This window comes from Dipodomys spectabilis, unplaced genomic scaffold (genome assembly GCF_019054845.1).
Source record: "Dipodomys spectabilis isolate Male_0828 unplaced genomic scaffold, ASM1905484v1 ptg000024l, whole genome shotgun sequence".
In the NCBI taxonomy this organism is placed as follows: domain Eukaryota; kingdom Metazoa; phylum Chordata; class Mammalia; order Rodentia; family Heteromyidae; genus Dipodomys; species Dipodomys spectabilis.
In genome coordinates, this window is record NW_024870701.1 from 29852038 (window position 1) to 29996216 (window position 144179).

The 144179-nt window shown below is 38.7% G+C and overlaps 3 protein-coding genes and 1 pseudogene across 13 annotated transcripts; 3 read left to right on the forward strand and 1 right to left on the reverse strand.

Moving 5' to 3' along the window:
- Window positions 1–1881: 1881 nt before the first annotated feature.
- Window positions 1882–4744, forward strand: LOC122104267 (annotated as a pseudogene).
- A 9745-nt stretch (window positions 4745–14489) lies between these two features.
- Window positions 14490–32269, forward strand: Poli (DNA polymerase iota). Of its 3 annotated transcripts, none has more exons than XM_042675150.1 (10): window positions 14490–14609; window positions 16409–16534; window positions 17281–17445; window positions 18904–19056; window positions 21447–21683; window positions 23547–23725; window positions 24602–24693; window positions 27357–27487; window positions 28586–28791; window positions 31231–32269. In XM_042675150.1, exons 1-10 carry the CDS (start codon window positions 14516–14518, stop codon window positions 32035–32037), a joined length of 2190 nt encoding a protein of 729 aa, XP_042531084.1. In that variant the 5' UTR covers window positions 14490–14515; the 3' UTR covers window positions 32038–32269. The 3 variants fall into 3 exon arrangements, with proteins under 3 accessions (XP_042531084.1, XP_042531085.1, XP_042531087.1); XM_042675151.1 differs by having other exon boundaries at window positions 14519–14621; XM_042675153.1 differs by having other exon boundaries at window positions 14519–14621; window positions 16412–16534.
- Window positions 32270–38288: 6019 nt separating this feature from the next.
- On the reverse strand, window positions 38289–57875 carry Stard6 (StAR related lipid transfer domain containing 6). 4 transcript variants are annotated; one of them, XM_042675158.1, is made up of 10 exons: window positions 57625–57874; window positions 57347–57436; window positions 57193–57252; window positions 55768–55851; window positions 53178–53271; window positions 52623–52672; window positions 45401–45527; window positions 41407–41524; window positions 39073–39166; window positions 38289–38662 (listed from the first exon to the last, which is right to left on the reverse strand). In XM_042675158.1, the coding sequence occupies exons 5-10, from the start codon at window positions 53265–53267 to the stop codon at window positions 38443–38445; spliced, it is 699 nt and encodes a 232-aa protein (XP_042531092.1). In that variant the 5' UTR covers window positions 53268–53271; window positions 55768–55851; window positions 57193–57252; window positions 57347–57436; window positions 57625–57874; the 3' UTR covers window positions 38289–38442. The 4 variants fall into 4 exon arrangements, with proteins under 4 accessions (XP_042531092.1, XP_042531094.1, XP_042531093.1 ...); XM_042675160.1 differs by lacking the exon at window positions 55768–55851 and having other exon boundaries at window positions 57625–57875; XM_042675159.1 differs by lacking the exon at window positions 55768–55851 and having other exon boundaries at window positions 57193–57436; window positions 57625–57875.
- A 130-nt stretch (window positions 57876–58005) lies between these two features.
- On the forward strand, window positions 58006–109979 carry CUNH18orf54 (chromosome unknown C18orf54 homolog). Of its 6 annotated transcripts, none has more exons than XM_042675186.1 (10): window positions 58006–58128; window positions 58561–58655; window positions 60472–60797; window positions 61689–62462; window positions 63287–63437; window positions 64551–64653; window positions 66847–66978; window positions 67602–67672; window positions 90161–90268; window positions 95794–95879. In XM_042675186.1, exons 3-9 carry the CDS (start codon window positions 60518–60520, stop codon window positions 90249–90251), a joined length of 1602 nt encoding a protein of 533 aa, XP_042531120.1. In that variant the 5' UTR covers window positions 58006–58128; window positions 58561–58655; window positions 60472–60517; the 3' UTR covers window positions 90252–90268; window positions 95794–95879. The 6 variants fall into 6 exon arrangements, with proteins under 6 accessions (XP_042531120.1, XP_042531121.1, XP_042531124.1 ...); XM_042675189.1 differs by lacking the exons at window positions 58006–58128; window positions 58561–58655; window positions 60472–60797; ... (2 more) ...; window positions 64551–64653; window positions 66847–66978 and adding exons at window positions 96536–96742; window positions 99428–99661; window positions 102738–102891; ... (2 more) ...; window positions 106292–106438; window positions 109540–109979 and having other exon boundaries at window positions 95794–96030; XM_042675187.1 differs by lacking the exons at window positions 58006–58128; window positions 58561–58655 and adding an exon at window positions 58541–58560.
- The last annotated feature ends 34200 nt before the right edge of the window (window positions 109980–144179 follow it).

The following is a 144179-nucleotide window of genomic DNA, read 5'->3' on the forward strand; positions in this document are numbered from 1 at the left end:
AAAGTGGTCACATGAAGCTGGGTACCAGTGGCTCAATGAATGTAATCCTAGCTACTTTGGAAGTTGAGATCTGAGGATTGAGGTTTGAAGACAGCCTTGGACAGGAATGTCTATAAGATTCTTGTCTCAATTAACCAGGAGAAAGATGGGCGTGGGGTTGAGGCTTGAGGGGTAGAGCCCTAGGCTTGAGCAAAAGAGCAAAGGGACAGATTCTAGGCCTTGAGTTCAAACCCTAGTACACACACACACACACACACACACACACACACACACACACACACACACACACACCCTGCACTCATGCATGCATATGTGCACACAAGGTGGAAAATAAATCCTCCAATTTAAATAATCTAGTAATCTGGCACAATATTGCACTTAGTGAGCAAACATGGCCATGCATGTTAATCAGAAACATGAGTCTTCAGTGGGCCTCAAAGTTTGAACCTATTTGTGTGCAGAATGTGAGTTCATGAATTTGAATATGTTCTTTTGTACAAAATACTCATAAAGTACAAGCCAACCACTGTACTTTGCTTGCTGTTCAACTGAAGAAAATAATGTTTGCAAGCTGGAGGGAAAATTGGCTCTATTGAAAGCGTTGAGAAATTTTGTCTTGCTCTGAAGAAACAACTTCCTGAGGAATTTTTTGAGGCAATCGAAAAGATCTTTTCATTTTGAAATAGTTTCAGAAAACCTCGGACAAGTAATTCAGAATGCTGTTCTCTACTCTTTATTTAATCTCCCCTAAGGTTAAAAATTTAAACAACCATGGTATAATTATCAAAACCAGGAAATAACATTGGTACAAAACTATTATTAACCTGAATACTTCCTCATTCACTCATTATTCTCCAAATAGACTTTTTTCAGTCTCAGGATCAGATCCAAGATCAAACCTTGCATGTATGTGTTTACATTTTCTTAAGCTCCTTTAACTTTGGAATATTTCTTCAATCTTTCTATTGTGTAAACTTTAACTTACGATTCCACGAAGGTGAAAAAAAAGTAATCCAACTCAAAATATTGTTCAATGTTTTCAATATTAATTTCCAGCTATTTCTCTGTAAATCCAAACCAAAATTATTTTCTACTGTGGATTGTTGGTTAATTTGTATCATACAAGTGAATGGCAGAGGGCATCATCTAATAGAATTTAACTGAAAACTAGCCTTGTTTCTACTTTCTAGAAGGAGTCATTTCACATAGTGGTGGTGAAATTTATTGGTACTTATTTATTCTGGCACTTCCATTGGATAAGTGACAGCAATCCTGACTTCAAGTAATTATTACCATGACTTATTTACTTATTTATTTATATTATTATTATTATTTTTTGGCTAGTCCAGGGGCCTGAACTCTGGGCCTAGGCGCTGTCCCTCAGCTCTTCAACAGCAAGGTGAGCACTCTACCACTTGGGCCACAGTGCCACTTTCAGCTTTTTCTGCTTATGTGGTGCTGAGGAATTGAACCCAGGGACTCATGCGTACAAGGCAAGCACTCTACCACTGAGCCACCTTCCTAGCCCCTACCATGACTTTTTTTAAAATAGCCTTTCTGCCTGTATGCACAAGAAAGGAGATAAAGTTTGTAACAAGTGAGAATCGTTTCATGTAGAAAACTCTCTTTCCAACAGGTGATTTCATCAGTAGTAATTGTTCTGTGACACCATGTTCAAAAAAATTCTTCAGCTATAAACTTTAATGTGCATGAACTGCAGTGGTAAGATTTTGAAGTATGGTAACAGAAGTGAGAACAAATAGCTGACAAGTTAAAATTTTTTAACATAACCCCAAAAATGTTTATTTATGTGTATGATGGGTCCTATAAAAAGGTAGAATTTGGTCCTCTGCCTGCACAGCGCTCGCCGGAGTCCGCGAACCCTCCTCCCAGAACCCTCCAGCCCCAGAACCTCCCTGACCCCAGTTTTCCGTTCTTAGAAAACACTGAGAATCATGTCGCTGCACCAGTTCTTACTAGAGCCCATCACCTGTCCTGCCTGGAACAGGGACCGAACCCAGATCGCCCCAGATCGCCCTTAGCCCCAATAATCATGAGGTGCACATCGACAAGAACGGGAGTCAGTGGGTGAAGGCTCAGGAGCTGAAGGAGCATCGTGGATGGGCACATCACAGGCATTGATTGACTGGGCTCCAAAGAGCGACCGCATCATCGTTGTCACTTGCGGAGACAGACCGCCATGCCTATGTCTGGAGCCAGAAAGACGGTATGTGGAAGTCCACGCTGGTGATCCCGAGGATTCATCATGCAGCCACGTTTGTGAAGTGGTCACCCTTCCAGAACCAATGTGCTTTGGGCAGTAGACCCCAACTCATTACCATTTGTTACTTCGAGTCTGAAAATGACTGGGGAGTGAGCAAGCACATGAAGAAGCCAATCCACTCCACGGTCCTAAGCCTGGACGGGCATCCCAACAACGTCCTGCTGGCCACAGGGTCGTGTGATTTCAAATGCAGAGGGTTTTCTGCCTGCATTAAAGAAGCAGGTGATGGGGTTGGGAAGGTGTCTCAGTGGTAGAGTGCTTGCCTGGCATGCATGAGGCCCTGGGTTCGATTCCTCAGCACCGTATAAGCAGTAAGGCCAGCAGTGGCACTGTGGCTTAAGTGGTAGAGGGCTAGCCTTGAGCCGAAGAGCTGAGGGACAGTGCCCAGACCCAGAATTCAGGCCCCATGACAGACCAAAAAAAAAAAAAATTGAAAGGTGGTTTATTTAGATTCTGGTTTTGTGATTTTTCCAAATGTAAACTTATTTTGGAATAAATTCATAGTTACAGAAAAGTAAAAAGCCAGAAGCCAATAGCTTATTCCTATTACCCTAGTTACTCAGAAGGCTGAGATCTGAGTATCACTTTTGAGTCTATCTCTATTTAACCAGAAAGAAGCTGGACTGGAGGCATGGCTCATGTGGTAAAGCACCAGATATGATTGGTAAAGGTAAGAAAGTAAGGCCCTAAATTCAAGCCCCAGTAGTGGTTCAAAAAAAAAAAAAAAAGGAAAGAAAAAGAAAAAAAGGAGAAAAATTGAAAATGCCATAGAGTTTTCTTAAAGCCCTTCACCAATTTCCCAATTGTAACATCTTACATTACCATGGCTCCTCATTTAAAACAATGAAACGAACATTGACACAACATTGATGGTTTTTGTATAAGTGTGATTTTGTTTTAAAGTTGACTGAGTTTTACATTGACATCCTGTTTTCCTCAGAATCCAATCTGCAATGTTATGTTGATTTAATTGTTGCATCTCCTTCCTTTCTTGTCTTTCATGATCTTTTGACTCTTGATGAATATTGGTTGGTTTGTAGGAAGTCTCTCAATTTGGGTTTGCCTAATGTTTCTGGTGACTTGACCAATGTTAGGAATTTTTTGTTACAATGCATGGAAGTGATGCTGTCCCCTTCAGAGTGCTTTCTATCAGAGTTATGTAGTATTCACAAGCCCATCAGTGGCTACAGTTTCACCACTGTAAATTTATTATTCCTCCCTCCTTTACATTGTGTATTCTTTGGCAGTAAGTTGCTATATCTAGCCCACCAGCAAAAAGGGGCAGATTAAGCCAGACACTGGTGGTTCATACCTGTAATCCTAGCTACTCGTGAGGCTGAGAGCTAAAGATTGCAGCATGAAGCCAGCCCAGGCAGAAAAATGCAAGGGACTCTTATCCCTAGTTAACTAGCAAAATGCTCAAAGTGAAGGTATGGTTCAAGCAGTAAACCATCACCCTTAAAAAAAGCCAAGCAAGAGCACGAGACTCAAGAGTTCAAGCCCCAGTACCTGTACCAAAAAGGGTAGGGGAGGGATTAAGCTTATTTCCTAAATCCATTATTTAGATACACACAGTTTCAAACTCTTCTGTATGGAAGATTTGCTTAGAGAGGTCTTTTAAAATCTAACAGATTTCCAGGTGTGCAACAACTTTTGCATTGATGTTGAAATAATATTGTTTCTTTACTACACACATATTTTTGGTGGCTTCTAGTAAAGTATAAAACCCACAAAGTCCCCACTTAAAATAATTTATATTTTAATAGGAGAGATTTTTAAATAAGTAAATAAGATAATCACATATTTGAATAAGAGTTGAAAATGAAACTCGGTAATATATGCGAGAATGTGGTTACTCAGAGAGACCAGGATTTTGGTAAGGTTGGCCTGAACGGTTGACATTTAAAAATTTGTAAAAGGAGAGAAAGAGGGAGAGGGAGAGAGAGAGAGAGAGAGAGAGAGAGAGAGAGAGAGAGAGAGAGAGAGAGAGGGAGAGAGAGGGAGAGAGAGAGAGAAACAACTTCGTGAAACTAGTGTACGGTCTGGAGGCAGGAAGTGGTCCTCTAATGGTTAATTCACGTGTCAACTGTGTCAGCTTGAGAAGGCCATGGGAACCTAGGTTATTTGGTTAAACATTCTGAGCAAGCCTTTGAAGCGGTTTCTCATGAGATTAATATGTGAATCAGCAGACTAAGTAAAGCAGATTGCCTTCTCTGATACGAGTGTGCATGACATCCAATCCATTGAAGACTTGAAGAGAACAAAAAGGGCTAAGGAAGGCCTTATGTGCTCCTCACTTTGATCTGGGGAAAATTGTCTGGACTTTTTGGATTGGATTAGAACTGAAACCATCCATTCTCCTGGTTCTCAGACTTTCTGGTTCAGAATAGACTCTCCTGGCTCTGCAGCTTGGTGACTCTAACAAATGAATACGTGGGCCCAGAACAGAATAGAGCTTAATGTGGAATGGTTATGGCTTAAATGGAAATTACTCACCTAAGCTCATGCCCTGAAATTTGTTTCCCCAGGGTAGTGGTGTTGTGCAGTGGTGTAGACTTGTGTGTGTATATGGGTGGGGGGAGGGGGTCCTGGGACTTGAAAACAGGGCCTGGGTACTGTATCTGAGTTTCTTTTGCTCATGGCTAGTGCTCCACCACTCTACTACTAGTTTATTGATTGTTTATTACAGATAAGAGTCTCGGGGCTGGGAAGGTGGCTCAGTGGTAGAACGCTTGCCTTGCATGCATGAGGCCGTGGGTTCAATTCCTCAGCACCACATAAGCAGAAAGAAAAAAAAAAAGAGTCTCATGGACTTTCTTTCCCTAGGCTGGCTTTGAATTATGGTCCTCAGATCTCAGACTCCTGAACAGCTAGGATTAGAGGCATGAACCACAAGCACCAGGCTACTGGTGTGGATTTTTTTTTTTTTTTGTCAGTTGTGGGGCCAGGACTCTGGGCATGGGCACTGTCCCTCAGCTCTTCAGCTTAAGGGTAGTGTTCTACCACTTGAGCCACTGTGCCACTTCTGACTTTTTCTGCTTATGTGGTGCTAAGGAATCAAACCCAGGGCCTCGTGTGCAAGGCAAGCACTCTACCACCGAACCACCTTCCCGGCCCCTGGTGTAGACTTTTAAGATGTGGGGCATAACAGGATGCCCTTGTTCGGTGTGGGCATGCTCTTGGGAGAAGAAGGGAGTATTTCTCACATGACCCTGATTAGCTCTCATGAGAAGTTGTTAAAAAAGCCTGGCTTCACCAAGACTTTGACTTCCTGTCTGGCAGTGTGCACACTCATATCAGAGAAGGCATTTCATCTTACCATGAACTCTTTGGTTTCTTTTTTTTGGGGGGCGGGGAGTCTAGTCATGGGGCCTGAACTCTGGGCCTGGGCACTGTCCCTCAGCTCTTCAGCTCAATGCTAGCTCTCTACCACTTGAGCCACAGCGCCACTTCTGGCTTTTTTCTTTTTGCTTATGTGGTGCTGAGGAATCGAACCCAGGGCCTCATGCATGCAAGGCAAGCGCTCTACCACTGAGCCACCTTCCTAGCCCACTCTCTGATTTCTTTCCACATGATCTCACCATGGCCACCTGCCACAGGGTGGTGCAGCTACGGGAGAGGGGACTCACCGAAGCTGGTGCTGTGGTGTTGAGGTTTCCAGCTTCCAAATGTGTGAACTACATAAACTTTTTTTTGATTCAAAAGCATTCTGCCCCATGTATTTTGTGATAGCAATAAAAAAGGGATGAATATGGGAAAGATAAATGCCTATTACAAATAGAAAAGAGGCCAGATGCCTGTGGCTCACACCTGTGGTTCTAGCTACTCAGAAGGTTGATATCTAAGAATTAAAAGTTCAAAGCCAGCAAGAGCAGAAAATCTGTAACACACACTTGCTCTCCAATTAACTATCAAAATACAAGATTGGAGGCATGGCTGAAGTGGTAGAGCATCAGCTATAAGCAGAAAAAGCCTAGTGAAAGAGGCCTGGAGTTCAAACTCTAGTGCATACATAAAGAGGACGAAAGAGGAGGAAGAGGAGGAGGAGAAGGAAGAAGAGGAGAAAGAGGAAGAAGAAGAAAGGAGGAGGAAGAGGGCCCTGTGAGGGTTTTGAGAGACATGCAAGAAGAGGTTTGAATTTTATTCCATAGACTGTAAAATCCTCCAATGGCTCTTAGCAGGAAAGTAAAAATTATGTATTACATTATTAAAAGATCATAGCGCCCGCTCTGGGGTACATAAATTGTAAGTGATATACATTAGGTGACAGTTTGTATGGTTTGCAAGGGAAGATGTCAGCAGAGACATAGTGAAGCAGGACTTGAGAGACCATTTGGAGGCCTCATGTATCACAGTGTTTACATATACTTATTAATGTCAAAATAAAAAGCTAACATTCATATAGAATTTTAGAAGACTAAGTTTTTTCCTAGAAAAGCATGGGATAAAACTTGGAAAATGGACAGAGATATAATATCAAGAATATATGGCAGCATTAGTAGTAATAGAAAAAAATTAGAACTAGAACAACAATGCAGCCATCAGAAGAAGGCTGTGGGGGATAAGGGTGTGGCTCAGTGGCAGAGCATTAGCCTTGCCTAGGTAAAGTACTGTTCAGTCTACAGCACTGGGGAAAAAAAGCCAGTCAATTATTGTGCTCTGATAAAAGTAATGTTCAATATACAGTAAGTGAAAAAGCCTAGGGCCCAATAATAGGTTGTGGTGTACCTCGTGTAAAGTAAGAGATGGCTGCATTGTGTTCACCTATACTAGTATAAATAAAAACCAGACAATATTTATCAAATTCAGAGCTAGGGGTTGGGGGCTCATATCTGTAATCCTAGTTACTCAGGAGGCTGAGATCTGAGGATTGTAGTTCAAAGCCAGCCTGGGCAAGATAGTCCATAAGACTCTTATCTCCAATTAACCACCAGAAAACTGGGAGTGGAGGTGTGGCTCAAAATAGTACAGTGCTAGCCTTGAGTAAAAAGAGTGCAGGGACAACACCCAGGCCCTGAGTTCAAGCCCTAGGACTAATAAAAAAATTTTTTAAATCAAATTCTGTCCATTGTGGTCACTTCAAGTATAGAAGAAATTATGCAAGATTTTCACTTTATAATGATACATTTTTCCTTTTTAATTCCTTATAAGATGGGTAGAAGAAAAATCTGTCTTTAAGCAGAGGACAAGCAGAATCTTTAAGATCAGTATGTACTCAAGTGAAAGTTTTGAATCAACTTTAGGAAATAAGTCTGGTAAATATAATTTTTCCTTTATGCAAAGTTTATATTCATCTCAAGCCAATTAAGTTAAAAATTACATAATGGGCCCAGTCTCAAAACACACAACATATATACACACATGTATACACATATACACATATGTATACACATATGTATATACACACATGTATACACACAATCTATGAATTAAAGCATGAAGTTTGGGGCTGGGAAGGTGGCTCAGTGGTAGAGTGCTTGCCGTGCATGCACGAGGTCCTGGGTTTGATTACTCAGCACTACAAAGCAGAAAAAGCCAGAAGTGGCGCTGTGGCTCAAGTGGTAGAGTGCTAGCCTTGAGCTGAAGAGCTGAGAGACAGTGCCTCGGTCCAGAGTTCAGACCCCATGTCTGGCAAAAAAAAAAAAAAAAAAAAAAAAAAAAAAATTTAAAAACATAAAGTTTTGCTTTGTGCAAAAATTTAATGTGTAGTATCTTTTAGCACCTTGAGTATGAATTATTACTGTCTACTTTCCATTTTCTCCTCAGCTCTTTTTTTATATTTGCCAAATTTTCTGTGATAATTACATTACTTCTGCAATCAGGAAAAAGTTATCTTTAAAAGGATGTTTCATTATAGCTGAATGCCTATCAAATTAACACAGCATACCTGCTGCATGTCAATCTGCTTGCACTTTCTATATGACAACAGTTTTCTTTCTCTCAATGACTAAGCCTTGCTGATTTTATTTACCAGTCAGGAGCAAAGATTTGTATCCTGGTCATATTGGTTCCTTCCTCTCTTGATCCAAAATGACAAAGCTAGGTTCATGAGGCATATAGCCTGGTAAGCAACATTAAGCCTATCATTACTAATAATACTATGCACTTTTTTAACAGAGTTTGACAAACCTCAAAGAAATATCAAATCAAGAGAGGCTGACTTAAAAAAAAAAACACATTGACTCATAACTTCTCATGGTGTCAGACCTGTGGCATATAGCAATTATACTCAAGTTTTGTAAAGAAAGCTTGAGGTGGGTGCAGTGGCTCATGCCTGTAATCCTAGCTACTCAGGATCACAGTTCAAAGCCAGCCAGGGCAGGAGAGTCTGTGAGAATCTTATCTCCAATTAATCACCAAAAGGCCAAAGTAGAACTGTGACACAATGGTAGAGTGCTAGTCTTAAGCAAAAACAACTACAACAAACTAAGAAAAAACCAAACCAAACACCCCCCCCCCAAATCTAAGAGATTGAGTCCAAACCCTAAATTCAAGCTGTGGAACCAAGAGAAAAAAAAAGCTTAAAACTGTAGCTGTAGTGTATAATGGGATGGAGAAAAGGGCAAGGCAGAGAGAGAGGAAGAAAAACAAAGTTTTCCTTATAACTCCAGTGCTCTATGCAAAGGAGATCCTTGGCTGAAAGTTATTAAGCATAAATACTACATGCACATTGTACAACAACCAGGATAGTATAATTACAGTTTGCATCCAATCATTCAAAACCTTTTGTGTTGTCTGGTTTGGGCTTCATAGCCTTCTAGATTATTTCTGACTCACTGTCATTCACTTTCACCCTAGGGGGGCAACCCACAAACTCTTATGAAAAAGCAGAACTTTTTTCCTAATTCTTTTCTAGTCCCCAAATCTGTTTGTAGGCCAAAGAATGTAAATTCTCACAGTGAGAAGCAGCTAAATAATACCGTTTCACTTCTTTATATCCTTCTTTTTGGAAAAAAAAAATATCCTACTAAAATACTCAGGAGGTTGAGGTCTGAGGTCTGAGGATTGTGGTTTGAAGCCAGCTCAGTCAGGAGAGCCCATCAGGCTCTTATCTCCAATAAACTGCCCACAAAAAGCTGGAAGTATAGCTGTACCTCAAGTGCTAGAGTGCTAGCCTTGAGCAAAATGAAGCTAAGAAACAGCGCCCAAGCCCTGAGTTCAAGCCCTAGCCCTCTCCCATCCCCTCCCCTGACACACACAAAAGAAAAATGTCCAGTTCATAATTAAAAGTACATAACTGAAGGCTACTTCTTAATTATCTCTGGAGAGCTTAATCTGCAGAGGGTAGCAAAGAGCAAGATCGTATAGAACTGCAAGGTACCAACTGTGATCCAACTGGCACTGGGCTGAATAATTTTTTGCTCATACAGTGGGTGGCACACACCTGTAATCCTAGCTAGTCAGGAGGCTGAGGTCTGAGCATCCCAGTTGGAAGTCAATCTAGGCAGACAAATCTGAATGGCTCTTATCACCAATTAACCAGTAAAAAGCTAGAAGTGGAGGTGTGGCTCAAGTTGTAGAGTACCAGTCTTGAGTGAAAAAGCAGAGTGAGAGCATGAGGTTTTGTACTGAAGCCCCAGTATGGGCGCGCGTGCACATGCACGCGTACACACACACACACACACACACACACACACACACACACATTCTTTGTGGGCTCTGCTGTGTGCAGTACAATGTTCAGCAACATCACTAAATATTTACAGCACTGAGCTGATGCATGCAGATGTGAGCATCCAAACCATCTCTAGACATGCTCAGACACCTCCCCACCCCCACTTCCCAGGGACAGTCCTCCTTGGGTGAGAATTACTGCATTAGGCTAAAGGCCTCATACAACCAATCCCTTTGTGCCTTTGTCAATTCAATTTAATTATGTTTGAATCTATATTCAGTCTCTACCTACTTACCCACCCACCAACATAAACTACCGACACTCACAAATGCCCTCACATTGTTTATGTCAAAGCCTTTGAATACTGTCTAGGGTTGGTTGTTCCTCACAACCATATGTGGCTAATTTGGGTAGGAGGAGAAAGTAGTCACTAACACCTTATGTCCACACCTCACGGAAATGAAGGCTCATGTTAATTATTTTCCATGTCCATAAGTTCATGGTGTCATAACTTCTATTGCTCTGAAATGTCCTCAGCTTTTTTTTCTCTTTTAAAGAGACATGATCTTGTTATGCTTTCCATGCCTGCCTCATATTCCTGGGCTTGAAACCATGTAGCTGACAATAGGTCTGTGCCACTACATCGGTATAGCCCATCTTCTTTTTCTAGTAGCCCTGCTTTGCAACTCCTTGCCCCAGTAACTATTGTTTCAATCATAATTTTACTTAATTAGTCATATTTACCCAGTCTTGCAATTGTTTTTTGCATTTGGCACTTAGATATACAATTATGATCCAAGCTCAAGATATTTATTCCCTGCAATTATCCTAGATTAGAATTTATTAATTAAAACCGGGGCAGGGGGAAGGACTTGTAGGAAAAAAAAGAACAGAAAATAACTTTCTCTAAAATACTCCACAGCAGACCAATACATGACAACTATATAACATTTACTTTGATGACTACTAATCTAATTAAGGGTGCTTACTTTCCCTACTGCAAGTCCTTGGATGATTGAAGCATCAAGGAAAATGGCCAGAGGGAGTTGATTTTCTTCTATCCAGTAACATTATTAATGAATTCTTCCCTGTAGAAAACTCTGAAAATAAGCAGAGCACTTAGCTTTTTTTCTAAGCTGTTTCATCTTTGGTAAAATGAGAATGATAATGCCTGTCTTTCTTGAGCTAGTGCACAGAATGTAATGTTCCATTTCAGGTCTTTAGCTCTGTGCCCAACAAATAGGTGTTTTATAAGAGCCATTTTCTTCGCAGCAACTCATCTGTGTTCCTGTTACTGATACACATACATAAAAAAAACTGTATGGTTCATTGCAGAATGAAAATGTGAACTTTCTTGTTTAAATATTACTAAGAATTGTAAGGTAACAGCCAGAATATTAAATCAAGCATGGGGCTCTTCATGTTTTTAGAGCTCTATGTGACTGCTGAGGTACATACTCATGAAGTCAGCCCTGCTTGCTCCCATAGCATTTCCAAGGCTCTACCTGTATATCTTTTCACTAAATTAAAAACCATACTTCAAGTTGGACAGGTGAGGGAAATAAACAATTGACTACAGGGGATTTGATTGTATGGGTTCCTTTTCAATGCAAACTCACATTTACTCAAGCAACATGTTGAGCCTAGGACTCATAATAAACCTGGGGCTCTTATAAAGGTACTGCTTTCATCTGCCAGAGAATTTCAGTGGTTTGCATCATCCTCAACCTAGAAGAAAAAAAAAACTTAAGCAAACAACGGCAAAAATGCTGTTTGAAAATGATGGGACCCTTGATTTATAATGTGAGAATTCAGTGGCCAAAGGGTAATTTCAGTTCTAGTGCTTTCTACATGCCAAACCACATTCGCAGAGTAAACAGCAAGGATCTAAACAAGGGATGCAGATCCTAATAGCAATTTTAGGGACATGTTCCACATGTCTAAGAGTTAAATACAAAAAGAAGAAGATTTGGCCTCTGAGCCACTGGGCCAACCTCTGGTTCTCATTCTTCCTCCTTTATAGATCCATCAGCGTGTTCTTCAAAGAGTTTCTCATATCCCAATTGGTAACAAACAGAATCATATAAAGAGCAAAACCCCAAACCAAAACAACAATAAGCCCACAACCCCCCCCAACTAAACTCCAAACAAAAAATATTCTGTGTGTATATACATATGTTAATATAAACATCTATACACACATATAAATAAACTGTTCGCTTCTGTTCAAGAATTCTGCTTGAAGGAAATAGGAAGTTTATTCTGAGCAATGACAAGTAACTGTGACCTGGGAACAGTGCTTCAAGTTACCCTGAATGACATGCTCCAAAGCGAAAGAGGCTACACGGACTTTTATAGCCAAAGAACAAAGGAAGTCATAAATCAATGCATTCAGCAAGTACATTGGTGGGAAGCAAGCTGGGTAAAAAAGGGGAAATCTTTCCTACAGGTTTCAGATGTCAGCTGAGAGCTTTTGAGCGTGGAAGCTAGTGGTCTGCTAAATTTAACAACAGATTCAGAGAAGTTTACCTAACAGGACAATGCTAGGTCAAACACTAAAGTTAAAAGTAAGTGGGCCAATGCGGCCAGTGGCTCAGGCCTGTAATCCCAACAGCTATTGTAATCCTAGCTGCTCAGCAGGCTCAGATCTGAGCCCTCAGGATTTGAAGCCAGCCTGGGGTAGGAAAGTCTGTAAAATTGATTTCCAATTTGTTATCTCAATGAGCTCCCTTCCCATAGCTTAACACGTGCCTCCCCCTCTCCACAGCTTAGCATGCTCCCTTCCTAGGCAACACTAGGCCCATGTAGTAAAGGCAGTAAATAATCAGCCTCCTACCTACTTTACCTTGGGATGGCACTTCTCTGCGGGCAGCCACCACCATATAAGGCAACAAGAGCCCCTTAGAGTGACCTTCAGGTCTGGGCAGCTGCAGGACCCCTTATCTATTATTTGGCCAGCAGCCATCAATCCTAGTCTGTCATAATGAAGCCCTTGGCCCACATGTCCACACCAGGGTCTCTGCCTCCTAGCTCCTTCTAGGAACTCCTAGGTTATATAGGTCACCTCAGACAATAGCCGGGGTTTCTTCTCACTTCTCCCTTGTGAGAAGGGGTCTTGCTGGCCCCCTTTCTGGCAATAAACCTGCCTTTGTTCTCTGTACCTGGATGTCTGTGTGGTTTTCTGTCCAAGTCCAAATAATCTGACACAATTAATCAGCAAAAAGCCAGAAGTAGAGCTGTGGCCTAAGTTGAAGAATGCTAGCTTCAAGCAAAAAAGCCAAGCCAATAGTTCAAACCATAAGTACAGGCATAAAAAGAAAAAAAAAAAAGTCTTAAATTAGCTCTGCCCTTCAACTGCAGTGTGACTGGGTTAGTATCTTACCTGACCATTTGCAGTGACTTCCTGGGATTGGCTATATGCTCTCCTGCTGTTGCTCTAGGCAAGACCTCTGAATTTGTTGCTACTTTTACTTTTCCCTAGTGAACTGAAACCTGTATGTTTTTGTGTTTGGGACGATCTGAGGATTAGTATTTAGTAATTAAGATTAGGGAAAAAAAAGAATTTGTTACGCATGGCCTAGGTTATCAAGTGATCTCAGTAGTACTTGGCCAATTAATACCAACACAATGGACATGGCTTGCTGGTTTGTTGTTTTTCAATAAATTCTGGCATTGTGAAAGACACAAGCATTCAACTGAAAAAAATTTCTTCTATTGGAATCAATACACAGGCACACCACATCATATACAGGCTACCCTAGTGTAAGCACTAAAACTTACTGAGCATCTACTATTCTCTAGGTGCTTTATATACACATTTACTTACTCTGAAGACAATAAAATACCAATTTACCTATACTTATGTATATCATATCTAGCTAAAATGTGTATTGTATACATTCTGATACATTTGAATATAGCTACATATCTAATCATATATATTGCACACACATGAAACAGTGCAGCAACTAAGGCTCAGAGCAGTTCTTTGCAAGATGCTGAGTCTGAGTGATCTTGAGCAATTTTGAGGCCCAACTTGGTGCAAACTTTTAAAGTAAAACAAGCAAAACTCAAGAAGCCTTAACATGCTTGTGCTATGAGTCTACAGGGCCACCTGGCTTTTACTTACTATAATCTGCAACTTTTCTCTATCTCTATCCCCATCCAGGTCTGGGGTTTAGTTCATTTGGTTAATATTCTCCTGGTTTGGAGAACAAAACAAAGGTTTTAAAAAAAAAAAGCAAAATTCGTGGCGCAGGCCTTACACCAAAGCCCTCCAGAACCAGCACTAAGCAAAAGCTGTTTGGGATCTCGCTCTCTCCCTTGGTGCTGGAGACAGCCAGCACGCCGACCGACACGGGTTTCCAGGCCCGCGCATCACTCCGGGAAGCAGGACGGTCGGCCAGAAAGTCGCAAACGTGAGGACCTCAGAGGCAGGGGGTGGGTGGGGTGGGGAATTGGTCGGCCCCCGGTTTCCATGGCGACCGAGCCGGAAGCTGCGCTGCGGTTGGCCGCAAGGGCAGACGCCGAGGGCGGAGCCTCTCTGGAGGCGGAGCCTCCGGGGGGCGGGGCCTGAGTTACCAAGCGGCCGCGACGAGGAAGCGGAAGAGGCGGCCATGGAGCTGGCGGACGCGGAGGCGGCGGGCCCCTCGCCGGAGGCTCCCGCGCCGGCCGAGTGTGCGCCGGCGGAACCGGGCGGCCTCCCTGGGTGTAAATGAGAAGGTTGGGGCGGGGTTGGGCGGGCGGACGCCCGGGGGCGGCGGCCGTTGGGGCGCGGTTGTCCCCGCCACCCCCCACCTCCCGCGGTCTTCCCGGCCCCGCCGGCGGTGCGGCCTCGCGGTGCCTCCGCTGGTACCGGCCGGGGATGGACTCACCCTGTCGGACGGGGTGGGGCGCCCCCGCCCTGCAGAGGAGAGGGCAGCGGAAGGGAGGCGCACCTGTTCCCGCCCTCCCCCGTGGAAGGCCGCGGGCGCTCCCCGGAGGCCGCAGGGGGAAGGTGGGGCCTTGTCCGGCCTCCCGGTGGGGGGGGCTGGCCTCGACCCCGGGGGTAGGGAAGGGAAGGATGGCCTGGAACCCAGCACTAGGCTGCTGTGTCGCCTCTGCTCTGACTCACTCCCAGTCTCAGATCCCAATTTTGACCGCCCCCTCCAGGATCTCTCATTCCCTACTCTTTTTTGGGGGGGAGGAGGATCAGAAAATGAAATTGGTACCTTAATATTTACCTTCTGCCAATTTTGCCACTGATGGTTTTGTTTCAGCTCCAGTCTTTATTTTACCTTGTTATTTTTTAAATTGTAGTTAAGATGAGCAAGACTTACCTCTCATCTCTTTCACCACCCATGACATAAACCAGAATTTGTGTTCTCTGTCGATTGGTGCTGAGGATTAAACCCAGGATCTGAAGGCGAGCCACCTAAGTGCCCCACCAGTGAGCTACACCTCGTGCCCTTAAAATATTGCAACGCTAGTATTTATTGGTAGCACTCTTGTAGACCCTGGGGACTCTTGCTTTCACGTGAGAGCTGAAACAGTTCACTGGAACCCCCAGGTTGTCTTAATAATTTGTATTTCCAACGATTTATTTAAATGGAGAGACAGTACCTTGGAATAATTTTCATGGTGGTTGGAACTCAACATTTTTTCAAGTTTTCCTGCCGTTTCTGATTTATTATCAAACTGCTTTAGAGTATTCTGTTCTGGGGCTGGGAAGGTGGCTCAGTGGTAGAGCACTTGCCTTGCATGCATGAGGCCGTGGGTTTGATTCCTCAGCACCACATAAGCAAAAAGAAAAAAGCCGGAAGTGGTGCTGTGGCTCAAGTGTTAGAGCACTCGCCTTGAGCTGAAGAGCTGAGGGACAGTGCCCAGGCCCAGAGTTCAGGCCCCACGACCGGACCGCCCCCCCAAAAAAAATCATAGAGTATTCTGTTCTGCCTCATCCAATTTTAATTAAGATTTTCCCCATTATTAATGCTGGGAAAAATATAATGCACAAAGCAACACTAATTATGTAAACAAGACTGAAGAATGTATAGCTGTTGGAGTTTGATAATTTTAGATGCTTTGGTGTATTTAAAGATTTGACCCATAATGGTGAAAAATCCTTAAATCCTCATTTCCTCCTGTCCTCCCTCCCTCCCTCCCTCCCTCCCTCCCTCCCTCCCTCCCTCCCTTTTCCCCTCCCTCCCTCCCTCCCTCCCTTCCTTCCTGTGGCACTTGTCCTACGGCTTGACATCAGCGTCTAGGCACTATCCCTTTCAAGGCTAGCTAGCACTTTACCACTTGAACCACATCGCCACTTCCATCTTTTTGGTGGTTAATTGGAGATAAGAGGCTTAGGGACTTTCCGGCCCAGTCTGGTTTCCAAGTGGGATCCTCAAATCTCAGCCTCTGAATAGCTAGGATTATAGTAGTGAACCACTGATGCTCAGCCAGAGAAAGTATTTTAAGAAAGGATTGGTCAAAGATGATAAGCAGCCTGAGTCTATATGCTTTTGTTTCTTATTGTGCAGTAGTTCACGATCCATTGGTGCCAACACAAAGTTCCTCATCCAGAGTCATAGTACACGTGGATCTTGATTGCTTTTATGCACAAGTAGAAATGATCTCACATCCAGAATTGAAGGGGAAGCCTTTAGGTAATTCTTCACATTCAATAATATTTGTCTGTAGGATTATAGAGTTTGCTCCTCATGATTCGCCCTTCATTCTGATTTCTTAACCATATTAAAGCTGTTCTTAAGGCACTGCAGAAACATGATTACTTCATTGCCAAGTGTGTAAACCCTAAAAATTATTGTAGCTTGGCATTTGGACCATTGCTTATATGCAGACCATTGCTTATATGCATTGGCGATTTATGTGGAAAATGAGTTTCTCTAGTGGCAACTGGTATTTAATTGTACCTATTATCAACTGTTTTATTTTTTGGTAAACCATTACTGGAATTATATATGGCAGTATAGAGTAGTAGGATTTTTTGTTGTCTGATTTCTCTTTAATCACTAAAAATCCTATGAAATACAGTGATTATATTAGTTTTGGTTAACTTTGAGAAATAATAGTTTAATTTTTAGATGAATAATTGAGTCTCTAATTTATTGTTTGTTAGTGTTTTCTTATTAAATAATTTCTGCCCTAAGTAGATAAAACAGCTAAAGACTGAAAGTAGGATATGGAAACTAACATGAGACTCTTTTAATTAATAATAGGTTATTATTATTATCATCTAGTCCAAAACCTGATTTTTGGTTGAATTTTGATAGAGTTCATCTTCTGAGACAATTTTTTTCTTTTCATTACAGCTATAACATGGGATTAGTAGATTATATTTTAAATATTCAATTTTGCTTAAATTTCTCATAGAAATATTTATTTCGTGTAGGCGTTCAGCAGAAATACTTGGTGGTTACTTGCAACTATGAAGCTAGGGAGCTTGGAGTTAAGAAACTTATGAATGTCAGAGATGCAAAAGAGAAGTGCCCACAGCTGATATTAGTCAATGGAGAAGACTTGACCCGTTACAGAGAAATGTCTTACAAAGTTACAGGTACAAATTATGAGCAATATATTTTTTAACAGTTTTTATGTAAGATGTCTGTGTACTGCATAAATCAGTAAAATGCTTAAATCAAGTTCTATTTTCCTAAAAGCTTTTTATTTTGGATCTAGTCCACTTAAAAACATGATATAAGAAAGTCACTTTCTGGGGGCTGGAAAGGTGGCTCAGTGGTAGAGCGCTTGCCTTGCATGCCTGAGGCCATGGGTTCGATTCCTCAGCACCACATAAGCAAAAAGAAAAAAGCCGGAAGTGGCACTGTGGCTCAAGTGGTAGAACGCTAGACTGGAGCTGAAGAGCTGAGGGACAGCGCCCAGGCCCAGAGTTCAGGCCCATGACCAGAACCCTCGGCCCCCCACCCCCCCAAAAAAAAAAAGAAAAAGAAAAAGTCACTTACTCTTAATGTTACAAGAGAATGAACACTTGGAAGTGATTCTGTCATGACTATTATTTAGTAACAAAAAAGAAAATTGAGTATAAGGAAGACATTAAAGCTTTAAGTTTGTTATGAAGAATATGTTGTTTTCTAATGCACTAATAATAGTTGGGAGAGTTGTCTGTAATGTTAATAATAATTGAAATCTGATTTCTTTTTTTTTTTTTTTGGTCCGGTCGTGGGGCCTGAACTCTGGGCCTGGGCGCTGTCCCTCAGCTCTTCAGCTCAAGGCTAGCACTCTAGCTACTTTAGCCACAGTGCCACTTCTGGCCTTTTCTGCTTATGTGGTACTGAGGAATCGAACCCAGGGCCTCATGCATGCAAGGCAAGCGCTCTACCACTGAGCCACCTTCCCAACCCCTTGAAATCTGATTTCTTAAAACGTTATGATGTTATGTGTGCATGGAAAATTACAGTATAGTTAAATTCTCCCATGCTAGTTTGTGTTTGAACCTTAGTGGCATAGGGAACAGAAAAAATGGAAATGCTGTGCCCTGGTATACTGCAAATATATAGAGTTTAGAAAAATGTACAAATCAGCTTTCTATTAACTTTTTATTATTTTTACTTGTTCTCAATTTTCATATGAAAAGGTTTAGATGTATATAATACACAGAAAGCTCTTATAACTTAGGAAGAAATAAACTAAGCATGTCATGGCTGCTTTCCTAAGAAGGCTATAATTTATTCTTTGGCATCATCTTCAAGATTATATATAATTAACTATAAGCATTGATATTTATTGTATTCTATATAAGAAATTATAAGCATGGATGATTGAGCTAAAAATGTGGCTATGAGTAACTTCCCCAGGAATGTCATTTGGGGGCTTGTTTTCTTGGTATGTAGTCAGTGTGGTACAGAAAAAAGAAAACTTCCCAGTGAATGAGACCTTTTAAAAATGATTATGAAGTAATGAATATATCTATATCTATTAACAATGTATTTGATGATTGTTAAACATTAAGTTAAATTTGCACTTACATCTATGTTTCTCTATTATTTGAATCTAGAATTGTTGGAAGAATTTAGTCCCATTGTTGAGAGACTTGGATTTGATGAGAATTTTGTGGATCTAACAGAAATGGTTGAGAAGAGACTCCAGCACCTTCAAAGTAATGAGCTTTCTGCAGTGACAGTGTCTGGTCATGTATACAATAATCAACGTGAGTGCATTCACAGTCCTTCTCCTTAGTAAGTTAGTACACCTAGGTTAATGTTAGGGACTCCTTTCTATCATTCTGAAAGATTTCTGACTTGGAGGAGGTCATCTAAGATAACTAAAATGAATGACTTGTTCCCATTCCATGTTAAGCATGAAGAATTTTGATGAATTGTAGCTGTCCAGTTTTCATCTCTCTAATATACTGTTTCTTCTCAATTGTTTTTCTTTTCTCTCTCTCTGTGTGTGTGTGTGTGTGTGTGTGTGTGTGTGTGTGTGTGTGTGTGTGTGTGTGTTTGTATTTGGGTTTTTTTTTTTTGGTAAGTTATGGGGCTTGAACTCAGGACCTGGGCACTGTCCTTTTTTGCTCAAGACTATTGCTCTACCACTTTGAGTCACAGCTATACTTCTGGTTTTTTGGTGGCTGATTGGAGATCAGAGTCTCACAGCTCTTCTGCCTAGGCTGGCTTTGAACCACAGCCCTCAGATCTCAGCTTTTTGAGTAGCTAGGATTAAAGGCATGAGCCACCAGCACCTGGCTTTCATCTCAACCATAAAGTCCTCTTTAGGTTAACCTTACATTCCAGGAATTGGTTTGTTACTACATTTTTTAGATTGACTTTTAATTCTTCTACACCATCTCTAAGCAAACATTGAAGTAGATTTTGAGGTTTTGCCATTGATGAATCTTTTCCTTGGATCCCTCTGTTCCTGAGGCATTGAGACCTTCAAGTTGTCTCTCCCTTTCTAAGTTAGCACTCACAGAATCTTGTCCAGGTCTTTCACAGACCTGCTTGCTATGTGTCTTTTCCAACTTTCTAGTTAACAGTTCATATCACCTCTACCTATTATTAGCAAGAAAGCAACATGGCTCATTTCCTTCACTAAGATGTGAGTGAAGCTGGGTTGGTGATTCATGCCTGTACTCCCAGCAACTTGGGAGATTGAGATCAGGAAGGTCACCATTTGAGCCAGGTAGTGCAAAACAGTGTGCAAGAGCCCATTTCGACAAATAAAAACCTAGGTGCAGTGGCATGTCCCTTTCAGTCCAGTTATGTAGGATGCACAAATAGCTTATTTGAAAAATAATGATAGTAAAAAGGACTAGAAACATGATTCAAATGGTAGAAATGTCTGCCTAGCAAACACAAAGCCTTTGGACGAAATGCCAGTACTTACAAGAAAAAACAACAACAACAAACTGATGGTGTTTCTAGAGATAGTGGCATTTGAAAACAAGCAGTATCCAGTGAGTATCTAAATAGGTTTTCAGGTGTAGTGAATCCCATGTCATACAAAAAAAGAAAACAAGCTGCTTTGCGTTTGTGTAACAGTTGTAATACCCTTTTGGTAGTAGGACTAGATATGTACTTCTTTTCATCTCTATTTATAGGACTGTCTCTACTGTAGTTTTCCACAAAAGAAAAGAGGTAGAGCCACCATTTCTAGGAGACATGAAGCTTTTCATGTGTCTTACCATCTGTTCTCTCTTATCACTTACAAAGGCTAAATACCAACGAGGTTCAAAATATATTTCTTTATAATTCAAAGCAAACTTAATGTATTGATTAGAACATATCTCTCTACAGAGAGCTATATTTTATATTCTAAATAGAAAATATAATTTTTCCTATTTCACACTAGGTTTTTTTTTCAAGCCTACAGAAAAATTGGTAGAATTGTATAATGAATACATTTAAGTTCTTTCTTACAGATAAATCATATGTCAGTTTATCTTGCTTTGTAGAAAGGATGATTTGGAAGTCATTTGTAAACATCATTAAACTCCATCTGTAAATCCTTCTTGCTTAAGTCCTAAGGATAAAGGATGTAATTTTCATGCCAAATTTGTTTTCTGTATTCAGTTTCATAAAAGATCTCTTAAACAGGTAAAAAATTGTTTTCAGCAGCACATATTGGTGGTGTGTAAAGTTTAGATTTAGATCTTTGAAGCTATTATGTTAGCTTTAAGAAATTACTTTTTAAATTTAATGAATTTATTTTTTTTATGATGGTACTTGATCTCAGGTCCTGGGAGCTCACACATGGCTTTTTTTGGTTAGCTTTCTTACTGTAATACTTGTATGTGTATTTATAGGTAAGTGCAAATAGAAGTTACTGTCTGTAGGAATTATTAGATCAGTTTTCATAATCTATAATATTTAACCACTTTCAGCATACATTTATTATAGCTCCTTGGAATTCACTTGTGTTTGTTAAATTTATGGGATCCTACGAAGAACCAAAGGAATAATTCAAGCACAGCAGAGTAGTGTTAGTGGTTGGGGGAGGGTTTGGGTATAAACTAAGCTCTGACTCTTTAAAAATTGTTTTGTAAAGAAGAAAATTAAAATATTTTGTTGTGACTTTAAACAACATTGTCTGCTTTTGTAGCTGTGAACCTCCATAATATCATGCATATGAGACTACTTGTTGGATCCCAAGTAGCAGCAGAGATGCGGGAAGCCATGCATAATCAGCTGGGGCTCACAGGTTGTGCTGGAGTCGCTTCTAATAAACTATTGGCAAAATTAGTTTCTGGTGTCTTTAAACCAAATCAACAAACAGTCTTACTACCTGAAAGTTGTCAAGATCTCATAAATAGTTTGAACCACATAAAGGAAATGCCTGGTAAGACAAATGTATATGAAAAATATCTATTGCCTTTGTTTTATTTCATTCATCTTGAAAGTTATTAATACAATGTCATTAATTCCTAGAGGTATGTACTTGGCTCTTAGAGAAAACGATAACAAAATCTAGTCTGTGGGAAGGGATACATGGAAGTACTTTTCTGTATCAGTTTGTGAATATTTTTTTTTTTTTGTCCGGTAGTGGGGCCTGAACTCTGGGCCTGGGTGCTGTCCCTCAGCTCTTCAGCTCAAGGCTAGCGCTCTACCACTTGAGCCACAGCACCACTTCTGGCTTTTTTCTTTTTGCTTATGTGGTGCTGAGGAATCGAACCCAGGGCCTCAAGCATGCAAGGCAAGCGCTCTACCACTGAGCCACTTTCCCAGCCCAGTTTGTGAATATTATAATCTTGAAACATATGGTCTTTCATTTCCAGTCCTTGGCTCGTAGTCTTATACTGTACATTGAATCTAGAGAAGAAAGTCACATTTTGTTAAGTCTCTGGGAACCCTCAGAGTAAAATAAATAAAATAGTAGGGTTACAAATGGCTTGTCAAAGCCTCTAGGTCAACTTCTTTGTTTTAAAGAGGAAATGGATTTCTTTGAGCTCATTCCCCTGTTCACATCTTGGTGCAGATTTTTGCCATTGAAGATCAAGTGCCTGTATTTTATAGACATAATCATTAATGAATATGTTACACTTCATTTCTGTGGCATTGTTGGAAAATCTGATGTAATCTGTGGAAATCAATTTTCTAAGACAACAGAAATTTAGGTAGTAGATGTCATAGTTTCCCATTTTTGACCAATATTTGTTTGATTCTAAATTGTATTATATCTGCTTTCTTCAATATCATTTTGAAGTTTTATTGTTTTCATTCTGAAGAACAAAGTCAAGTTGTAAGAAACGGAGGACTGTATGCTAATACAAACTCTTATTTGAATTTATTTTTTGTTACCACCTATTATTACAAGCTTCTTTTCTCTTTATTACCAATTGTTGGTCTTCCTGTTTATGCTATAAAAATCTGTTGCCCCACTTTAAACCTCCTCTCCCCCAAGTTGTTGCCTAGTTTTCTGATTTTACTGTACAAGGTAACCAGATAATTGTAGAATTAACTTCTCTTTTAACTGAATAAGAAGGCATTAAATAGTCTGAGTAGAAATGACAAAATAATGGCATTTGCAGGGAAATGGATGGAGCTAGAAGGAATCATGTTGAGCGAGGTAAGCCAAGAACGAAGAGACAAACGGTACATGGTCTCCCTGATAAGTGGATGCTAAATCCAAAAGGTTAGGTGATACGACAAAACTAACAGGACTTAAGAAACAAAGAACTCCCGCTCATCTGGTTGAACCACTACTAAATATCCCCATGCTGCTGATCACAAATATGGTATATAACATGTGAACACTGTTATATATTACAGACTGTGGTAGACAATTTGCTCCAGGGAAGTTAGAATGAACTTGTGACTTTGAAATTATGTAATCATTTAATCACAATCAAAAAAAAAAAAAAAAAAACCTCGGGGAAGGGAGGGAGGGAGGGGATGGTAGGGGGAAAACAATGGAGGGAGTAACAATGTTCAAGAGGAAGTGTACTCATTACCTCACTCATGTAACTGTAACCCTCTGTATAGTAGCTTTACAATAAAAAAAAATTATTTTTACTATGGTAGAATTTACTGACTATCTCTACTTATTATAATATAATGTTGTCCGAACTTGAAAGAAATCTATATAACTCAAGGGCCATGAGTGGAAGAAAAATATCCTAATTTGCAATGGTATTAACTTAGGGCTTAAAATAGGACTGACATGTCTTAGTATTTTAAGTTTATTTTTGTTGTTATTCTTTAGGTATTGGCTATAAAACTGCGAAACGTCTTGAAGTTCTGGGAATCAACAGTGTGTGTGATCTCCAAAGCTTTTCTTTCAAAATATTAGAAAAGGAATTAGGAATTTCAGTTGCTCAGCGTATCCAGAAGCTCAGTTTTGGGGAGGATAACTCTCCTGTCATGCCCTCAGGACCACCTCAGGTACATGGCTGTCAGTTATTTTAATTAAGTACTGATTATTACAAGACTTGAGATAAGGATTTCTAGTTTTATTATCATGTTCTTATTACTTTAGTTTGCTTTTCACTTAGTACATAATCCTTTTCCTATGAGAAGGCTGATTTATTAGATTAATACATATTCTTAAATTCAGATTGAGTGTTAATACTTTGAATTCTCAATTCGTCATTTTGATTGACTACAGCTTACATCCTGTAAAACATATAAGCACATATATAAACATATATAAATGCAGTTTTTTATTTTTTTTGTTGGTTGTGGGGCCTGAACTCTGAGCCTGGGTGCTGTCCTTCAGCTCTTCAGCTCAAGGCTAATGCTCTACCACTTGAGCCACAGTGCCACTTCATGCTTTTTCTGCTTATGTGGTGCTGAGGAATCAAACCCAGGACCTCATACATGCAAGGCAAGCACTTTACCACTGAGCCAGCTTCCCAGACCAATGTGTTAGTCTTTTAAGAATGTTGTTTTCAGAATAGTCCAATAGTTGGGAAAGTTGTAATCATTCAGTTAACACTATTATTTTTTCATACATAACAAGTTCTTTACTATGTGCTTTATATATACCTCAGTCCATTTAATCTTTACAGTTCACCTTTGAGTTAGGCAGAACCTCACTGCAGTCATGCAGTAAACTTGTAGTTGGTACTAGAGCTGTGTAACTTTTTTCACTTTCAGTGTTCTTCTAGTAGAGGACAGTAACTTCTACAAAAAAAGTTAGTATGAAAGTGAGCAGCACAAGAGGCAAGTTATTTAACAAGTAATATATTGGATATTTCTTTGACATATATACTGTATATATTTCCTCAAGTTTACATTTATCTTATACATCTTTTGTAGTCCTTTAGTGAAGAAGATTCATTTAAAAAATGTTCATCAGAAGTAGAAGCTAAAAAAAAGATTGAAGAACTTCTTGCTAGCCTTTTGAACAGGTGATTGTCAGTCCATTCTGCTAACTTGTCCTGTATGTTCCTTCTGTGTGCAAGAAAAAGACTACTCTATCCTCTGTCTTGGATCTTGAAGATTACAGGAAACAATGTTCCCTAATACAGATAGATATTGCATTTCTGATAAACTATTATATATATATATAGTTATAAACTATTATGAACAGTAATATTTGCTCTTATTTAATCCACCTTCTTTTACTAGTCTTAAGTAATATACAGTTGTATTTGTGGCTCCTAACCTAGTTACCTAAAGGGATATTATGGATACTTCTTATTCCTACGCTTGTTCTAATCCTTAGGTGAGAAGGAAATAGGTTAAATTTTTCTTGGCAAGTGCAAAGTTTGCTCGCAACCTAATAGTTGCTTTGTAGTAAGAGGGAAAAATACAGAGAGAAATAATACTGTCACAATTCTAAAACTTGTTATGTGGGAACAGCTGAATTCGTCATGTTTAAGAAGAGAAAGCTAATAAAACAGTAATGGTTGAGGAAGGCAGTGAAACCTTACATCTTTACCTCAGACTATGGAAAAGAAAGTGGGAACCTGGTATTGGTGGCTCACACCTATAATCCTAGCTACTCAGGAGGCTGAGAAGTGATGATTATGGTTTGAAGCCAGCCTGGACAGGAAATTATCTCCAGTTAACCACTTATAAGCCCGAAGTGAAGGTGTGTCTGAAGTGGTAGAATGCTAGCCTTGAGCCAAAAAAGCTCAAGTTCAAACCACAGGACCAGCATACAGACACAAAGAAATTGGAGTCAAAGGAAGACACAGAAAATAGAGTGTGTAAAGGATTATAAATTTGTATTGGGATTCTGGTCCTTGTGTATATATTTCATATTACTTTGTAGAAAAGTATTTATCTCTTTTCATTTTCTCTCTTGTTAGAAATTTCTCTAGTTGGAGTGACAGATGTTTAATAGCTTAGTTTAGGTGTGCTTCAGCACTAAATGTAGAAAGGCTAACTGTATCTAACTGTTTGGGGATGATTCTAAGTCTCAGAAAATGGATTAAGTTTCCTCCAGTTTTGCAATAACATACATCTTGCCTCATGTCCGGAGCTGACTTGCAGCTCATCTTGTTGCATGCAACTGAGGCTGCCTTGTGTGCACCAGCTACATCAGGATGACTCAGGCTGGGATGGGGAGTGTACTTGTGAAACTGGGTCATGCACTCTTATTCAGTTAGATATTAGAGCACTCTGAAATGAAAAGACTGTGTATAGGGGGGAGGGAGTTGGTGTGGTGGTGTTAATGCTTTTTGTTTTAGAGTATATGATGATTCTGTAGTTGTTAAAGAAATGTCAAACTATATAATTTTAATCCATTCTCTAGGCAATAGTTTAAAATTGCTTAGGATTTAACCTCTTTCTAATGTATCACAGTTGCATATCTTACTCTGAATTGTGTAATTACTTAAAAGAACAAGTGTAGCTAGAAGATAATCAAGTCATTTGTTTGCAGGAGCTACTAAAAATATTTATTACCTTGGTTGAACATCAATCAAGAAAATTGTGATATAGCAGGAAGAGAGACAAAATTATTTACTCAAATTTAGAATTTTCATTGAGTATTAAAATGTATATTTTTCGTTTGTTTATGGTATGATTTTTAATGAATTGATGTAAAAAATGAAAGAGGAAAATATTATCCCTTAATTACACTTACTTTTCTAGTAATTACATTTTCTTCTTTTTTCTTTTTTCCTTGGTGCCAGTCCTTACCTTGGTCTTGAATTCAGGGCCTGGGCTGTCCCTGAGCTTCTTTTCAAAGATAGCACCCTACCACTTGAGCCACAGCTCCACTTCTGGCTTGTTGGGTAGTTTATTGAAGAACAGAGTCTCATGGGCCTTCCTGCCTTGGCTAGCTTAGAACCTTGATCCTCAGATCTCAGCCTCCTGAGTAGCTAGTATTATATGCATGAGCTGCCACTTCCTTTTTCATTAAAACTTTCTTTTTCATTAAAACTTTTAACATCACAACCAAGACCATTTAGATGGAATTTTGTTTAAATGCACGATTGTCTTCCTAAATGTAAGCAATTGATCTTTTATAGTATGGCTCCGATATGCAGTAATGTTAACACTAATCACTGATTCTTTCAAGTCTATTCAGAGAGTTTCCATGAGCAAAAGTTATTTTGCACAAAAACTTGTGAAACTTTTTCTCTTGTAAGTTTTAAGTTATTTCCTCTTGTCAGATGGGATGGTCTTTTAATATGTTGCTTTCATTTACATTTTAGATTGGTAAAGCAGCTTGTCTTATGATTCTGTCTATTTCTGTTCTGTTTCAGATCTTAGATTTGTAATGTCAGAGGTTTAGTGCATAGCTTCTTTAGATATTTCAGGCACCTTGGAACTTTCTTGTTTACTATTGTCTACTGTATCGTAATTGTGGTCTTATACTATTTTGTTGAAAATGAACTTTACAACTTCTTGGGGGGGGAAGGAGGAGTTGGGCAGGTGGGGATAGAAGGGATGTAGGGGAAAAACAAAGGAGGGGGTAACAGTGCTTAATAGTGAATATATTCAATTACTCATTACCTTACTCATGTAACTATAACCCCTTTGTTCAGTATCTTTACAATAAAAATATATTAAAAAGTATTTAATACTTTCTCTAATTTTCATTTCTTCATATTTTTAGGGTATGCCAAGATGGAAGGAGGCCCCATACAATACGATTAGTAATCCGTCGATATTCACCCGAGAAGCACTACAGTCGTGAGAGTCGTCAGTGTCCCATTCCATCCCATATCATTCAGAAGTTAGGGACAGGTATCACTAGTTTCCTAAGAATGTATTTGTCAGATTGAACTCTGAAGCATTTAATACTTTTATCCTATCAAATGTCTTCACTAGAATTATTATTTTTTTTAAATTGAGGCAAGGTCTCATTATGTAGCCCAGGCTGGCCTGGAACTTGCTCTGTAGCTCAGGCTGTAGGTCATTATTCTTGCCCCCACTTCCTGAGTGCTAGGAATAGGAACATTTTCCATCTTTCTTCATTATTGAAACTAATTATATAGTGTATATTTAGTAAGTAAGGAAAAGATGCCCAGTGATTTCAATTTAGTATTTTAATTTCCTTTTTTGTTTTGGCTGTACTTGGTATGAATTCAGGGCCTTCCTTGCAGTTGCTGGGCAGGTCCTCTACCATTGAGCCAAATCTATAGCCCTTTTTGCTTTTATTACTTTTTAGATTTGGTCCCCCTCTCCCAGGTGGCCTGAACATGTTCCTTCTATTTATGCTTCCTATGTAGCTGGGATGACAAGTGTCCATCATTATATCCACTTTTTTAAGTAGTTTTAAAAATTAGTATCTGTGGTAGTTTTTGAGGTTTGAGTCTATCTTTTGGGTGGTATAGTGTAGCAGAACAGCTCTCCTCGTGGTGGTAAGGAAGTGGACGCTGGGCTTTATCCTCGTATTTCTTTTATGCTTTCTGTGCCCTCAGCCTATGGGGTGATGCTGTCCACGTTTAGGATGGATGTTCTCAATCTTCTCTGGAAATAATCTGCAGAGACACACCCTGAGGTGTGCTTTACTAATCTTCTAGATGCTTCTCAATCCAATTAAGTTGTTAATCAAGATTAACCATCATGTCTTATATTAATTGTATAAAATAATGGGTTTTATTGTGTCATTTTTTACATAAGCATATAACATCTTGATCATGTTTACCTCTATTGTGCTCTTGTTCCTGGTCTTCCCACTGTGGTCTTGTTTTTTTCTGATAATAATCCCCCATCGACTGTTTGATCTTTTGAAAAGTGTAAGTTAGGACTTCTGGTTCTTATTCTAAGCATATAACTTGTATTAAGCTCAATATTAATTGTGATATAACATGCTTAGATATTCTTGAATATTTCACTCAGGAAATTATGATGTGATGACTCCAATGGTTGATATACTTATGAAACTTTTTCGAAATATGGTGAATGTGAAGATGCCATTTCACCTTACTCTTCTAAGTGTATGCTTCTGCAACCTAAAAGCCCAAAATACTGCTAAGAAAGGGCTTATTGATTATTATCTAACACCTTCATTATCAACAACTTCACACTCTGGCAAGCGCAGCTTTGTAAGTATTCTCTGTTTATCATTCAATTGTGTAAGAACAGAATTTATAGAATATAGTTATGTATTATATCTACATTTGGATTTAACTGATATTAGACATTCTTTGGGTGATACTGTTTGGATGACTTATTTGTTTATAGTGACTATTAGAGAATGGTTGCTAGCCTTAAATAATATATTGTAAACTAAGAAGAAACCATAAACATCACTAAGTAAAAGAGAAAGCTGTTACAGAGCTTCTGTTTTGGAAGTGCTACTAACCCATTTCAGATAGAGGATTATGATAGATTAACTCATAGATGAAAACATTCCCAGAAACTGGAAATGGAATCTGTTTTTGTCTGTCAGTCTATTCATAACTAGTACTTTCTTCATTTTTGTTGTTGTTGGTCATGGGGCTTGAATTCTGGGCTCTTTTGCTCAAGGCTAGTGCTATACCACTTTGAACCACAGTTTGACTTCCGGTTTTCTGGTGGTTAATTAGAGATAAGAGTATCATGGACTTTCCTGCTTGGACTGGCTTTGAACTGCAATACTTAGAGCTCAGCCTCCTGAGTAGCTAGGATTAAGGTATTGGCTACTAGTGCCCTGTGTTTTTCATAATTAAGGTATTTAAATTTTCTTAGTTTTGAAATTACATTGACTTTTGGTAGCAATATTGTTGGCTCACACCTATAGCCCTAGCTATTCAAGAGGCTGAGATCTGAGAATAAAGGTTCAGAGACTCTTATCTAAGACTAATTAGCAAAAATGGTAGAAGTGGAGGTGAGGCTCAAGGGGTAGAGCACCAGTAATGAGCAAAAAACTGAGTGAGAGCACAAGGCCCAGTCTTAAACAGTACTGGCATCAAAATAGACAAAAAAACTGTGTCAATAGAGCAGGGTCCAGTCACATTTTTATATGACTAATAAACAGTGTTGTAGCAAGTATGGGATGCTTTAAAAAATGTCTGCAATTTAAGCTGGGTGCCAGCGGCTCATGCCTGTAATCCTAGCAAGTCAGGAGGCTGAGATTTGAGGATTGCAGTTCAATGCCAGTGGGCAAGAAAGTCCGTGAGACTCTTGCCTCCAGTTAACCACCAGAAAACCAGGAAGTGGCACTGTGGCTTAAGTAGTAGAGTGTTAGCTTGAGCTGAAGAGCTCAGAGACACCTCCCAGGCCCAGAGGTCAAGCCCCACAACTGACCAAAAAGAAAAAGAAAAAAGTCTACAATTTAAAATCCTTATTTTTTTAATCAGTATAAGGTTAGCAGTGTTTTTACTTCTACTTAAATGAGAACAAAATGCTATGAAAATGATTTATTTTTTTTATTTTGTAATCCTTTTATTCAGTGTATTAACCCAAAGCTAAAAAACTATTTACTTTCCACATCTTAATCTGTAGGATGGGAATTAAGGTTCTCTAATTTACAGTGGGAGTAGAGAAATAGATACCATGAAGTAACTTTGCCTCTCTGGTACACAGTAGTTGTTCTTTTTTTACATTCTTTGTTTTATTTTAGTCAAGGTCTTGCTAAATTGCCATAACTGCTCTGGAAAGTGCTGTGTAGGCCAGGCTGGTTGCAAATGTGTAATTGTCTTCTTCAGCACTCAACCTCAAATGCTGGGATTACAGGCCTGTACTTGGGCTGCCACAACCGGAGGTTAATACCTGGGAAGTTACTGTTGCATCCAAGTTTATGGAAACTATGTTGGACTGTGTATGTACTTTGTTTTTGGCCATCTGGGGCTTGAATTTAGGATATTGAGCTTGCCATCAAGTCTCTAAACCTTACTTGAGGTCGTTAGACAAAGTCTTGCATTTTTGCCCAGTTCAGCCTAGAGCTTGGATCCTTCTGCCTGTGTCAAATGAATAACTGAAAGCACAGGCATTGATCACCATCCCTTGCTTGTTTTGAGACAAGCAAGGTTTCTCTATAGGTTGTCCTTGAATTGTATTCTTCCTGTTTGCTTCTGGAATAACTGAGATTGTAGGCATGGACTACCATGTCAGCATGTATATATTTTATGGCTCTTAAAACTGAAATTGAAGCTAAAAGCTGTAAAATTTTGTGTGAATTTGAATAGAAAATTTTGATTTTTTTTTTTTTTGGTGAGTCGTGGGGCCTAAACTGTGGGCCTGGGCGCTGTCCTTCAGCTCAAGGCTAGCACTCTACCACTTGAGCCCAATGCCACTTCTGGCTTTTTCTGATTATGTGGTGCTGAGGAATCGAACCCAGGGCCTCATGCATGCAAGGCAAGCGCTCTACCACTGAGCCACCTTCCCAGACCCATGTGACAAATTTTGATAGGTTAATTATCTCTGAATGTTTGACTACAAAAGATTGAATGTGCCGAATTGGTTTGAAACATTTTGTCAGTGAAACTATAGGCTTCTCTGCAGCAGCAGGGATATTTTACAAGACATCAGATAACTGAACTAATCTGCTCTTCTGATTATAGAAAATGAAAGACACTCATATAGAAGATTTTTTCAAAGACAAAGAAACAAACTCGAATTTTCTACCAAGTGGAAGAATTGAAAGTACAGGAACTGGGGAATCTCCATTGGACACTACAAATGTTTCTAATGAAAAAGATGTTAATGAATTTCCACTCTGTTTACTTCCTGAGGAGGTTGACCAAGAAGTTTTTAAGCAGCTTCCTGCAGATATTCAAGACGAAATACTTTCTGGAAAATCTAGAGAAAAATTTCAAGAGAAAGGAAGTTTGAGTTGTCCACTACATGCTTCCAGAGGAGTATTATCTTTCTTTTCTACAAAGCAAATGAAAGATATTCCATTAACTTCTAGAGATAATTTATCCAGTAGCAAGCAGGTATCTTCTACATATCCTTGTGAACCAGGAACCTCAAGTTCAAGTAGCAGTAATTCCTGTTATTCATCTAGCCAAAAAGATTACTCATACTATATAGATAATCGATTAAAAGATGAACGAACAAGTCAAGGACCTAAAGAATCTCAAGGATTTCACTTTTCCAAAATAAACACTACTGTATCTGTTTTCCATTCATTTCCAAATTTGCAGAGTGAGCAGCTTTTCTCCAAAAACCGCAGTACAGGCAGCCATAAGCAAACAACAACAGCCTCTCCTCAAGAAGGACTTCAAGAAAAAGGAGAGCAAGAGTCTGCTGCAGAGAAAGTTACTTTTCCACCTGAAGTTGATCCTCAAGTTTTCTATGAACTACCAGAAGAGGTCCAGAAAGAATTGTTGGCTGAGTGGAAGAGAGCTGCATCAGATTCCACATAGTGCATAAAGCACAGCCAGAACAGGGGCTTAAAATTTTAAGCAACGGAGTTATCATTGTTCTCAGATTAGTAGGATTTGCAGCTCCTCTTAATTAAACACTGATATTCAATAATGTAGAGATCCAGTGGTCATAAGAGGTACATTCTGATACAAAGCATAAAAATATAACAATAATGTAAAAATATTCTAATTTCTACAACTATTTTACTTTCCAATAAAAGGAATCTGTCAACATGAGTACATTTTTTGTAAACTAGGGATGAGGGGATGTATATACTTGCATATAAAACCTATCAAATCAACACTATGCTATAGTTGAAGACAGTTTTGTGGGTAAAATAAGGCATTTTTCTAGGATTTCACTATTAGGAGATAGCCAAATAGGATATCTGTCAACTAACTTATTACAAGCAAAAATGCTTGCCCAAAGTACTACTTATGATGGAATAAATTACCTTCATGTTTTTGAGAAGGTCTTACTTGCAGTTCAGGCTGACTTGTAGCTCACAGCCCTCCTTTGTCCTAAATGCGGGGTTGTTGGCATGTGCCACTACGCCCAGCTAATAAGTTGACTTTTAAAACAGCAGAACAATACATAATGCTTTAGTGTTTCTTCAGACATTTAGTTCTACTACAATGTTCATGACATAGGGGACATTGAACAAAGAATGCAGGGTGGGGAATTAGGAGTGGGAAGTCCCCACACAGGGTCACTAAGGGAAAGAGGGACACCAGGAACGCAAAGCGAAGGAGCAGGGATTAAATCCATTTCTTTTCACCCCATTTTTGTAGCGTCTAGAAGCAAGGCAATTAGACTTTTTTTTTCATCTCTTATATTGGACTTAGCTAAGAATGTCACACCAACAAAAAATAGGCCATTACAAAATTAGAGGGTCACCCCTTTCTCCCTTTTATACTCTTTGCTTTTCCCTGCCAGGTTAAAAATTGGACGTAAGGTCAAAGACATCCTATAGTTTGTAGAATGCAGCACAAAGTTTGACCTTATTTTTGTGTTTTTAAATCTATGTTGGTATATATAAAATTACTAAAATTTTAAAGAATAATTTTCATAGTATAAAGTTGGACTATTAAAAAAGTGTATACCAAACATAGTGTATAATATAAATTGAAGCAGAAATAATTGGGATTTTATAAGAAGTTTGTGTGTGTGTGTGTGTGTCTGTCCTTGGGCTTGAATTTGGCCTGGGTGCTGTGCCTGAACTTCAGTGGTCAAGGCTAGCATCCTGCCACTTGACCAAAACTCCACTTCCAGCTTTTTTTTTAATATATATATAAATTGGATGAGTCTCATGGGCTTTCCTGCCCAGGCTGGCTTCAAACTGTGATCCTTAGATCTCAGCCTCTGAGTAGTTAGGTACAGGCCTGATGCAGTGGCACTCAGCTATAGTATTCTTTAGCCTTAGCTAAACTATACTGTTCTAAGTTCAGTGTCTTCACATTTCTGATGTAACACCTTAGTGAAAATAATGTGGGCACATGTACTCACAGTATCTGTTTATTACTAAGGTATTGTCAAATTTGTTATTTGGCTCTGAGTGGGTCAAATACTTCAGTGTCATCTCTGGCATTCCATAAGATTGCCGGGACATTTTATGACTGTGTAAGCTGCCATCATACCAAGTACTAATGATTGCAGTATTAAGTGTGATGCACATTTAGATTTATTAACATCTGAATATTCATTTCCATATATCGATAATCATCTTAAATGTTACCTCAAAAATCTCATGAGCTTTCTGTTGTTAGACTAAATGTGATTATTGTAAAAAAACAAAAACTGATGACTGAAACCTATTTTATACACAAAACCTTTAACAGCTTTCAAATTATTGAGGCTGACAATACCAATATTGAGAGTGTGCAAAATGAACTTTATAGTAGAATACTCTTCCAGTCTCACAAAAATATGGTTGGTTGGAGCATTGTTTAGTAATAGGTAACTTAACAAAAGAAGGTAAGGGCTGTACAACAGAATATATGTGTAGACTTTGAGACAGCATAGGGCTGAGAAAATTGAAACAATGTTGAAGCTGCTTTAGGAAGCCATTAGGAAACATTTGGTAAAATAGTTGCCTGAAAGTCTCTGGAAAGCAAAAGTACCAATACTAAACCAATAAATGCTTGGTTGGGGGCTGTTTCCTGGCAAAATGTAGAAAGCGCCACCTGGTGGCATTTAACTGAATGGAATTAGTCTTGGGAAGAAAGTATCTTTGTCGCTATTGACTGCCAAGCAGCTAAAGGTGATATAATCAGGAAAACAAAATGGTTGTCTTTTCTCACTCTCTCAACTAGAAAAACTCTCAAAAACATGGCCACATCTCAGATACTAAGTCAAGGCTCTGTCAGATACTTGGTAATTCCCCTTAGACCAAAGAACAAAAAAGGCCTTGAAGCATGTTCGTACCAAGTTTAGATGTGGTTTTGGGTGTGTATTAACTATGGCAAAGAATTTGTCTACATTTTGTCTGTGTCCTGAGACCAGTAGCCTAATTTATCTAATGAGAGCCCTGTTTAAGCAAGCCATGCCATAGGGCAGTCAGAGGCTGTTGCCACCATGGTCCAAGTGGGTCTCACGATAGTTAAAGTTGGCAACAGACTTTTGCTTTCATCCACTTGAAGCTGGTTTTATAAGCATGAAGAATACAAGAGTTGTAGATTATAGTTGCTCCTTTCTAGAATTCAAAGGAAAGCCAGGGAGGTCAGGCAATGTGTTATAAGGGTTGGTATTCCTGGACAGTGATCCTGAAATGTCTGGGAGAGGCTGTGAGGGTAGATACTCTCAGGGAGTCTGACAGATCAGGGAAATGGAAAATCTGAGCAAGAAAGCTATAAGCAGTGAGGAGACAACTCAGGAGAGAGGCCGTATGAGCTGCACCAGCAAGGCCATGGAGGCAGGTTGCACATACTCTTTGTAGATCAATGACACCACCATGTGCTCCAGATTCTTGACCTGGAATACAAGATTTAATGTTTTTTGGCTTGTTTTGATTCCATTTCTCCTTTTGTTGCCCCTATTTTTTCTCGTTTTTGAAACAAGTGTGCACTTTGTGCTGTTGTGTTTTTGAATGATGCAGTTTTATTTTTGTTATTTTTGATTTTATAAAGCCTCAGAGATAAATTTGCCTTGAATCTGAGATTTTGGACTTAGTTTTTTGGATGGTGTTGGAAGGTTTAAGATTTTGGGCATCTGGGAGATGGAGGATATGTGTTTTGCATTGAGATGGCTGTGAGTCTTTGTGGGCCAGAAGTGTAATGTTAACATCTGAATATGAAATGTCCACTACCAGGTCCATGTGTTAAAGGTGTGGGTCCTAGCTCCTAGTGCCATTTTTGAAGGTACTGGAAACAAGCTAGGCCTACCTGGAAGAAATAGAGGTTACTGGAGGAATATTGCTGGGCACTAACTTTGCCCCTGGCCCCTTCTCTCTGCTTCCTGTCTGCCATGAGATTAACAGCCTCTTTCCCACATACTCTTCCCACCAGGATGTTTTGCTTTACCATAGTAATGGTGCAAACTGACCATGGACTAAAACCTCAGAAACTATGAACCAAAATAAATCTCTCCTCATTTGTTTCTCTCAGGTATTTGTTACAGTGGAAGGAAAAGTAGTCTAATAGGATAATACAGCTTTTTACCCAGTTTCTTTCAATGTGATCTTTGCATAACTATAGTATCTTAAGTAGGAAATCAGCACTGATAGAATTTATTCAGATTCTCACTTGTTTTTCCATCTCTCACCAGTGTTCTATGTATTACAGACAAGGCATGGACCAAGGTGATCATCAGTATCTTTTCTGCAACTCTTTCAGAGCCACTAACACTTTTCTAGCTACCTCTGTTTCTCCTTTCTATCATCTTCTTTTTCAAGATGGATAAATTTAACCTTCTGGGATGTTTGGCTTTTTTTTTTGTTGTTGGTCCTGGGGCTTGAACTCTGGGCTTGGGCACTGTCCCTGCACTCTTCCACTCAAGGCGGTGAGCCCTTTACTGCTTCAGCCACAGCACCTCTTCCAGTTTTCTAGTGCTCTAGTGGAGATAAGAGTTTCATATACTTTTCTACCAGGGCTGGCTTTGAACTCCTGAGAAGCTAGGATTACAGGAGTGAGCCACTGGCCCTCGGCGATGTTTGGGTTTTTAGTCAGCATGATCCCCTTGAGACCATCCATGTTGGGGTTAAATTAATGTTCTTTATTCTCAGTGCTCTATCATGTACAGTTTAGCACAGTTTTTTTTTAGAATAAAACTGCTACTTATATTTGTGTATAGGTTTTGCACATTTTCATTTCTGTGAAGAGTGCAACTGCTGAGGAATAGTACATACTTAATAAGACACTGCTGTACCTTTCCATGACGGTAGTACCATTTTTTCCCTCCTACCTGAATACAGATGACCCAGTTTTCTCTTTAGCCAATATTTAATGTTACCATTAAAAAAAAATAGCAGGGAATGTGGCTTAGTGGTAGAGTGCTTGCCTAGCATGCATAAAGCCCTGGGTTCAATTCCCCAGCACAATGTACAAAGAAAAAAGCCAGAAGTGGTGCTGTGGCTCAAGTGGTAGAGTGCTAGCCTTGAGCAAAAAGCCGAGGGACAGTGCCCAGGCCCTGAGTTCAAGCCCCAGAACTGGCAAAAATAAAATAAACTAAAATAAATAGCCATTCTGATAAGGGCATTGATATCTCCTAATTTGTATTTGTATTTACCTACTGGCCAAAGATGTTGAACATTTGCTCCTGAGCTTATGTAACATATATCTTATTCGATGAAATGTCCCTAGCTTTTCTAACCAGACAGTTTTTATATTGTTAGATTTTGAAAATACTTTATATATTTTTGATTCAAGCCCTTTCTCAGAAATGTTTTGCAGTTATTTTCTTCTTGTCTACCACTTGCATTTTCATCCTCTTTATAGGAACTTTTCCATAGCATACATTTTATCATTCTTTTAAAGAATCCTGTTGTTGGTGTCATGTTTAAGAACTCTGTCTAAGCTGGGTGTCAGTGGCTCCCGCCTGTAATCCTAGCTACTCAAGAGGCTGAGATCTGAGGATTGCGGTTCAAAGCCAGCCTGGTCAAGTAAAGTCCCTGAGACACCAGAAGTGGTGCTGTGGCTCAAGCAGTAGAGCACTCACCTTGAGCTAAAGAGTACAGGGACAGCGCCCAAACCCAGAGTTCAAGCCCCATGACTGACCAAAAAAAAGAACTCTGTGTAGATGAAGGTTTTGACTTTCTACTAAAAGCTTTGCATTTATACTCAAGTTTCATTTTGACTTGTTACATATGGTGTAAGACTACCTCTGGATCACTTTAGCACACTGACACAATTTGCTTCATTGAATTGTCGTTGAGCCTCTGACAAGATCAAATATGACTTGTTATGCTTATGAGGTTAACATATTTTTACCATTTGAGTATCTTTTTCCTTCCTAAAGGACTGTGGATGCCATTGAATTGTCCTTTTTAGCAGAGTGGCTCGCTGCTTGCTGGAGTGTAAAGGCCAGGTGGGTTCAAAGCAGAGCCTTTGCTGCCACTCACTGCAGGCAGGTGAGGCGGCAGTTCAGCTTGCTCTTTGGCCTTACTGATACCTCCCCAACAATTAACTTGTATATCTGCTAGACAGGTAAATTGATACCCCATTGACAGCTTAAGCTTCCAGTGGGCCAGGATGACATCAGAGAAGAGAAATACAAGTGTGATACTATGTAAACATCTTACCCCTTTGTCTTATCTTTTTGGTACCTAGGTAGGAATGGAGGCTCAGATCTAAATGTTAATGCTCATGTTTTATAGTAGAATGATTATTATTTTCTTTTGCTGAATCTGGAACCTAGAGCCTTGTTAATTGTAGGCAACTGATCTATGGATCTACTGATCTACCACTGAGCTCTCTCCCTATCTCTTTTGTGTTTCTTTTTAATTTAAATGTTCATGTTTCCTACCATTTTCAAAGTAAGCAGTAAGTGAAGGAAAAGCTAGCTTTTTTTGAGATCGTCAGGCTAGCCTCAAACTATGTAGACCATGCTTACTTCAAACCTGTGATCCTCCTGCCTCAGCCACGTGAGTGCTGGCATTTAGTTCTGCACCAATACACTTGGCCCCAAATTCTAATTTTTAATTAATGCTGGCCTCTGATTGAATTTGCTTTCTTATGAAATTATGTAGAAAATTTTGTGGGGAAAGCCTAAAAGATAAAAATGCATTAATAACACTTATTATTTAACATCATTATGGGAGATTAAAAATTATATTTAATGCTGTTCTCTTGTACAACATTGAAGTTCAGTTTCACAAGGTGTTGCCAGTAATTTGTACAAGAATACGGTTTAGAATAGTTAACAGTATTTGTGCACACAGACTTAGAAGCGGTTTGCATGGTCTGAAATCTTTATGATTTAATGGAAGAACGACCTTTCTTCCTCTGGAATGATGAATGACTATTGTAATGTTCATGGGCTGATGAAGGTCTGTATGATTTTATTCCATCCTTTGCATTGAGAACAAAGCTTACTAAGTTGGAAGGCATAGTTCTTTCGATTATTGATGGGGTTAATTTTCCTCTCATTTCTGTTTGCACATACATCACTAGTTTTGAATATGCTGGGTTTCTGTAGACAAAAGAAGTGTAAAGAAATACAGAATCTTTAGATTTATCCAACGAATTTACCAGTTTATGTTGATATGTTCCATAGTGCTTATAATAAAATAGTTAATTAAGGGAAAAACTAAGTCAGTGACTTGTAGTCACATCCTTTTAAAGAAAAATTTTAACCAAATTATTAAGTATTATTGCTATAAATTAATATAAAGTTAAGTGTAACAAAAGTATTAGACTATTCCTTAAAATCCTGAATTTTAAGTACCTTTATCTTTTTTATCACTTTCTTGACTTTTAAAATTATGTATATCCCCCATATATGCATATATAATACAGTTTTGTCCTTTTATATAAAAAATTATATTACTGAGTTAATTACCACGGTTCATCTTTAAATAAATAAATGCAAATAACACTTACTCTTTCAGAGGTGAACACACATAGCCACATGGATGATTGAAACCACGGATATAATTTGAAGATGGAGGATAATCTGGAAAATCCACACTATTAGCTAGAGTGGTGGAAAAATTTAAATGAAAACTAAATATGGAAATCCCTAGTCCCATAAGCATATTTTTAAAAAGTATGATATAGCATAGTTATTGGCATTAAAAACATTAGTTTTATAAACATTTATATTTATATGTACTAGTATTTCTAAAGATGCTATTGCCTTTTTTTTTTTTTTGGTCCGGTCATGGGGCCTGAACTCTGGGCCTGGGCACTGTCCCTCAGCTCTTCTGCTCAAGGCTAGCGCTCTACCACTTGAGCCACAGCGCCACTTCCGGCTTTTTTCTTTTTGCTTATGTGGTGCTGAGGAATTGAACCCAGGGCCTCAGGCATGCAAGGCATGCGCTCTACCACTGAGCCACCTTCCCAGCCCAAGATGCTATTGCCTTTTATATCAGAAAAATAGTATCATTTAATTACTTTCTCAGATTTGAAGCAAAAGAACAAATCATAGAGAAAAATTCTATTAGGGTCATGGATTTACTGATTTTTTTTTAAATTAATCTTTTGCTTATATAATGTAATTGAAAAGGTTAGTTTCAAATGTCAAACCCTACTAATTCCATGGAGTTAAAATACAAAGTGTAATTAGAACTCAGTAGAACTTATTGTAATAATTATGCAGCATATCTATATTCCATGTAAATGCAAAGGGAAGTGATTTAATTATGATTACATTTATGGCAACTGCACATATTCTTTCTAAAAATACTTTTAAGATTGTTTATTTTGTATAAGGACATCCTGCTCTTGTCAAAGTAGATGGATTTTCCTATTTATTTTAACATAAGCAATCAGCTAGATGGAAAACACAATGGAAATTCTAGCTCAGAAGACAAATGTAGTTGAATGAAATTTCCAGTTGTTATCTTAACAGAGCCAGTTTTGTTGGCATAATGGTATATAACAGAAGCAATGTTAAAATATTTTTCTCCTTTTAAAATATGGAGGTTGTACTTACATTTCTTTAAAAAAAATTGTGTAGTCCAAAGGCATGGGTTTTTGTGAAGCATAGAGCAGTACAGTAGCACTTATATTGAAAATCAGAATGACTACAGAGTTTTAAATTCTGGTTAAGCATTAGCTATACAATTTAATTTGTTCACTCCTTAATTTCTATGGATTTTTGTTTCTTCATTAGTGAGATAATGCATACACAAAATGCGAAATATTTAGACCAATGTATGTTGTAGAGTAAGTTTATAAGACACTGAGAGGAAAACTATGAGTATTTATGGAGAATTTAGTCAAGGGAAACTTCTTACAACAAATTGAGTAGTGATTTGTGCACTGGATGACTAATTACCTCTATTGGTTGATCCTAATCTCTGCTTCCATTTTAGTTTCCTTCTGGCTACTAATGTAGAGTAGAAATGGTTTGCTTCCAAAATATGGAAAACTCTAGATCTGATTCAGACAAGGCAGCATTTTGTATTGGACAGTAATACATTTTATGTGCTTTCATTTCTAAAGTGACACAAATATATATATACACATTATGAACTTCAGCTCTTGGTGATCTCTACAAAACAGAGTAAGAGAACCAACTCAATCTAGACTCTGAAACTTAAAATACTTGGGTCATGTCAGAGTCACTGAAAACTAGTTGGGAAATAACACAACTTGATTATCCCTATACCTAAGAAGTTTACAGGACAGAAAATATGAAGATATGCATGGTAAGAGTAAGTCAAATTCCTTTTATGATGTGTTTTCTTACACCAGAGCCAAAAGATCTGAATAAAAAATGACATATTTAAGTTAATAATGCAACCTAGCAAAGTGTTAGGTTTGAGTTGAGTAAAACAATTACAAAGAGATACTAGGAATGTATCAGAACTTTACAGTTTCTAAAAGAAATAAAAGCACATGTATGGAAAGGCCTATCTAGAGGGAATTTCTTCAAGAGTTTTATCAGTTACTCTGTATACCCATTCTAAACAATGTATATCCTCAAATGAATGTTGTTTATTCAGATTACAAGAAATGTATACCTTGAGGTTTTAGCCTATAAACATCTATCTGTATTTTTTAGGGTTCATGCTGCAAAAAAATCTAGATGAACAATCACTAAATATACAGATGATACCTCCTTACCTGATAAAATATCTATCATGTCAACATGGCTACATACAATAAAAACATAAAGGAAAAAAATTACAGCTTCTTCCAAGCTATTGAAGGGAAAACTTTTATTGACTCATAGTATTTCTTAAACGCGGGCAAAATGTTTCAACTTACAACTGATAATGTCCACATTCCCATCATAGTGCTTGATGTGTATTAAGTCGATAAAGTCTCGGGGGGAAATTGAGCCCAAGGCAAAACTTTGTGTAATGGTATGACATATAAATGTTTCCTGCAACAAATCAAACCATAAAGATTGCAAAAATTATTTAATGTATTGTTTCCCCCAAGGAATTTCATTGCACAAGACTGGCCTGTATTTGGAGGAGGCATATGATTTTAAATCTTTGACTTTTTTTTTTTTTGTATTCATAGGGCCTGAACTCTTGGGCCTAGGTGCTGTCACTCAGCTCTTCAGCTCAAGGCTAGCGCTCTACTACTTGAGCCACAGCACTACTTCTGGCTTTTTCTGCTTATGTGATGCTGAGGAATTGAACCCAGGACCTCATGCATGCAAGGCAAGCACTCTACCACTGAGCCACCTTCCTAGCCCAGCTTTGATGTTTTAAAACCACATCACCAAATAAGCTTTTATGCTCAGTATTAAATGAACATTGGAGTTACAACCAGGAATATAGAAAACTCTGGGAATAATCTTATACTCATTTACTTTTTCAATTTGTAAATAGTGAAAATGAAGCTTAGCAGACTAAACCATTTGACAGAGTCATGAGTGGTTTTACTCTTTTACTCTGCAGGAACAGAGTAGCTCTACTTAACAAAAGGAGCAGTAGTTACTACTTATATATATTCAGGAGATTTTAATTTCCTGCTGGCCTATAGAATTATTCAATTTTTCCATCACATCTTCTAACAGTACATGGGCTCACCTAACCTCACTTCACACTCTTGGTACTACAAAATCTGCATCCCACATCCTGATTCATCTGTTCCTATATCTTGTCCTATATGCCATTGTGTGTCCTCTTCCCCTGGTCTGTGATTAAAGATTAATAGACCACTGTGTGTCTCATTTGTCCATTGTTAGTATTAGGCTATCCCTATAAATCTACAGTGGAAATCCCTCCCTCACTCATGTAATGAACAAGAGGGAATTAAAATCTACTCCTGGAAAATAAAAGCTATACGTATTAATAATAAGGTGAAGTGCTTTTTCTTACAGTAGAGATACTATGAAACTGACAGGGAAGAGCGTAGATTTGGAATTTGAAATCAGGAAACCGTGTACAAATCCTGGTTAAATCACATGCTAGCTGCAGTACCCTTGGGAAAGACATGTAACTTGTTTACAAATGTTGTATTCTTCTCATTATAAATGACTTGTGGACATAGCAGATACTTGAACCACAGAATAATGGTATGATTACTTTTGTGCGATGTTTAATGAAAAACTTTCATGTGTGGTGGACAATATTTCTCAAGCTGAATGTTAAAATCTAAAAAAGTTCATGGATATGTGCTTTTGGAACTTCTGGACCTTTCTACAAGGGTTTTCTTGGCCATCCTACCACCTCTCTCTCCTTCTGGGTTTTTCAGCTCACTTTAGTGACAGTAGGTAAAATTGTAACATGCCACACAAATAATAAAGTGACAGACATGCATGTGGACCATTTATTTTTGCTTGTTTTGATGAGCTGAATGAAGGTCAAAGACTTAAAAACCCCAAACACTCAAGCAATAGCCTATTTTATTTTTTGTTTTTTTTGGGTCCAGTTGTGGGACCTGAACTCTGGGCCTGGGTGCTGTCCCTCAGCTCTTCAGCTCAAGGCTAGCATTCTACCACTTGAGCCACAGTGCCACATCCAGCTTTTTTCTTTTTGCTTATGTAGTGCTGAGGAATCGAACCCAGGGCCTCAGGCATACAAGGCAAGCGCTCTACCACTGAGCCACCTTCCCAGCCCGCCTATTTTATTTAAAATGCAGTAATTTATAAAATTATTTTAAAGAGCCTTACTCTTTCATTCTCATTTTCTGCCTCATTCTAATAAAGTTATTATCAGTTCAAAATCCAGGACTATTCATTTATTTATGGCATCAACTTGTGCTTGCTAGGCAAGTGCTCTGTCACTGAACATTCCCAATCCTAGGACTTTTTTTTTTTTTTTCTGGTTTGGAACAGGGTCTCAATACATACACCTTCCTGCCTCATCACCCTCCAAAGAAGACCTATTTTTATTTTTGATAATTCTGAAGTTTGAACTCGGGAGCTCTGTGCTTGCTAGGCTGGCACTCTACCACTTGACCAGGCAAGATGCCCTGTGCCTTTGTTGGTTATTTTGAAAACAGTGTCTAGTGAACTTTTCTGCCTAGGCTGCTCTGGAATCACAGACCTCCAGATTTCAACCTCCTGAGTAGTTAGGATGAAAGGCATAAGCTTCCAACTCTTGGCTAAGAGGACTTACTTTTAAAACAGCTTACTAAATGACCTACATGTGATAAAATCAATTAATTGCACAAGAGGGTTTCACTTTGACATTTTCATATGTGTACAATATTACAATATAAAATAATCCTTTTCCTTTCCAGGTCCTTTGTGTGTGTGTGTGTGCATGTGTGCGTGCACGTGCGTGTGCATGCTTAAAAATGGCCCTGAGCTTTGGTGCTTGAGGCTTGTGTTCTACCAGTTGCATCATAGTTCTACTTCTGGGATTTTGATGGTTAGTTGGAGATGAGTCTTAACGACTTTCTTGCCTGGTCTAGCTTTGAACCACAATCCTTAGCTCTCAGCCTCCTGAGCAGCTGGGATTACAGCTGTGACCCACCTGTGCCTGACTCCAGGTATTTTTATTTTTAAAAATAGCAGTCTTAAGTGGCGCTGTAGCTCAAGTGGTAGAGCGCTCGCCTTGAGTTGAAGAGCTGAGGGACAACGCCCAGGCCCAGAGTTCAAGCCCCACGACCGACAAAAAAAAAAAAAAAAAAAAAATAGCAGTCTTAATGAATGAGAGGTCTATAATGGCGCTGTGCTGTTCAGAATCCCTATCACTCTTTACATGTATCATTCTTTCTCAATTTCACTCATTCTTTTTCTCCTCTGGAGCTTTTTGATTTATCTTCACTTTCTATTGATCTTTTCTTCTATTTCTTTTTATTTGCTTCTCCCATTCTCTCTTTCTTTCACTGGTCTTCGAGTTTCTACTGATTGCTTATATTTTTCTTTTCTCATTGTTTTACTTCTACATTTTCATTTCTATTTAACTGAGATAATCCATTTGAAAATGTTCATAAACTACACCTTTTATATAATGTTGTTTATTTTATACTTTATCCATAATCTTTAAAACTACCTGCTGTTTACTCTTAAGCCATTATGGCATGTGTCTACATGATAGCTGTCTACATGATAGCTGTTTTCTAATGTATTATGAGCAAATACCCAGGCCACAGCCTCTGAAATCCTAGCACTAGAGGAGGAGAATTTCAAGGCTGGTCTGGGCTACATACAGACCTTTACCTCCCTTCTCCCTTCCTGTTCCTTTCCCCTCTCAAAAAGCCTTGACAAGGCATGCTCAATTTGTTTTCCATGCAATGGAGGTGATCCCTAAATTCAGCTTCCCAATAACAAAAGTCGTATGTCAGATTAAGAACATGGTATGTTATTTACACACCAAATAAAGCCAATTGAAATTAAACTCTTGACTAATAAGAGTGGACTTTCAAGACTTTTATAAAAATTTCAGCAGGGCATAGTTATACAAATTTATAATCCCAGCATTTGCAAAACTGAAGCAAGAAGATTGCAAATGTGAGGCCAGTTTGGACAACTTAATGAGAAGCTGTCTCAAAATAAAATTTAAGAAAAGGGTTTGAATGTGATTTTTATCTGACTTATGTAACTGTATCCCCCCTGTACATCACTTTTATAATAAGAATAAAAAATAAAAATAAAATAAAGAAGCATTTAAAAAGGACTGGGGATACTGCTCGGTGGCAGACTGTTTGCCCAGGATGCAAAGGCCTCAGCCAGCAAACAATAATAAACTTCAACTAAGTTTAAGTCTATAAAAGACAATGTGTATACACACATGCTTTTGCCAAGATGTAAAACTCTATTAATACAGTAATATTGTAGTATTAAATGGCAAATTACCGAATCAATCCTGTGTACCATGCTGTGCACTTGCAAAGATTTATCCCATTTAACTCTGTTTCCAGGTTGGTAGAGGAAATCAGATAGTTTATTTGTTGGTTCTGGAATTACCCCTTCAACACGGTATCTATAATTAGGCAAAGGAAATTCAAAACTTTAGTTTAAAATTAAAAGTATACCACTATTAAAATTAAGGTTAGGTTAATTTATCAAATTATAGTGAAGAAAATTGGAAGGTAATATAGAGTATTCCTTGTCTGAGAGGCTTGGGAGTAGGGATGTTTTAGATTTTTGGAGTGTGTGTATGTCAAATATGCTTGTGTGTACATTTGCATATGCATAATAAGTGATCTTGGAGATAGGACTCAAGTCTAAACAATATGCATTTAGGTTCCATATGGAACTATGCATTCATCTATCTCTATATCTACACCTATGTAGACAGAGATATCTATATCTTTATATCAATTTTTATATAATTTTAAAAGTAATTTTATGCATTAAGTTTTCATGATGTTGAAGTCCTACTTGGGGATCGTGTTGGTGCTCAAATAGTTTCAGCATTTGGATTCATTGTGGATTCTAGCCTTGAATTATGGTGCTCAACCTTTAATCAGTAAATTCAACACACTGATTTTTATTGAGAAGTAACAACAAATACTTAAATATTCACTGCAATCATTTATTTAAAAATTCTTTTCTATACAGATTTTATAATATTTCAATAGCTGTCTTCCTAAAAGTGCTGCTTTTCTTTAAACTCCTTAATGTAAAGTTTCATACTTTCAGATAAACCAAAGTTTAAAGAGCTTATTACTAAATTTGGTATAAGACTGAAAAACCAACTTGAATAATGATCAGGTTCTTTTTTTTTTTTTTTTTGGGTCCGGTCATGGGGCCTGAACTCTGGGCCTGAGCACTGTCCTTCAGCTCTTCAGCTCAAGGCTAGTGCTCTACCACTTGAGCCACAGCGCCACTTCCAGCTTTTTTCTTTTTGCTTATGTGGTGCTGAGGAATTGAACCCAGGCCCTCAGGCATGCAAGGTAAGCACTCTACCACTGAGCCAACTTCCCAGCCCAATGATCAGGTTCTTTAAAAAAGAAGTCAGGCATGAAAGAATTGTTTGGACATTATAAATCATTGTTCTTTATTGGTTCTCTAAGGTTTTAAATATGAGGGTTAAGAAGTCTGTGAACTTGCTGCATTTCTATAATTAGGTATCTTTCATAAACGTTATTCCTTAAATATCATTACTGATACTGACTAGCACTTGGATAGCCGAGGCAGAAGACTGAAAATTTAGTAGTGTCCTTTTATGTTTGAGTGATTGAACATTAACTGTATATTGTAAGTACACTTCTAAGGGCACACGATTTTTATCATATGTATATCAGCCTGGCAGATAGGCAGATTTAGATTTAAAACATTTGACAAAAATGGTAAACATCAAAGCACTAGACAGCACAACAGTATTGAATTGTAAAGGACAATATTAATATTGTGTGAAGCTCTTTTTGGAAGATTTGAAAGACTTTTATAGACCGCAAAATACTGTTTACAACAGTATCAGGCATGCACAATACTGAAATGCAGCTGCTGCTGCTGCTGATTTTTTTATTTGTGAAATATAGAAGTATGCAAAAATTATCTAGACTAAATGCTGACTTCTATTTTTTGAAAGAGGGCTTAAAATCTACCACTAAATAATAAGACATTTCATTCCATAAGTTTTTATTTTGTCAATTGTAGGGCTTGAACTCTGGGCTTGGGCATTGTCCCTCAGCAAGTCAGCTCAAGTTGAGCATTCTACCTGAGTGGTTTATTGGAGATAAGAGTCTCATGGACTTTCATGCCGGGCTGGCTTTGAACCGCGATCATCAGATCTCAGCCTCCTGAGTTGCTAGGATTACAGGCATGAACCACCAGCGCCTGGCTCATTCCATTAGTTTTTTTTTTAAATAAAGTAGTATGATAGCACTACTTGTTAAGTAGCGCTTTATAAAGTAGTACCTTATAAAGTAGTAGGGTAGCACAACTTCTTTAAAAAGTGTTTACACAACACTTTTCAAATTATCTTACTAACTATATCTGTATTATTATAGGAGTCAAGAAGTAGTTCTGGACTCAAGGTACAGAGAGACAGTAAAGTAGAATGAATCCTTCATTTTGGTTACAGCAACTTTAGTCATTACTTTTCTTGCTTTTTAAAGTTTCATTTAAATCTAAATGCTTTAAGACAGCTTGTTATAAATAAGGGTAATAATGGTTATAATAAGCAGTATGGTAAAGGAAAAGTAAATGACATGACAATCATGAATGCATAAAAGGTAGAAAATACACTGCTTTGTCCAAATAGTCCTTGTGATTAAGAAAACACAGCCAGCTTCTAAAGCAAAGTCCTGACAGCTTTGTCTCACCAACACTTATGAGTGAAGTGCCTTGGGAAGTCACAGGTGTAGGTCTTTATTCACTTTGTAAGATGGGGATTAACAAGAGGGTTTACACTGCAGGATATAGGAAGCATAAATTTAAACATACATAAAATATTTAGCATAATTCCTAGTATAAAGAAAGGGTAATTAATACATGCTTCAAACTGCTTCTAGTATTTAGGGAAATGCGTATGACAACCTGTGTGACAGGTAAAAGGGGAAGTCACTCCAACCAAAGAACTGGCCTTCTTGTCATGCATAGCACCATGTGATCAAAGTTAACTGCAAAATGTGATTTGGGGGTGGTAAATTATTTAAGGTATAAATGTTGACAAAATATGTTGACTAAGCCAGGCACCGGTGGCTGGCGCCTATAATCCTAGTTACTCAGGAGGCTGAGATATGAGGATCACAGTTCAAAGTCAGCCAGGGCAGGAAAGTCTGTCATTCTTATCTCCAATTAAGCACCAGAAAACCAGAAGTGGCACTGTGGCTCAAATTACAGGTAGAGTGCTAGCCTTGACCTGAAATGCTCAGGGATAGTACTCAGGCCGAGTTCAAGCCCCACAACTGACCAAAAAAAAAAAAAAAGTTGATTTATTTTTTGCATTGCACTTTAAAATTATTTAACTTTCCGGGGCTGGGAAGGTGGCTCAGTGGTAGAGCACTTGCCTTGCATGCATTAGGCCCTGGGTTCGATTCCTCAGTACCACATAAGCAAAAAGAAAAAAGCCAGAAGTGGCGCTGTGGCTCAAGTGGTAGAGCGCTAGCCTTGAGCTGAAGAGCTGAGGGACAGTGCCCAGGCCCAGAGTTCAGGCCCCACAACCAGACCCAAAAAATATAAATAAATAAATAAAATTATTTAACTTTCCATTCAATAGTCAATATAACTAAAGTTGATATACTCATTCAATAAAATATTTATGTGTCCGTCTAGCAAGTGCAGCTCTGGTGCTAGGCATACTGCCTTGAACAAGTGCAATTTATTTCTAGCCTGGTTCCAATTCAAGTTATATTCTCATCAGTGTATGATAAGGGTGACAAAAGATAAATATGAAGCCAACAAGGAAGCCGGGCACTGGTGGCTCATGCCTGTAATCCTAGCTACTTAGGAGGCTGAGATCTGAGGATCTCGGTTCAAACCCAGCCTGTGCACGAAAGACGGTGAGTCTCTTATCTCCAATAAACCACTCAGAAAACCAGAAGTGGTACTGTGGCTCAAGTGGTAGAGTGCTAGCCTTGAGCTAAAGAGCTGAGGGACAGTGCCCAGGCCCCGAGTTCAAGCCCCAGGACCGGAAAAACAAACAAACAAACAAGGAAAGTTACATATAGTGATAACTGCTATGAAAATTATGAATTGTATGGTAAATGGCTGAGTTTACACAGTACATGAGAATTTTGGCTAGGTGGCCAGGAAGGTCACTCTGAAAAGGAGACAGTGAGGCGGAATCCCTGACAACAAAAATGACTCTGGCCTTTTAAGGAAGAGCATTTCAAGAAGAGAAGAGCAACTCTAAGGGCTTTGTGAGATTAAGTTAGGTTCATTCAAGCAACATGAGTCTGTTTTGGCTGTAGCACAGAAGAACATGTATGAAATGGTAGGAAATGAGGTTGGAGAGGTAGGCAGGCTTAGACAGTGACTTTCAAAAACTGATAGAAATGTTTGGATTTTATTTTAGATGCAACAGGAGGCCTATAGAAGATTTTAGGTAGGGGAGCAACACAATCTGAGTTTTACTCTAAAAATCAACTTCAATAATGGTGTGAAGAAAAAGGATGGCATGTAGCTGAGAAAGGGAGATAATTAGGAGGTACCCAACTAATCCAGCGGGAGATAAGAGTGGCTGCGCCAGAACAGCAGCAGGACCTGATGAAAACCCAACAGATTGCTCTACACAAGTCAGGCCACATGCAGCTTCTAGCAGAATCCAAATCTGAGATCCATTACCCGTTCTCTAGGACAGTTTTTTTTTGTTTGTTGTGGGGCTTAAACTCTGGGTCTGGGTGCTGTCCCTGAGCTTTTCAGCTCAAGGTGAGAGCTCTATCACTTGAGCCATAGCACCTCTTCCAGTTTTCTGGTGGTTTATTGGAGATAAGAGTCTCACGGACTTTCCTGCCCAGGCTGGCTTTGAACCTTGATGCTCAGATCTCAGCCTCCTGAGTAGCTAGGATTACAGATGTGAGCCACCAGTGCCTGGCTTAGTACAGTGTTTTACAAGCATGTTCTTGGACCTAAAATTCTGGAAAAGTTCATTAAGTTTTATAAGTTAGTTTCTTTTGTTTTTTTGGGGGGATCCGGTTGTGGGGCCTGAACTCTGGGCCTGGGCACTGTCCCTCAGCTCTTCAGCTCAAGGCTAGCACTCTACCACTTGAGCCACAGCGCCACTTCCGGGCTTTTTTCTTTTTGCTTATGTGGTGCTGAGGAATCGAACCCAGGGCCTCAGGCATGCAAGGCAAGTGCTCTACCGCTGAGCCACCTCCCCAGCCCCATAAATCAGTTTCTTTAGAAATGTTCTAAGCCATAGAATCAATCTCTAAAAAGAAAATGTGGTATGTAGTGTTTTTAAAACATGCGTTGACCCTCCCACCAGTAGTTTCAGAGGCTGAAACCACCAGAGTTTCAAACTCTGGTATGGCAACTTGTATTGGAGCATACTCTACAGTCTAAGAGCACATAATGACTCTTTCTAAATTAAAATTCTTGTTTCTTTGATTAGTTACAAGTCTTTAAAACTATGAAGTTCTTTTTCCTTTTTAATCTAAATTTTAATTTTATTGTCAAGGTGATGTATAGAGGAGTTACAGTTACATACATAAGGTAGTGAGTACATTTCTTGTTAAACTTTTTACCTCCTTCATTTTTCTCTCATTGGTCCTATCCCCCCCAATTTCCCCCCAAGTTGTACAGTTTATTTCTAACATATTGTCTTGTGAGTATTGCTGTTGCATTGGTTTATCCTTTGTCTCATCATTTTGTCGTTCCCCTTCCGTTAATTCAGATATGTGTATATAAAATACCTAAGGTACCAAAATCAAATATACCATAGTTAGCAAGGTAAATACAAAGCCCACAGATTGGGAGAAGATCTTCACTAGCCGTACAACAGATGTGAAAACCATAAGGTTTGGAAGCACTGGAAAATTTAAGATCCTCTAGATTTCCCAAATGCAATTACAATCTCACTTTCTTTTCACTCCAGGCTGAGGAATATAAACTTATAATAAATATGTAGTGAAGATCTATGTGCATATACACATATATGATACATATGTATATATACATGTATAAATATATATTCATTCATACTGTTTTCCTGTACACAAGCCATGCTGGTGGCATGGCTCACATAGTAGAGATCCTGCTGAGCAAGTACAAGGCCCGATTTTAAATGCCAGCACAATACTACCCTTCTACCTGCCCCTTCCCTCACCAGTCACGTTTCCCACTTGTGTCTTTTCACACGTACACATGATGATGACTGTATTCATTTACTATTACCTTTATCACCTTCCCTCCGCTCTACTACATTCCCCTCATTCAAAGCATGCTTCTGCTTCCTCATATTCATTTGGTTAAATTGTTAATTGCTTCTAATGATTACTTCATGGAGTTTCACTCCTGGATATACTATAATCAGCTTGACTATGTATATATGCTTATGCCCCTGTGTGTGTTTAGATGATAGATTGAATTCTGCATCTAAGATCCACATAGGAAAGAAAACATTTTCCTTCTTTCTGGACCTGGCTTATTTCACTATTATTTCTTTTCAAGACCTATCCTTTTCACTGCAAATGATGTATATCTTCATTCATGGGTGTAGGCTTCTGAGCTATTTGACGATTGTGAGAGGTGCTGTACTGAGTGTGGGTGTGCGGGCGTCTTTATTGTATCCTGTCTTCCAGTCTTCAGATAAATGCCAAGGAACGGTATAGCTTGATCAAAGGGCAGTTCTAGTTTTAGGTTTTTGAGCAATGTTAGTACTGATTTCCATAGTGTATGTGCCAGCACCAAGCTTCTTTTGTTACTGTGGCTCTCTGGCATAGCCTAAAGTCTGTGATACTTTCAGTATGCTCAGGACTGCTTAGATACTAGGGGCTTTTTTTTGGGGGGGGGGCATTTTTTTTTTTTGCTTCCAGATGACTTTTTAAATTGATTTCTCAATCTGTGCAATGAATATCATTGGGATTTTGATGGGTATGGTATCGAATTTGTTGGCAGTAATGACATTTTAGCATAGCTGAAGTAGTAGGATCCTCAAAAATAGTCTTAAATGTTGCTAATAGAGAAATAAAATGAAACAAACCCTTACTCTTTAGTGCTTAAGGGAAAGATGGAAGGTTTTAAAAACCATAAAATACTATGATTAGCAAGAAAATACCAAAGTGCTTTTCTAGTAATTATTTCTTGGAGTCAAAATTTTCTCTTAGGGAACAATTCACGAGGGGTGTGTGTGTGTGTGTATGTGTACATGTGTATGCACCTGTGTGTGCATGCATGTGCATAGATAGATAGAACCCAGGGGATAGAACCCAGATAATCTAGGCAAGTTCTCTACCAAGAAACTATATGCTTAGCCTAGAAGGAATATTTTTATGTACATGCAAATTTTCTATTTTATTAGCATTTAACTTTTCTTAGCCTCATATTTTAGTCCAGTGACTTCATAACCCCTATTTCCTGATCAATATTAAATAATTTGTTATAGTTAATATGAAGCAATGAATGCTGCTTTATGGTAATGCCACTAAACTTAACACAATGACTGTAAATGGAAAATTATACTCACAGACTTCCATGGAATCTTCTAGAAGCCTTGCTGAACACAGTTATCTTTTTCTCAAAGGGGAATAAAAATCCAGAAATAAGTTAACTGTCAGATACAGAAAAAAAAAATGAAAACAAAAAAGAAGTAAAGATACCTTTTCTTCTGGTTTCTAAAAGAAATATTTTTAAAAAGCTGCTTTACAATGACTGCTGGGTACAGAGGCTCACATCTGTAGTCCCAGCTACTTGGGACATAGAGAATCAAAGTTCAAGGGCAGTCCAGGCAAAAAGTTAGAAAGACCCCATCCTCAATTAACAAGTCAGATGTAGTGGCTCATGCCTATAATCGCAGCTATTCGGGAGGCATAAATAGGAGGACTGTAGCCCAAGGCCAACCCTGGCAAAAAAGGCAAGAACCTAGCTGGTAAAAAAACTGAAGGTAAAATGGCTAAGGGCATGATTCAAATGGTAGAGCTAGACTCTGAGTTCAAACCCCAGTGTCAGGGAAAAAAAAGTTCTTACTATGAATTATCATTAAAAACAAACCCTTGAAACATATTTAACTTATTTTCCTTACTGAAGCTTTAACCAATTTCCAGCCAGATGTGTCTTGGTTGTAACTTAAAACTTCTTGGTTAGCTTGTTGGGCAATTGCCTTGTAGTCCATCTACCTGTAAAGTTTCAAAAGTAAATGATGGATAAGAATCTAATCATATAAACATTTTTTTGAGACAGTGTCATTACATTGCCTAGGTAGGTCTTAAACCTCCTGCTTCAACCTCTTTAACCTCTATAGCTGATACTATATTCAGCTCATATAAAAAAATAAACTGTTATATTACATTTTAATAGTATTTCTACAATGCTTTCATCTAGAAATGCTTGTTAATTACATGTATGAACAAACCGTTCCTTTCTCTCTACCCATCCTTTCAAATGAGAAAATGTGGTATAGTGGAAAAGCGAGGCTTTGGCATGTGACACGTAGCTTAAATTCTGTCTCTGCCACTTAATGTGTGAGACATGTTACTTAGTATTTCTGATTTCTAATTTCCCTCTTGATGTAAACTTGGGATATCTGTGGAGCTGTTAAGACCTGGCACATATTATTAGTCACTGAATAAGTACTATTTCTAACATGCTCCCTTTCCCTTATAAGGCATCATAATCTGTTGATCATGTGTTCTTGGAACTTAATCTTTTTTTTTTCTGTGGTGGAGTTTCAACACTCAGGGCTTGAAAGCATTCTACCACTTGAGTCATTCCACCAGATCTTTTTGGATGTATTTTGAGATAGGGTCTTGTTTAATCCTGGTACACTGTGTAATGTGTACTATTTGTGCTTCTCTGCATCACTGATTACAGGTACATACCACTGCCTCTAGCCATTGGCTGAGACAGAATCTTGTGATCTTTCTGCCTTGACCTTGAACCTGGATTCCCCAAGCTTTGCCTCCCAAGAAGCTAGGATTATAGGCCTAAATCACAGTGCCTGGCAGGGAATGAATCTTTTTTAAATGATTGTTTAGAGCACTATACAACTTGAATCCAAGGCCTCCTCTTCAAACATCCCTTCTACTGGTTGTTCCTCAAAAACAGCCAACCAACTCCCTACCTTAGTAATTTTGTATTTGTTCCCTTTGCTTAAAAAAATTCTTCCCCAGTGGGTTCGTATGCCTGATTCTCTTTCACTCATATTTTTTGCTTCAATGTCATCTCTTCAGATAGAATTAAGTGTATATCAATTCAATTTAAAGACATTTACTGAACCCCTACTTGAACTGGTCCTCCCTAGTTCATAGCCTAACCTTCATTATGATAGTGATATGAGGTGATTAGGTCATAGGGGTAGAGACCTCATAACTGAGATGTCTTTATAAGTGGGTACAGAGGGGTCATTTGCCCCTCTGATTCTCTAAGGACACAGAAGGCATAGGTCTGCATTCCAGAAGTCACTCATCAGAAGCTAATCATGTCACCTTGATCAGACTTACAGCATCCAGAACTGTGAGAAATAATTTTTTTTTTAAAGAAACTTGTAAGTGCCTTGCACGGGTGGCTCACGCCTATAATCCTAGCTACTCAGAAGGCTGAGATCTGAGGATTGCGGCAAAGCCAGCCCGGGCAGGAAAGACTCTTATCTCCAATTAACTACTAGAAAACCAGAAGTGCACTTGGCTCAAGTGGTAGAGGGCTTGCCTTGAGCTGAAGAGCGCAGGGATAGTGCACAAACCCAGCGTTCAAGCCCTACCAAAAAAAAGAGAAACTTGTAAGTCTCACAGTTTAGGACAATGTGTTGTAGTAGCCCAAGTGGACTACATCAAGACAAAAGTAAGACAAAATAAGATGCTTCTCATGGGAATAAATTCAGGAAGCTATAGGCTCCTTGATCCTTGTGCCATCAACCAGTTTGCAGTTAGGAGAATCTAACAGGTATGGTGCCAAGAGCATTGAAACAGCTGGATTAAAATCCTAATGGTGTCACTTACTAAACCACTTAGCTTTTAAGCTTCAGTTTCCACATATACATGGAATCTACAAGTACTGAATTAATATATGCAAAAAGGCTTGGAATAAGGATTCAGGTGGACCTGCTGCAACAATGAGAAGTACAAAATGTCATGTCAAAACCAGCTTTACAGTGTCGGTGTGGGGGGGGGGTATGATTGGGTGGGGGGGAGGGGGGAGGCTGGGAAGGGAGGTGAAGGGTAAACAAAGGAGGAGGCTGCAATGCTTGGTAAGAAATGTATGCATTATCCTGCCCATGTAATTGTAACCCCTCTGTACAGTATGTTCTCAAATAAAATAAAATTAAAAAAAAAAAAAAAGAAATGATAGAAATATAGCCCCAATAAATGAAGGTGAAAAAAAAAAAAAGGCTTGGAATAGTAAGGGGTCTTATTCTAGGTGATCCTTTCTTAAAATGGACAAATTTAAAACTACCATTTCAAAACTCTAATTTACAGTGGCTTCCTTACACCTCTCAATAAACTATCAGAACATTTTATTCTTAGCCCACGTTTAAAACTCTTCAGGTTCATTCACAAATTTATTTTCTCTTGTTTAGTTATCCAGTAAGGCACAATGGATAGGCTGATACCTTTAATATTAGAAAAACTTTAGTATACCATTATAACCTCTTTCTTATTTGAGTCCTGCATCTTTACCTTTCCTAAGATATCTAGTCCAGAATTTTAGTAAGCATTGGGATTCTTTGCCAAATTTTGGTGGAGATCTCCATATCTGTTAACCTGTGTGGGGAAAAAAGCAGCAGTAGAATTACTCTGATCCACAAATTAGGTCAACATATTCAATAAATTAACACTTTTTTCTTCATTGGGAAACAACTGCATATATACCCTAATATAAAAAAGTAGTGTTAGGGGGCTGGGAAGATGGCTCAGTGGTAGAGCACTTGCCTTGCATGCCTGAGGCCCTGGGTTCGATTCCCCAGCACCACATAAGCAAAAAGAAAAAAGCCGGAAGTGGCGCTGTGGCTCAAGTGGTAGAGCGCTAGCCTTGAGCTGAAGAGCTGAGGGATAGCGCCCAGGCCCAGAGTTCAGGCCCCACGACCGGACCCAAAAAAAAAAAAAAGTAGTGTTAGAATCAATAGAGGTGGCAGAAATCCAAGGGAAGCACTCTACCACTCTCTAGTCAATGAACTAAAGATACAAGTTATGAGGAACCTTTAAATATTACTGTGAAAGTAGCACTGGTTAGGATAGTTAGGTGGAATGTGGGCTAAAAAAATCAACAACAAAAAACCCTTCTAACATTTTAAATTCCTATCATCAACAATCCTTGGCTGATTCCAGATCTGAGCTCATCCTAGACACAAGTCTTTCTTTTGTATTGTTACCCAGCAAGTAAACAGAGAAGCCACATTTTGAGAGCTGGTTTATTGAGAAAGCTGGCAAATGCAGACTTGTTGCAAAGACCTGCAGACCCACAAATACACTTAACACTGTCAGAAAACTGAGCCACGAAATCAGGAGAGGAAACAAAGAGCAGAAAAAGAAGACCAACAAACCAGATCAGCTCCAATGGAGAGCTGAAGTGGGACACCATGTTGACAGGAGGAGAGCCAGGAGACAGAACACAAGTAGACGGGAGACATGTGTCATGGCACACCTAAACTTGAGCTGGTGTGGGCCTAAATAGGGCCAGGTCAGGGGGCAGGGTCATAGGGAGTTTGAGAGTTCAAGACCCAAGACTGGCAGATCCAGTAACCTATAGTCCCATCCTGGCCTCTGCCTCTAGGAATTCAGGCATGCCCATCAAATGGGAAGTGGGACTTCCCTGCCTTCACCATATAGACAAGATGGTACTAGTAAAACCCAATACTCTTATATCTACCACATGCTAAGATGGCACTGGTTAGGTTAAGCATCCCTACTTTATAGTATTATTTGCCTATTTCACGTGATGGGAATTTATCATTAGCTGTCGGCTCCAGCATGGACTGTGTCCTATCATTTTCAAATCACTTAACATTGCCATACTTGATATGTGCCTAATTCAACTATTACACTGCATTGATAGCTTCTGAAAAGAAGAAACAGCAGATAAGCAAGAGAGGACAGCTGGATTACCTGGTGATGTGACATTGGATGAGAAGGAGCATACTGCGATGGAGGATTGGTCAAAGATATCTTCGCCCGTAGTGTGGAAGATAAACACAAACCAGTATTAAGATGATATATATTTTTTGATTCGCCTACTTGGTTGAAATTGGATTCTTCTCACCTCATATCCTATCCCAGCCTTGTCGATAAGGTTCATACATGTTATGGGATCTTTCTATCAATTTGTATAATCTCCTTCTTTCTGGGATGCCTAAAAAGAATGCGTGCTCACTGTTATTCTTCAGGGTCCCCAGTGAATCTGTTGAATCCCATGCCTGGGTCAACACCCTTCTCTAGCTCAGATGTAAAGTGGTGGTTGGGGCCCAGCCTGGAAGGCCTAGGGCCTGGACCCCCCTGGGGTGGGGTGGAAGGCGCCGGGAAGGAAGTGACCCAACTCACTTGAAGGAAGGCCCTGGGCCGTGGGGTTGGCTCTCAACCACAGAAATGGCAGCTGCCAGCTCCTCAAGGTCTCCTGACCCACCGGGCTCTGTCCTCAGCCCCAGGAGGGCTTAAGGAAGGTCAGCCCATCTGATGGTGCTGGGCCCACGGTGGGGGTGGGGGTGGTCGTGGGACCAGGATGTAATCCAGACCCTTCTCCTCCCAACCCAGAAAGACGCGAAGCCACCCCTCCCAGCAGGGATCGCGGCCTAACGCCCCTCCGTGCCCTTTGACCCCTCTCCCATGGAGCCTCTCTCAAAGCATCCCCCCCCCCATCCACCGCTTGCGAGGCGCCGCGCATGCGCACTGCGGGCCGCCGCCATGTTGGGTCCGTTTGAAAGTGAGCGCGGGCGTCGCGCTCGGCTGTGAGGCCGCGCTGCCAGCGGCGGGGCGGTGGCCGGCTCGGTGATGCTTTGTCGCGTCTGCAGTTCTGTGAGCGGCCCGGGGCGTCGGCGGAGAGTGGCGGTAGCGTGTGCTTTTAAATTCCCTTCTGGGGCCTTAGCCTGGCGGGAGGGGGGGATGCGCCCCGTCCTTCCGCCGCGGAGGACCCCGGAAGAAGGCGGCCGCCGGCGCCGGGGGCTCGGCCGCGGGGCCCGGGGCGCCGGGCGGGGCCGAGGGCGGGGCCTGCTCGCTACGGGTGGTCGTCTGGACTGGGTTTCCGGGGGGCGGGGGCCACCCTGGAAGCCCGCGTCGGACGCCCCGGGGGGCGGGGTCGTGGGACCCGGAGGCGGGGTGGGAGCGTGAGGGGGCTGCGCGCGCAGGCGGGCGGGGACCCGACGGGGCGGGCTTGGCTCTCCGCGTCCATCCTCGGCTCCTGCACGGATCGGCCCACGCCGACTTCCCCCGCGGCTCCCGGGCGCCCTTGCGGCGGATCATGGTTGTGATTTTTCCATCCAGGTAGCGGAGATGTCCTGGCCTCGCCGGGGAGCGGTCCGGTCCGCGGGGTGGATTGGCGTTTGGAGGCTCGGGCCCGAGCGTTTGTGGCGGGAACGGTAACGTTCTTGGCCTGGGCTGGACCTGGGCCGGGGATTCGAAATCGTCCCGTAACCACCACCGAGTGTGTGTGGGGGGGGGGGGGGTGGGGGCGGGGGGGGGGATGGGCAGTGGGCTTTGGGTACAGATTATGTGGGTGATTTATTCGAGCAGGATGTTGGGTGCGAAGGGTTTTTTTGTTTTTTTTTTTTTGTTTTAATATACAAACAATTCTACTTTTGCAAACATTTTGACCACTTCATGATAAAAATCAAATTTTGGAATTTGTGTCTGCCACTACTGGGGCGTGAACTGCCCCTTAGCGTTTTCCCCTCAGCCTCTTCCATTCTACCCCTGGAGCCAACAGCTTCACTTCCAACGTTTTGCTAGTTGGTTGGAGATGACTGCGTGTCTCAGACATTTCTTTCCCATAGTCATCCCCAGCTCTTAGCCTCCTGAGTAGCTAAGATTGTGGGTATCAGCCACAATTCTAGATTTTTTTTTTTAGGGGGGGAGGGTCAGTACGTGAAAATAACTAGCAAATATTATTATCATCCACTTAAGAAATATCTGGTAGCGTTCCCTTTTAAGACTTTGTGTTCGTTTTACAAAATAAAATTTGTAACCTGTTTGGCTCCTATTAAGCTTATCCAAGCATATTTATTTGAGTGACTTTAAGCTTCTTTGGTAGGAGGGAGAAAGAGGGAGCAAATCTGACTTAATATAGCAGTTCTTAAGGGAGACACTAGTATCACAACATTCAAGGATATGTAGGTAGCCATTTTTGTGTCCCGTTGTTTCCATTAGCCACTGCCTAATGCCTCATTGAGAAAGGTTTGATGTGACACAAAAAGTACAATTTGACAGATCTAGGTTTTCATTACAGAGTTGTCAATAACTTAAATATTTCTAAAATTATTGCCCAGCATCATGACACCTGTTAAGTCCTGTTAATCCTTTTGTAGTATAGAAAATCCTTGAATTTTCAATGAATGTTGTGTAATCAGTGCCTCACCTTTTTGTTTTGAATATAGATCCCATTAAAACTATAGCAATGTAGACAGGAGTTCTCTCAATTTGAATAATGAAAAACAGGAAGATGAGCCCGAGCCCATTAACTCAATTTCCAGATTGGTTCCCTTAAGAGAGAGGTGAACTAGATCTGTTTAACAGAAGAATTGAAAATGGTGAGGTGGGTACCAAAATTGAAGATCAGGAAGTGATTATTAGCAGTGTTATTTTAGAAAAAGATCCTACAGTAGCTGTTGAGTTTTGTGCTGTTTTATCATAGGTTATTTTGCATTCAGTCTTTTCTGAGGGGAAATGGTTTGCTGCAGTTTGATATTAGCCATTACAGTACTGAAAGAAGAGAATGTCCATTGTTCTTGTTTCTGATGCCTTATTTGATGGTTTTAGAAACATTAATTGCCTAACTCTAGGATTAAGCTTATGATTTCAAAAATATGTGTAGAAGAATGTAAGGTATTGTGATGTCATAGAATATGTCCATAAGAGACAGTCTACCAGAAGTTTTTTGACTTTAAAAATAGTGAGTGTTCTTTCCTTGATATTTCCGTTTTTATTTTGAAAGTAAGTAGTTTCCATACATACAAGCATATAGTAGATGCTTAGTAAGTGATTTCTCTAATATTGATGAAATAATTTGTAATAAAGACGAGAGTAAACTTTAAGTACTTAAATAGAAGTATTTATTAGAGATAACTGACTTTATTGCTAAATAAAAAAATTTTAAATCTTACATGTTAATATTTTTTTCTCTAAACAATCATTACTCCTATTAACTGGCAACTCTAACCTATTATTTTTATATTACAGTTATTTTTAAGAAAAATGAGTAAAAACCACTCATTTTGAAACAGCGATGGCAAAATCAAACACGAAACACAGAATTTATTCTCAGGAATCTTCAGTATCATCTCTCCTGGCAAGCTGTGGTCTGGGTAGCAGTAATTCCTCCAACTCTGATGGCTCTTTTCACTATAAGAATAAGCTATACAGTTCTGCTTCTCAGGCTCTACAGGCTTATATAGATGATTTTGATCTGAGCCAACTAAATCCTGATGCAAGCACTGGAAAAATTAGCATTGAACGTTCTGCTAATATGTCAGGATTCTCAAACTATAGTTATAAAACAAACAAAGGTATACTTTAATTTTTGTTTCTTATGGGCAGTTATTTGAAGCATTTGAGAATGCCATATCTTATAAGTTAAACCTTTCCCAGGATTTTCTACCTAAGATCCTCTTAATTTTTGAGCATAAGCTAGAGAAGGTAATATCAGATTGCCAATCTTACATCCTTATTTTACTGTAGCATGATAGAATGAGTGTTTATATGATGATTCATATTAACTAGCTTAGTGACTTCAAGCAAATTCAAATTTTTCTGAGTTTATATTTGCTAACTTTTAATTGATGGAATAGGGCTAATATTAGTCTTTTTTGTCTGTATTCTATGGGGCAATAATTAGAACATATTGAGTTTTGTCCTTTATCAGGCTTCCAAAGAGCCTGGAAGATATAGGTGTAGATAAACTGATTAATGGTCTGTTAAGCAATGATAGACTGGACCTAGAAAAGAAAAAGTTTACATTCAGCTCTTACAAAAACGTGGACAATATATTCTACAAGAAGAATTAAAACAGTGTTCTGTGTAGGCATATCCAGGGTGAGGTGAGAGGAAACAAATTATTTTCTTCCTAAAAGTACATTTTTCTGTTAAAACCAGTATGCAATGACAGATATTAACATGATTGTATTCATGTATCAGGCATGTCTACATGGAAAAAGTTGAAAAAATGAAGTTAGAACATAAGAAAATTCATGTGAATAGAGACAATAGCAATTAAACATTGAAGATACGTAAGAGAGGAAGTACATTTTAATTTCCAATATGCATGTTTCATACTTCCATCAAAACTTGAATGAGAATGAGGGAAAGCTGCAAGAAGTATTCTTAAATGATTAATTATCATTGTTGAATATATTACATGTAATAAAAGAAGATAATTAGAACTGTGCTTTGTTTTTCAGCTTTTGAAAATCCTGATCGCAAACCGCACTCAAATTCATTATCTTATAGAAGAGAGACTATTAATGATGTAGACTCTGTTAGCCTTACAACTGATGACCTGTTAAGACTTCCAGCAGATGGATCTTTTTCTCTCACTTACGTTAGACCAGGTCATCGACCAAGCAAGAAAAGCAAGAAATACATGGGAAGACCAGGTTCATTGGAAAGGAATCCAAATTTTCAAGAATCCTCCACTCCCACGGGCAAGAATAACTTAGACAGTTCTGTTGTAAACACAAATGTGAATGGAAAGCAATGTGGTAGGCCAAAAAATCCCAAATTTTTGAATAGGACTAATAAAACTTTAATTTCAGAGCCATCTTTTCCCAAAGAATCATCTTTTAAGGACAGTTCAGAGCACAATCCTGAAAAGAATTATCCGAGATGGCTCACTAGCCAGAAATCTGACCTTAATGTTTCTGGGATAACTAGCATACCTGATTCCAAATATCCAGTCTGGCTCCACAATCAAGACTTGCTACCTGATGCAGATAGTCAAGAAGTTTATAGAACATTGAAAGAAGATCAGTGTTCTCCCAGACATAGCTACCAGGCACAAAGAACTTCTCGGCTTAAAATGGATTGTTGTGAATATTCTTTTGAGCCCTCAAACTTTTCAAATTCCTTGAGTGATGCTAAAGGATTACATAACAAATACAAATGTGATTCTGAACCCAACCAGGCTCAGTGTGAGAATCCACTTCTCTCAGAACAATCCGAAAAGCCATTCAGTGGTAATACTTTGTTTTCGTTTCTTTTAAACCAAGGGAATTGCTGCGCATTTGACTTCATAATTAAAAGTTTTATGGAATTATTATGCCAATAATTAACTTTTTAGGATACTTAAGTTCTTTCATATAGTAGTTCATATTAGTGATATTTGGGATAGTTTAAAATGTTAGCTGTTATAGAAAGGCTTTTTTGTTGTGGCAGTAGTAGAGATTAAATTTAAGGCTTCTTGGTTAACAGCAGTTCTGAGTCATACTACCAGCCCCTATTTTGTGTTGGTGCTTCTCTTTCCTTTGTTTTATTTGCCAGTATTGAGCCCTGAACTCAACTTTTTTTGCAAGTTACTGCAGTACCACTTGAGCCACACTTACAGTCTGGCTTTTTGCTGGTTATATTAAAATGGAGGCTACAGACTTTTCTGCCAGGGCTGGCTTTGAACAGGAATCCTGTAGGTCTCAGCTTCCTGAGTAGGTAGGATTACAGATGTTTACCTTGTTTATTTTGGGGTACAGTTTCACTTTTTTCCCAGACTGGCCTGGACTGTGATCCTCATACTTAACAATAAGCTTCCCTGAATTTGTGGTGCATGTTACTACACCCAACCTTTGTGTTTTCCCTTTAGCTAGGATAACACTCACAACCACTGAGTCCAGACATTGGTTGAGATGCTTGGGCTGGCCTCATCAAACCCTTGGATGTCTCCCAACTAGCTGCAATAGATTGAACCATTTTGTGTGACCTAGCTAATATATGCATATCCTAAGTTACATTCTTGTTGACTTTATGAGATTGTTTTGCTTTCTCTTTTTTTCCTTAATTTTAAAATTAGGTGACAAAATTGAATTGCTTATCCTGAAGGCCAAGAGAAATCTAGAGCAGTGTTGTGAAGAGTCGCCCACGCCTATGAAAAAGGACAACAGTCCTTGTTCATTGGATAAACTTGAAGCAGAAAGATCCTGGGACAATGTTCCTATTACTTTGTAAGCAAGTGACAGTGTTTAGTTTAACAAATGAAAAAAATGTCATGTGAATATCACTTATTTTAAAATAACGTAGTGATCATTAGCAATTGTATTAACATTGTACTTCTATATCTTGTAGCTTTGTGTTGCTAGGTTTAAATTGTAATTTTTGTTTGATACCACAAGGTGGTGTAATGTTTCATATACAGGTACATTATAGAAAATTTAGCCTTGTTATATGTTAATTGCTTCACTACTGTTATGTATCTTCACTCAATTACTTTGCAGACGAGTTTTGAAATTCTTATTTTTCTTTAAAACGTAATCCTCTTCATCCCATCGTATTAGTGTTACCTATTTTCATTTACATTTTACTTTCAGTTGTTTTTTTTTTTTTTACATGATGGTCCATTAAAAATAGAGTTTATTGTATAGATTGTTATAGTTCCTAAGATTGTTTTTGTTTGTGTGCTTAACCTATGATAAATTGGAGATAAGAATCACAGAATTCCTGCCCAGGCTGGCTTTGAACCAAAATCTTAACCTCCTGAGTAGCTATAGGCCCTTTGATGCCTGGGTCTTTCTTTATTGGCAAGAGTTTATTTCAGTATAACAGTGAAAGTAGGGATAAGAAGAAACATTTCCTGCTCTCTGTACAGGAAATGGAAGTTAAAGACTCAGAATCCATAGCTTATATATAGCTTTCTGAGCTGGTTGTCAGTCTAGAAACTCCTACTTCTTAGACAGTTATTTTGTGTGAGGTAAAATGTGTGAGGTTTACCCCAAACCCAGGGAATCTTCAGGACTTTCTATCACAGACATGCTTTTCACTCTTTCTGTTTCTAGAGCCCATAGATTTTTACCTTTTCAAAGGAGAAGGCAGATATAGTTACTTTCTTCTATACCTAAGTTAATAGATAGTCCCTTCTATGTTGTATTTTCTTAGCCATTGAAAGGAAAAGTAAAGGGATAAGGATAGGTTGGCTCCTGATGTCAGTTTAGGGAGAAGATGGCAGAATTACTATAAACATTAAAATGAATCACTTGTATTTAAATGGGAATCCTTACATTTGTATTGCCCTACTTTTTTTTGAAAACCCACTTGTTTTGTATTCTTTAAATCCTGTTTAGCAAATCTCCTGTTCCTGTTAATTCTGATGATAGTCCTCAAGAAACTTCAAAGGCAAAGAGTGCTAAAGATTTTCTTGAAGACTTTCTAAATAATGATAATCAGGTGGGTGAAGTTAAATTTTAATTTTACTTTCTGCTACTAATTTTTAAGTTAGGTTTTTTTTTTTGGTTGGTCGTAGGGGCTGAACAGTGGGCCTGGTTGCTTTTCCTCAGGTCTTCAGCTCAAGGCTAGTGCCCTACCACTTGAGCCACAGCACCACTTCTGGCTTTTTTCTGCCTATGTGGTGCTAAGGAATTGAACCCAGGGCCTCATGCGTGCAAGGCAAGCACTTTACTACTGAGCCAACTTCCCAGCCCCAAGTTAGGTATTTTAAAACAAAAACAGACCCAATCTCTTTTTCTGATCCAGTCTCTTTCCTAACATTAAACCATCTTAGTCTGTTGGGCACATACCACAATTACATTTTTTTTTTTCTTTTGGGAAAACAAACCAGGCAATTATACAGGAAATTATATTTTCTAGTAGGGCAGTTGATTATTGGGGCTTGTGTTTCAATATAGTAGTTTGAAAAGATGAAAATTATAATTTGGGTGCTCAAAGTATATATGCAGTTTACAGAAAGTCTCCAAGTAAAATGTGTGTATGTATACTTTCTACTTTCATCACTATGAATTTGCTATGCCAGGACCACATATAAGAAGTATTACAAAGCAGATATTGTGTCACCTGTATTGAAGCAGAGGCAGAATGAATTCCAGGCTAGCTTGGAAGATAGCAAGACCTTGTGTCAAAAATTAAAACAAAGCAAAGTAGAAACTCAAAAGACAGTTCCCTTCCCCAGATATTATCCGAGTGTTTGTCTTGTGATTAGCTTATTTTATTTTGCTTGATTTTTGCCGGTGCTCATCTGTGTTATAGCATATATTTAAGATTTCCTTCCTTTCTTAGAATAGTATTCTGTGCTTGTACTCCATTTTATTTATCCATTCATTTACATGTTGACACTTGGGTTGCTCTTTTGGCTATTGTGAGTAATGCTGCTACAAATATGAATATAGGTACAAATGCCTGTGACTTCTTGCTTTCACTTCTCTTTGACATGTAAGACAGAGTCATGTAAAGTAATTCTGTATTTTACTTTGAGGAATTGCTGTACCATTCTGTACTATTTCTTATGTCCTTTTCAGATACTTATTTAAAGTATCTTAAAATACTTTTATTAGCTATTCTGCTAACTTTAAAAATTTTCTGAGTCAACACTTCTATATAATTGGATTATAAATAGTGTATAATAATGTTCTTGCTGAAATATGTCAAGTTATAGATACCTTAAGAGGCTTTTTTGCCACTTTTTGGATACCTGCAGGGCACTGCAACTTGTTTGAAAAATGTAACAATAATAGACTGTTAGGAGGTTTTAAAATATGTCTTACAAATTATCTTAAGATTGTGACCATCTGTTGGGTAAGTGCATTTGCCATCTTCGGACACAGAAAAGGTCTGTAATAATTGACATGTCTTAGTAGCTAGCTCTGAAAGGGTGAAAATACAGCATTCTTTTCAGTAGTGGGGAATGTGTATCCTGGGGCCTGTAAAGCCCTCAAAATCATTTTGGGGGATGACTGGAAAGACACATGTGCAACTTGTTTGCTCTTATCAGCTGCCCATAGCCCATCTGCCTGTATTGATATTTTTATATGGCTTGTCGGTTCTGTTATAAATAATATCCGCATGAGCCTTAGCAAAGAAAACATTCCATACCTCTGCTATATGAAAACATTCTAAATTACGGCAAGAAATTATGATTTGAGACTTTAGTCTTTCTCACTTAGTTTTATTTAGACACTTGATAAGAACATGTTAGATTACCTGCTGCTCTCTGAGGATCTTTTAATTAAAAGCTATGATTTTTAAATGTATTAAATAAGGGCTGGAGATATTTCTCAAGTGGTAGAATGCCAGCTTGCAAACCAGAGTGTGAAGCTTGAGTTTAACTCCCAGTCTTACTTATGTATAAAAAAAAAAGTGAATTTGTTGTAAATATAAATATGTAGTATAGATTGTAAAATAACAAGAATTATGAAGAATATGCCGAACTTGCATATTATTTCTAAGTAACTTCATCTGGAGAAGTGGTATAGGGAAGTGTGATGGGTTGTATTTAATTTTTAAAAAATACTTTATTAACGTGAATTGTTTGGTTTTTACACTAATTTTATATTGACAGAAATACACACTAAAGCCCTTTTTCTCTCACACTGGATTGGCTAACTTTATCATTTGTTTAAATGGTAGAGTTCTACCCTTTCTGGTGGCAAACATCATGGTCCTGTTGAAGCCTTAAAACAAATGTTATTTAATCTTCAAGCAGTTCAAGAAAGTTTCAGTCAGACGAAAACTACAGAAAGAAAAGAAGATATTAAACAAGTAAGTTCAAACTTGATTTATTGAGATGTAATTAATATGTTACTTTTCTCATTGCTATAACAAACTACATGACAGAAACTACTTAGAGGAGGAAGGATTTATTTTGGTTCTTGGTTTCAGACATATCAGTTCATAGTCACTGGTTCCACTGATCAGGGACCCTAGTGAGGCAGAACATCATCATGGTGGTAGGAACATGTGAAGGAAGAGGCTGTTAACTTTGTGTTGAACTGGACCAGGGACCAGAGACCAGATATAACCTTAAAAGAAATGCCCTAAGCCTAGTTACTCTAGGTAAGCCTCACCTCCCACACTTTCTGTAACCTCCCAGAATTGTTTACCAGTTAGGGACCATGCGGTCAACACATGAGCAGGTGGGAAACCTTTCATTTTCAATCCACAGCGGATTTCTTCCTATATATTTTTAGAATTTCTTACAGATTTCTGATGTATGCCACGTAACACAATATCGAATTATGTTCCTATGCTGGTTTTTTAAAAGAAAGTAACTCACACTCAATTCTTTAGTTTTCTGTGGTTTTTTTTTTAACTTAATAGATATTAATGATATTTTAAGAATTTTGATAATGTTTTTTATTTTTATTTTTTGGCATTTTTAATAGGTTTCAGAAAATGATTTCTCCAAATTACAGTTGAAGGAGAATATGATTCCTATTACTAGGTCTCTTCAAAAGTAAGTATTCTTTATTAATATGCATTCAAGTCTATCTTACCCATACCTTTGGAAAATGTCAGGGTACAATAGTTGTTTCAAGAATAAATATATAGCTGGCAATGTGGCTTCGTGATATAGGGCTTGCCTAGCAGGCATGAAGCCCTAAGTTCAATTCCTCAGTACTACATAAACAGAAGAAGCCAGAACTAGCACTGTGGCTCAAGTGGTAGAGTGCTATCCTTGAGCAAAAGAAGCTCAGGGACAGTGCCCAGCCCTGAGTTCAAGCCCCAGTACTGGGGGAGGAGGTTGGGGGGCCAGGAAGAATAGATATATACCTAGTGTATTGGTGCTTCTTAAATCATATCTTTTTTTTTTTTTTTTATGAACATTATAGCAAGTTTTTTTTTTTTTTTTGTAGTGTAGTAGGTGTAGGTATAAAGGAGAGAGAAATGAAGAAGAAAGACCTTTCCTTTCCTCTATGAAGGAAATATGATTTAAAGAATTCAGAGTACAATATCTTGAAGAGAAAACATTGCTTTCTCTAAAACTTGGTGTTAATTCCTATTTAAAATATTCTAAGGGCATAATGACATACCCGCAGATGTTTAAAAACATAAATAACTCAGATTCTGTTTTCATTTCAGAGTAATAGTACAACTTGAGATAATATAGGTGTATGCCAATCCTATAACAATAACTTGTTAAAAATGACTTTTCATATAGTTCCTCTAGTATAAATTGGATTGTCATCTATAAATCTAACTCATTAACACATCCCCATGGAACTCTGAAGTAAATAGATCCTGGCTATAAAAGATTAATTTTTAGTGATATTGCCTAAAATAGTAGCAAATACAAGTCTTTCCAATGATTATGATATTGGTGTAGAGAAAGCTGCTTATTTATTGGTTTGGTTGTATAGAGTGTTCTGAGCTTTAGAAATACTCAGATTAAAAGACTCCAGTACAGCAGTTTTATTGGCACTAAGTATGAGGCTGTTTGTGCGATAGTAATATCCTCTCTTGGGAAGAATCCATCCATGTACCCTAGGGAGAGATGAAAGCTGAGTAAAATATCTTGCACTTTCAAAACCAAAAACAGCCTATCTTTTATGTGAAAATTGCTTATTTGTTTCCTAAAGAAATGTGAAAAAAGTGAAACATGAGGCATATAAACTTGTGACTAAAAATTACACCAGATAGCTAATTATCATAGTTAAAATTTTGTGATGAATTTTTCTGTCTACTTGATTCACAGTGTTCAGATAGAAATAGTATCTCTTTCTGTATAGCTTTCCTTAATGGTTGGATATAATGTTTTATATCCAGGAGAGATCAGATAATAGTGACTATTTGCCAAGGGTGGTCAGTGTTTTTAAGTGCTATTGAAAATAAAATTCATCCCAGTGCCAGTGTCTCAAGCCTGTATTCCTTAGCTGTTCAGAAGGCTGGAGGATCAAGGTTCAAAGACAGCTTGTGCAGAAAAGTCTGTAAGACTTCATCTCCAATTAACCAGCAAGAACTTTGGCTAGAAGTGTGAGAAAGCATGCCCAGGGAGAATGAAAGGCCTGAGTTTAAGCAAAAAAAAAAAAAAAAAAAAAGCATATGATCCTCATGATGCTACTGTTATTATAGTACAGATTCAAGGGATAGGCATAGAGTAATAAGAAACTTGCCTAACATTACACAGCTAGTTAAGAGGTAGTATTGGAAAATCTTACCATTGAGTCTAATTAGGAAACCTGCTTCTAACACTTGTTAATGATAGTGGTAAGTTGTTCATTGATTATTAGGTACCAGGACCTTAGTTGCTGGTAAAGACTTCATTGTACTTTAAACTTTTAAAGTAGACGACCTGAAGCTTTCTATTCTTAAAAATATTGATACTGGTGTTGGGCTCCAGTGGCTCAAGCCTGTAATCTAGTTAGCCACCAAAAAAGCCAGAAGTGGAATTGGGGCTCAAGTGGTAGAGCATTAGCCTTAAGCACAAAATCTCAGGGACAGTGCCCGGGCCCTTGGTTCAAACCTAAGGACCAGCACCCCCAACAATATATACATGCATACTCATATATATATGCTGGTGCTGCAGGTCTAAATGTGCTTCCTGAGTTAAAGTACATACCTTTGGAAATTTTTATTCTATTCTATTTACAATGTTCTATTTGACTTACAATGTTAGTTGCAGTTTAATTGATACACATTAAATTGTACATACCAGTGGTTTCACTATGGGACTAATTTATTTAACTTAACATGATGTTCTCCATTTCCATCCATTTTCCAGAAGACACCATAATGTCATTCTTTGAAATGTCTGAGTAAAACTCCATTGTGTATGTATTCCACATTTTCTTTATCCATTCATTCATTGATGAGCACCAAGACTTGATTCCATAATTTGGCTATTGTGAATGTTACAGCAACTAACATGTGTATACAGGTATCTCTGTAGTAAATTGACTCTTGATTCTTTGGGGTACCCAAGTGATATGCCTGGGATTGTATTGGGAATTCTAGTTTTCATTTCTTGTTGAACTTCTTTAGTGTCTAGAAGATCTTTTCTTGGTGAAAATGAACACTTCTCAATCATAATGAAAACTGATAGTAATTAATTTATAGGTGCTTTTACCATTTGCTAGAATATTTTTAGCACTAATATCTTCTTTTCTTGCCACATCCAATAAAAGTAGTCTTGCTTACCTAACAAATTCTACTTTTAGACAGATCATGTTTTCTTAGATTGTTTTGGTTGATTTTGTTGGATTTCATGGATCAGCTTAAATAAGTCTTTATTTCACACTTCAAAGGATTATTAGTAGGCATTTGTTAGGAAGCAAATTTAGACTTAGAAAAGCATATGAGTGCATTTTTCATTCTTTCTTCTGTAAGATAGACTGGAAAATTTAAAACTAGTTTAGTTCCAAAATTTCCTGTTTCTAAATTGTAAAATACTCTGCTTTTTCTTATTTTAAAATAAACTAATCAACTTCTTCAAAAGATACAGATTGTGGGACTGGGAAGGTGGCTTAGTGGTAGAGTGCTTGCCTAGCATGCCTGAGGCTCTGGGTTTGATTCCTCAGTACTGCTTAAACAGAAAAGGCCAGGAGTGGCACTGGGGCTCAAGTGGTAGAGTGCTATCCTTGAGCAAAAGAAGCCCAGGGACAGTGCCCAGGCCCTAAGTTCAAGCCCCAGGACTGGTTAAAAAAAAAAAAAGATATAGATTGTGGTATGGATATTTTAATGCTCTTTTCTAAAGTAAAAGGCCTATTTATGTTTCTTGTCATTATTCAACTAACACCTTTTGTTTTTAACAATTTGGATAGCTAACCATTAGCCTTAGAAAACTCTGAGCTCCTATTTTGTATCCTTTTTACTATTTTAGGCAGTAGTCAGTTTTCTTATGTTCTTCCATTATAGGAAATCTTTTTTGTAGGAGAACTCTTTAGAACTGAAACATAAACATAAACTGTGTAACATCCACCAGTGTTAATTTTTCAGAAGGGTTTAATAGGTGCCAAAATTGCAGTGAGCTGGGAAGGGATAGGAAGGGGAAACAAAGGAGGAGGCAACAATGCTTGATAAGAAGTGTACTCATTATCTTGCCCATGTAATTGTAACCCCTCTGTACAGTATTTTCACAATAATAAAAAAAAACTTAGTAATTTTCAATACTACAGGCCTTCCTATGCAGAACAAACTTAAGAACTAGAAAATAGTCCACTTTTCCAAGTCTTTCCCTCACTGATCAGTTTATCTCTGTTCCAGAATAGAGTTAGAAAAAATTATCTCTCAGGGCTGGGAAGGTGGCTCAGTGGTAGAGCACTTGCCTTGTATGCATGAGGCCCTGGGTTCGATTCCTCAGTACCACATAAGCAAAAAGAAAAAAAGCCGGAAGTGGCACTGTGGCTCAAGTGGTAGAGCACTAGCCTCCAGCTGAAGAGCTGAGGGACAGCACCCAGGCCCAGATTCCAGGCCCCACAACCACCCCCCCCCCCCCAAAAAAAAAAAAAAAAGAAAAAAGAAAAAATTATCTTTCATTTTCAAAATAAGATTTTTAAGTTTGTTTTTTAAAAAAAAAATTGGACTTTTATTTTTCAAATCTAGGAAATGATAGGGAATGATACAATGTAGTTCTTTAGTAATACCTTTAAATAAGACTACAGAATTAAAGTACAGTACAGGTAAGTAAAAATAATTTTATTTCGGTCCCCAGTATCACTGAACTGTGGATTGATTTGTTACTTCTTTCCAGATGTTGTTTCCACATTTACTTAGAGAGAAACAAACTTAGAAAACATAAGTGTTTGGGTTGCCAGAAAGACCTCACTAATTGGTAAATGGGAAATTAGGCATAAAGTTTTCCAATAGCCGGTTATATCTTGTGGATTTCAACATTATAACTGGGAAGACTTAAAGATAACATCAGGTTTAATAACTGTTAATATTGTAGCTGTTAATAGCTGTTATAATTTCCAAGTCGTGATTAGTGTAAGATATTTTGAGAGAGCGACAATGACTATAAATGTGATAAAAAAAAATCTGAATCTTTATTATTGAAGGTTAGGCCTTGCTTGAATTCATAATAGAAGCAAATGTTAACTTAAAAGACATGAAAGATGGGAGTGTAAATAAGGTGAGAGGTATTTTGAGAGGAAACTTGGAAAATTAGGTCCTTTCTTTGAAGAATGAATTTTCTACACTGAGACCTGACATGCAATCCTGGCTTGACTATGGAGAAAAAGCTATATTGCAGCCTTACTGCATGAGTCATCAGTTTTCATTCAATAAAAATGAATTTTCTTAAGAACGATGACCAGTCTTTATGTGCTATTAGAAATTAAGACATCTTGTCAGGTGCCAGTGACTCATGGCTGTAATCCTAGCTACTCAGGAGGCTGAGATCTGAAGATCGCAGTTCAAAGCCAGCCCAGGCAGGAAGGTCCATGAGACTCTTATCCCCAATTAACCACCAAAAAACCAGAAGTGGTGCTGTGGCTCAAGTGGTAGAGCGCTAGCCTTGAGCTGAAGAGCTGAGGAACAGTGCCCAGACCCAGAGTTCAAGACCCATGACCGACAAAAAAAATTTAAGACATCTTGAGTTTAAGTGTTTAAAAATAAATTATATGTTTTATTGTCTAACTGATAATTATTTTGTAGTGAGCTCTTGCTAAAAGGTATCATTTTGCAAAGGTCTGGGGAGAATTACGTGAGAAAATGTTAAGTATGATACAGAGGATACTATTATTAATTCTTACTAGACTAGTTGGAAGAGTAACTTAAAATTGAGTATCAGCCGGGTGCTGGTGGCTCACTCCTGTAATCTTAGCTGCTCAGGAGGGTGAGATATGAGGATCATGGTTCAAAGCCAGCCTGGGCAGGAAAGTCTGTGAGACTCTTATCTCCAATAAACCACTAGAAAACCAGAAGTGACGCTGTGGCTCAAGTGGTAGAGCACTCGCCTTGAGCTGTTGAGTACAGCTGTTGAGTGCCCAAGCCCAGAGTTCAAGCCCAGAGTTCAAGCCCCACGACCAACAAAAACAAAAAAATTGAGTATCAAAAATATTAAATTTGTAGGGCTGGGAAAGTGGCTCAGTGGTAGAGTGCTTGACTTGCATGCATGAAGCCCTGGGTTTGATTCCTCAGCACCACATAAAGCAGAAAAAACCTCAAGTGGTGCTGTGGCTCTAGTGGTAGAGCGCTAGCCTTGGGCTGAAAGAGCTGAGGGACAGCGCCCAGGCCCATAGTTAAGGCTCTAGAGTCGGCAAAAAGCAAAAAAAAAAAAAAAAATTGTAGTAAATGTTCATAGAACATTAGATAAATTAATCTTCAACTATTTAGATTTACAAATTTTATAAGAAACAGTTCTGAAAGTTGAAATTTATATTATTCTATCTTTGAGGATAATAGTGTAATCATTAATTGCTGTCTGCATTGGCTGTTCAGGTTTTTAAATATTGGTTTGTAATGTTTTTTGTACTTTTTAATGAAGGGCCTTGCACCATTTATCTCGCCTGAGAGACCTGGTTGATGATACCAGTGGAAAACAGTCACCGAAAATGTGAAGAGGAAAATAAAACTGTCACCACAATAAATAATCACCACAGAACAAATTATGTATTTTTTCCTATTACTTAAACTGACAAAGCAAATGTAATAGAACTTGAAAATGTCCCCAGGTTTTGTGACCTAGTCTCACTTTGTTCCAAAATGTTAGAATGTGAACTGGAGAGACTCACAGTTATCCTATTTCTTACTTGGATCTTTTAGCTAGCAAATATTTAATATTCAAATAAGAATATTTTCCGTTTTTAATACTGATGTAGGCTTTCTTTAGAAACCTGATTATTTTATCATTTGTTTCTGCAACAATAAGAAACTTCTTAGCGTCTATCTGAAATTACTAAATTAAGTTGATTAAAGAAAGTGTCCACTTTTTAGTAATTTAAAGAATTGTCAAAATCATTATGGTACATTTTATATAGAGGCAAAGATTTTGCAAAGCAAATATTAAGGTGCTATGTTTGTAAATGGCATTAGACAGTATTTTCACAGCCCTAAAAAATCCTCTGCACTGCCTGTTCATCCCTTTTGGATCCATGAAACGCTATTTTACATTGAGGTAAATTACATCTATTTTGGAAGGTATATTCCTTTTTTTATGTTGCTGTTGTCATTAGGATGGAGTCATGCAGCTATTACGGATGTGTTTGTAACCTTTCTAACTTATTGAGCCCTCAAGACTCATAGCTTTTTAAGTTTTTACTTTTCAGATTTCATTGAATATGTAACCCATTTTACACACCTAGGACTAAAGCCAGGAAAGTTTTCAGTAGCTGATTGTCTTAAATCACTTGTTTTGCTTCAACAAAATGCCTGAGAGTGGGTAATGTATAAAGAACAGGAAGTTCCCACAGCTCTGGAGTCTTGGAAGTCCTATAATACATTCTCTTAGACAGAGGATGCTGTGTCCCTACATAGTAGAAAGGATGGAAGGTAATAGGGTGTAAATTGTCAAGGTCAAGCTTTTTTTTTAAAGGGCATTAGTCCGTAATGGCAGGCCCCTCATGACCTACCCCATCACCTAGTAGTGTTTCAACACAGCGTGGCAAACACTGAGACCACAGCAGTGGTTTGCAGTGCTTGATGGTAACTTGAGTTACCAAACTCATCTAGAAACGACGGTAATTGGAAAAAGGAAACTTTAGTATTAAAATGGTTTTAAATTTGTATTCATATGCTACTTTGCTGAATGGCAACTCCTTTGTACAACAAAGATAAAAGTAAAACAAATTAAAAAAGGTTTTTAAGAAAGAGAAGGTGGTAACATAGCATGGGATAGAAGCTACTTGGAAGAAATGGGCCAGTGTTTGGATTTAGACCTTACTAAAAAGGAAGAGTAGCTGTTCACTCTGTGGCAGAACAGAATTGTCTTTAGTAACTAGAAGTAGGTTGGAAGCCACACCCCAAAGTGCAGGGAAGTCGCTGGTGGTGACTAGTATGGGTGGGTATACAGAGTCTGGGGCTGGAGATCGAAGGCATCAGATGAAATATCTGTGTTGTGAAACAAGACTGGAGAAGAAAGGTCACCAGCTTGGCCAGGTCTGTGAAGTCACTAAGGAGAAGAATGCATGCATTCTGGGAGCGTAAATGGAATACAGTGTTCCCAGGTGTCTTAAAACCCACGTTTTACTGCTTCTTAGGCTTCAAATACAGAAGAGCTTTCAGGTTCACTTTGGAGGTGAGGTCCATACATGGACAAGTAGTGCAGTATCAGGTTCTAGGAAGGTTTTGGTAAAAGAACAGGTAAAACTGTGTCTCACCCATCTACTTCTACCCTCTTCACGGCATGTTGCATACCCTGCCAAAGAAATCTGGACATATTAGGTAAAAGCAAAATGTCCTGGTCTGAGCCATAAAAAGGACTGAACTGCCTTTAGAAAGGCAGGTTCTGGCAAATCTTAACAATCTGATAACTTCATGAAACAATTCTCATGAACTTGAAATCTGGTACGTTTTAAGAATTCTGGAGTTATATTTATTTTGCCCTTGTTCCAGTTGTCAGGGGGAGAGAGCATTCCTTTCATTACTTTTCATCAAGGTGGCCATATAGCTTTTATATAAACATTTCTTAAAAACTCTGAATGGAATGCTTTGTTTTTTAGTGTATTTCTGCTCATGAAGCCATGTTTGCTTTTGTCTTGCTGTAAATTTGCCTTCCAAGACAGTCTCTCATTATGTGTGTGTGTGTGTGTGTGTGTGTGTGTGTGTGTGTGTGTGTGTGTGTATGTATGTATGTATTTTATTCCTAATAGTAAACCAACAAAATCTCAATATGTCTGGTTTTAAATTTTTTTTTGGAACAGTGTTTTGTTCATTTTATCACCTTTCTGGATGTTCTCTAGCTTCTGGTGTTTGGGTATTTGTGTGCACTATATGTCCAAAACAGAGTAGAGAGGACTTTGATTCTGAAATGATGTATTGCTGTAATAGTGTGTGTGTGTGTGTGTGTGTGTTTGTGTGTAGTGTATGAGGTGAAAGTGATGAGGCATGAATGTTAAGAGGAACTTGATGGTGGAAACTCAGTATATATACTACAGGTAAGTTGCTTCAGAGAAGTGAATACAGAAGATGGCCACAGGTTCCTAGTCAGTCTGGATTACCTAACAAGACTGGAAAAACAACAAAAAATAAAATTTATTAAATCAGATAAGTATGTTGTGTGTCAGTGGAAGAAATCCAGACTTTATATGATTCGGCACATCTGTCTTAACCATTCCAGCATTTATCAGTTCTTACTGTGGACAAGTGACATTTGTATCTGAACCTTTTTGTTTCTTCCTTATTGGCAGGGAGGGGATTTACCAGGCAGCTAATCTAGGATGGCATGCATCATAGGGAAGGTCTCTACGCTGACCTACACTCCCACCCTTCCTATATACCTTTAGTCTTGTTTCTAGGATTGAGAGAGAACTGTACCTGGCACATACAATCAGGAACGACTAGCTGCTAAGGCAGTAATGTAAGAGAGGAATTAGGAATAAGTCCACTCTGTGCCTTCCAGCTTTCCACATTACAACAAGAATACTTCCTTTACTAAGATAATATTCCATCTCTTCACTTTAGTGCCTTCCTATCTCTGGGTAAAATAAGTTGCTTTGTCAAGTATATAACCCTGTGTGACACACCAGTACCTCAGTTCCCTTGTCACAAACCAGACCTTACCATCACTGGTTTCCTTTGTGGCTCAACATAATGGGCTTGCTCTTCAGTAACTACAGACTATGTATATGCTTTCCTCCATCTAGATAGTCTATCTGCAGGCTTCTTGTATCTGAGTGGTCTATCATTCTGGGTGTTTGGGAAGTTCTCTGCTATTTCCTATTCTGTTACATATACTTCCTATCCCGTTAGCTTTCTTTCTTTCTTTTTTTTTTTAACTTTACAAATACCTATTAGCCTTAAATTAGGTCTTCTGATTGAGTCTTGAAGCTCTTGACCTTGTTTCTTTTGAATAATTGTTATTTCACTATATAATCTTCAATTCCAAAGATTGTCTTATGCGTAGTCTAATATGCTGTAAAGATTTTTCTACTTTTTTATCTCCCTGCCCTCTAATTGGTCATTTTTTTGATGGCTTTTAGATCTTGTATGGACTTCTTCCTTGATTTGATTTTGTGTTTTCTTTCATATATTTTAGCTTTCTTTTTAGTTTTTTAAGTATTTGTACAAAGGAGTTGCCATTTCACCAAAGCAATTTGTGAATGCAGTGTCTTACACTGTTGCCCTTTTAACACTCTCATTCCCCCACCATACTTTTCACCTCACTTGTCTTTTTAGGTTGTATGTTGAATTTTTTTTTTTTTTTTTGCTATTTAACAAAGCAGTTCATCCCTACATCTTTACACCTCCGCTTTTACTCACCTCTTATTTTTTTCAGTTCTGTGGTACATACAATGAATTCTTGCCTGTATTATTCTGCTTTATTCTTCTACCTTTCTTGCAAGTACCCATTTCCTGGTACGTACATTGTTAGGCTTTGACCTAGTCTTTCTAAAGAATATTATTTGAGCTCCCCAGATAGTCCACTACACTTCAGTTAATTCATTTGCAACCACTTATGTAACACCCAGTGTTACATAGGCACATTCTACTACCGTAGTTGAGGGATACGACGCAACCTATTTTTCTCTGAGTCTGATTTTACTTAATATAATTTTTTCCTGTGTCTTTCCATTTCCTTATGAATGGCACAATATTTCTGGTGGATGAATAGAATTTCATTGTGTATGTCACATTTTCTTCATCCATTGAGGGGCAGCTGGCCTGATTCCATATTTTGACTATGGTAAGTAATGCTGTAGTGAACTTGGTTTTTCTAGTAGCTTTAGTGTATCCTTGTTTGTGCTCTATTAGATAAATGCCCAGGACCGGGTCATAGGGTAGTTCTGTTTTTTTGTTTTTTTTGAGGACCCTTTACTGCTTTACAGAGTGGTTGAATAAATTTACATTTCCACCAACAGTGGCTACATCCTTGCTAGCATTTATTATTGGTAGTTTTCTTGATACTGGCCATTCTAAGAGCAAGGTGTAATTATGGCCAGAGATGTTGAACATTTAGTTCCTCTGAGAAATCTCAAGTCTTACTAATTGAGTGGTGGTTTCTTTGAGGGTTTAAATTTTTTTATTTTTTATGATAATGAATTTTTTATTGTGAAAATACTGTACAGAGGAGTTACAATTACATGGGCAAGATAATGAGTACATTTCTTATCAAGCATTGTTGCCTTCTCCTTTGTTTCCCCTTCCTGTCCCTTCCCATCTTCCCCCACCCCCGTCTCCCTCCTTTCCCCCCCATTGCCAAAGTTGTAAAGTTCGTTTTTCGACATAACATCTTGTACATCTTGTTGTTGCAGTGGGTCCACCTGTATCCCTATTTAAACGATTTGTTTTTTCCCTTTCCCTCCACAAATTATACCAACATCAAAGACAGTGAAAGCAGGGATTATATTGTGGGGGAGGGACATACAAAGCAACAAAGAAATCATCTTGTAAATACATTAGAAACAATCACATGAAAAAAAAAAACATTTGAATACTTATCTTGGGATTCATTTTGCCTAACATCAACTTATCTGACCCTTTCTGCTTGTCTCAGACATATACTAGTTATTGCAAATAAGGGAAACCATGGGACCTATGTTTCTTTGGGCCTGGCTTGCTTCACTTAATATAGTTTTTTCCAAGTCTTTCTATTTCCTAACAAATGCGGCAATGTCATTCTTTCTGATGGGGGCATAGAATTCCATTATGTATATATACCACATTTTCTTGATCCATTCATCTACTGAGGGGCATCTGGGTTGGTTCCAGATCTTAGCTATGGTAAATAATGCTGCAATAAACATAGTGAGGGTTTAATTTTTTAAGCTTTAAATATCTTTTAGACCTTATCTGTTGTAGGGCTTGTAAAAATCTCATTCTGTTTGCTTTCTGTTTAGCTGGTTAACTTTGTTCTTTGCCATATAGAAACTTTAAAGTTTGATGCAATTCCATATATCTAGTCTTCCTTTGATTTGTTGTATTTCTGGATCTTAGTTTGCATCTGTGCCTAAGAGACTTAGTGTTTCTTCTACCCCTTTCTGTAATCATTTCATATTTTTTGTCGTACATTGAGGTCTTGGATCCATTTTGGATTGTTGCTGGTGCAAGGTGATAAATAAGGATCTAATTTCAGTTTTCTGCATGTGGATATCCAATTTTGCCAACATTATTTGTTGAGGTTGTCTTTCTTCCATCCTATGTTTTTGGCTCCCTTATTGCATATTAAATAGGTATAGGCATTAGAGTTCATTTCTGGATCTCCTGTTCCATTGGTCCTCAGGCCCAAGCTGTTTTTATTACTATACCTTTATAATAGAATCTGAGGTTTGGTATTATTCCTCTTAACACTTATGCCTGTTGAGGATTGTTTTTGCTATCGGGGTCTTATTATTCCTTGTGAGTTTTTGGATTCCTTTACCTCCATGGAGAATGTTGTTGAGGTTTTGATAGGTATTGCATTGAAGTTCAAATTGCTTTGGAAAATATTGCCATTTTCATGATGCTAATTCTTCCAGTCTAGGAGCATGGAAGGTCTTTTCTATTAATCTTTAATTTCTTTTTTCAAATATTTAAAGTTTTCACAATGGTGGTCCTTCACTACTTTGGTTAAGTGAATTCCTAGGTTTTTTTTTTTCCCTCTTTGAGGCTATTACAAATGGGATTGTTTTCCTAATTTCAGTTTCAGTCTTCTTATTGTTGATACAGAAAAGCTGCTGATTTTTGTGGGCAGATTTTTTTTTTTTCCAGTTCTGGGGCTTGAGCTCAGGCCTCTGAGCTGCTTTTGCTCAAGGCACTGGATTCACAGTGCCACATACACTTTTTCTGTTTGTTTTGTACTGAGGAATCGAACCCAGGGCTTCCTTCATGCATGCTAGGCAAGCACTCTACCATTAAGCTACATTCCCAGCCCATATAGACTGATTTTATACACTGCTACTTTGCCAAAGTTTTGGGTCAGTTCTAGTAGCTGGAGGCAGAATTCTATAGGACTCTTTAAATACAGTATCATGTCATCAGCAAAGAGAGATAATTTTACTACTTATTCCCTATTTGGATCCTCTTTTCATATTTCTTCTGCATCATTGCTTTTGCTAGAAATTTCTAGTATTGAAAAAGGAGTGGGGAGAGTGGACAGCTTGCTTTGTTCCCAATTTTAGAGGAAATGTATTTATTTTCACCAAGTATGTCATAAACAACTTTATGGAGGAACGTTCCATGGATTACTAGGCATTTATCTCCAGGCTTTTATCATAAAGGGCTGTTGGATATTGTCAAAAGCTTTTTCTGCATCTATTGAGATTATTATGTAGTTCTTGTTGATGTTTTGTATTACATTTATTGATGTATGTATTTTGAACCAGACTTTGCATCCATGGGATGAATTCCATTTGATTATAATGTATGATTGTTTTGGTGGTGTTGAATCTGATTTGCCAGAATATTATTGAGAAATTTGTATCAATGTTCATCAAAGAGATAGGTCTATAGTTCTTTGATGAGTCCCTATCTGGTTTTGGGATGAGTGATGCTGGTTTTGGTAGTGATCTTTCTCTTTTCTGTTTCATTAGAGAGTATTGGGTTCAGTTCTCCTTTGAAGACCTTATACAATTTGACTGTATTCAGGTAAATTCTTTACACTTATCTTTGGAGGAATCTGGGCCCAGTATCCTTACCTTTCTTTTAGCCCAAGGCTCCTGTTGGATACCAGTGAACTTACATAGCGCCAGCTGTCCCTGGTTACATGGTCCACTTTCACAAGTTTTGTTTGAGCCTTGGCACATGGTTTTGCCAGTGTAGAAAAGGCAATAATTGGCTTTGCATTTTCAACAAGTCAGGCGACCTAGTGAGCTGCTGATGGAGGTTCAAGAAGAGAACTCTTTCCTCACCCTTGGGACCTTTTTTTCATACACATAATTAAAGCATGTTTAGATGGAACCAGCAACCTAATGTTTCTGTTTTAAGGCAAGGAGAAAGATGAGATTTGGAGAGTGAGAAAGAGGAAAAGATCATTATTTTGAACTGAAAGATTCTGAACTATAATACCAGGAGCTGTAGTCTAGCAAGTTAATGCTAGGTTCTGGACACTACTATTCTATCACACATTATCTCAGGCACAAATGACAGAATTCAAACTCTTAGTCCTGCCTATCTTAGTGACATCCCTGGCTATTGGAAAGCCTCACTGAGTTCAAATCCAAGTTATCACAAAGTATTTTGCATTACCTTTTATCTTTGCAGTATCACTATGAATTTAAATTCCATATATTTGTTAGCTACACAGTATGATTATTTGAAACTCAAATGATCAGAATTTGGCTTGTGGGCGCTCTTAAAAACCTCCTTGTAATTGACGTTATTGAAAATATCATTGTTCTCTGTGAACAATAGAATGTTCCAGACCCTCCTGGTATTGTTTTTAGCCTGCAACATAGACACAGTAATAATTTAAAGGAATTGTTAAAAGAATTGTGATCTGTTTATCTGGAATGGACCCAACGCAGCAAGAGTAGTATGATTTGAAGAAACACTAATGTAGAAGACTTGTCTGGAGTGTGAGACATCTAAATGAATATATTCCCTTCAACGGGAAGAAAACTGGACAGTAGTGAACCTCTTCAATTTTATAGTGAGTTGAAATTTTTCAGAAACACTTTATATATCTTTGTATTTATATCATAACTTTCTGAGTCAAGTTGATGAGGTCTGGTCTTTATGACTAACCATTTCTCTGAGCTAATTTTTTTTTTTTTAAAAAGGACTCAGAGTAGAATAGCATTTTTTTTTCTAGACAATTATACCAAACTCCAAACAAGACTTACCTGACTGCCTTAAGAAATTTACCGCTTCTGACATCACACTTAGCATTTCTTAACACAGCATGAAGGTACATATTCTTCTCCTTCCCCTCCCCCTCCATCCATCCTACTTCTACTAGGAGGCAAGCTGCATTTGGGCAGATAATTTTTTTTTTTTTTGGCAGTTTTGAACTCTGGACTTGGGTGCTGCCCCTGAGCTCTTCAGCTCAAGGTGAGCACTCTACCACTTGAGTCACAGCGCCACTTCTGGTTTTTTGGTGGTTTGTTGGAAGTAAAGAGTTTCACAGACTTTCCTGCCCGGGCTGGCTTTGAACTGTGATCCTCAGATGGCAGCCTCCTGAGTAGCTAGGATTACAGGCATGAGCCACCAGCCCGCAGCTTCTTGTTTTTATTTACTAGTAAGATCCAATCTAGATCTGTGCCTGACACACGTGCAAATGCACGTGAGCAGTAACTGGTTTCCTGGAATTGGAAACTAAATTTTCTGTAATTGTGTTTATCTCCTGATTCGTTTTAAGGTTCCTAATTTGCTTTGGGGGACTAAGTAGAATGTTGCATGTTTTCATTATATCTTTAAAAAACTTTTTTTTGCCAGTACTAGAGATTGAATTCAGGGGCATTGTAATCTCACTTAGCTTTTCTTGCTCATGACTGGTGTCTACCACCTGAGCCATTCTTCTATTTCTCAGTTTTTGCTGGTCAATTGAACCTTGATCCTCAGATCAAAGCTACTCCTAGCTTTCTGAGTATAGATGTGAGCCACCTGTGGCTGATTGTATCTTTATTACATTCAGTGATTCTTGAAAGAGTGGAAATTTGTAAGGTGGCCTGATAATATTTCTCAAGATTCAGTCAGGAGATCTGACTCACCCCTCTAGACAGCGTTGACCCATTCATGAGGGTGGAGTATCTGTGACTTAATCTTGAGTCTCTGCCAGTTAAAGATTGCACCACCTCAGCACCACTGCCCCATTAGACCTGAGCCTCCAGAACACAAACCTTAGGACAGCTCTTATTTGCATATAACAGTGTCATTCAGGAAAGCCTTACTTTGATTCTCATAAGGAAACTGACTTAGCAAGGTTAAAGAACTGGACCATGCTTCTTTGTAGAAGGGAGCTACACCTGATGCTTTTTTCCTTCCTTTTTCTTGGCAGTACTTGATCTTTTTTTTTTTTATTTACTTTTTTTAATTGTGAAAATACCATGCAGAGGGGTTACAATTACATGAGCAAGGTAATGAGTACATTTTTTTTTTTTTATTGTGAAAATACTGTACAGAGGGGTTACAATTACACGGGCAAGATAATGAGTACATTTCTTATCAAGCATTGTAGCCTCCTTTGTTTCCCCTTCCCATCCCTTCCCAGCCTCCTCCCTCCCCCCACCCAACCCTCCCCCCCACCAAAGTTGTAAAGTTCGTTTTAGACATGACAAATTGTACTTCTCGTTGCAACGCTTCCACCTGTATCCTTATCTAAACGACTTGTTTTTCTCCTTCCCTTCCACAATTACACCGACATCAAATACAGTGAAAGCAGGGGTTATACTATGGGGGGCAGTACTTGATCTTGAACTCAGGGCTTTGAGTTTTCTAAGCTTGTTTGCCACTGAAGTCATGCCTCTAGCTTTGTTTTTACTTGTTATTTTTGAGACAAGATTTAAAAAAAAGTTTTAGCAAGGATTTTTTTTTTTTTTGTCAGTCATGGGCTTGAACTTAGGGCTTGGGTATTGTCCCTGAGCTCTTAGCTCAAGACAATTTCACTTCTGGTTTTTTTGTGGTTAGTTGGAGATAAACTTCTGGACTTTCCTGTCTTTGTTGGCTTTGAACCTCGATTCTCTGATTTCAGCCTCCTAAGATTACAGGCATGGGCCACCCGTGCTCAGCTAGCAAGGATTTTTTTTTTTTTTGGTCAGTGTTGGGTCTTGAATTCTGGGCCTGCGCCGCTATCCCTGAGCTCTTCAGCTCAAGGCTAGTACTCTACCACTTGAGCCACAGTGCCACTCCTGGTTTTCTGGTGGTTAGTTGGAGAGGAGTCTCACAAGGGCTTCTGCCCAGGCTGGCTTTGTACCAAGATCCTCAGATCTCAGTCTCCTGAGTAGGTAGGATTACAGATGTGAGCCACCGGTGCCCAGTGATTTTTTTTTTTTTTAAATTAGCAATGTTAAATTAGAGAATGTTGAAGTAGAGAGAAATAGAAAAAGAAAAACCCCATGCAAAAAATGGAGTTAAATATTCCTGACACAGGGTGTTTTCTGCCTGTGTACTTTAGGCTTCCTTCTGTTGTTGGGTTTACAGACAAGAACCACTGAATTCAGCTTCCTTATATGGAGATAGAGTCTTCCAGACTTTTCTATCTTGCCTAGAAACACAGTCCTTTTAATCTCAACCTTTCCTTGTAGCTTGAGATAACAGAGTCACTGTGTACCTGTGGGTTGAGAAGGGAGCCTTGAGAACTTTTCTATCCAAGCTGGCCTTGAACTGAATAAAGCCTTTCCAACCTCAGTCTCTTAAGTAGCTAGGATTGTCCGTGTGGGTCTCTGACACGTAGCTGCTTTCTTCTTTTTCTAGAGATCGAGCTTAGGGCCTTGTGCTTGCTAAGCAAGGCAGGTGTTCAGTCACTTGAGCTACACTTACAGTTATTTTACTTTTTAGTTTGTTTTTCAGATAGGATCTTTGCTCTTGCTTGGTTCATGATCCCCCTTTCTCAGTCTCTTTAGTAGCTGTAATGACAGGCATATGACGTCATACTTGATCCTTAGTTTTTAAATCACAAGTTCAATACTCATCCCAGCATTCTATGGCACCTCTATTAGAAGTTCATTCCCATCAAATTCCTGAAGTTGTAGGGTTTTTAAAGACAAGGGAACTTCTAGAATGAGTAATGATAGGTCTGGAAGTAGTGGGAATATGTATTAGGTAATTTGGGGCATATCTCTGAAATTTCACTGTATAGCACTGATTTTCTGTGGGACCAGTGAGTTGACTTTCCTATCTTGTTGTCAGGGTATCATAAAAACTATTTTTTTTTCATATTTGTTTTTCTACATGTATTTATTGGTTGGAATGACTCATTACATTGTAAAATCTTTGAGGTAAGGACCTGTGTCAGTTAATCAGGAATTTCCAACAGTGTCTGGTATATTGTACAATCTCATATATCTCTAATGTTTAGGGATCATCTAAAAGTTAATTAATGGATAACAAACATTTGCATAAAGAGAACCTTGAAGAATCCTGTTACATGTAGTAATTTCAAAGAAGTTAATTAGAAAGAATTTCCCAGCATATTTTTATCAGCCTTTCTACCTGGATAATTGCCCAATAATCATTCAGTTACCTTGACCTGTTGCTCCAGTTTGCACTCTCAACTACTCCCTTATAAACTTGTGGTCTGATTGAATTGGCAGGGCCAATATTTATCTGGTACATACTGGTATGGCCACACAACTAACTACTGTTCTGAGTAGTCAGTGCTTGTGCTTTATAGTAAGTGGGTATAAGCCTGACCACCAGCAAATAAAAAATGTTTAGATTTCCGGGCTGGGAAGGTGGCTCAGTGGTAGAGCACTTGCTTTGCATGCATGAGGCCCTGGGTTCGATTCCTCAGCACCACATAAGCAAAAAGAAAAAAGCCAGAAGTAGCGCTGTGGCTCAAGTGGTAGAGCTCTAGCCTTGAGCTGAAGAGCTGAGGGACATCGCCCAGGCCCAGAGTTCAGGCCCCATGACTGGAACTCCATCCCCCCAAATGTTTAGATTTCCTAGTTATGTTTACATTTTCAAAGGCAGATACTATAGAGATGGGGAAAATTTCTCCTTGGAGTTTGATAGCAAAGCTTTTTCTCCTCTACAAGCCTGTTATATAAAATGATCTACTTGGCTCAGGTTTTCTGAGGAAAGTAATGGCCTTGGAACTGTTGGTATGGCTCAAGTGGTAAGAGTGCCAGCTGTGAGCAGAAAAACTGAACAGGAGCTTGAAGTTCTGAGTTCAAGCCCCTGTACTGGCATAAAACCAAATGCAAAATCAGAAACAAAAGACACCCAATAGTCTTTGTGAGTGAATGTGTTCTAGAAAATAAACTCAAATAATGAAAGCCATATCTTAACATATATTCAGTTTATCCCTTGGATTGATAATTGGAGCATCGTAGACAGCAGCTCTTGAACTTGACAATATATTATGCACATATATCTAGCCCTTGTGATTAAATAGAAATTCCAAAGAGTAGAGTTTATATCATCTCCCAATGGGAATTAAAGAGTAGAACTTTTATACATATGTTTTAGTTTTAGCTTATGGGGGAAAAAGGAAACTGACCACACATTTTAGGATGTGATACAACTCTGCAGTGAAGTAGAGACCCACTTTTCTTCCACCTGGGGCTCTGACTGCTCCCTGTGCCCCCGGGGATCACTGCATCCAGTTGGTGAAGAATGGCAGCAAGCTGAGGGCTTACCCCCTGTGTAGAAGTCTCAGCTTGGAAATAGTGCACCACATTTCTCTTTTTAAGATATTTTTTAAAAAATATTGTAAAGATACTGTACAAAAGGGTTACAGTTACATGAGTAAGGTAATGACTACATTTCTTGTCCAGCATTGCTACCTCCTGCTTTGTTGTAGTGCACTGTGTTTCTGTTCATATTGTATTAACTGAGAAATTCTGTCAAATGGCAAAACCTGTAAGGGATGTTGAGAAATATGTGTTAGTTGTGTGCTTAGGAAGAAGAGGAAATAGATGTAAAAATGATGTTCTTCTGCCTTCCCTCCCTCTCTTCCTCTCTTTTTTGCCCCCCCTTCTTCTTCCTCTTAGAGAGGAGAGTGACAATGATACACCCTGAGTTTTTTTCCCAGCTAACATCTACATAATTGTATGACAATTTTCAACTATTGCGATATAATACTATTAACTATAGGTCTCACTCAGATTTCACTAGTTTTTCCTGTACTGTCATTGTAATATTTCAGGATCCAGCCCACATTCTTGTCATTTCCATAGTCACCTCAGTTTTGTAATCCTTCTTGTCTTTTGTTGCCTTTTGTGACCTTGTCACTTTTCTTTAAACATGTATTTTTTATTTTTAGTTGACAAATGATAATTGTACATAATTTGGGGGTACACCGTGATATCTGACTGCATGTATACTATGTGTAATGGTCTGATCAAGGTAACTGGCATGTCTGCCACCTCAGGACATTGATCATTTCTTTGTGTTGAAAATAACCAAAAATATTCTGTACTACTTAATACATCCAATTATGAATTATAGCTATCCTATAGTACTATGGTACTATAGAATGTTAGTTGCTATCCTTTCTATCTCTCAGAACCCCTGTACCTGTGAACTATCTTCCCCATTTCATCTCATCCTTCCCAGGCTTTAGGAACCACTATTTTATTCTCTATATCTATTCTCAGCGTTTTAGCTTTCACATATAAATGAGAATATCTCGTATTTCCTAATTATGTTTAATGGAGCAAATTTTATGTGTGACAGCATAATAAACTATTTGAGAACTTGTGTTTATTGATGGAGGCATGATTTAAACACTAAAGTGAACATGGACGACTGTGATACATACTCATTTTCCCAAATTTTGGGGTATTAGTTTATATTTGTCTTTGGTTACAGCATGTAGTATGACTCTTACTTGAAAGTGCTTATTAGAGGTGTGATTACGTATGTCACAAGGAACTCAGCAGAGTCACCAATTCTCTACACTTTCTGTATATTGGATACTTGCTCAATTTGATTTGGCTGCTATTTCTAGAATCTGGTAACGTTTACAATTTTTCCTCTTCTCCCATCTTGCTAAGCATTTCTGATCTAACAGAACCAAGTCTATTTCAGAGGATAATGTGAGTGACCCACCTACTCACTATTGGTGTGGAGTCACTGTGTAACAGTACAGAATTAAATTCACAGGTCCTAAGTGATGTTTATAATATTCCTGCTATCAGCTGTCCTACTTCAAGTCATCTTGAGTCTTTTACATGTATGTCAAAGGCATGAAGCCTTAACTATATATAGAAGTTGCAGGGAAAGGAAGCTCTGCTGATCGGAGGAGAGCTGGGTCTTGTTTTGGCTTAGTGATGTCTCTGCAGCATGGGAAAGGTACTTAGCCTGTTTGGCTTTAGTTTTCTTATCTTCTTTCTTATCTTCAAAGATCAGAAGGACCTTATCTAGCAACATAAGTTTTTACTTCAATGTTCAGTGGGTTTTAGTGTAGTTTGGTTGTAGATTTGCTTCTCCTGTCATTCACATCAACACTAAGTACAGCAGCCAAATGATGCAGGTGCCTGAGGAGGGTATTTTCACATGAGACATGTCAAATTGTGTAAAACTGGTTTTAAGAGTTTGTACCGTACTGTTGTTTGATAAAAAGCAGCCATTCTATGTTTCAGTGAGAATCTACTCATTTCAAGAAGTATCTCTTTGGAGGAAAATGTCAAAATATGGAAATTTACACATCTTAGGTTTGATATACCTGTTTAAGTTTAAAACGTAAATGGGTCAGTAAGCAGCCTCCTGGGAGCCTTAATCACTGGCCTCATCCAGCTAGTCTATGTTCTTACCACAAAGTCTGTTCTAGAGCAATTATAGACATAGGATGTAATTGACTAGGTATTCTTACTCAGCTGTATTCCAACTTGAAAGCTCACCTCAAATTTTCAGTGAAGACTTGCCTTCTTAGCTTTTCTACATCCTCACAGGACCTTATGCATACATCTAACAAACAATAAAATTCAGCAATTTTGTTGTAATTTTTTTTACTAGATTATGAGCTGCTGAAGTAAGTAAGTAGCTGTATGAAGGAGTTTTAATTCAGAATTCCAATTTGTGAGTCCAGTGCATCTTGATCAATGTCACCCTTTTATCATTCTCTCCATCTCTTCCAGTTGTATCCCCTCAAGTTATCTGGTTCCACATTGAACTTCCTGATATTCATTTTGTTAAACTCTTAGGTTGTTCAAAGGCATTACACCATTGGAATCCTTCCTAGCATCTGAGCCTAATTTGCTTAATTTTCCCCCAGGCTTTTCAAGGTCAAATAGCCTGGAATATAGTCATTCAACAATATTTATAGAAAGAATGAAGGTAGAAAAATTGGTAGGCAATAAGGAAAAATGGGTGTTTTCTGAAGTATAGAATACTAAAGCCATTGCTCATCACCAAGAGAGATAATGTATATACATTTTTATTTTAAGTACATTATATGCATGTATGGGAATATCACAACAAATCTCATCATTTTATAATATGTACTGATAAAAATAACTTTTTCAACTAACAAGATTATTTCTTAAATCACTGGCCACATTATTTAAAGGCAAAATTAATTTAAGTGAAAGATTTTTCTAGACTAAGCATATATCATCACATCTTATAGAAAACTAATGTCATTCTCAGCTACTAGGGAGATAGAGATAGGAGGATCATTTTTTGAGGCCAGCTTAAGCAAAAGTTAGCAGGACTCTATTCAAAACAAACTAAGAATGGGGGCGTTTACCTGAAATCCCAGTTATTCTGGAGCCAGAGGTTAAGAGGATAATGGATCAAGGCTGGATGGAGGAAAAGCATAAGACCATCTGAAAACAAAGCAAAAGAAGTCAATCTGTGGCTCAAGTGGTAGAGTGAGACTCTGAGTTTAATCCCCAGTATCACCAATGAAACAATAAAAACACCTTATATCCTTTGCTCCAGCAATAAACTGGCACTGTGATTTTGGGCAGGTGCTGTGCCTTCCTTTGGCTGTTTCCTGATTTTAAAAACAGCACAAGATTTCTGTAAGAATGATGTCACATAATGTTGTAAATTACTTAACACACAGTGCCTGACACAATGAAAGGAGGAAGTAAGATTGTTATTATCTGTGTATGTGTCATGGGCAAAGAATTGGGGACTAAAACAAGTATTTATTGATCTCTTGTTTTGCAATTCTATCAGGGTTTTTCTCGGGAACCAGGATTATAATAGGTAGCTTCCTTATTTTCCTAGGCTGTCATTTGTATATAAATGTTCCCTTGCTTAAGAATTGTCATTCTTCTCCTCTTAGAGACAACCCGTACTTTTATCCTTTCTTTTTCAGTAAATTATTTGATCCTTTTTGCCCATGGACAACTCAGCATTTGAAATGCATGAGGATGGATCACAGAAAGCTTTGTCTATTGGGAAGATGAACACCATCTCCAGAATGGTAAGATGGGGATTTGCATCCTAGGGAAGGTGCTCCCCAAATCCTCATGCAGAAATCAGGAAGAATTGCTGTTTAGATAAGCTCTCAGGAGACCCTCATCTCTTGCTCTTGAGTATTTCTTGCTCTGTCTTCTCTCATATATCTTTAATTCACATATTCTGTAGTTCTTTAATAGCCTAACTTTCTTTGAATTGTGGCTGAGAGTATTAATGAATGCTTTAGGTTAATGGTTATTATCACCAGCTTAAAAAAATGTACCTCTCAGTTGATGCTTTTTAGAGACAATGTTTTTATCCATACTTATCAGTGAACTTTAGAAAAGTTAAAGGTGGAGATTATTTCTTGTTTTGTTTCAGCTAACTTTTTTTTCTTTTTCCCTTTCCCTCCCTCCCTCCCACCCTCCCACCCTCTCTCTCTCCCTCCCTCCCTCCCTTCCTTCCTTCCTTCCTTCTTTCCTTCGTGTGCACTATTCCTGGTGCTTGGATTCAAGGCTTGTGCACTGCCCTTGAGATTTTTTTGTTCAAGGCTAATTCTTTGAACTCTAGCCACAGCCCCACTTCTGATTTTTTTTGTGTGTGGTGGTTTAGTGGACTTTCCTACCTGGGCTAGCTTTGAACTATGATCCTCAGCTCTCAGCCTCCTGAGTAGTTAGACTTATAGGTATGACACCAACACCTGGTTCAACTGGTTTGTGTGTGTGTGTATGTACATACGCCTGTGCATGGGTGTGCCCCAATGTGCCCCAGTATGCCCGCCTGCCTGCCTGCCCATCTTTGGGCTTGAACTTAGGGCCTGACACTGTCCCTGAGCTTTTGTACTCAAAGCTAGTGTTCTACCACTGGCCTATGCCTTTAGTCCTAGCAACTCAGGAGGCTGAGATCTGAGGATTGTGGTTCAAAGCCAGCCTGAACAGGAAAGTCCATGAGACTCTTTTCTCCAAATAACTACAAAAAGCTGGAAATGGAGCCAGCTAGATTTTTTAAAAAATGATCTCTCTTTTTGATGTTATCTTTCTCAATCAATTTGAGGAGGCACAATAATAATTTGCCTGATCGTCTATTTAAAAAGATCCAGGCAGAGTTCAGGATGTATCCATTAGTCGTGATATATATACATGTACATGATGTACTGGAATGAACATGTAGAAATGAATTGTATAACAAGTAGTGCTTGTGAAACTTGCTTAAATGGTATATGTGAATATAACTTGCTTAAACGGTGTATGTATATGGGCACTTATACGTATACGTTCTAGATTACTATGGGAAATGTACTTTTTTTAATAATTGTATTTTATTTTTATTGAAAAGATGATGAGCAGGGGTTACAGTTACATAAGTAAGGTAATGAATACATTTATTTTTAATCATTGTTAACCCATCCCTCATTATCTCCCACTTACCCCTTCCTATTCCCCTTCCCCACAAGTTGTAATGTTCGTATCCAACGTAGTTTCAAGTGAGTATCAATGTTGCTTTGGTTCATCTTTGTTCTACTGTTTCTGTGATTCCCTTTCCCTTCCATGTATTGAATAATCTTATATATAAGACACAAGGTACAGAAAACTAAGAGAAATGAAAAAAAGAGAAAAGGACAAACTACATACAGGGTCTAATAAGAACCTCTTGTTTCCATACATTGGAGTTGATACACTTTATTATCTATGGTCCTATGTACTAAGCAGTTGGGTTATTGAGATCACCTGTTAAGAATATCATAGACATATTCTAGTTCTGACAAATGAGGGAAATCATGCACCCTACATTTCTTTGGGTCTGGCTTACTTCATTTAATATAATTTTTTCTAAGTCTTTCCATTTCCTTATGAATGGAACAATGTATGCTTTCTGACGGAAGCATAGAACTGCATTGTGTATATATAGTATATCCTCTTGATCCACTTGTCTATTGAGGGGCATCTGGATTGGTTCCATATCTTAGCTGTGGTAAATAATGCTGCAATGAACATGATTGTGTTGGTAGCTTTGTATGGCCTTGTTTGTGATCATTTGGGTAAATGCCCAGGAGTGGGATTGCTGGATCATGGTGAGCTCTATGTTTAGTCTTTTGAGGAACCTCCATATTGCTTTCCAGAGTGGTTAGACAAATTTTCACTCCCACCAACAGTGTAGTAGGGTTCCTCTTTGGCCACATCCTCTCCATCATCTGCTGTTACTACTTTTCTTGATTATAGCCATTCTAACTGGGGCAAGGTAGAATCTCAGTGTTCTGATTTGCATTTCTTTTATAGCCAGAGATGTTGAACAGTTCTTCATGTGTCCCTTGGCCATTTATATTTCCTCTTCAGAAAAGTCTCTTTAAGTCTTTGGCCCACTTTTTAGTGAGGTGGTTGTTTCTTTGGGGGTTTGTTTGGGGGGAATTTAATTTCTTGAGCTCTAGGTATATGTTAAATATGAGGCCCTTGTCTGTTATATGGCTAGTGAAGATCTTCTCCTAGTCTGTGGGGTTTTGATATTTCTTGCTAGCTATGTCCTTTGCCATGCAGAAGCTCTGCAGTTTCATTCAATCTCATTTATCAGCCTTTCTTTGGTTTGTTGTGTTTCTGGGTCTTTACTAAGATAGTTTTGACCTGTGCCAAGGAGCTCTAGTGTTTCTCCTATTCCTTCTTGTAATATTTTCTGCTTTTACCTTGAGTTATTTGATCCATTTGGAATTGATTCTGGTGCAGGGTGACATATAAGGATCTAACTTTAGTTTTCTGTATGTGTTTAGCCAATTCTGCCAACATTTGTTGAAGAGGCTGTCTTTCTTCCATCCTGTTTTTTTGGCTCCCTTGTCAAAGATTAGGTGACCATAGGTCTGTGGGCTCACATGTGGGTAAGTTTTATTGTGTTGGTCCTCAGGCCTGTTCTTTAGCCAGTAACAGCTGTTTTTATTACTATGGCTTTGTAAGAGAGTTTGAAATTTGGAGCTTGAATCTCCATGAATTCCTTTAAACTCTTTCTTGGTAAAGCCTGGTTTGCCTTGCAGTGGTTCTCTTTCCTTGTGGTTTGATTGGATTTACACTCTAGCCAAGAGAATGTGGCTGCTACCTAGAATCCCATTCTCAGGCCTGATGGTGGGAGATTTTGGGGATTTGGATTTGTTAGTACAGGGGCAGAGCTGTGTCCTGGGGCTTTCCCAGGCAGCCAGAGGAGGTTTAGGAAAAGTGAAATTTTCTTAATAAAAACCTAGAAACACAACAAATCAAAGAAACGTTGGACAAATGGGATTGCATTAAACTGCAGACCTTCTGCATGGCAAAGGACATAGCCAGCAAGAAAGCCCACACATTGGGAGAAGATCTTCACTAGCCATACAACAGACAAGGGCCTCATGTGTAAAATGTACTTAGAACTCAAAAACTAAAGCACCAAAGACAAATCCTGAAAGAAACAACTGCCTCATCAATAAGTGGGCTAAAGACTTAAAGAGATATGTCTCTGAAGAGGAAATAAGAATGGCCAATAGACACACATCTCGGCTATAAAAGAAATGCAAATAAAAACAACATTGAGATTCCACCTCACCCCTGTTATATTGGCTATAATCAAGAAATCTAATAACAGCAGATACCGTAGGGGATGTGGCCAAAAGGGAACCCTGCTACACTGTTGGTGGGAGTGCAAACTTGTTCAACCACTCTGGAAAACAGTATGGAGGTTCCTCAAAAGACTAAACATAGAGCTCCCCCATAAAATGGAATTCTGGGCTTCCATCAGAAAGAATGACTTTGCCCGATTTGTTAGGAAATGGAAAAACTTGGGGAAAAAAATCACATTAAGTGAAGTAAGCCAGGTCCAGAAAAACATAGGTTCCATGGTTTCCCTCATTTGTAATAATATACATCTATCTAGGATAGTCCGAGTAGATGAGCAGAATAGCTCAAAAGCTATGGACATATGACCATACAAGATGATGCTAAGAGAAGTGAACTCCAAGACATGGACACAAGAAGTCTGTCTTTGTTGTTACTGTTTTTAATGCACTATGTAATTTCTTGATTCTTTCGTGTTTTTATTTATGCTCCCCCTGTGGTTTATCCCGTTGTCACTGTAGCTGATTTTGGTACCCCGGGTATTGTATATACATTTATCTGAATTAGGGAAGGTGAGACAAATGGTGAGACAGAGGACAAAGGGCGAACCAATGCAACAGCGATACTCACTCAGGACACTGTTGGAGATGAACTGTACAGCTGGCGGGTGGGGCGTGGGGGGAAGCGGAGAAAACGAGGGCGGGGCAACCAGTCCCAAGAAACACGCTCGCTCCCTGACTTACGCACCAGTGGCCTCGACGATAAAGAGCTAGAGGTTAGGTCGGTGCGCCCTTCTGATCCCTCAGGCCAGGGCTTGGATCGGGACTTTGGGTCCCCCAGGGAATGGTCCCTGATCTGATGGGGACCATACTCACAGGATCTGTAGCTGGTGGAGCGCTGGGCAGGCGAGGCCTGCGAGGGTGTGTTTGCGTGTGCGTGCGTGTGTGTGTGTGTGTGTGTGTGTGTGTGTGTGTGTGTCTGTCTGTCTGTCTGTCTGTCTGGTGGGGGCGGTGGGGGCAGCCGGCCGGTTCTGAGTGGGGGTCCGGGCGCTGGCGCGACCAGGTGGAGCAGGGCGCCGGCGGGCCGGTGGATGAGTGGATCGCTGGGCCGGCGGCATTGGGCATCCGCAGCATCTGGAGGGCGGCGGAGGCGGTGGCTGGCGGGGGAGGCTGAAGGCCTGTGCCGGTCTGCGGAGCCCGCAGAGCGGTGTGGAGGTAGCTCTGGGGGCGTGGGGCCGGCGGGGCGCAGCGGGGCACTAGGGGATGGCTGCGGCAAGGCCGGCGGCCCTCCACCTCCCCCCCCCCCCCCCCCCCCCCGACCAGGGCGCGATCCTCCGTGGCCCCACTGCTGCTCCCCTCCAGGGCTCCACTCCCTCTCACGCTTCCCTCCCTTCGGCCCGCCCGAGGGACGAAGCTCCCGCAGGTGGACAAGTTCCTGACATTCAGAGCGAGAACGGAGTGGGTCTCTCGAGGTAAAGTGTGTCCCCTGGCCCTGAATCTCTGTTTGGTCAGAGACACAAGTTTACCTGTGAGAGCGCCACCGTCCTGAACCTTCTCCGGAAGTGGACTTCGTCGTCGCGTGAATTCACCCCGAGTTTGAGAAGACCCAAGGCCTGGGATTACGGGGGACCCCAATGCCTGTTGAAGCACTGTGCTCGGAGGCTCAGGGAGAGCCCGCGTCACATGCTACAGTGTGGTTTTCCTTTTAAAATGCTAGCTGTGTGATGTATGCAGATGTAAGCCTTTCTTTGAGGGCACTGGACCATATTCATTGCAGCGATTTTCACTGGAAGCAGCAGGGAAGGAATCAGGAGGACTAATTTTTAGATCCATAATTATTGACAGTGGTGTGACTTTCCCAAGTCATTGTTCTTTTCTGAGCCTCATCAGGCATATGAGACAGATTTATCTAAAACCTTAAGAAATTGAGAAAAGCCAATATTGCTAATGTATCATGAAAAGAATAATGACTTTCTAATTTCTTGTAGGAAAAGGAGAGGCAGTGGTCACTGATGAGCATTTTCCTGCTGTGTCTCTTGGCCTGTGTCATCACCACAGCAATTGGAGTACTGATTCTCTCCTTGGTTCATGTTAACAACTCTCAGCCTCATTTAAATGTTCATGTGGCATCTCAAGCCTGGTTTCCTCCAACCACTGCTCACAAAGTACAGAAGAAGGTGGTTGATCCAAAATTCCAGTTTCTTAATCATTTACCTAAATCCAAGGTATGAATCCTCTATACAACAGAAAATAGTTTTCAGTAAATAAATGGTGTTTACAAAAGTACATTTCCAGTACACGTTATTCAGCTTTGTTCTATTGGAAGGGCCAGCAGGATGAAAAGGGGCAAGGGATAGGGAGGAGGGGAGAATTGTGTTTATATTTGTTTTAGGCAAAAAATTTCCAGTAGATCACTATGTGCCTAGTTGGAGAAGATAATTGCAGCGACAAATGAAATCCCTCTCTTCTCTAGCCAAGCTAGCTGGCTATTAAACAACAACAACAACAACAATTAGGATGATACACTGCCTATATCACACTGTACATATCATTACTGTCACTTCTGTCCTCTTGCTGAAGTCTTATTCCTTGTCTCTTTGAGATTTGAAAAATTTACCTCACTACCACTGCCACTTCTGTTCTGGCTGCATGATTATTCTGAGGGGTTCTGCCCACTATGTTGGTGGCTTTCATGCTGATGACTGGCTTGCCCATGCTTTTATTTTTTAGGTGTTTGAATTCCCTGGTGGTGAAATCCAGTGGGCACGGTACAGGAACAATATCAAAGACTATCTTAGTGAAGAAGAGGAGGCCTTTGGCACCAACTTGAACAGTCAGAGATCACAGATAACTCTGGGGACCCTGAGAATAAAAAGCAAAGGCCTCCGGGCCCCTCACTGGCACTTCAATGCCAATGAACATGGCTACCTAGTACAGGTATGACAGGTTCGAGAATACTCTGCTCTTAAGCATCTATGTTGTGTCTCCTCAGGGTATTATTTTAGTTGTTACAAAAATTATATAACTAAGTGATAGACAAACACCCAGGCTTTCAATTAGATTCAGTTAGATAAGTTAGGAGTACCTTCAAGCACTAGCTTATTTATTTTTGTTATCACTTTGAATTTTTTGCTATAACATCATTTTTTAAAAAAATATGCTACCCATTAAAAAGATCACTTTTAGTTCTCAGTTCCAAATCTAAAACTGGCAGCTCTGAGATAATGATCAAAGAAATATCCTTAGGAAAAAAGCAGCAATTGGGATCATCAATGAGCTTGTGGATATTCAGCCTTGTGTATCTCCAGGGTTGCCATTACATGCCTTTTTTTGTTTAGAACTTTTAAAATATTCTAAGTCAAATGAAATCAACACACCTTGGGGTGAAATGAATGTATTAGCTGAGTTTAAGCTAATTTGTTAATTAAAAAAATATCTATAGAACTTCTATATGCCAGACACTGGTGAAACAGTAGTGACTGAGCCCTCCTAGAACTTTTGTAGTTGACTGTTACCATGTTGGTCTATTTTACATTTACCATCTGCAGCCGATTTATGGTGCATTTTTCATTATTGATAATTAAGAGTACTTTTTATATTTGGACAGTTTATTCAGTTTTAAAATTTATAACAAGAGAGATTAGAGTTTGATCTAAATAAGACTAAACCCTTTCTATTTTTCATAAAGGCTCATGGAAATGAAGTGACATAGTCGATGTTTCTTTTTGCCTTCTCTGTATATACAAAGTTGATAAAGGAGAATAATCTCTGGAAGGCTTAATTTTCATATTGTTGGCTCAGCAATGCTATAGCAGTAAGAGAAAGGAAAGGCAGTTAAGTAGACTTTCCTCAAAGGAGAGCCCTAAACAAACTCCACACTAGGAAAATTGCTCTGAAGCACATGCTACTATATACATTCTAGGATATAGCCCAGCCTGGGAAGGTAGTTCTGGAAGTTCAAGAAAAGTTTACATCAGTTTCTAAATTCAGACTGTTGGAGTTGAATATTTTCTACGCTCTCAAGAAAATTATGAGATCATCATAATATTTTGGGGTCAGTCGTGGGGCTTGAACGCAGGGCATGGGCACTGTCTCTGAGATTTTATGCTCAAGGTTAGTGCTCTGCCACTTTGAGCCACAGCACCACTTCTGGTTTTCTGATGGTTAATTGGAAATAAGAGTCTCATGGATTTTCCTGCCCAGGCTGGCTTTGAATTTTGATCCTCAGATCTCAGCCTCCAGAACAGCTAGGATTATAGGTGTGAACCACCAGCACCTGGCAAGATCATCAACTCTTATGAACAGGTCAAGGTTCCAATGAAAAAGAGTGCTCACATTATAGTGGAGAGAGAAAGGAAGAGGGAGAGAGAGAAAGAGAGAGAGGTGGGAAGAGGAAGAGGAGAAAAAGGAGGTAGTGAAGGAGGAGGAATAGGAGGAAGGACAGGAAGGGGAATGGAGAGAGGGAGAGGGAGAAATAATGTGCTTGGCCTGGCAGAAACTATGCTGCCTGTGCTATGTGCCTGGAGTTGTTGGTGCCTTGACTGGAAAAGAGAGATTCTGTAGTTCTTTGTGTGTAGATGAAGACAGAGTTCTGTAGAGTACACCTTTCTCTTATATTTTTAATATCCCTTCATCCAAGTTACATATGTTATCTGTATAGGTAGAACAAAGGCTTCTTTTTCATTCACCCTTGTATTCTATACCTTATAGTGCAATACTGAAGATCAGAGTAGAAACTGAAAGAAAATAGAGACTTTCAAATCAGCAGAACCAAAGTGTGATGTAATATGATCAAAAAGTGTAGACTTTGGCGCCAGACTGCTTAGATCTAGACCTTAAGCTTTTTAATGTTGGGAAATTATTACATTCTTTCCAAACTTCATGTTCTTCTCTGTAAAATGGGATAATACCAATACTAATTTTCATATATTTGACATAAGGAATAATTGAATTAGTCAAGTGTTTTGATAGATATCTGTCAGAATAAAAGCAATAAGGGTGAGCTGATACTGTTATTAAAATTATATGCAAACTGTTATCTGGAAAATATACACATATATGAATGTGAGCATGAACACATCTTTTATTTATTTTATTTTATTTTATTTATTTTTTGGGTCCAGTCGTGGGGCCTGAACTCTGGGCCTGGGCACTGTCCTTCAGCTCTTCAGCTCAAGGCTAGCACTCTACCACTTGAGCTACAGCACCACTTCCGGCTTTTTTCTTTTTTCTTATGTGGTGCTGAGGAAGCGAACCCAGGGCCTCATGCATGCAAGGCAAGCGCTCTACCACTGAGCCACCTTCCCAGCCCATGAACACATCTTATATATGGTGCTTCACTCTCTTGAATTCTAAAACATGGCATCCCAACGCCCCTACGGAGGATGGAGGAATTGGCAGTTTTACTCTTTTTATACAAAGTAAAGATACTCACATATATGTATCTGTACATATAGATATATAGATAGACAAATAATGATCTAATATATCTATGGTATTAAATTTTTATAGGGTGGTGATTGGAAAGTAAGTTTGAAAACAGCTTAGAAGAAAGGTAATAAAAACAGATTGAAAAACATTGTTCTGCATGAAGTAAAGTCTGCTTTTCTGTTTGTATTTCAGGGAACAGCATGGATTGGGGTGGTTGATGATGGTGGTGAAGTAGCTACCACTTACAATGTCACAGCTGGCCAGGTGATCTTCTTCCCTAAAAATACACTACACTGGATAAAAAATGTGGGCAATGAAGACTGCTTTTTCTTGCTCTTCTTCTCAACACATGATGAACTTCAGACTCTGGACATTGATGATGTATTCTTTTCTACGCCTGAAGATATTGCTTCCAGGTCACTTAAGGTACAGGCCATTTCTTTTTTTGTTGGTCATGGAGCTTAAACTCTGAGCCTGGGCGCTGTTCCTCAGCTCTTTAGTTCAAGGCTAGCACTCTACCACTTGAGCCACAGCACTACTTCCAGGTACAGGCCATTTCTGAAAGCACGTATTACCATGAAAGTATTCTCTACATAGGCACACAGAGAGCATAAATAGTTGTGTTTCTAGGCAGTAATCTACACAGATTAGAAGAAGCTGGCTAATAGTTACAGTCATTTAAATAATGGCCTAAAAGTATATCTTGTGTTTCTAGTACAGACAAAAAGTGTTGAAGTTTGATTGCTTTTTATTTTCCTTCATGTAATGTAGATCTTCCATAGGTAATTATAATATATTGGCAGAAAGATTATGATATAGTCAATGGAAAATTGCTATAATTTATATCCCTGAGGAGTCATAAACTCTTCAGAAAGTCATTTTTTCTGTAAGAAGTTTGCTACGTGTAATAGACCATATTTTCTTTTCATTTTATGAATTGTACAATGAGTAAATTATATTTTAAAATTAAAAATGTAATGCTTATCAAAAATGTTGAAATTATTATTATTTTTTTATCGGTCGTGGGGCCTGAACTCTGGGACTGGGCGCTGTCCCTCAGCTCTTCAGCTCAAGGCTAGCACTCTACCACTTGAGCCACAGCACCACTTTCACCTTTTTCTGCTTATGTGGTGCTGAGGAATTGAACCCAGGGCCTCATGCATGTAAGGCAAGCACTCTACCTCTAAGCCCCTTTCTAGCCCCTGAAGTTATTATTTAAATTCATTTAGTTGTGCTAATTAAGATGATCGTTTGTATGATATTCTTATTTCAAGTCCAAATAAAGAACAAAATATTCAGAGGAGGAAAACAACAAAACATGTATTTTCTGTTTCTCAGTTGAGCTCCATTTATTCTTGTCAAAATCAATTTTGTAATTCTAAAGTTTCTTGATAGCTTACAAAATGGCAATGTAATTACTTACAAGTAGGAATTTACAAGCACAGGGTACAAACTTCCCCCAAATATAGGAGATAGGTGAAATGGTTAAGTTCACTTTTTGATGAGAGAAAATATATAGGAAGAAATCAACCAGGACACTCATATCTAATGAGAAACTTTAGAATAAGGACATTCTAAATGCCTGATGGGACTAATAGTTATGTTTCAAACATCTAGGTAAAACTTAAAAATAAATACTATGTAGAAAAACCTATGTATGTTCAGAGACTTTATATTTTACTTAGTTGACTCAATACTATTACCTTATTTTATTATCTGTTTGGCACCATTTTAAAACAAGTTCTACATGCCAAACATTGTGAACTTTACCTCTTGCCTAAGCTTGTAAAAACTTCTGTTACCAGAGAAAGGAGAGGATAAGAATGGAGGAAATCCTCTACTCAGCTTCCCAGTCTCCCAAATCAGAGAATAATGAGATCCACAACAGAAAACACCTTGAGGTTTTCCACTAAAATGGAAACTCACAAAGAAGTTGACAGGACTTAATTAGGAAAGCAGGATAAAGTAGAGAGAAAAGGGGAAGAGGAGCACTTCCCGATTGATGAACAAGAGGAGAGGATAACAAGGATCCTGAAATCATCTTTTCTTAATGTCATTAAACAATTCCCATACTTTTCCTGAAGAAGTGTACTTAGAATTTTAAAATTTATTTTTACTAATTCATGAGCTACCATGTTTTGATATCTATCATATAATGCTTAAATTAACTTAAACTTACCTCCTTAGTTATCAGTTGTTTGTTTGTTTTTTTTTTGTCAGTCATGGGGCTTGAACTCTGGGCCTGGGTGCTGTACCTCAGCTCTTTGGCTCAAGGCAAGAACTCTACCACTTGAGCAACAGTGCTACTTCCAGTTTTCTGGTGGTTTATTAGAGATAAGAGTTCCATGAACTTTCCTGCCTGGGCTGGCTTTGAACCGTGATACTCAGCTCTCAGCCTCCTGAGTAGCTAGGATTACAGGCGTGAGCCACTAATGCCCAGCTGTTATCAGTTCTTTATGGTGAAAAACTTCTAAAATAATTTCTTCTAGCTTTTTAACATGTATGGTATATTATTGTCAGTGGTCACCCTATTGTGCAAAAACATGAAAAGGATTTTCTGACCAGCCTGCAAGTTAGACCTTAGAATCACTACTTTTGATCTCTCTAAGTATCCTGAGGGACAACTGGCTACAGAGTGATGTGAGGATGCTCACAGTGCAAATGGGGCAGAACTGCTGCTGGTCCACGATTGGCACTGGAGGAATTCTGTGATAAATTTAGGACTCTACAGGAAGTTGTCGAGATTAATGTACTTGTAGTGGCTTCTTGTGGTCTAGAGAAATATTCTACCACAGAGAGTATTGGTAAGCATGAGAAATAATGTATGTTTGTGCAGGTGTTTGTTCTGTCTATAAAGAACCATTTAAGTTGGCTGCATATAATCGTAGCTACCCAGGAGTCTCAGATCTGAGGATTGTGGTTGGAAGTCAGCCTGGGCAGGAAAGTTTGAGAAACTCTTATCTCCAATTAATCACAGAAAAAAAAAAACTGGAAGTGGAGCTGTGACTCAAGTGTTAGACTGCTAGCCTTGAGCAAAAGTAGTTCAGGGATAGCACCCAGGCCCAGAGTTCAAGCTCCAGCACTGAAGGAAAAAAAGACACATTTAAAACCAAAACACAGGGCTGGGAGGGTATCTCAGTGGTAGAGTGCTTGCCTTGCATGCACAAAGCCCTGGGCTCGATTCCTCATCACCACATAAGCAGAAAAAGCTGGAGGTGGTACTGTGGCTCAAGTGGTAGAGCACCAGCATTGAGCTGAAGAGCTGAGGGACAGCGCCCAAGCCCAGAGTTCAGGCCCCACAATTGACAAAATAAAAAACTAAAAACAAACAAACAAAAAAAACACATGGAAAAGTTAGAGGGTTTTCATGTCACAAGCATAAGGGGAAATTGGTTAGCTCTTCTGCCTGGGCAACCTTGATGGCTATGCTACTCTTCTTTCTACTGTTAACGTGTATAGAATGTTTCATTAAATGTTGTATGTGGTTTCATATGTATTTCAGCCTGAAGGTGGAATTGATTTCATTAGAAAATTCCATAAACAAGCAGAAGATCAAGGAGTCAATCTTCCTCCCAACTTGGCAGAACTGGTTACAAATGTTAGTTATGGACAATCTCCTGATAGCCTTGTATGGAGATACTTTTTTGACCTTAAAGGTATGGTGTGTTTTTCAATTCAGGCTGTTCAGTTATGTCTACATCTATATTGATAAAGATCTAGAGATCTAGATAAATTTGCATATATGTAGATTAGATTGACAGATTTTTAAAAATTTTTTTTATTGTAAAGATACTGTACAGAGGGTTTACAGTTGTATGAGTAAGGTAGTGAGTGCATTTCCTCTCGAGCATTGTTACCCCCTTCTCTGTTTTTCCCCTACCATCCCTTCTCTCCCCACCTTCCCAACTCCTCCCTTTCCCCACCAAAGTTATAAAGTTCATTTTCAACATAGTGTCTTGTTTCATTGTTAGAATGGGTCACCCTGTATCGTTGTTTCAGCATTTTGTTACTCCCCTTCCCCTCCCCAAATTAGAAAAATGTTAATATACAGGATGCAGGGTACTGGAATCAAATGCAGTGAAAACAGGGGTTATACCATGGGGGAAGAACATACAAAAGAAACAAAAGAAATCACATGGTGCATTGTAAGTACTTTACCAACAGCAACAAAGAAATGACACTGCCCCATTTGTTAGGAAATGGAAAGACTTGGAAAAAATTATGCTAAGTCAAGTAAACCAGGCCCAAAGAAATATAGGTCCCATGGTTTCCCTTATTTGCAATAACTAGTTTACGTCTAGGATAATCTTACCAGACAAGCAGAAAAGGTCAAAAGCTATGCACATATGACCGTATAAGATGTTGCTAAGCGAGATTTTTTTTTTTTTAATGATGGGCCACAGTCAAGAACAATTTGAGTAAAACCATAGTTCTCAACAGAGTAGGTGGTAAGAGTCTAGGAAGAAAAAAGCAAGTGAAAAAGGTATTCAAAGTATGGTGGGTATGTATTACGTCTAAGAAATGCTACCAGAGAAAGCTGGTAAGAGAGGAAGGACCCAATCATTGCAGGGTTCAGAAGACAAATTGCTTTTGTACTATACCTTAATGGGAGGGCAGAGGAACTAATTAGTAATAAGGGAGACAAGTAAAGATCTTTAGCTTTTTCAAGTAAGTACCTGAATCATAGAGAATAGAAAGGAAGTGGCTGATAGTGGCAGATGAGATCAAGTACTCTCACAGTCCAGGAGCGCACGAAGGACGAAGGCAGTTGTGAGAGGGAGAGAATTGCTGGGAAGCAGAGATAGACAGGACTAGATAGCTGACTTGAAGGATGAGGTACAGAATGGCTACAGAATTTTCTAGCCGTATTCTCTGAGTTGAATAGAATATCCTAAAGGGGGACAATCTGTATTAGAAAAAGAGCTTGAAAGGTAGAAAAGACTCTTAACTGTGTCAGGTTAGTATTGGAGCTGGAATGATCCCATGCTAGCAATTCCCACTCTATTCATTTTCTGTGAAGAGAAAAGCTGTGTACTTCACTGATACTCCCCTGGAGTACAGTTTTGAAGTATGTGGTCTTATTTTGATTTTTTAAAACTTCATCTGATTCAGGTTCAAAAGAATATCAATTTCCAGGAGGAGTAATACAACAGGCACAATATTGGAAGAGTGGAAGTGAATTAAGTAACAATGAAAAAATTTTCAGTGAATTTCTACATCAGGTAATTGAAAAAAAACCCTTTGATGAGAATTTAGGTACGCTTTAGATCTGCTTTAGCTTTCTTTTGGACAAAGGAAAAGGAAAAATCTAGTCAAATATTGGTTGGTCTTTATCAATGTTGTTATATCTGCGGATTTAGTAACATCTTCTTTGGCATGGATAGTTTTGTTTTCTGTGCTTAGCTGTCTGTATTACATAGTATGGCATCAGATTCTGTGGGTTCAAGTTTTACTTTTTTTTTTTCCTGGCCATGGGGCTCTGGCCATGGGGCTTGAACTCTGAGCCTGGGTGCTGTCCCTCAACTCTTAAGCTCAAGGCTAGCGCTGTACCACTTGAGCCACAGTGCCATTTCTATCTTTTTCTGTTTGTGTGGTGCTGAGGAATTGAACCCAGGGCCTCATACTGTGAGGCAAACTCTGTACCACTGAGCCATCTTCACAGCCCCGAGTTTTATTTCTACTTCTTAGTTATGATACCCTAGGTAAATTCCTTAACTGACTTAGATTAATTAATTTAATTCCATCACCTGTAACATGAAGAGAATAATACTACCAACCTGTAGAGAATGAATTTTTTTAATAAGGACACAGAAAAATATATGGTAGAGCTGATAAGTATTATGATCATGATTGTGTAAATTATTAAGTTGCCAAGTAGAATATTAATGTTACTTATTTTTTAATATTAAATCAGAATTGCTAAATCACTGGATTTCTTTTTTCCTTTCTTTGAAGCATCAAAATGCCCTGGCCTTGAGTACACTCAGAATTTATAACAATGGATTACGACAGCCGCATTTTCATTTTAATGCAAATGAAATGGGATATGTATTAAGTGGATGTGGGAAGGTAATTTCTCAACAAACATTTTATTTGGTCTTTCTTTAATTCAGAAGAAAAGCAAATGGAAGGTTTCTTCATTTTAGTTCAGTTTTTAGTAACATAAAAATGACAGTCCTAATAGTTTTCTGGGAACAGTTTCTTCAGAGGAGACTGTGCAGACTCCATTAGATAATTTCCAAGTTTGATATGATAGAAAGATTCCAGATGTTCATGAGAAGAGGCTCAGACATTTCAGAAGTGGTGAATATTTGTGATGTGATAGAGGATCTGGGATGTAGACATAGGTTTTCAAAGTTTTGCATTGCAAAGTGAAAGTGGGCTTATGTGAAATAATGGTTAGATGAATTAGGGAGGGGAAGCTGGGAGGTGTGTCATCAGTTATGATCAGGATATCTGTGATGCTATTTGTTATCCTTGTGAAATTATTAACATCTCTTTAGGGAACTTGGTTTGGATGGTCACTTACGTGAAAAGCCAACCTGTGTAGTTACTATATTGATTTATTGTGCTTATTCTAGACTGACTTGGGTTCCCTGGTAGTATACAGAGATAGAAAAGGGTTTTCTGGCCTATACTTTTCTGAATCTTGGAAGAAAACACCCAAGCTACATGAAATTTTGTTCTGTAATTCAGAATCTTTTTCTATGTTTTTAGAAGTGACAGTTTTGGTAAATTAGAGAAGGGTGTAATAGTCCTTCACAGATTACATTTTAAAGATCAGACTTTTTGTTATTCTTTTGTGCATTTGTGTGCATGTAGAATGCAGTGATTGGTATACCTTTTGTTTTTTCATGATGTTCTGAGTATTGAAATCACTAATACATTTTGAAAAATATTTGTCAACTACAGCATCTTGAATTTTGTGGGGCTCTGTCTCTGACACAGATTTTATATGAAAGATGGCCTTCACTACTCTTTCCCTGCACTAAGAAGTCCCCATATAACCATATGCTCCTGCTCTTCACCCTTAATGATGTTATCATTCCCCCTTAGGTGGGCATTGTCAGTGCACAGAGTACAATGGAGTTTAATATCCATATTGGAGATGTGGTATTTTTCCCTACTGGAGCCCAGCATTATATTAAGAACACATGTGATGAGGATTTGCTCTTTGTGCTCGCCTTCAGTACTGGAGATCAGGTAAGAATAAGTCAATTTAAGAGAATATTGAGTGCCAGTGATCTTGAAAATACTTTGCTAATGCCCTATGTCTGGATCAATGAGGGTTCTCATTACATGTATGTTAAATGAAGGACTGAATGAATAAACTGTATGAAACAGTGAAAATTTAAATCAAGTTATCTCTCCATTTGGTTTAAATGGTTCCATTTATAACATTTTCATATTTTCTCTTAATCTTCAAATTCTGAACAAAGATCAGTATGCTGGGGATCCATGAAGTTGTTTTAATTACTAGTAAGGCAGATATTAGAGAATGTTACTAGTATCTGGGGTAAATGGCTATCCTAATACTGATTTCAAGGTTCATATAGATTTCTCCATGTTGAGACAGGCCCTTACATATCTTATGGCATAAAGTAACAGAATATATGCTTTTTGAAGGCTTGTCAGCTCCCTAATGGACAGGAGAAGGTGGGGAGAAAAGGGGAAGAGGAGGAAGAAGGGAAGATAGGATTTCTTTTGCATGTTTAAAAAACATGGGCTGGATGCATGGGTAGCTCATAATTGTAATTCTAGCTACTCAGGAGACTGAGATCTGAGGAACACAGTTCAAAACCAGCCCAGTCAGGACAGTCTGTGAGACTCTTATCTCCACTAAACCTACCAAAAAGCCAGAGGTGGAATTGTGACTTGGCTCAAGTGGTAGAGTGCTAACTTTGTGCAAAAGAAGTTCGGGGAGAGTGCCCAGGCCCTGAGTTCAAGCCCCAGGATTAGCACCAAAACAAAACAAACAACACAACAACAAAAAACCATTTTGGGCTTATGAGTAGCATTGCTTTCATCATTTTTTATAAAAAATCTAATGTGTGTGTGTATGTGTGTATGTGTGTATATGTATGTGTATATGTATCTATGTATCTTTGTATCTATGTACCTATGTATGTATGTATGTATGTATGTATCTATCTATCTATCTATCTATATTGTTTTTGGCCAATCCTGGGGCTTGAACCGTGGACCTGGGCACTGTACCTGAGCTGCTTTTTGTTCAAGGCTAGCGCTCTACCACTTGAGCCACAGTGCCACTTCCAGCTTTTTTCGTAGTTTTTTTTGACAGTCATGGGGCTTGAACTCTGGCTGGGAGCTGTCATTGAGCTCTTCAGCTCAAGGGGACCACTCTACTACTTGAGCCACAGTGCCACTTCTGGTTTTCTGGTGGTTAATTGGAGATAAGAGTTTCATGAACTTTCCTGCCCGGGCTGGCTTTGAACCATGATCCTCAGATCTCAGCCTTCTGAGTAGCTAGGATTACAGGCATGAGCCACTGGGGCCCAGCTTTTTTTGGAGATTAGAGTCTGATAGACTTTTCTGCCCAGGCTTGCTTTAAACCTCGATCCTCAGGTCTCAGCCTCTTGAGTGGCTAGGATTACAGGCGTGGGCCACCAGCGCCCAGCTTCATGTATGATTCTCTATAACATTCAAGTAAATTATTGTATTAAATAATTGTTTAGCCTTTAAAGCTGTATCCTACAGGTGGACCTGTTGCAACAATAAGAAGTACAAATTGTCATGTCCAAAACGAGCTTTACAACGTTGGTGCGGGGTGGGGGGGGGGGGGAAGGGGGGGAAGGAGAAGGATTGGGATTAGGGGGGGAGGGCGGAGGCTGGGAAGGGATGTGAAGGGTAAACAAAGGAGGAGGCTGCAATGCTTGGTAAGAAATGTACGCATTATCCTGCCCATGTAACTGTAACTCCTCTGTACAGTATGTTCACAAATAAAATTAAATTAAATTTAAAAAAACAACAACAACAAAAAAATAAAACTGTATCCTATGATTTATTGATTAGATAGAATTTTGGGAACAAATTATGTAATTTAGGTATTCAAAAATCCTTAGGACTAGGATTCTTTCTGAAATGGTAAGGATTGTTTATTTTAGTTTAAATTTTTTTTTTAGGGCTGGGAAGGTGGCTCAGTGGTAGAGTGCTTGCCTCGCATGCATACGGCCCAGGGTTTGATTCTTCAGCACCACATAAACAGAAAAAGTCAGAGGAGGAGCTGTGGCTCAAGTGGTAGAGCGCTAGCCTTGAGCTAAAGAGTTGAGGGACAGCACCCAGGCCCAGAGTTCAAGCCCCATGACCAACAAAAACAGAAAAGAACAAACAACAACAAACAACACAAAACACACACATAAAAACTGTTAAAGTAGTTTTACAAAGAAGTTATAATTCCGTAAGTTGAGTTATGAGTACAGTGTCTTGATGGCAGGGATTTTATTTTATTTTTTTTTGTCAGTCGTGGGGCCTGAACTCTGGGTCTGGGCGGTGTTCTTCAGCTCTTCAGCTCAAGGCTAGCGCGCTACCACTTGAACTACAGAGCCACTTCCGGCTTTTTCTGCTTATGTGGTGCTGAGGAATAGAACTCAGGGCCTCATTTATGCAAGGCAAGCACTCTACCACTGAGCCACCTTCCTAGCCCAATGGCAAGGATTTTAATAGTCTGTTTGTTTGGGCATCCCCAGGGCAAGTCTAACAACAGACATATAGTTTTTCTGGATATGATTTTTCGTACAAGGAGATCTTACCAGATTTCCAGGAAAGATTGCAGAATTAGCTGTGGAGTAGTATCTCCAGCATGGCTTCTATCCAAAGGTGGACTAGTTTCTGCTTGATACGACTCCTTTTCTAGCATGATATCCCACCTTCTTTGAAGGAAACTAGAAAATTCTAGCACTTGTCTTCCTGATTGTTAAAACTCTCTAGGGCAGAAAGATGGAATCAAAAGCTGGCAGATTTAGTTGGAGAATTCCAGGGACCCCTACTTTGGGTCTTTTTCCTCTTATTGCCACTGCTACGCCTCTTGCCATCTTTTCTACAGCCATTGAAAGAACAGATCAGAAATCAGCATACCATGCATTTATGGGGAAAAAAGCCAAATCCCAAAATCACATGTTAGAGTTTTAAAAGTTAATAAGGAAAGAGTGCTAAAAAGATGGGTTCTCTATGGCAAGGAAACACTGGCACCCAGAGTGAACATGTGAAGGAATCCATAGTTAACCAAGTACTAGGAGGTAATGTAGTGCCTTGTCTCTGACATATTTTTTTGTTTACATTGTCAGCTACAAACTCTTGACATGGATGATTATCTCCAAGCCACTGCAGACCACATCTTGGCTCAGCTTTTCTTCAGGAAGCAAAGTGAATTTAAGAAGATCCCCAAATTCAAGGAAGACCAGGCAATCAACCTGCCTTAGTTAATGATGAGTTTATATCTATTATTCTTCATTGCTTATTGTGGTTAAAGAAGGACCACTGGCTAATGGACTGGGACTCTCTTAAAAAGATAATGGGACATCAAGCACAGAATATCCCTGGGGCCTCTTTTAGTTGATAGTGATTACAGACAATTCACACTCAGGGAACATGTGTGGAGAAGAACTGACAAATTTATGTATTTTTTTATGGATTGAGTATTTTTATATTAGTAAATTTGCTATTTTCGTGTTGTTATTTCACATTTATTCTAAATGTAAATAAATTGTCCTTTACACATGTACTAGATATGGTTGGTTTTTAATGCCTTTAGATGCCATCCTTTTCCAGTAATTTTTTTGACAATGAATGAGGTTTTCCTTACATATCTCAAGTGTTTGTTCCTAGGTTAAGAGGATGGGTACATTCTTTCTTCCTCTCCATCCACCTAAGTAGCTAACTCTGTTCACTACAACTGCAGAATAAAGTGACGATGAAGAATGGCTCACTTTTAACCAGGGAATGGTCACCTACATAATATAATTTAGACACACAAAGACAGCTTTTCTATGCTTTGATTGCTTGCTAGTTCAATTACCCGTCTATCCACTCATTAACTAAAATTTTATGAGAAGCTACTGTAAGCTAAGCATTACAGTAGATTTTGGTAATTATATCTGTCTTCAAGGAGCTTATAGCCAACTGAGGGGCATAGAAAAACTTTGAGTGTGATATTCTTTTAATTTGCCATAGTAGGTGTACACTCTAGTACATGATACATGCACATAATCTAAACTCTATATGTGCAAGGATGCATAAATGAAACAACAGACCTAGCTATGGGTGCCATGCAATGTGATGTCAAGACTATGGACTGAAAAGAATAGCCCTGAATGATAGAGATATGCCAAAGCATGGAGAGGAAGATGGAATATGTGGATGTGAAGGCTGCTCCAGGTTGAAATGAAAGGAGTCATTGGTGCCAGGTGTGTACTTAGGAGAACGCAGTTCATAGTGGCTGAAAGGGTGGAGACAGTCCAGTGGTGAGGGATGAGGTTGGAGAAGTAGGGAGAGATCAGATAGTAAATAGGCTGTTATCCCTTGGAACCACCTTGCTGTGCATTTACTATATTGCTTTTTTCCTGAAGAGCCAGCTACAATCCGAAGTAGGAAGCAATGGCTGGTGTTTGGCTAGGAGGGTGATGTGGTTGGCAAGACTTAAGAGGCATGAGGCATGATTAAGAGGAGAGGCATGATTGAAAAGATGCATTGAACTGCAAAAGGGAAATGGCTACATGGAAGAGGACATCCAAATCCAGGGGAAATAATCCTACAGGTAGATAACTGCAAAGACAGGTTCATCTACAGATTTTATCTTGGAAAATTAAATGTACTATAAAGCCAGTTTATATTCTTGTATCAGGAAGAACTGGGTTAGATTACTGTGAGGGTTGCTGAAAGGAGACTACCCTATGAGTTCAGACAGAAGAGCGTTTATGAGGAGAACCAAACTTCCAGGCTGCACTCTAGAATAGGATGTAGTGTGCAGCATGTATCATGTAGCAGCTGGACTAATGGTGGATAGAGATTGTCTAGGGAAAGGTGGAGGAAGCGGTTTGGCCGAAACGGATGTGCAAGTGACCTCAGTCCTTTTTGCTGACTCAGTCAGGTGACTGACAGGTGATTAGCTGCATGTGACCACTGGTTTGGGACAGATGATTTCTGGTAAAGCTTTGTGCTGTCCTTCACAAAGAGTAGGGGTGGGAAGGGGGCTGTTCTGGGCATACCTAACGTTTTAGCCTTCTGATGGTTACAAAGGGGCACCCACGCTAGCTACTTCCTGCTGGCAAGGGGTGTCAGTTTTAGGGGTAAAAAGTGAAGATGTCATCAGGACTGGGAGAAGTCAACAACAGTTCCTTGGTGGTGAACCTGAGTATGCATCTTTGGATGAAATCTGAAAGAAGGCTTATAAGGCAAGGACTAAACAGTAAGAAAAAAAACAAAAACCAAACCACTATTTGAGGGCTCACAAATGGCAGAAAGAAGGGCAGCCATCTGTTCAGGGAGAAAATGAAAGAATTGGATGACTTGGCTAGTTCTGTCTCTTGTGTTCCAAGCAGTCCTGGAGTTGGCCTTATGGAATCCTTTAGCGGGAGTCCAGTGAAGATGTAGAAGGGAGGAGTCATGAAGAGGTAGAGGGAGGAGTCAGTGAGGATGTAGATGGGATCCATTCTTCCCCCATGGTATAACCCCTGCTTTCACCCCTGTAATTGATTCCAGTGCTCTTGTTTGTATATACATTTTTCTAATTTGGGGAGGGGAAGGGAAATAATGAAATGCTGAAATATGGATGCAGGTTGACCCATTATAACAATGGAATGTACAAGACACTATGTTGAGAACAAACTTTACAACTTGGCCAGGGGTGGGGGAGGAGTTGGGGAGGTGGGGAGAGAAGGGATGGTAGGGGAAAAACAACAAAGGGGTTAACAATGCTCGATAGGAAATGGGCTCATTACCTTACTCATGTAACTGTAACCCCTCTGTATGGTATTATTAGAATAAAAATTATATATTTAATAAAAAATGTAGAGGGAATCTGCAAGGATCTAGAGGGGAGGAGTCTGTGAGGAGGTAGAGGGAGGAGTCCGTGAGGAGGTAGAGGGAGGAGTCCGTGAGGAGGTAGAGGGAGGAGTCCGTGAGGACTTGAGAGGGGGTCCATAAGGGATGCAGAGGGAGCGTGTGAAGACATAGGAGGAGGCAGCAGGTGGAAGGCATCCCATACCAACTGAGGTCTCTGGCTGAGAGTCAAATTCTCCATCCAGGCCTCCCCCAAATGAAGAGACTGGCCAAAAAGCATAGGGAATCCCTCTGGTGTGCTGCCATGTTGAAAGGGAGATGGATGAACAGAGGGCCTGTAGATGGGAGGTGGTGTAAATGTGTGGCTAGCAATGATAAAGGTGAGAGATTCAACATGGGGTTCCTTTGGCAGTTTGGGCTCAAAGAGGATTCAAGGCCAGGAGGCAGATTGGCCCTTGGAGAGAAAAGAAGGGATCCAGCAACACCATATCCCTTCCAGAGTGGACATCAGATGTAGGGTTGCCGAAAGGAGACGGCCAAGTGATTCAGGTAGAACCAAACCACACTCTAGGCTGTAATGTGTAGCGTGTAGCAGCTCAACTATATAGAGAAAGATTATATAGGGAAAGGAGAGGAGGAGGTGTGGTCATGGCAGATAAGGAAGTGACCTCAGGACCTAGGGTCCTTTTGCTGACTCACAATCAGGTGATTGACAGTTACAGGTGACTACCAGTTTCCGGTAGGTGATTTCTGGTAAGGCTATGTTCTGTCTTCCATGAAGAGGAGGAGGGGAAAGGAGGCTGTTCCCCCCGGGCAGACCTAACCATTTCCATGTGGTTGTTAAAGACTTTATGCATCTTGGTATAACATTATGTCACTGGGAGTTTTTCATGATTTTACATATCTGAGATGTTACTGGATTCTTTTTACATACTAAAATATCATTAATATTACCTAAAGAAAATAGATTATAGTGCTGGAAATCCTTAAATTTCCTAATAACATATTTGAAATTTGACTTAGGAAAAATACTATGAAGTTAAAAGATTAAAGCTGAAAAGTAACCTAGTGAAAACAATTGAAATATTATTGGTACATATTGTTTCTCAGTAGAATATGTGAAATTTACTTCTTCAAAATTTACTTCTTTATTCTAATATTGGATTGTTTTCTTCTTTTGGACTTTAAAAAAATTTATGCATCGCTGGGTATCAGTGGCTCATGCCTGTAATCCTAGCTACTAAGGAGGCTGAGATCTAAGGATCTCAGTTCAAAGCCAGCCCAGGCAGGAAAGTCCAGGAGACTCTTATCTCCAATTAACCACCAGAAAACCCGAAGTGGCTCTGTGGCTCAAGTGGTAGAGAACTTGCCTTGAGCTGAAGAGCTCAGGGATAGTGCCCAGGCCTAGAGTTCAAGCTCCATGACTACCACCACCAGCACCACCAACATATATACATACGTGTATATATACTGGGGAATGAATTCAGGGTGTTGTACATGTTGGGCAAGAATTCTACTGTCTGGGCCACCCCTACTCCCACTCTCCCTACCCCCAGTTTAAGAAAGGTTAATACTTGTTTCTATTCTCTAGGCTAGCTTCCTTCTTTTGAGTGCTTTTAGGCTTTTTGGCACATCTACTTTAGTTTTCCTATCAAACTGTTGGCATGAACAGTGAACTAATTAGACTGGCATATGAAATAATATAGGCACAACTCAGACTTTTTATTGAAAAATTTCCTTTAAAACTGAACCCACTCTCACCATTTTATAATAGACATTGCATGATATGGCCATGTTTGATTAATTTCAATAATAGCATGCAAAATATTCTTAAATGTTGAAATAATTCAAAGGATTTCTTTTTTCAGTAGCAGCTTTGAATTTTCCTGAGTAGAATGAATTTAATTTGAATAGAAGAGTCGCTGAATGTTCCATTGCTTCTAAGTACCTGACATGAAATTTCCTTTGTTTATGCTCTTATTCCTGTTTATCTTAGAGTAATCAGGCTGCTTTTTTTTTTAATCATCCAACCAGTCTAGGGAAAGGAGTTACTGTTACAATGTAACTAGATTCTCAATGGTGGTAATTTATCTTTGGTTGAAATGAATCACCAGTATAGTATCATTGCTCACAAAAAACTAAAGAAAGTACCTTACTTATGCAACTGTGACCCCACTGTACAGCATCTTTACAATAAAATAAACACTAAAGAAAGAAAATGATGGCCTCAAATCTATAATTTTATAATAGTCTGATTTATTCAGACTCTTCTTTGCTTCAGGATGCAGAGTGGCTCATGATGAAAGGAAGTAAGTGGCAAGGCTTCGGCTAAATGGGATAGTGGATCATGATGAGGAAGATACTGGGTTCATTATCAATTGCCAGTAAAGTTTGTTTCAAGTTCTTGATGCAAAGACTTTAAATGGCTCCCCTGCTTCTATAACATTTTCAATGCTGCTCAAATGATTATTGCCCTTAGAGGCAGTTTTGTCTCTGTCTGAGGAGTTGAAGATAGTAGTACTCAAGAAGAGAAAAACCTGTCAAGCAGGAAGTGCTTGAAAGCTCTTTGAAGTCTATTTTCTTCTATTTTATAAAATAAGCCATTGGAAGTAGTTTTACCAATTACATGCTGAACTTCCTCTTGGTCTGTGTATGAAAAAGAATTCTGAAATATAAAGAGAGTAACAAGACAGAAAAATAAAACAGTAACAAAGAAAAACTGTGGACTTGGTTTTTGTTTTAAAATGCCACAAGTTCACCAAGTGTTTACTATGGTTTCTGAGTTGTACACTTTTGGATGTCACACTTCCCTAACCAAATGATTGACTCTACTTTAGTTAATATATTTAGCTACTTTAAGGTTTAAACTTTAACATACAGATAGCTGGGCGCTAGTGGCTCATGTCTGTAATCCTCACTGATTGAGAGACTAAGATCAGGGGGATTGCTGTTTCAGGCCAGCTGCAGGAAGAAAAGCTTATGCACTCATTTTCAATTCTAGATGGGCTTGGTGGGAGACTGAAATGGGTGCTTCAGTCTCAGTCTGAGTCTGAGCTTAGTCTGGCCTGCTTCAGGGATTTCTAATTTGGCTGTCCTTCTATTTTATTTAATCCATAGCCTGTTTTTAATGAAATATAGCCATCCTAAGTAAGTAAGATCATGTTATTTTCCCTTTAAATAAAACCATCCAATGGCTCCCCATTTCACCCAGAAAGAAGCTAGAGTTCAGAATGGTCCAAAATGGAGGGGTAAGAGAGGAAACCTGCATGCAGCAGCAAAGTGGGAGGTGACAAAGCCAAGACAAAGCCAAGCCCTGCAGGGATGGTGGAGATAAATGCCATGCCACCACTCAGCTCAGTGGGTGCTTTACAGTTCAGGCCCAAGCAGCAGCATCAACTGCTGGATCTCAGACATGTCTCTGGTCTGTCATAAGTGCTAGCTATATCCGATGCTTATCTCTATTAGGAACAGAGACCCAGGTATGTAACTAACACATTGTAATCAATGGGAGAGAGGATCTCTCTACTTGGTGAGGAAATGCAATATGGCTTCTCGATTTTAGAAAGTGCAGAGCAGCTTTTGACTTTGCCAGGGCTCCAGAGCATGAGCAGGATGGATAAAGTGTTTAGAACTAGCATAGGCTGCAGTGTCCGTGACATAGATAATACCTGGGGGAAAAGCCCTGGCTCCAGCCCACCATCATGGTACCCACTGCTTTCAGTGGCAGTAACAATGACTGGAGGACACTAATATCTCAGGACGAAATGGCACAGGGAACTTCCCAGATGACATGGTTCTCAGTGGCTTTGTGATGGCTTATGACGCTCGAAGAGATGGTGGCAGAGGGGACTCCATTTGATGTAAACATTGGGTAATCTGAGAGATATGCCAAGGGGCATTGAAGGATTGTGTGGTGAATAAGAGTAAGCTAGGAAGAATTCCTATGTCTATGGTCTGAGGTATACCAGGGACAAAACATGTCATCAGGTAAAATAATTTTTCCTAATAGTCTATAGGAGCCTTAGAAATATTTGGACATTTTCTTCTGTCTCTGGGATTGTTTGTGTATTCCAGAACATATTAGTAGCACATGTGCACACACACACACACACACACACACACACACACACACACACACACACACACACACACACACAGAGTTCTGAGGTGAAATAAAATGGTAAACTGTTAAAGAATACTGAGGAAGTTTTCTTTCTTATGCATGCTCTTTCATATCAAGTCTACCACAGACTGGCTCCATCAGTCTTGTAGGAGACAATGCCAATGTGAATGGGGAATCTCCAAGTGGGGTACTGAGAACACACCATATTTATAGCCATCAACTTTTCTAGATATTGATGCCTGTCAACCCCTATACTGTTCTGTGGAGTATAGTACGAGAGGCAGGAAGAGAGATCCGATGTGGAGCTGTGGATAGTTGGTTGCTGAGAAAATGACATTAAAGAAAGTCCAAAGAAGAAGCAATAAACAGAGTTGAAAATATTTATAATTGAACACCAAAGCTCAACTTGGGGCAAAGCTGAAGGAAAGAGATTGTGAATCTTTCCCAACTTTTTTTAGAGCCCTGCTGGGGCCCTCACACAAAGCCTGGGGTGTGGACATTTGTTAAAGGATTGAGGAGCTAGGCACCAAAATCACTCCAGGGCTGATACACGATCAAAGACTATAAAACCTGACGAGAACTTGGCGTAGGTGCACTTCGGCTTTCAGGTGTAGGGATTTCCTATGTCTTTCTTTTGGGAGGCTTAAGTTACCTCCAAATAATTGGAAAGCCCATTTAATCCCTCTTAAATTTGCACCTGAGACTCGAAGTCTTTAAATTATAAGTTTAAATAGTTGCTCATGATGCAGCCAGTAGATTGTCACATATTCTAATTATGCTTGGATCTTTTTGGAATTTATGGAATTTGGATTTTATGGAATTTGCTCACTGTAATTCTAAGAAAACCATGCCATGTTGTCAACCCAAACTGCCAAATAAGGCTATCTTTCTGACAAAAAAAATGGCATTTTTCATCGTTTTCAGTTCTGTTTAACTATGTTCCTGGGGTAGCCATCTTACTTTCAGATCCTCATTCTAAAGTACAGGGCAAAAGGGAGTGCTTGTAAAAAAAAAAAGTAGGAAAAGGATTATTAAAAAAAAATAAAGTGGGGGCTGGGAAGGTGGCTCAGTGGTAGAGCACTTACCTTGCATGCATGAGGCCCTGGGTTCAATTCCTCAGTACCACATAAACAGAAAAGGCCTGAAGTGGCGCTTCGTCTCAAGTGGTAGAGCACTCGCCTTGAGCTGAAGTGCTCAGGGACAGCGCTTAAGCCCCATGACCGACTTTCCCCAACCCTCCCCCCAAAAATAAAGTGCCTATGACAGATACTCGGGTATATGCTTTCTCATTGTTTCTATGGTGATAAAGGCCTGAGGACTTTCCAACCTGGGACAAAGGTCCATAGAAGATTAAGAGCAGATTCAAGAAATATTAGTTGAATGCATGAAACTGGAAGTAACACTTAATATACACATAAAATAAGAAATGGGCCTTGATAAGATTTGGCCACAAGAATAAAATCAAATTAATATAAAACATTGAAATAAAATTTACAACGGAGAGTTTGAGAAGTATTTATAATGGATATTATCAGTTATGCATTACTGACAAGGAAGTCCACATAATCCAAGTGAGTGACTCCATATTTTGATGACATTTTGTGGATAGATAGGTAAGGCCGGAACTAGAGATTTGAAACGCAAACTACTCTCTTTTGGGCATCAGGTGGCGCTCACACACCACCAGAGAAGGTTTTGCAAACTATTTCAGCCTGAAATTTCTGTTATACAAAGGGGATAGCTGTAGCTCTAAGCAAAAGTCTCAACAAATTGATTTCCTGTAGACTTCTGGGTCATAAGTCTATTCTCCAAAGGAAGGTTTAATACACATGCGTGAAAACCTTATTATAAAGCAAAAGCTTAGGCAGTCTTAAATGCCAGATCCAGTCTGTGAATGTAGTAACAGTGTGTTCTCTTGCATGGTCTTTATGCTTTTTAAACAGATTTCTTACAGAGAAGGAAAAGCAGAGACAGAAAGCTAAAGAGGTTATTTTCTGGGCTAGAGGACTACTGTTTATTTACAGAGAAACTCAGGGCCTGCGACCTTTTAGCTCAGTGCCATTTTAGCTCAGTGTTGTCTTATCTTTTGGGAAGCAACTTTTACTATGTACTGTCAACTCTCATTTCTCTGAAAAAATATTGCTCTTGATATTCCTCCTTCCATCTTTTCTCTTAATCCTGAGATCTGCAGGGAGAGAGTATAGCCAGTTTATTAATCTCAGGGATGAACTGATTAAAAAACAATCCAGGGGCTGGGAAAGTGGCTTGGTGGTAGAGTGCTTCCCTTGCATGCGTGTGGCCCTGGGTTCAATTCCTCCTCAGTACCACATAAGCAGGAAAAAGCCGGAAGTGGTGTGATGGCTCAAGTGGTAGAGTGCTAGCCTTGAGCTGAAGAGCTGAGGGACAGCGCCCAGGCCCAGAGTTCAGGCCCCATGACTGACCAAAAAAAAAAAAAAATTCACATAAATGACACACACATATACACATACAAATACACAGACATAGACCCTGAATACTGTGAACCCCTGAGCCTAGGATCTTCTTTGAGCCTCAGTCTATTTACATAAATAAAATAGAGCTAAAGAACACATACTTAGAGGGGCAGGTTTTTATAAGAATTTAGCAATATAATAAATACATAGTGGAAAAGATAAGATTATCTTTCACCCCAGATTCCATTCATTCATTCATTCATCCATCCATCCATCCATTACTACAAGTAATTGCTGAGCAGGTTCTATGTGGCAGATACTATTGTAAACTCTGGAGAAACGAAGTAGCTCATGTAGTTTGAGTTCTTCATCAGCACAAGCACTGACGGTTAAAGGGCTTGAACTTACTATCCCCATTTACAAATTAGAGAATGGAGACCAGAGAGGTTGGATGACTTACCTGAGGCCACACCGATAGGAAATAGTGGCTAGATTCAAATGTGATTAGTGATCTAGCTCTAACCTGCCTTCGAGGAGCTCGATGAGAAAGACATAAAGGAAAAGAGATGAGCTGGGAACCCAGCAGAGCTGTGGTAGAGTGCTCAAGGTAGACTTCCAGACCTCAGGCTAGGAGGGGCTGGGCAGCTGTCGACAGGCCACACTTCATAGCTTAGTCATAGTGCCTTTTGCTCCCTCATCTGCTTCTTTCTCTCTTAGTTGCATCATGTCACTGAAGTTAGTTTGTTTTTAAATAATACGCATAGACAATGGATTGTACCAACGGGTGATGGTTGGTTTGGTAAATATGGCAGGTGTGCACATAGTGTCTCACATTGGGCCCTTGCTTACCTGTATCATTGGTGGGGGTGGATCGAAAGCGCTGGCACGTTTCCAGGATGGCACCAATTTGAAAATGACTTTAAGGGGGAAATGAATAAATAAACTCAGACAGCATATGGTGTTTTCTGTTAATTCTCTGTTTTCTCAAAAGCATGCTGCTTCCAATCTCTTTTTTTCCTGGTAGAAGAGAATTCTCCCTTATTCCTCTTGCCTGTCCACAATCTGAAGTTCACAGTTTATCGTCCTTCCTCTGTAAGGAAGCCAACACTGATTCCCCTAATTCAAACTATCATGCTTATGACCTGAAATTTCTATGCTGCTTTTAATATGACCATGCATCTCAGTTAAATAGGCACTGCTTTGTACAGTTGATCTGCTCATATTATGATATCATAGTTTTTATATCTTCACCATCCTGCTTAGTACCCTTTCTCCAAAGCAAAAGCTTCCAGTTAACTCTACATGTAAGGTATAGGTGCCTGTGAACCTGTAAGTTTCTCTCCTTTATTGCTTGTAAATAAAGTGTGTTCAAACCCCATTTTGCCTAATACTCAGTTCTTCTTGTGAGCAATTCCATTGCTTACACTTTTGTATAAACTTGATCTATATTGAACTTTCAAAAATGTGTAGGTACTTTTGAGATGATTCATGCTGTTTTGGTTATAATTTTAAAAGTAAACAATTTGGTATGAAATGCAGCTAATGTATCACTTGCCATCTTAATCATCTGCATGCCTATTTTAAAGTCCCAAGGCTCTGAGCTAATTAATCAGAGTGAACTTCGTTATTTTTATGTTTTTTAATATTTCTGAAAGGTATAGAAATCCATATATCATTCATTAAATATATCTCTCTTTGCTGTTTTTCAATAAAAATTAAAACACATGATGAATAGATACATCAGGAAATATTTACATAATGATTTCATTACCCTTTAATTTTGTATTCCTAATTAATTTTAGAAGACGAACAACTAATTGATGAGTTAGTTCCTAGTTAGGGCCAACTGCTTTCAAGAACATCACATTGTGCTTTTTACTCCACTCAGTTTTAGTTTTCAACTGTTATTCATACTCACAGTGGGAGTTGAAGTATTTTTGACATTTTATTGAATACTGTGATTTAAAGTCTAAATAATATTAATAATATGAACGCTATTACTAATAGCTAGTGCTTGTCAAACACTCATTTTATTGCCAAGGACGATTGACTTTTGCACTGAAAACATTGATTACAGTCAGTGTGAAGAGTAATAGTTCATGCATTCCCATGAAACCAGACTTACAATAGTGTAAAATGCCTCTTGTCCTCCCCAGCTTTAAGCACAAATACGACGGCCTGATTTGAATTGTGTCCACTCAGAATTTGTACGCTGAAGCTCCACATGTGACCTTACTTACTTAGAAGTAGAATAGTTGTGGGTAGAAGCAGTGAAAGTGAGATTGTCCTGGAGTACAATCCGTGACTAGTGTCTTCATACAAAGGGAAAATTTTGGACAGAGACATGCACACAGAAAGAATAGCATAGAAACGTAAAGGAAGACAGATTGATGTTTCCACAAACCAATAAATACCAACGTTAGCAGTGAACCACCAGAAGGCAGAGGCCAGTCACGCAACACCCTCAGAAGGAAACTACCTGATCTTAGATGCATAACTTTGAACCACTTAAATTATGGTAGCAAGCTAATACAATGTTTACTGAATAAGCAGGTGACTGGGAAAGTCAATTGGCATCTTCCTGAATTGTTTATTTTTGGATGTTCCAAGTCTTAGAACACAAGTGTTTGAGAAAAGAAATTAATATTACTAAATTAAAGCCCACAAATTATAGCATCAAGATGGGCTTTGAAATGGCAAGGGAAACAGATGCAGAGGGGGTTGAGTTTGCAGCTTGGATTTACCTGCTGTTGGGGAGGGAACTATTCCTGTCAAGGGGAAAATTTTAAATACATCATACTAGCTTTGCCCATGATTGCAAATGTCAAAATTCCATTAATTTGATTTTTAAAGTTTAAGGTATTCTGCCATTTGGTTATTCCGTATATGAATAGAATGACATTTATTCTACTTGGCTCTTTGTAAGCTACACATGCACATTTATTCAAAGGGTATCATTTATCCCTTTAATTTTTTATTTTGGGAGTACATCCTATTGGACTATGTAAGATGTGTTGCCTGAAAAACAAGAACATGCTATGAAACTTTTGACATTCATGACAACATTTCCAACACACATGAAACCTTAAGTTTCAGTGAAAAACATGGTGGCATTAAGTGGCAATGAGTGATATAGACAAGACAATATGTAGATTCAGAGTAGGGAAAGAATGATCTGCGGAGGGAGACAAGATTCTGTCTGGACTTTGATTTCTGGGCGCAAAGGGCCCTTTAAGAGTGGAGACAGAGTGTGACCAGAGTTAAGAAGGAACAATGTCTATATTTTGAGGAAAAGTAATGGTTTTTCTCTCGGCTTTAGTAGGACATTTTTTTTTTTTTAAAAAAGGCTGTTTAGTGAGCATCTACTCTATGCTATGCACTCTGCCAAGTATCAAGTGGTGTCATTTAGCTCACTCTATAAAATAGCTTGGTGAAGTAGCTATTATCAATCCTATTTCCAGGTGAGGGAATGTGGACAAGTCACTTGTCCAAGATAATACAGTTACTCAGTGGTGGACACTTGGCCTTAAGTGTCCCCTTAGTCTTGTGTGCTAACTCATCATCTCTCAGCCTAGTTTTTACAAATGTAGCTGTAATCCATAAGTTAACTTCTCTTCAAGATTCTTTCTCTTTGTTTTTGTGAAGGGAGGTTTCTTTTCAAGGATTTCTCTGTAGTATATTACTTTGAACTTGACCTCAGGGTCTGATTGTGTCACAGGTGGTCATTGCTAGGATGCTACAAATTGTCCTTACTACATGGTGCTGGGTACCGTAATACCAGATTCAGCAGAATCGTGATGAATTTACTTCTTTACCATACCACCAATACAAAAAATTACTAAAGGAATAAACTGGATGTTATATGCATTAAGTTACAGACTTAACTATAGAAACAGAGACCCAGTATTATTAATGGCATAAATAGTATATGTTTCTTTCTCTACCATATAAGGCTCTGAGGTGTTATAGTGATTCTCCATTATAATAGGGTCTAAGGACTTAGTCTTCTACACTATTGATCCATCATTGCAGGACATTTGCATATGAAGTGTGTGATGGTTCTCCAGGACATGGAAGGTTCACATATCATACTCACAGTCATCCTGTTTGCCAAAACTAAGTCATGTTACCCATTCAGCTTCAAGGAAAGCAGGAGAATGATGTTGGTATTATAAGGGCCAAGGAACCAGCTAAAATTCAAAGATTCTATCAATACGAGAAGGCTGTATATTAAGGGATAGTTAACATGCTCTGCTATGGATGAAATGATAAAAATAGAAAAAACTATACCCTTTAGATGAGAGATGTAGTTGGGCCAAATTATTAAAATCCATTTAGAATGAATATTTAGACAGAAATGTTACAAAGCAGAATCCAGGACTTATATCTGATAATCTGTATGGTGAATAGTCTGTATCCCCCCCCCCCTTTTTTTTAACTTCTCTTCATATATCTTCCTTTTAAGCAAATGAGACATTTAACTCCAATGAAATTCTAAGAACTGGCACATGATTTATATCTAAAAGATTGTCTTAGAGCCAGTCATGGATTGTGACTTGAGATCAGCCTGAGCAAAAAGGTAGACATGGTGGCTCAGGCCTGTGATCCAATCTACATGGGAGGGATAAATAGGAGGACTGCAGTCCAATGCTTGGCAAAAACGTATTACCTTATCTGAAAAACAAGTAATAAAAAGGCTGGGGGAGGGCCTGGCTTAAGTGGTAGAGTGTCTGGCTAGAAAGTATGAGAGCCTTAGATCAAATTATAGCACCTCCAAAAAAAAGAAGAAAGAGATTATGCTATTAAAATTACAAGTGGAATGGACTTAATAGAAGAGTGCTACAAATGTAGGAAAATAGTTTTTCAACAACTTATTTTCAACAGCTATTTTTCAGGGAGTTCTACAATTTACCTTGTATATGCCTCATGGTCACACCTCCTGGTCATTTGGTAGCATTGACTGTTTGGTGTCATGGTGTTTATGTTCAAGAAACTCTTATTTTACTTAATAAATGCTCCCAAGTACAAAGGCAATGATGCTGGCATTGACTTGATGAAGAGAACCTGGAAATTGCTTCCTTAAAGTGAATACATTAAGGTTTTTAATAAGAGAAGAAACATATCTGTATGGTGAAATTGCTCATCTCTATACTAAGTCATTGCTAATTTTTTTTATTATGCCCAATTGATAAATTATTCTTTATGGATGTGTATGTATATATCAGAATAACACAGCTTATGGAGAAATTTGAACAATCTGCAAGTCCAGGCATCCGCTGGGGATGTCCCTTATGGATGAGAGGAGCAACTGCAGGAGGAAAGGTTGACCTCAGCTGACCCCTTGCAGTAAGTCACGAGTTTCCACACGATGGTTCTCAGAGGTGACTGCACATTAGTAAAAAACAAAAAGTTATACAATCTGAAGAGAAACCAGAGTATATAGCTGCACATTGGAAGCGCTGGGGAAATGTTTCTTTGATATTTTAATGTCTTTATTGGATTCACACTCCCAGGAATTTTAAGTTAATTGGTCTTGAACATAGCATAGGCTTCAAGTTTTGGCAAATGATTTAAAAAAAATTTTGTGCACAGACACAGTTGAGAGTATGCTTTTGACCTTTTAAATTTTAGTGTATTTTTAAAAAAATCTTTTTTTATAGAGATGTTTCCAGGAAGAAAATTCTGGGCTAGTGACTTATTTAAAACTTGTTCTAGCCAGGTGCTGGTGGCTCACACTTATAATTCTAACCAATCAGGAGGCTGAGACCTGAGGATTACGGTTTGAAGCTAGACTGGGTAGGAAAATTCATGAGACTCTTATCTCCAGCTACACGCCAAAAAAAGTCAGAAATGGAACAGTGGCTCAAGTGGTAGAGCATAAACCTTGAATACAAATCTCAGGGCCAGTGCCCAGGCTCTGAGGCCCATCACCAGCACTAAAAAACCAACCAACCAAACCAACCAAAACAACCAAAGCCAACCAACTAAAACTTTTTCTAAATCATTTGTGTCTTGATGGTTGGAAGGATAAACCAGTGAGCAGAGTCAAGCATTGGGTAGAATTCTGAATAAAATTAAGATTCTAAGTCTTCTCTATCACAAACAAAGAAAGGGCAATATAAAGCAAGCAAGGCACTTGTAATTTGAAGGCTGGGGCAAGATACCTGGGCCAAATAGGGGATAGAGAGGAAACAGCTATGTAGATGGTCACACCATTTAAGGTCCCTAACCTGTTGGGGAAAGAACATAGGAAAGGAATGATCCCAGGTGCCCAGCAGATCACACTATCATTCTCTTCTTGTCCTGTTTCCTGCTACAAGTGTAGTGTGGAGCTGGGACAGAGCAGAGTGGAGCTGCTCCTCCCCTCCAGCCACTCTTCCCTTAGCTGTTTCCCACCAGGGCACCACCTTGGACAGCTCCTGATTAGTCTGGATAGGGGGATGCAGGGGTTGAGGTTCTATCTCTCTTCCTCCCTCCTTCTCTCTCCCTCCCTCCATCCCTCCCTCCCCCGTCTTTCTCCCCCTCCCTCTCTCTCTCTCTCAGTTAGATTTGACTTACAGTGGAAATGGGAGCTTTGAAAGATGGGGCAGATAGAAAAATGGAGGAAAAAGAGAAGGGCATTTTATGAATTCCTAGTAATATTTGGAGACATGAAGCCAGATAGTGGTGCCTGGATAAATGGCATTGCTTCAGTTACTACGTAAAAGTACTTTTGCTTTTCATAGGCATTTATGTGGGGGTTTTCTTTTACTTTACTTTCCCTTCCTTCCCTTCCCTTACCTCTCTCTCTCTCTCTCTCTTTCTTTCGTTCTTTCTTTCTTTTTTTCCTTTTCTTCCTTTCCCTTCCTTTTTCCTCCCCTTCCCTTCTCTTTTGTATCAACTTGCTTTTCAGTGATTAGTGAGATCTGATGTACATTCAGATAAAATGGCATTGATTTACTGTTTTAACTCATACTATGTCTCTGTCCTATAACTGTTAGTTCTAATAGGCTATTCATTGTACACTGAAGTACAATATAAACATTGTGTTTGGCCTTTCTCCAATCTGTTCTGCCAACTACTAGAGGCAATGTGTAGACAATTTAAACTCATTATGAATTCTCTTTGAAAAAGTCTTTAAGTCTTTATTTTATAGTAGTGTTTTTCTTTCTTTTTAAAATTAATATTGATTTTAAGGGACTAGTTTATGGTTCTAAACAATTGACTAATAAGATTAAATAATATTGGGTTATAATCCATTGTATAAAGTAAATATCAATACTGATTCAAAATAAAAATCAGTTAGCCAATAAATGAGAGGAAGAAGATGGATAAATAAGAACAGAAGAATTGCTAATCATTCTAAAGTTTCATCCAGTTTTAGTATTAGTTCAAATTAAGTAACTAAAAGTAAACAAGGCAAACATTAATTATAAAAAACCAGGACACTTTAGAGGAGTTTTAATATCTCATTGTAGCCAGCCAAACATTGGAAAGCTTTGTGAAGTTGGAGACAGACAATCTGTCCTTAAAAAGCTATAAAATGATGTCTGGAACTTCGTGTCTTGGACAGCAGTAGCTTCTGTCGATCTTTCCTTGCCATTGTAAGTGATTTTTTAAGCCTGTAATCCTGTGATATAGATCTCTGCTGATGCCTTAGGACCTTTTTATTTTCTGTGCTCAGTGGAAACTGAGAATGGAGTTCTTGTGCTTTGATGATGTCTAAGAGACCATCCCTATCTCCTCCTGCCAGTATTATTTTATGGGCTTTCAAAATTATACTTTTTTTTTTCCTAAGGGGGGGGGGGAAACACTTTTAGAAAAGTTAAAAACAAACAAACAAACACTAACCAAAACATATTGGTTATTTATTCTGCAAAGGCTGTTTCCATGTCCCTTTTGCTGAACCTTTTGGCAGACCAACGAATTTAAAGGTGTGAAGGGTCAGGGCCTGTCTGGAGAAAGGCCTGGGTGAGTGAAGGGGAGGGATTGCTAAACTCTAACCAGGCTAGACTGCAGCCCTTCACCTGCTTCCTCCTAGAGGAGAGATTATGTTTATCCGGCGGCTTTGTCCTGTGTCCACAGGGCTTGTGAAGAGTTCCTATTCACATAAAACTTAATGTGTGTTTATCTGTGCTGTCTTTTCATGGGAAATAGTTTAGCATTATTGCCTTACTTATTTCAAAGACCTAAGAGCAAACACAGTGGGACTGGGTACATTATTGAGCTACTAACCAGTTACTTTCCTTCTTTTGTTCTATTTGAGGAATATAGTTTGGCTCTGTTTTCTTCATGTAGGGATTTTTGTCAGATGGAAAAAAGAAACAGCTCTCTACCCTTTTATACCCTCCCCTCCCTTTCCCTTCCTCCCCTCCCCTGCCCTCCCTCCTTTCTCCCTCCCCTCCCTTCATCACCTTATTGATTAGTCCTGTCCTTCCTGAAAAACCCAAGGTGACTGAAGGGGAGAGAGGCTCGTGAGCAAAGGAGACAGATGTAAAATGGAGGCACTGATGCCCAGCTTTTCTCTTGCTTTTAGTGAATATGTAGGCCCAAGTAAGGAGTCAGCGTTTTTCAGCACAAACAGTTTTGAAGTATCCGTTCTGCCGCTCTGTTTTTCTTTTTTGCACTCATTGATTCTGGTGCCACCGGGGACTGGAGGGGATTGTGCATAATGCCTATGATGAAAATGCAGGCTTGGCGCTGTAGTAAGTTGATTAAAAAGCAATAAAACAGCAACATTTCTTGGACACCTGCGCTTGTGAACCAAGACCCGTAGTGGCTGCACTAGAATTAATTCATGGCTAATCAATTTGAAGGGGAAATATTGATCTTTCACACCAAAGACAAATGTTTGAGTTAAACTCCTCACCTAAAAAAGAACCTGAATATAACTTCTATCAAGTGGGAAGAAGTATGTAAATGAATATATAGGTTTTGTATTTCTCCACAATGTCAGGGGTATTAGAGAATATATACATCTTAAAAATTCTGCAACTTACAAACCATTTTAGATAAAGTTTGAACGTGAGTGAAGGTGAGTTATCAATGTTACTACTCTGTTTTTCTTCCTTTTTCATCTCCTATCAACGCACTTTCCTATCAGACAGAAGAGTTGGAGTTTGACCCTCAATTCTTAACCTTTGTCTTGGATCAATCTTCTTACTTTGAATGTGGAAAATGAAGGCACAGCATGCCTTTAAGCTCATCAATTCTGGAGGCTGAGCCTGAGGAATTGGTTTGGGGACCTGTGGTTGCCAAGCTCCTGGGCTTGCTCTAAGGTTCTGGCCTCACATTTTGACTTTTGTTACTTACTGGCTTTATAGTTTTTGATTTAATTTTCCTCACCATCAGTTTCCTACACTGGAAAATGTTTGTACTGTTTTATGAACATTGAACCAATGGTATATGTTGTATGCTTTGTAAGTCATAAAGAACATGTCCATATTTAATGTATTACTAATACTAGTTTACTTTCTGGTTAAGGTTTTTTCAGAGTGATAATACTAAGATTTTGAGTCCTAAACATGTCCATTAGTAACTAGTTAGAGTATAAAAAAGTAAAAAGAAACAAGAGACAACAGGATGAGGTCTTTAGCAAAACAGCATATGTCAGATTTATTTTAATATAACTCTTTTGAATTACATGCAGATTGTGTTTTTACATGCAGTTCTTACTGGGATATTTGTGTTTCCACAGATTTTTTTTTTATCTGTCAGTTATATCATTTGCTTTCTTAAAATATTAAGTTTATAGTTACATAACTAAAAATCCATCTTTAGAACAAAAATAGCTTCTAGCCACTTAATAATTTATTATTTGTACACCCAACAAGTTGAATAAAAACATTAGCACTTTGGGCAGACTTCTATTCAAGGTCAATTCCTATTTACCAAATATAGTCAAATGTAATGATCAATCACTGAAAAAAATAGAGCTACTGTGAAACTATTATGTGAAAAATTAAAAAAAAATGAAAATTTACGGTTGTGATGGTGGAATGTTTTTTCTTTTCTGTAAACTCTACCTACCAACAAACATTAGGACACCTTTTGAGGAATGAGGAAGGGATTAGGGAATACATGTTGGCAATTATAGTACAATAGCCACATCCATTTCATTGTGCTACTGAAAAAAGAAGGCATTCTAACACTTAGGTGATAGTTTGGTGGCAAGAAAACTGGAGAAGTCCATCAGAAAGATTTCTTGGTGTATATTTGTTGCTTATCAATTCTCTCCTTCCCTCCCTCCTTTCTTCTCTCCCTTCTTATTTCACTCCCTTTTTGTCTCATTCCCTTTCCTGTTCCCTCCCTCCTTTGCTACCTTCCTTCCTTTTTTCTTCCTTCGCTTCTCTCACATCTTCCATTTTCTTCTAATGAATAGCTTTGTTCAGATATCATTGACATTAACTTATACATCTTTAAGATATACAACTTCACGAAGAGGTAGGCATGGGAGGTAGGGGGAAGGGAGAAACGTTGGCTGATAGCTACAAAGTTTCCATTATGCAAGATGATTAAGTTCTGGAGACCTAATATACAGAATGGTGACCAAAGTTAAAACACTCTAGTGTTTGCTTAAAATTTGCTAAAAGGATAGGTTTTGTAATGTTCACACAATGTGCATATACAACATTGGTGAGCCAAGCAGAGATACATATCTGGACTGTGGTGATTCATACTTTCTTTAGCCCACCTTCCTGGTGTGTCTGCTATAGTCTAAGCACTCAGAGTGCAGGGAGATCAAGGAGCTAATGTGTCCCCCTTGCTGAGGTTTACACTTAAAAATACGGTATCTACACTGCTGTTCTCATTTTCTTCATGCTTGCTGTCAACCTTCATTAGTAATGTAGGCTACTGTAGACTAGTTCTACCTGTTTCCCCGGATGTCAACGTTTTCTATTTTTTTTTTTAGCGTTTGCTAAATTAATTTTTCCAATATGTTATCAGCTGATTTTTCTGCACACCAAGGAAGATAGTACTACCTGACTCATATAGTTACTGTACAATGAAATAAAACCTACAAGTAAAGACTTACTGCAGTAAGAACGTATTAAATGGGTCTATGTTATTTATACACCTCTGTTGTCTCCTTCTCCACAAGGGAGTAATTCCTCATTCATCTCTCACTGGAACTTCTCTGAGGTTTTAGTCAGACCTGGCATAGGACACATTAGCACAGCTCTGTTTAGTTTAGACTTTATAGTATAATTGGCTTCCTATTATAATACATACACAAAATGATTCAATCTCTCCAAAGAATGATCTTTCTCATATCAGTATGTGCCATCTTGAATACTAACAGCTTGGAATCAAATTGACGCGCCTGCTTAGCCACAAGGAGTGGTAGCCATTCTCTACACCAGAAGAGCAGCTGTTATCCTACGCCTTAGGAAGTACTTTAACACTAAGAACTGAAGGCCTAACTCAGCTACCCACATCAAATCCCAGCACGGAGCCAAAAACTACTAGACAGAAACAAAAGCCCACTTAATCTGTCCTGCCAGAATTAGGAAAACTTTTCTTTAGATTTTGACTTAGATTCTTTAAACCTAGACTTCTGATAAACTGTGGGAGGTTCAAGGAAGCCAGATGTGTTAGTCTGTTTCCTATTGTTGGAGCAGAGAACCTGCGGCTGGGTACTGTGTAAAACAATGAGGAGAAGTTCAAGATCAGAGAGCCACGTCTGGTGAGGGCCTTGTGCTTCTATTGTAACACAGCATAAATCAGAAGGGCACAGGCCACAGAGACAAAGCATAAGAGACAGCCTTGCCCCATAGCAGCCTGCTCTGAGGTAGCCAGTCTAGTCCCAAGAGAATGGCACTGAACCATTCGTGAGAGATTCATTCCTATGACCCAAACATCTTCCACTAGGTCCCATCTCTTAATATGGCTGCATTGATGAATTAAAGTTCTACTATTAGAACTTTTCAGACACACACTCCAAAGTGGGAAATATAGTCTACCACAAGCCTGGTTTTGTGTCTGTCTCCTGTCTTGTATAAGGTTGTTTTGACCTGTCAGAGGGAAACCAAAGGCAGAGAACAAAGGCTCTGGGCCAGAAAGTACAGAGAAGAAATCTTACTTCCATTCCTTCTTGATTGTGCAAATGTGATCCAGTGAACCTCTCTGAGCTTCTGTGGGCTCATTCTAAAAGGAGGCATCGCTGGTCACAACCAGCTTCTTTGGTCATCTAATTTCAGAGAGGTGTGGTCCTTTCCATCAGAGCAAAGAGCTCAGTTGTGATTATTTACTCCAGGTCAACTCCCTCTAATCTGTGTGAAAGCAGGGAGACCGAGTTCCCATATTGTATTCTTAACTATTTATTGCTGAACAGAGGAATGAAGGACTTTTTGTGTTTTGAGGATTTCATGAGATAACTTACAGGGGGATTTATAGAGCCTTCTTTGCCTTCTATCTCCAAAGTTATGCTCATCAAGTGCCTGAAGTTCCAGTATTGCTTCTACATTTATAGAATAAGATGTACATAATAGACATTCTGCAAATATGTAGAGAAACTGAAAATGAGCAAATCAAGGACTATAGATGCTTATTCATCAAATCAACCAATTCAGCCAAAATGCCAATTTGCATCCAGTAATTGGGATGGATGATACACAATAGGCTCTGGCCATGGAATAGTGGCCAGAGAGAACTGGTTGATTTTGTAAAAACTAGTAGTCTCAATTTCTATTTGGAGGCGGAACTGATTACTGACAATGTAGAGGGATTACATGGATTTGTGTCAATTATATCCTAGACAAGATTGTGTCTGAGGAGGCAGGGAAAAATGCTGCTCAGGAGTGCTGGGCAGTTTACTTCATTTCATCCAACCAACTCAGTATTTCAGCTGTGGGTGATTTTCGGTCCCAATTATGTAGTTGATTGCTTTAATTTTTTTTTTTTACTTCCTTGTGCATGTCTAGACATCATTAGAATTTATAGAAAAGATGAGAGAATTTAAGTGACAAGCTCATTTCCACAGTTCAGGACTTTATGAAGAGAATAACTCGAGGAACTTAGTCCTTTCTAAAACAATTCAAATAAAACAAGCCATATGATATATATATCAGTTGAAGAAAAGGTGTCTGGCTTGCCAGCCAGTGGATATGGGATAAATGAAGAAATAAAGTTGCAGTCAGTTTTTGTGATGGCCTTCAGGACATGCCTCTTTAGTCTTGTTATTTTAAAGCGTTATCTAGACATAATGAAGTCTGGTTTTGGTTATCCTGGAATTTGAACTCAGGCCCTTGCACTGGATAGATCAAGTGTCCTACCACTTGAACCCTGTACCCAGACCCTTTTTGCTTTCATTATTCTTGAATAAGGTCTCACCTTTCCCCCACGATGTCCTGAACCAAAGCCATAATCCTTCTATTTACACTGTGTGTGCAGCTGGAATGACTGGTGTGCATGACCGAATCCAGCTTTTTACTGATGAACTTTTTGCCCTGGCAGACCCTGAACCACAATCCTCCTGATCTCAGCCTCCCCAAGAATTATAGGGACCAGCCACTGTGCTTCGCTAACAATCAAAATATTTTAATGGTTGCTCTATAACATGATCTAAAGCGACTCAGAGTGGACTGCGTGCCTTTGGTATTTTTCTTCAAAGCTGCCTTCTTTTTGTGCTCTTCTTACTTTGTTGCCTACTCTGCTCTTCCCGAACGTGCTACTCTCAGCTATGCTTTCTTAAAGATTAAAAAAAGGATGGAAATGACACAAACTAAACACATCAAGTGCCTCATGAAAAATGTTTTTTTTTTAAAAGTACAAACCTGTTAAGAATGTAAACCATAGGTTATTGTTGACAGTTAAATATACTTGTAGGTTTTTCTAAACCACACCAAAGGTTATTTTAGCTTTAGCAGAGTCAGCTCTGTTGGCCTGGTCTCAAGTTTTGCATCTGGGTGTTTGCTTGTTTGTTTTGGTTCCTTTATAAACTGTAAAATAAACCTGAAGGACTTAAGGGCACATTTGAGTGTGATTTTATATATCATTTGTTGGCACATTCAAAGTTTAAATGAGACATTACTACAATAAATACTTGCAATAACCAATTTATCAGAGAACAAGATTTATTTTGGCTCACCATCTTGAAAGTTCCAGTCTATGACTGATTGTCTGTGTTCCTCTGGGTGTGTTACAAAAGAAGCATGCAACAGAGCAAAACACCAGAATTGCCAGGGAGTGAACGAGAGGAAAAGAAGAGGTTGAGGTTGCAGTCACCCTGCCAGAATGTTCCCCAATGGCATAAAGACATCACACTAAGTTTTACCTCCTATGGACTCCATTACCTAAGCCCCACCTTGGGAACCAAGCCTGTAAACATACAGACCTGTTGGCTGACATTCAAGATCCAAACTAGAGCACATTTATTTTATTGTATGAAATGAAAGGTGAAATTGAATTCTAAGTGATTTTTTTTTTAAATAGTAAAATTTGCCAAGAGGCTAGCATAAGCCTGTAATCCCAAAGACTCAGGAAGTAGAGGGAGGAGACTTCAGTCTAAGGCCTAGGTGAAAGTGTGAGATTACAGGCTAGGGACCCAAAAACAAAAACAAAAAACAAAACTAAGGGTGTGGCTCAAGTGGCAGAGTGCTTGCTTAGTAAGGATGACACCTATAGCTCTATCTCCAGTACAGAAGAAAAAGCAAGCAAGAGAAAAAGAGAAAGACAAAAGAAAAATGTTAGGGAGGGATGGAAGGAGAGAGGGAGGGAAAGAGGAAAGAAGGAAGGAAGCAAGGAAGGAAGGAAAACCACTTCTTCTATACATTGTACTAATAGATGCTTGTGGTTAAGGACTAAATGTAAAATTATTGTTGGCAAATAAAATCTAGCATAAAATTTGGCAGCACTGATTTGCCCCAAACCAATGTAGAAATGCGTGGCAGGTGAAGAGCCATATTGTATGTTGACCCACTGTTTTCCAATCCAGTGTATCCTTTCATTCAGAAACATTTGCTGAGTACCTGCTACCTACCAGGAACCAGTGCTGCACTGTCAACTTTAGGAATTGGAAAGTAAAGAGCCCATTGTCCTAATTCTAAGGGCAACTTCTTGTAAGCAAGACAAATGTATGGGTCATTCTCGTCCAGTGTTCTGGTTGCTTTATGAAGAAAACTCCAGGGCTTATGCATCAGTTCCTCTCTCAGGTAGATTCTTTGCCCAAGATAAGAATTAATGAGACTGGTGAATTCATCAGCAATATTCAGAATTAACCATTGAGGTGACTCTGTGGGATCAAGCAACATGGGGTATTTTTCTAGATGGGGAGGCTATAGTCTTCCTAAACCATAATTGATGGAAGGGACACCTACCTCTTGAGTTCAAGGCAGTGTTCATAGCTGTGGTGAAGATGAGTTTCTATGATGAAGACTTTCTGAAGAGTAATAAACAATTTCTGGGTTCCTTGCCAGTTTTCTAGGACTCCTTCCATGCTGTCCCTCACACTTACATGTGATATTTTTGAACAAACAAGAATTAAATTGTATTTACCACCAATAAGATTAACATACAATGCTGGGCATCAGTGGCTCATGCCTGTAATTCTAGCTACTCAGGAGGCTGAGATCTGAGGATCGAGGTTCAAAGCTGGGGCAGGAAAGTCTGTGAGACTCTTATCTCCAATAAACCAACAAAAAAACCAGAAGTGGGGCTGTGGCTCAAGTGGTAGAGCGCTAGCCTTGAGCTGAAGAGCTGAGGGACAGCACCCAGGCCCAGAGTTCAAGCCCCAAAACTGACAAAAAAAAGAATAATATACAAACAACAGCAACCACAAATGTATCTACAGAATACCAGCCAGGGTGTGAGTGTTTGAAGGGTAGGGCTCGTCATTCATCACTTCATTATTCATCAACGAATACAAATGCCTATAGAATACTATCAAAAAATACATTGGACCAAAAAGTTTTAAATTTTCCAGTTTGGGGCCACCTAAAAGAATCACATAAGTTACCTAAAATCATGCGACTCTCTTCCCTATTGTATCATACCCCTGTGACTGTCTTGTAATACCTGCAGATGTAAGTACCTAAACCAACTTGGGAAGGAAAAAAATGTTAAAAAATTGGACTGACGATGAAAGCTGAAAAAAATGTTGAAATTTGGAGAAAATAATTTTTTGTATATATTTTTTATTGTAAAAATACTATACAGAGGGGGTTGCAGTTACATGAGTGAGGTCATAATTTATCAAAAGGAAAAGACATGGAGTCTTATTCTCTGTCACTCACATGGAGAAGCAATGCATTAACTTTGTAGGAAGGGGAATGTAGATACAAATATTTCCTGTAATTATGATTGGATATTTGTTATGCATATTTTGTGACTTGGATGAGTTTATCACCTGCTCTTTTTTTTTTTTTTTTCTTTGTTGTTGATCATGGGGCTTGAACTCAGGGCCTGGGTACTATCTCTGAGCTTTTCTTCTTTTTTTTTTTTTTTTTTTTTTTTTTGTCGGTCGTGGGACTTGAACTCTGGGCCTGGGTGCTGTCCCTCAGCTCTTCAGCTCAAGGCGAGCGCTCTACCACTTGAGCTACAGCGCCACTTCCGGTTTTCTGGTGGTTTATTGGAGATAGGAGTCTCACAGTCTCTCCTGCCCGGGCTGGCTTTGAACCGCGATCCTCAGATCTCAGCCTCCTGCGTAGCTAGGATTACAGGCGTGAGCCACCAGCGCCCGGCTGAGCTTTTCTTCTTAAGGATAAAGCTCTATCAGTTTGAGCCACAGATCCATTTTCAGTTTTTAGGTGGTTAATTGGAGATAAGAGTCTTATAGACTTTCCTGCCGGGGCTGGCTTTGAACTATGATTCTCAGATCTCAACCTCTAATGTGGCGTGAGCCACTAGCACCTGGCTCACTACTCTTAAGTTTTTTTTCGTAAGCAAAATGATGATAATTGTTGCTCCTGCATTTAAGGTTTTCATGAGGATTAAATGGGACAATGTAAGTCTCCACCTTAGCAAAACTCTGGAATATGCAATTGTAAATTAATACTTAAATTATTATGATAAAAGTGACACTCTTGATATTCATCATCAGCAGGTCGTGTATTTCTGACACTACTTATGAGTTTGTCCTTACTGTCTTCTGCTACAACATTCACATACATTTGGAAGTCTACCAATTAGCGCCAAAGTACATTTTCTGAAAGGAAAGGAATCTGTTAAGCATGTCTTCAAAATAAATATGGTGGGGCTAGCCAGTGATATGAGTAAAATCAAATAATGCATGAGACCCATCATGTGATCTTTTTTAGTGACCTCACATAACATAGACTGAAAGTCTCTGAATTTTGTGGTGACAAACTATGTGAACCTATTACTCTGGTCAGTGCAGAGTATCAGTAGGTTATATGAATTCTATTTCTCAAAGGTAATTTCCCTAAGTTAAACATTTTAAAATGTTCAGATCATGTTCAGAATCTTGGGAGAATAAAAATCTCTTCCAAAGAGCCAAGATAAAAATAATATAACCACAGTAATGAAAAATGATAGAGATGACCCATTTATATGTTGCCTACAAGAAATCTGTGGGGTATAACAAAGGTAGTAATTAGAGGGACATTTATAGTAGTAAATGTCATCTTCTTTGGAAAAGAAGAATACTCCCAAATTAATTACACCAGATCCCATAATTAAAAACAAGAAAAATGAGAGCAAATGAAACCCAAAGTATGGAGAAGAGAGAAAATAATGAGTATCTAAGAGAAAAATCAATAAAATTGAAACAAAATTAGTAGAGAAAAATTAATGCAGTCAAAGCCTGATTTGTTGAGATCAATAAAATTTACAAGCCTCTAGCTAGAGGCAAGAACATAGAATAATAAAAGATGACTTATCAATATCAAGAATGAAGTAGGTGTCATTACTGGAGATTGATTCTCATATTAGAAAGAAAATATGGGAAAGGGATGATAGCAATCTAGATACATTGTACTTATAAATTGACATGTTGAATAGTAACCCCTTGTACAACTACTTAAAGATAATAAAATATAATTAATAATAATATATGGGAATTAATAATAATATATGGGAACAACTTTATGTAAATTAATTGCATAACTTACAGCATCGACAGGATCCTTAAAAAAGTTTCCCAAGCTTCATTCCAGATGAAATACATGATCAGACTAACTCTGAACCTATCAGAGAAGATAATTACACAGTTTAAAATCATTCTACAAAGAAAAATAGTAGTAAAATCTGGGCTGGGAAGGTGGCTCAGTGGTAGAGTGCTTGCCTTGTATGCATGAGGCCCTGGGTTCAATTCCTCAGCACCACATAAGCAAAAAGCCGGAAATGACGTTGTGGCTCAAGTGGTAGAGCACTAGCCTTGAGCTGAAGAGCTGAGGGACAGTGCCCAGGCCCAGAGTTCAGGCCCTACGACTGGATCCTCCCCACCCCCCAAAAAAAGAAAAATAGTAGTAAAATCTACCTATTTAAAGAACTACGAATTTTGTCCAAAATATTTCAAAAAATTAAAGAGAATAGATTTTTCCCCTAGAGATCATCCTGGAGGAATACAACCTTGCTCATTTACGATAAGCCAAAGAATAAATGAATTAGTATTGCATTCAACCAGTAAATTTCTAGTGATTTATTTTTTTACAATAGCAATAAGGAATTAATAAAGCTGGTAATAAACATATAAAAGTTTAAACACATTTATGAAAACATCAAAATAAGAAAGTCACACACATAAAAGTCAAATATTACTAAAATGAAATTAAAGACCTAAATGAATGAAATGCTATATGGACTAAGAGTCTCAATATTTTTAAGATAACAATATATTACAAATTGAGCTATGAATTCAGTGGGATCCCAAGCAAAATTCTGTGAGAACTTATAAAAATTGAAAATCTAGTTCTCCTACTTATTTGAAAATGTGGAGACTATTATGGTTCAAGTAGCTTTCAAAGGTAGAACAAACTGGGTGACTTAAACTATATAAGTTTGAGATTTTATTGCAAAGTACAGGCATGAAATCAATGTAGTATGGATTCACTTATGCATTGTTAGATGAATGTATTGAAAGGAGTAACTGAGAAGTAGAATCATTATTTGTGGTCACTTTAAGTTTTAAAAGTTACCACTAATATATTTCAGTGGTAAAGTGCTTGTTTAACATCTATAAGGCCCTGAGTTTGATCTCTAGTACCACAAACACCCTTGACAGGTAAAATTGTATAAAAGGCTAGTGTGGAAAGACTAACAAATCGTGCTAGCAAAAGCTGGTTATCTACTTATAAAAAGTTAATCTACACTTGGATTTAGGCCTTGCACTGTATATAAAAACTAACTCAAAATGGATCATGTACCTAAATTGCAAAACCTAAATATATACAATTCTAGCAGATAATATAAGAAAAAGTGTTTTGAGACTTTGTGGAGATCTTATAGGACTATCTCAAGTTTGATCCAAAAACTTGATGTATTAGTGTTTGCCAAAATTAAGATTTCTGCTCTATAAAAAGCACAGTTAAGAGAACAAAACAACACTTTTTCTGAATGAAAATATTTTCAAGTTACATACCATATGAAGAATTTACATCATATGAAGAACTCCTGAAAGTTAACAATAAGAAACCAAATAATTTGACTAAAGGCAAGGCAAACAGACATACTACATCAAGAATGCTGGATAGTAAGAAAGTATTTGAAATTATGCTCATTAGAAAAATGCGAAATAAAAGCATAATGAAATACTACTCTGTATTTATTAGACTGTATAACTTGAACAAATCAATCTTACCAAATGAAAACAAGTCTGCAGAGCAATCAAAACTCTTGTTTACTCCTTTCGTGAATGTCAAATGGCTAATGACTTTGCATCACAGTTTGCCAATGCTGAAATTTAAACATATCATATGACCCAGCCATTCTAACCCTAGATATTTATACATTATAAATAAAACCATAATCCATATTTATGTAGAAATGCTTATATCTCTCTAATTTATAAGAGCCTAAACCACAAAATAATCCAAAATTATTCATTAACTCACAGATAAACAATTGTAGTATGTCTATATAATGAAATTGATGCAGCAATAAGGGAATTAACTTCTGATACACACCATGACAGAAATAGATCTTAAAATAATTATCCTAAGCAAAATTAACCAAATGTAAAATGGCATGCTGTATAATTCCATTTATAGAGAAAATGTGAAGCAATTGATAGCAAAGGCTTCATTGTTTGCTTGGTAATAGACAGTAGTAGGGCAGAAACAATAGAGAGGAACTAAAATGGTGCCAATGGGGGGGATAGTTTTTAATAAAATCTTAATATTGATGATAGTTTCACCAGTGTATATTAATAGTACACTTTAAACACATCCAATTTGTTGTGTGTTAATTACTTATCAATGATATTTAAAACACCTCCTTTGACCTAAGGAGGAAAAGTCTTTTACCTGTCAGAGCAGGTTGTTCACCAGCTATTGTGGAACCCAGGGTTGATCAAGGCCATGAAAGTCCTCTGAGCTCTAGTTCTGGGAAGGAGTATTAAAGTGAGCACCGGTGGGCATGGCTGTGGATGTACCTTCCCTCCCCATAGAAACAATTTTCTCCTTCATTCTTTCCGTGTTTGGTCTTAGTGATACTCAGGACCACCTAAGAGGGTTTCCTTCTGTGTATCTTCCATTCTCTCCCCTTTCAAATGTTAAGGTGGTCTTTACTATTTTAATTTATGTTTGGATTTTCTGCTTTAAATTTACTAATTTGAATGACTACAGTCTCCTGCAAGGAAAGACAGGCAAATTAAAGTAGATGTTCCTGTCAGTATCACCTAGGTGGCTATTGTTTATACACAGGCCGTGGGCAGCATGTTGAATGTCAGTTATTCACAGCAGCAAAAAGGTCACAGAACCAAAGACAAAGTCCAAACCGCATCTGGAGACACCCAGCATCATAACTAGAAGTTAGGTGTGAGGATGAAATTTATCATCTTAGAAATAAGGGTTGGGATGCTGGGGAGGGGAAAATATGGTGGTTATTACATAGTTTAGTCATAAATAGGGACAAGTAGTATGGAAGGACCTTCAACATTTTTTAGTGTTATCTTTAAATAGTTGTACAAAGGAGTTGCGATTTAATAAAGCAGTTTATGAATTCAGTATATCTTGATCAGTGTTATCCCTTTCAACATTCTCGCCCCTCCCTCCCTTACCCACCCCTTTCTCTACTCTTCTTAGTTTTGTAGGATATACGTTGGATTCTTATTTGCATTTTCCCTTTCTTCTCTTCATTTGTCTACCCTGTTTCCTTGACCCCACTCCACCCCTTTAGAATACCCACTTCCTGGTGTTTTATTTTGGTGAACTTTGATTTTGACTTGCTAAGGACTGAGAGCTCCCTTGAATCTACCATATTTCAGTTAGTACATTTGTATATATTTGCCTACCACCCAACATATTTACTTATGAGTTTGGAACTTCCTTTATCAAAGTGTTGATTGCATGCTGCACTCATGAATCATCTGGGTCAGAAGACACAGGAGACGAGACTTATAATAGTAGATTCGGGAAATGCTTTTAATTTTCTACTCACTGAGTAACTGAAGTGATTCATCTTAGTCTAAAGACTTCGGCTGGAGTCAATGACTTTTCTGAGTTTTTCATTTTGACAGGTTGTCAGACAGGATATTATTATTAAATACGCCCTCCTCCTCCCCCTCCTCTTCCTCCTCCCTCTCTCTCTCCTTCCTTTTCCTCTTCCTCTTCTTCTTTTGTTTGTAGAAATAAATTATCTCATAACTGTAATAGGAGAAAGAGACCAAAAAGAGAACAAGAAGAGAAAAAAAGGATGGGAAATAATTTAAAATATTTAAAGATATGCATAGTGAAGTGTGTCATATAAATGAAATACTCACACTGGAAGAGTGTCCCTCTGATAAGGATGGATCTTGCATTTATAAGGCCAGAAGACCAGCATTATATGCCTTCTTTACTAAGAATAAAATACTTAAAAAATTCAGGACCTACTATCATCTCAAAGTTTGAAATTTAAAAGTGATAAAGATTAAAAATACAAGCCAGGCGCCGGTAGCTCACGCCTGTAATTCTAGCTACTCAGGTGAGGATCGCGGTTCAAAGCCAGCCCCGGCAGGAAAGTCTGTGAGACTCTTATCTCCAATAAACCACTAGAAAACCAGACGTGGCGCTGTGGCTCCAGCGGTATAGCCTTGAGCAGAAGCTCTGCATTATCCCAATTAGTTGTAACTTTGGTTTGGCAGACATAAGTGGAACAATCACAATTTTACAGGAGACACTATCTTTTCTACCTTGGTTCCAAAGAAAGAAGGCGAAGTTGTAGGAAAACCTCAAATCCTTCATTGTTCTTCTGGGTTGTTGCTCTGTTGCTCTGTTGTGGCCAATGGTTCTCTAACAATGTGCTTACTGTAGCTTTCTCAGGGTGAAGGAAGAGGTAGAAACATTTTTTTAAAAAAAATCTCATAACCTTGGAATGTTAAAAATGTTTTTATTGTAATGTTGCCTGAAATGTTCAAATAAAGCTACATGTGTACTACTTATCTTTTTAGCTGTCAAGATATAAGACAAAATTTCAATACCAACAAGACTTTAAAGTCAGTAAAATTCCAATGGACTCCATCAGTTCGATGTAACCCATTATGCTGTACTTCAAGAACAAAATTGGATATTACAATGGAACAGGTGCACAAATTTTTGCTAAGGAATATTCTACAACAATAATTCCTTCTTTGTTATTCAAATGATAGGTACTTTGTGGGATTTAGGGGCAAATGGCAAAGTTTGAAAATCTTGTCTAATTTTTTTTGGAATAGGACTTTGGACAGTTATATTTTTATTATTTTCATTTGTGAAATGGGCATATGAAATAGATAATACTCATCTCCCAGTTTAGTTTTGAGAGGAATTAGAATGTTTAACACATAATAACTGTTAGTTCTTTATTTGGTCTGGCAGTGAGAAAAACTCAAACAGAAACACTTGGCTAGCTTCTACCTTTGTCTAGACTGACCTCAAACTCACTTGCTTCTGGCTCCCAAGTAAAATAGCTGGAATTATAGGCATGAACTACCATGTCTAATTCGAAAGTTTCTTTCTGATAAATGTGCCTCATTAACATTTTCATCCTTTACTTGCTAATGTTTCCAAGAATTTCAATGTATACAATTTAAAACTCTCTACAGTATTGGACTATTGGTCTTCAGCAGTAAACCTGACTTTGTATCATTAAATGAAGTAAATCAATATGCTGCTGTGTTTTCATTGCAAATTGGTAGAGTCAGACGAGAATTCCAAGTATAATAATTCCAAGTATAATAAGAGCACACATGTTAATAACTAAGACTTTTTTGACGTAATTATTTAAGTAGTCTGCTTAATCCCTTATTAAGAAATTAAGAGTGAAAAAGCTAGTTATAGGCTTCAAATCTAAGAATACTTCGCATATAATTTTTCAAAATTATTCATCAATTATTTGAGCATTTAAGCAACAAAAAGTCCATCTTAACTGAAGCAGAGTCAATGGAAGGACCACGGAGTGGGGGACCCCCAAGAATTCAAATAAATGTGAAACTCCAAATATGAGTCAGTGCACTTTCCCAAGGTTTAAAAATTACTTTAGCAAAATTTTCTGATGTGCTCAAGCAAAGAAAACAAAATTCTAGGTGTTAACTAATCTGATATTCAGCCAGAATGGAAGCTACTTCAGGTCTTATGCAATCAAAACTTGGTGCAGTTCTTTGGCTGGGTGAGAATAAGAACTATTAATAAACACAAAATTAGGAACAATTACTTAAACTACCCCTGAGTGCCATGGTTGATTTATTTAAAGAAAACTTTTTGTCTTTTTCTTTTTATCTGTTAGTGAAAGAGTGCCAAGAAGCCCTCAGGGTGTTCACTGAAGCTACTCAAGAAATAAGAAAAAAAAAAATTAAAAATCAAAATAAAAAGGTGAAAGAAGTGGAGATTAGGAAGAACGTCTGATCTCCAAAGCTTAACTCTGTTGGGAAGACTAGAAAGTATTTTCATTTGGCCAAGCATTTATTGAGGTTCAAATACAAAGCAAGATAAAAGTCTTCTTTTGGAAAAAGTTGGCATTCACATTTTATAAAAATGAGAATGCTGAGGTCCCATTGCCCTCTTTCATTCATGGAATGTTTCCCCTTTGTACTGTTTACCACAACTAATCAAACATTTATTCCTGTGTGCTTTTGCTAAGTCCTAAGTGCTCTGAGGGGAAAGTGGTTCTCTTCCTTTACTTGCCTGCTGAGGCTCAGCAAAATGGCTGCCACCTCAATATGTCTAGCAAAGATTCACTGCATCAGTGAACGAAGCAAACAAAGTGACAATTGACTCCACACCCATGATTCCCAGAGGATGTTTATTTTAGCAATTAAGAAAAGCCACACAAGATTTTGTGGAAAAGGATGAAAATCACCAAGATGAGAACAGAGGCTCTTTATTCTGAGCTGGCAAGGGCAACAGCCACTATTATTTACATATGTCTAAGACTCAGAGGCAGAGAAGAAAGCAAGAAAGCTTTATACTAGAAATAAAAGGATGGCTTTGGGTATATCCTGATTGGACCTATCAGCCTGGGATATGTGAAGACAAGCTTAGAAGTGGAAGGCATATTTTTAGCTTCCTTTGGTTGGTCCTGAGTTGGGAGAGGAGATAAAGTTTCTGAGAGCTGGTAGTGATTGGCTGAGTCTTGTCACTTTCTAGGCTAATTACTGTAGAGGTCATGGTTTGGCTTCTCTGGTTGGTTTCTTGCTGGCAGAAGTTGTGGGTCAGAGTTCTATCATACATGGCCTGGTCATTGTCCAGTTGTATATTCAGTTACTTTTCTTAGTATTCCTCCAATATATGAGGATTTTAAGATCTCATTTTCTGTGCCCTATGCTCAATTTTTATCGCCAGCATCAGCTATGTGGTGGGTATTTAATAAATAATTGGTGGATGATGTGAAGAGATCGGAAATCTAGTATTTTGGACACACACACTGGTATAATGTACCTAAAATCAATTTTCACTGATTGTTTTTGCCCTTTAAAAAAGTGTGGCTACTAGGATTAAATGGTGGTTTCGGCTATACTTCTATTGGTAATGTTGACTTGAGGTGACTGTTTTGTGAATGTTTATATTCCTTTGTAAGAGTAATAAGACAAGTATTTTTTTTCTTTTCAGTATTGGGGTTGGATCTCAGGGCAGTGTGCTTGTTAGACAGGAGCTCTCTTGATTAAGCCACATCACCAGCCTCTTTTGCACTAGTTACTTTTGAAATAGGGTCTTGCTCTTTATTCAAGCTGTCTGGATTGTGATCCTTTAGTTTATGTTGGGAAGACAGGCATGAATTTCCATGCCCAACATTTTCTATTGAGATTGGGGGGCAGGATCTT

What these genes read in the sequence shown, in the direction of transcription:
- Poli (XM_042675150.1), top strand. Translation starts at nt 14,516, where the DNA reads ATGGAGCTGGCGGACGCGGAGGCGGCGGGCCCCTCGCCGGAGGCTCCC. An exon ending in ACCGGGCGGCCTCCCTGGGT is followed by an intron (nt 14,610 to 16,408) that starts GTAAATGAGAAG and finishes CTTATTGTGCAG; the next exon opens with TAGTTCACGATCCATTGGTG. An exon ending in ACTCTGGCAAGCGCAGCTTT is followed by an intron (nt 28,792 to 31,230) that starts GTAAGTATTCTC and finishes TTCTGATTATAG; the next exon opens with AAAATGAAAGACACTCATAT.
- Stard6 (XM_042675160.1), bottom strand. Translation starts at nt 53,267, where the DNA reads ATGGACTACAAGGCAATTGCCCAACAAGCTAACCAAGAAGTTTTAAGT. An exon ending in GGAAATTGGTTAAAGCTTCA is followed by an intron (nt 52,673 to 53,177) that starts GTAAGGAAAATA and finishes TTCCCCTTTGAG; the next exon opens with AAAAAGATAACTGTGTTCAG. An exon ending in GAATGTGGACATTATCAGTT is followed by an intron (nt 39,167 to 41,406) that starts GTAAGTTGAAAC and finishes CCACCACTCTAG; the next exon opens with CTAATAGTGTGGATTTTCCA.
- CUNH18orf54 (XM_042675186.1), top strand. Translation starts at nt 60,518, where the DNA reads ATGGCAAAATCAAACACGAAACACAGAATTTATTCTCAGGAATCTTCA. An exon ending in GACAATGTTCCTATTACTTT is followed by an intron (nt 63,438 to 64,550) that starts GTAAGCAAGTGA and finishes AATCCTGTTTAG; the next exon opens with CAAATCTCCTGTTCCTGTTA. An exon ending in TTCTAAATAATGATAATCAG is followed by an intron (nt 64,654 to 66,846) that starts GTGGGTGAAGTT and finishes TTTAAATGGTAG; the next exon opens with AGTTCTACCCTTTCTGGTGG.